Here is a 144,179-nt window from a genome sequence, read left to right as displayed (position 1 = left end):
GGTGAGCCCTGTGGAATACCAGGTCGCATCTTGTTAAAATTTTGTGCTTCAACCACATGCACTGTTGGGATCCAGCCTGGTTGCCCCAGTCTCAGTGGTGATGGTAGGTCTCATTTCACAATGACAAAAAGCAAGCACCATGTTAATACTGCTCACCCTACCCTATCCTGCCCTGTCCTGATGACAGGAGCATGTGCCCTCTCACCAATGCACAGACATTGTTGGCCCTGTGTGCGCTGCTCCCAACAATACATTCTTGGCCAGACGGAGCCCATTCAAACCACTGACACAAGCCAGGCAGTGTGCAAGCAGCCTTGGAAAGCACCAGCATCACTCCAAGTGACTCCTGCCCCAGAGAAAGGAGAAAATAACCACACATATCAGTCAGACTGCAGCCCCAGAAATGGTGGCAGACAATTGTTTTGATTGTAGGTCCCTGTCCACAAATGAAAGCTTCTCAGGGGACAATACAGGGAAACCACACTGTAGTCTGGTGTACTACATCTCTGGAAAATGCCTGGTCTGACTCAACTCAAGCCCAGAGCGTCCCCAGGTGGGTCCACTAACACCACAAGGATCAAACATTGCCCACAAAATCTAAAGAGAGTCACTGCAGACAACTGGACTGAAGGACAAAGTGTCCAAACAATAATAAGACACACATAACACTCATTGGAGAACTCCGAAGAGCCAGATGCTGAGGTAATGGAAACATTGCCCTCCAGGGTACTTACAGGACCTCCTTAATAAGGACATGACTTTCAAGGGCAGAAGGCATAGCTTCTCTTACACATAGAAACAGACAGAGTTAGACAAAACAAGGAGACAGGGGAATATGTCCCAAATGAAAGAACAGGACAGAACCTCAGCAAGAGACCTAAGGGAAACAGATATAAGTAGTATGCCTGGGATCCCTGGGTGGCGTAGTGGTTTAGCGCCTGCCTTTGGCCCAGGGCGCAATCCTGGAGACCCGGGATCAAATCCCACGTTGGGCTCCCGGTGCATGGAGCCTGCTTCTCCATCTGCCTATGTCTCTGCCTCTCTCTCTCTCTCTCTCTCTGTGACTATCATAAATAAATAAAAAATTTTTAAAAAGTAGTATGCCTGATAGATATTTAAAGTAATGATTATAAAGATAGTGACTGGACTTGAGAACAGAGTGGAAGACATCAGCAAGAACCTTAGCAAAGAGATAAAATGAACCAATTAAATACATGAAGAAATAAAGAATACAATACATGAAATATAAGAGTTCCAACTTAATATAGACTACTATATCCAGAAGATGTATACAAATTGAATGGCAATGAAAAATCAAAAAACAGTGATAGAAGTGCAAAATATAAAGAGAATTAAATGTAAGTACATCACTGAGGAAAGCCAGCAAATCATGAGAAGAGAGCAAGAGAAGAAAGGAACAGAGAACTGCAAAACAACCACAAGTAACAAAATGGCAATAAAGTATATATGTTAATATTACTTTGAATGTAAATGACTAAGTGCTCCAAACAAAAGACACAGGGTGCTACATAGATACATGGCAAGACATATCTATATGCAGCTTAAAGGAGACTCATTTCAGACTCTGCATAATAAAAGTGAGAGGATGGAGAAAAATCTATCATACAAATGGATGTCATAATGCTATGAAACTAAAAATTAACTACAGAAATATCTGGAAAAAGCACAAGTATATGGAGATTAAATAACATGCTACTAAACAATGAATGGGTCAACCAAGAAATCAAAGATGAAATTACATGGAAACAAGTGAAATTCAAACACAGTTGTTCAAACTCTTTAGGATGCAGAAAAAGCTGTTCTAAGAAGGAAGTTTATAGCAATATAGGCCTATTTCAAGAAGCAAGAAAAATCTCAAATAGAAAATGTAACCTTATACCTAAGGGAGCTAGAAAATGAAAAAAATGATATTGAATCAATAATCAAAAAAATAAAAGTCCAGGACTAGTTAGCTTCACAGATGAATTCTGCCAAACATACAAATAAGAGTTAATACTCTCCCAAAAAATAGAAGAGGACTGAAACCTTCCAAATTCATTCTCTAAGGTCAGCATTACCATAGTACCAAAGCAAGAAAAAGACACCACAAAAAAAAAAAAAAGAAAAAGAAAGAGAGAGAGAGAGAGAGAACTACAGGCCAATAACTCTGATGAATAAATGCAAAAGTCCTCTACAAATATTAGCAAACCAAATCCAACAATACATTTAAAAAATCATTCACTGCAATCAAGTGGGATTTTTCCCCTGAGGTTGCAAGGTTCAATATTTGCAAATCAGTCCACGTGATACATTCATTCATGAAAAGAACCCTTAACAAGGTAGGCTTAGAGGGAGCATACCTCAATGTAATAAAGGTCTTATATGAAAAACCCATAGTCAACATCATACTCAATGGGGTGGGGCACCTGGCTGACTCAGTTGGTTAAGCATCTGTCTTTAGTTCTGGTCATGATCTCAGAAAACTGAGATAGAGCACCAAATCGGGCTCTCTGCTCAGCAGGGAGCTTGCTTCTTCCTCTCCCTCTGCCTGCTGCTCTGCCTACTTGTAATCTCTCTGTGTCAAATAAATAAATAAACAAACAAACAAATAAATAAATAAATAAATAAATAAATAATTTTTAAAACATAATGAAACAAAAAAAAAAGTATACATCATACTCAATGGGGAAATATTGAGAGCTTTCCACGTAGGGCCAGGGATAAGATAAAGATGTCCAGTCTCACAACATTTAAAAAAAACATTCTTTTATTTTCGTTTGTGATTGGGGGGGGGAGGAGGCGGAGGAGGGAGGGATTGGGGCGTGAGCTTGTTGGTTCGTTTTTTTTCGTTTTTTTTGATTTCTTTTTCTGCTTTCTTAGGTTTTTTGTCTTTCTTTTTCTGTTTTTCTTCTTTTCTTCGTTCTCTTCCTTCCTTTCTTTTAGAGGACAGAGTGCAAGAGAGAGGGAAGGAGAAAATGAAGCAGACTCTGGACTGAGCATGGACCCCTACACGGGGCTCCATCCCATGACCATGAGATCATGACTTAAGCTGAAATCAAGAGTTGAATGCTTAACCCAGTCAACCAGGTGCCTCTCACTCTCGTTATTATTATTTAACATAGTACTGGAAGTCCTAGCCACAACAATTAGACAAGGAAAATAAATAAAAAGTATCCAAATTGGTAAAGAAGAAGTTAACTTTGGACGATTTGCAGATGACATGATACTATATATAGAGAGAGGGAGAGGACCGAAAATACTCCACCAAAAGAAAAAAAAAAACTGCTGGAACTGATAAATTCTATAAAATCTTGGGATGAAAAAATAATATACAGAAATCTATTGCATATCTATACACTAATTATGAAGCAATAGAAAGAGAAATTAAGAAAACAAACCCATTTACAATTGCAGCAAAAATAATGAATTAAGACTAAGCATAACCAAAAAAGATGAAAGACTTGTATTCTGAAAACTATAAATTGTTGATGAAAGAAATTGAAAATGACACAAAGAAATGGAAAGACATTCCATGCTTATGGATTGAAGGAACAAATATTGTTAAAATGTCTATACTACTCAAATCAATCTACACATTTAACACAATCCCTATCACAATATCAATGGCATTTTTCACAGAGCTAGAACACAGTCCTAAAATTTGTATGGAATCAAGAAAAAAAACAAATATCCAAAGTAACCTTCAAAAAGAAAAACAAGCTGGAGGCCTCACAATTCATTATATTACAAAACTATAGCCACCAAAACAGTATGATACTGGCACAAAAATAGACACTGATCAATGAAACAGAATTGAAAATATATTAATCTATTAATCTTTGGTAAAGCAAGAAAGAATATCCAGTGTGAAAAAAATACAATCTCTTAACAAATGGTGTTGGAAAAACTGAACAGCAACATGTAAAAGAATGACACTATACCACATTCTTACACCATCCACAAAAATGAATTCAAAATGGATTAATGACCTAAATGCAAGACCTGAAACAATAAAAATCACAGAAGATAGAACAGGCAGTAATTTCTCTGACAGCAGCCACATCAACATCTTTCTAGGTATGTCTTGAGAGCCCAGGGAAACAAAAGCAAATGTAAACTTTTGGGACTTATTCAAAATAAAAATCTCTGCACAGCAAAGAATCAACAAAACTAAAAAACAACCTACTGAGTGGGAGAAAATATTTACAAATGACATATCTGATAAAGGGTGAAAATCCAAAATATAGACAATAATCTAAAAAACCTCATCACCCTCAAAACAAGTAATCCAATTAAAAATGGGCAGATGATATGAACAGACATTTCTCCAAGGAAGACACACAGGTGGCCAACAGACACGTGAAAAGATCCACAACATTGCCCATCATCAGGGAGATGCAAATCGAAACCACAACGAAATATTACCTCACACCCCTCAGAATGCTTAAAATCAAAACTCAAGAAACAACAGCTGTTGACAAGGATGCAGAGAAAAGGGGACCCTTCCACACTGTTTGTGGGAATGCAAACTGGTGCAGCCCTTCTGAAAAATAGTATGGAGCTTCCTCAAAAAATTAAAAAAGGACTAACTTATGATCCAATAATTGTGCTACTGAGTATTTGACTAAGGAATACAAAAACCCTAACTGAAGGGAAATATGTACCCTAATGTTTATTGCAGCATTATATACTTTAGCCAGATTGTGGAAGCAGCACAACTGTCCATCAATAAAAGAATGAATAAGTAGTGGTATGTGTGTGTGTGTGTGTGTGTGCGCGCGCACATGTATATATATATAAAAGAATATTAATTCAGTCATTAAAAAAAAGAATGAAATCTTGTCATTTGCAACAACATGGATAGGTCTAAATTCTAAATGATATAAGCCCACCCAAGAAAGACAAATACCATATGATTTCACTCCTATGTTGAATTTAAGAAGGAAAAAAGATGCACCAAAAAAATAGACTCTTATGATAGGGAACAAACAGATGTTTACTGGAGAGGAGGTAAGTGGGGGGGATGGATAAAATCGGTGATGGGGATTAAGGAGTGCACTTGTTAGAGATGAGCACTAGGTGTTGTATGGAACTATAGAGTCACTACATCGTATGCCTAAAACTAATATAACATTGTATGTTCACTATAACACCAGAATTAAAAATTTAAGACATGCTTAGATTATTGGTGTATTGTGAGAATCAAGTGAAATATGTACATGAATGTTCTTAGTTTGTATGACTTACTCAAGATCTTTATCTTAATGCATCCTTTCATCTGTTATTTCATCCTTCTGTATTTTCTTCCTTTTATTAGTGTCTGTTTCATTATATGCGGGAGATATATTTCGTCAAATGATATGTAGTCAAAGGTTCGTTTATTTTTTTTATTTTTTTTCAAAGATTTGTTTAATCTAGGCTTTGTTCTCTGCCACATAAAACCATATTCCTTTCAAAAATTAAAAAAAATGAAGATTGCAATACAGATAAGACAAATAATAGCTTTTAGGGATATTTTAAATGCTACTCTTTGGAAATTAAATTATAAAGAAATATAATTTAAAAAACTAGATCTTCCATGTTCAAATTAATTTTCTCTTTAAAAAAACGGGGGAAATTCTAAGTACAGTGCTTATTTTTATGTATATCCTGCAATCTCCCCACTCCTGAGGTCCTAATTTACATGACAACACAAAAAAGTTAGTGCAGTTGTATAGTGTCCATCAAAGGGCACCTATAATAATATGAAATCTTCATGCTGTCATTATGAAGATGTTGTCTGCAGAAATTATGGATGAGAAGATACTGAGTTGGGTCAGGTTTTTTCCTATTGAGAAAGCAACATAATATTATGGTAAGAATATGGAGGAGTTCTTGGTCTGTATAGACCTCCCTTGTGCAAGCATAAATTCACAGAAAAAGGAAACAAAACTAAATGAGTAATTCATTTGCATCAGTTAATATCTGCTGCATAACAAACAATATCCAGATTTGGTGTCAGCTGTTAGCTTAGCTTAGCTAGGATGGTCCATCTCCACGTGCTGTTGGCTGGGACCACACACAGTCTGACAGAGGGTTGGTGATAATGTTGCATATCTTTTGTTTGACTGGATGTTAGTAGGGGTAATTGATTCCACTATACATGTACAAACCTTTACAGTGTTTCTTCATTAGAGCATCTATATGGCACTTAGTGCATAGTTGTTTAATGAATAATGGGATATTTACTATGCATCAGGTACCATTCTCATTGATCAATATTTATTATTATTTTCCAGTAATCTTCATAATAGCCCAATTTGATGGCACCTTTTATTATCTTCATTGGTAATCATGGAATGGTATGATTAAATAATATGCCAATATTTACTCAACTAATGAATGTGGAGTCAGGCTTCAAACCAAGACAATTAACCACACATTACATGGCATACTAATAAAGTTATCCCCTGAAGAAGAAAGGAGGGATGTATAGTGGAGGGAAGGAGGGAAGGAAGGAATAAACAACTTTCTAGAAATGTATATAATTATATATAAAACATATACATGGGGACAAAATCTGGTAGGGCTTCTAATTCAATCCATGAACGTTATTTTTTTTACCCTTATGATATGATAATTGAACATGACACTAAATGCAAAGTGGTCAAATTGTGGAGAGTCTGAAACTACTAATAACACCTATACATATAACTCTTTGGATTTTTTTAAACAGTTTAACATCTAGGAGTCAGGAATCAAAAATATAGGAGAAATATTTCACGGCTACCAGGCACCTCTATTTTTGGGAAGTCAAATAAATAAGCTATAATACTCCTCTCTCAGGACAGAGAATACTCGTTTAACACACATACACACATATTTTTAATGGCCTAGTCATATAATTTAGCAAAGGAGCCAATCACCTTTCAACTCTAATAAGAACAACTTAAGTCCTACTTATTTATGTGTTATATAAAGTTATAAAACATCTAAATCAAAATCTCACTGGTGAGCACAGAATGCTTGACATGTAATTGGTAGGGCAAGTGAGATTAGGGCACCTACAAATTAACACTCAGTCAAAGTAAATTTTTCCTCCTCACTGAAGCTGGCAAACACCTGGCATACGATGGCAAAATGACTCATACTGCAGACAGGTATTATAGGTCCCATGAGACAGTATTTATAATTATTTCATTTCTAATTGTTGAACAGGAGGAAGGCAACTTTACAAAACAACTGATGCATATGTGAACCATACCTGCAATAGAAAATGTTCAGCAGCTAAAAGCTGAGCATTTAATATTTTTCTTTACCAACATGCTGTGCTTGCCCGTATCCGTGCAGTTCCATTTCAAAATGATAGAAGTCCCAGGACAGAGCAGTAGAGGAGGCCCACTGAAGGACAGCCTGACTCCCTCATGGGAAAGTAACTCAGCCTCTCTGTGACTTAGAGACCTCATTTTATAATGAAAGAAAATAATGTATCTTTATGTATTATTAAAAGAATCAAACAATTATGCATGGAATGTATAGAGTTTGGGACATCAGAAAAACTCAATAAAAGTGGGCTTTAATAATTATTACAATTGTTAATATTATTATATTAACCCTTAAAGGCTAAAATTTTCTGTACATCCTATGTGAGTCAGTAGGGCATTACCCAAAATTCTGGTACCAACACCTAGAGAAACATACTTTCACTGTAACTAAAGAGCATATCTTTTAACCCCCCTTCAAAAAATATATTGTTTAAGGAACCAAATATATAAGTAAAAAATTATAAATATTTTGCTACACATGTTTATTTTTAAATATTTTTTAAAAAATTTATTTTATAAATAAATAAATGTTTATTTTATAAATATTTTGCTACACATGTTTATTTTTTCCCTCAATTATAGGCAGTGATATATACTGTTGAAATTTAGATTTTGGGTTACCTTGAAGCCTGATTCTAAGTCAGGGCTTAGATCAAATTACAATATGGAAATTGTCAATAAAGTGGATATACTGCTATTTTATTGGGATTATAATGAAAACATAAATATTTGTACTTAAGGTGATATGTCATTCCATTTGTTTCTTCCATCCACTTAAACTTTTCACAACTAACTAGGCCATTCCTTCATCACTCTTCAAGTAGAAGTTCAAAAAACTGGAAAAGAGCCAAAGAATAGTCCTGGTCCTGAATTTAAAGTCCCAGCTGCAAAGAAAATGGTCCTATGATCTGTATTTGATTTTGTTTTGATGGCTGAATAAAATCTAAGCATGACAATATGCTCAATTTAGTTTGATTTGAAAAAAAAAAAAAAAATGTGGCTCCCAACTTGTGACTTCTTTAAGAATTGCCAAGTAGTTTCTTTTTCACAAATTATTTTATTTTGAAGAAAGTTCTATCACTAAAATTCTCATAGGCAGTAATTCTATTAACAATATTTACAATGGAGATTTAGCCAGAAGGACAATCGAATTAGAAAGGAAAAAGAGGGATTTATTGAAGTCAAATACTTGACCCTTACATAGGCTGAATGTGGCTCAAATTCACAACAAGTCTTGTGGTCAATGGAGGCTGGACGTGGTAAAATGAGAGAGATCAAGTAGTTTTTTTTTTTTTTTTTAAGATTTATTATTTATTTTAGAGAGAGAGAGAGAGAGAGAGCATGAGAGGGAGGAGGGGCAGAGGTGGAGGGAGAAGAAAGAGAGAATCTCAAGCAAACTTCCTGTTGATCATGGAGCCCAGCACGAGGCCCCATCCTATGACCTTGAGATCATGACCTGAGCCAAAACCAAGAGTAGAATGCTTAACTGACTGAGCCACCCAGGTGCCCTAAGGTCAAGTAGCTTGTAATTATTCCTTAATAAAGTCCTCATACTATTCATTTTCTGTCTCCTTTGCTACCTTGTATTTGTGTGAGATGATCTGTAGGATTTACTAACAATATGTTGGGATTTAATCAGACCTGAAATGGAATCTGTTCCCTTTTTCTAGTAGCATGGTAACTATGCAAAATTTTTTTAACTTGTGAATCTAAATAATTTTTATCTATAAGGTGGAAAATTCTTACCTAGCTCACATGATTATAGTGATGATTTAATAGCAAAGACTCTTGAGTATTCAGTCATAAGAGTGTTCAATTCTAAATACCATTACCGTTTTACTTCAGGAATACCTCAAGCACCTCCCTTGTCCCTAGCTCTCCTAGCACAGATTGGCCATTCTTGCATTAGTTACGGAGATGGTAACGTATTTTGCTAAATTCATAACAGATTTAAATGTCAACGTGCCAGTTTTTGATGGTATATGCATATTTGGCAAATTTATTGATAGTCTTTTTTAAAATATTTTATTTATTTGTTTATCACACACACACACAAACACACACAGGCAGAGACACAGACAGAGAGAGACGCAGGCTACATGCAGGGAGCCTGATGTGGGACCCGATCCCGGGACTCCAGGATCATGCCCTGGGCCGAAGGCAGGCGCTAAACCGCTGAGCCACCCAAGGATCCCTTATTGATAATCTTTAATGAGAATATCACCATCAAAAATTGTCTTTGAAGAACCATATGAGAAATGAAATAAGAATCACAACCAGTGGATAACAATATCCATGCATGGCAGTGATCCTGAAGTGATACATATTTCCTAATCCTGATAAATTCATACTGATTATTTGCATACTTGTATTTGATTATGGCCTTTTGTCTTTATTTTCAGTTCTTTCTATCATCAATGTCTTTGTCCTTTCCTGTCATCTCAGAGTTTCATTTTTGTCTATTAATATATTCAATCTGGTCTCCAATGTTCTTTTAATGTGTCACCTGCATTTTCTATGGGTTTTAAAACATAGTTTAGTTTTTTTTAACACTTCTTAAAACTTTAAACTTCAATTAAATGAACACTCAAAACCCCTTAAAATTGTGATTAACTGTAACAACTTAGAAATATACAGCCTTATAAACACTTTCATGTCACAGATTAACTTCAAATTAGATAGCAGGTATTTATAATTACTCAAAGAAATCAGAAGAGTTTTTAAAAAGGAATATAAATAAATGCTCAGAAACACACAATTATTAAGTCTCTATCTACTTGCCACAGAGTGACACATTTCTTTTATTTTTATTTTATTTATTCATTCATGAAAGACATAGAGAGAGAGAGGTAGAGACATAGGCAGAGGGAGAAGCAGGCTCAATCAGGAAGCCCGATGTGGAACTCGATCCCAGGACTCCAGGATCACGCCTTGAGCCAAAGGCAGATGCTCAACCACTGAGCCACGTAGGCGTCCCGTAGTGGTACATTTCTTAATTTGGTTTCATGTCATAGGTATCTTTGTCATGTAATTATCAGATACTTGTGCATTCACTGACCAACCAGATGAAAGTCAGGACCAGCTGACTTTCTCTCCCAACTTATACAAGAGGAAGTCTCTTTTCCAATTTTGTATTATCTTGACTCTAGATTTGAGAATAGCTGCCCCCAGAGCTACTTGGATGTAAAATAATAAAGTGCATAAAATGTGTCTGTGGTGCTTCCTCACTTATGTCCCATAATCCACAGCCTATAGGCCTTCATTCCTATCTCTGAGCACCTTCAATTTCCTGCAGTCAGGCTAGATGAGTAAGTGGTATTTCATGAGTCAGAACTTTATTTTACCTCCCAATCCTCAAAATATAACTACTAGTGTTTATCTATGAAGGCCTCCAAAATCCTGAGACAGACAGAATTAACTGACTTCAGTAAATGAATGTCAGCAAACTTTTATTCAATGGCAGGAAAGTTAAATCAGCTGTTTTTTCTGAAGTCTTTTGCCTTCACTCCTGCACTCTGCGAGAAGTTGACCACACTCAAAATTAGCTGGAAGGCAATTCATGAAATTGGAAATCTCTAGGTGCTCTGTATGCCAAGGGCAAAAATGTAAGTCAGGGAAAAGAGACTACGGTCCTGTTGCTCAAGGCATATTTGCTGTATTGCTTGGTGAACCATAATTCGAATGGTTGGGATTTTTATTCGTGTTTTGAAGAGGACAATGCACATACTTCCTCAATTCTTTATTATTTGATTACCATAATAAAGCCAGTTGTGCTATGTTATCTTGATGTGCTAGATTTGTAGCATGTTTCTGATTGCTTCTTCACCAAGGGAAAGCTAGGCCACATCAATGTTGCAACAGGCCAAACAAAGGGAGGTTTAACAGCAATGGTAATGGAAGAATGGGAAGAAGTATTGTGCCGCCATATGGTGAAAAACGTCAAACTTTCAGTACTATGCTAACTCACATTCTATTTATTTCATAAATAAAATTAGTTTCCTATTAGCCATAATGGAGAACTAAGAACACAGTGAAATTTTTAATGAAATAATCAATGATTTTTAAATTTAAAGTAAATAGTAAAATTAATTAACCAATAGGAATACTGTAATTATAGTTAAAACACTTAATTACTACCTAAGGAAAAAAATAACATTGATAGTGATGATGACTCAAACAATGGCTAATCATAGTAATAATTTAAAAATCGAAAGCAAAGTAGGAAACAAATTTACCTTTTTTTCTATTTAACTATAGCTTCAATATATTAATGTCAATAAAACTAAAATAATATAAAATAAGTATCTGAGTAATTGGTTTGCTATAAGACTGTAGTGGATGCACTGTTACTCTGCCCAGATCCTATTTCCCACTTTCCTAGACCCTGGGAGTCATGAGTCCTCTAGGACCAGAAGTGAAAGCATCTGACAGCTTTCAGCTGGGTTCTTCTCAGATTTCTCTGCACCTCAAGAATGTGGCATTGTCTGTTATCTAAAGTTATTTTTCTATCTAATGCTGTATAATGAGAGGATGTGATTGTAGAGCCCTTACCACAAAGGGAACATCTCAGAGGGGCCATTCTCGTCCAGAGCTCCCTGTAAGGTCACCTGATCATTTGTGTTGACTTCATTTCTGTTCCACTTCTCCCGTTGCCCAGTGTTGATCCTTAGCATATTTCCTAATAAATTTCCAACATGCAAATATGACTGCGAATGATAAGCCTATGCCTTTAAACAAATCATATAATATAGATTTTTATGTTCTTAAGCCCAACAGGTCATGCTGTCTGGCCCATTGAATTAAAAGACAATAAATTAAAATGTTGAATAAAATATGAAATATTATAAAATATTTATCTGGCCAGAAAACACATAATCCTCCTACATGCCAAGTCAAAACAAGAATGAAGGAAAAACAATGGAGCTAGGAAACAGGCTTGCCCCAAAAGATTTTTTTTTTTTTCAAACCAGGGTGACTTTGAATTTTGGTTTTCATAGTCTTGCAGAAAGCAATAGATAGAAAACACAGAGTAGGTGCTGCTGGAGGTGGGCATTCTACAGAAAATAATTGACATAGCAACATGAGATTGTTCTCCTTAAAGACCTTCTTGCAAGGTTGTCCTTGACTAGTGTTTGGGAACTTGAGTTTTAGGAAAGTTCCCTTAATTCCCAGAACTGGTAAGGGTATTCATTGTGCCTCAAGTGTTTGTCCAACAGTGTGGTTTCTGGTGAATCCCCACTTTCTTCCTGGGAGCCTTGAAAGGTAATACATGCTAAACAGAGGGTGCTACACAGTTAGCTTCCAATAAAAACCTTGAGCACTGAGTCTCTAATGAGCCTCTCTGGCCAAAGACCTTTCAAAGATGTTACATCAATTCATTGCTGCAGGAAGCCATCATGTCCTGTGTGATTCCTCTGGGGGAGAGGACTCTTGACATTAGTGTCAGGGTTTCTGTTCCCTGTCCTTTTCCTGATTTTGTTCTGCATTCTTTTGCTGTAATAAATAGTAGCTGTAAGTTTGGTTATATGCTGGGTTCTGTGAGTCATCCTAGCAATTCGTCAAACCTGGGAATGTTTTTAGGGACTCCCAACATAGGAGTCTAGTTGTGATATCTCAAAAAAAAAAAATATATATATATATATATATATATATATATATATATATATATATACACATATATATCATCTCTGTAGAGATGAATTAGATAGAAAAGCCAAATGGAACAGAGGGATCAGTGTCTTTCTCCAACCTTAGCATTGGTAAAAGCAATAGAGTAAGATATATCAGACTGGACTCTAGACAGAAAAAAGAGAATGACAAAAAAGCAATATGTAAAGAGATCATGGCTGAGAACTTTTTAAGCATAAACACATAGAGAAGATTCAACAAGCCCAAGCAAGATAATTGTTCCTTCTCTGACCACATGAAAGAGATTTAATAATTTATTTATTTAAAAAACATAAAGACCATCAATTTTTAGTGTGTACAATTCTATGACTATGATCACATGTGTGATTCTTGTAACCATCATAAACAGTATACATAACAGTATTTTTTCAGTCTAAATATTCCCTTGTGCTATCTCTTTGTAGTTCCATCCTCCACTTCCCTAAATTCTGAGAGCCAATTGTCTTTTTTCCATCACTATAATTTTGTCTTCAAGAATGTTATTTAATGAAATCTTGGATCATGCAATCTTTCAAAGAAGCTTCTTTCATTAACGTAAGAAAAGATTGAATATAAACATTCATGTACAGGTTTTATGTGAACATATGTTTTCATTATTCTAGAGTAAATAAATATGCTGAGTCATATGGTAAGGACAAATTTAAACTTTTATAAAATTCCGAACTATTTTCCATACCAGCTGTAGAATCTACAGTTTTACCAGCAAAGTAGGAGAGTACCAGTTGTTTGCCAGAACTGGTATTAGCACCATATTTTATTTTGACTATTGTAATTAATAGCTATGCAGAGGGATCCTATCATGGTTACATAGTCCTTTTACCTAAAGGAAATGAAGTGGATTTTTTTTTTATTTGCTTACTTCTCATTCATATATCCACTTGGTGAAGTACTTGTTCCAATCTCTGTACAATTTTTAGTTAGTTATTTTCTTACTCTTTAGTTTTAAGAGATTGTTATGTGTTCTGCCTAGAAATCCTTTGCCAATCCTTTGTCTTTTTGGTTCATGTCTAGAAAATCTTTGCCTAACTTCAGGTCATGTAGATTTTCACCTGTTTTCTTCTAAATGTCATATCATTTTATTTTACATTTAGGTCTGTGAATTATTCTCAGTTAAATTTTGCATAAAACATGAGATTTAATTCATGGTCCATTTTTCTGCATATGAATGCCCAATAGTTTGTAAAAAATCATTTGGCCACATTTGCATGGGTCTATTTCTGAACAAAAACTGTTATTGGTCTGTGCATCCATGTTTTTGTTAATGTCATATTATCTTTATTACTGTCATTTAACATAAATTTTAAAATAATAGAGTGAATATTTTTATTTTATTACTAATTTTCAAAATCTTTTTAGCTGTTCTAGTTACTTTCTCCTTTAATATAAATTTTAGAATTAACTTGACTATACCTAGACACAATCCTGCTGAGATTTGGAATGTTATTTTATAAATCTACTGATCACTTTGGGGAGAAATGACATCTTATTCATTAAGTGTTCCAATCTATAAACATAGTATACTTCTCCAGAAATTTAGATCTTCTTTGATTTTTTTCAGTAATGTATATGGTTTCTACATACAGATCTTGCATAAATCTAAATAAATTGAAAAAGATTGAAGTCATACAAAGTATGTCTTTGTTATAACAGAATTAAACTAGAAATAAACAATGAAAATAAATCTGGAGAGCCCTCAAATATTTGCAAATTAACAATACATTTCTCAATATATGATGAGTGAAAGGTAATACCACAATAGAAAAATTTAAAAGTATTAATTTAGGGGCATTTGGGTGGCTAAGTGATTGAGCATTTGCTTTTGGCTCAGGCCATGATCCTGGGGTCCTGGGATCCTGGGGTCCTGGGGTGCAGTCCCGCATCAGTCTCCTCACTGGGATCCTGATTCTTCTTCTGCCTATATCTCTGCCTCTCCCTCCCTTTGTGTCTCTCATGAATAAATAAAATATTTAAAAAATAAAAATTAAAAAAAAAAATAAAACCACTAATTTAGACCTGTCTATGGTACCATAAACACAAATTAATTGAAAGACCAAAGGCCTACAGACTTCAATAAAAAGTATAAAGAATTTTTAAGAAAACATAAAAGAAAATATTTATCATCCTAAGCAAGTCTGTCAGAGCAAGGAATTCTTAGAAATGAAATATAAAGGCTAATTCACAAAAGAAAAATATTGATAAATTAGACATTCCAAATTTAAAAAGCTTTGCACTTCAAAAGATACCATTAAGAAAACAAAAAGACAAGCTACAGAAAGCAAATCAAGTATCTATGAAAGGGCTTATAATTAAAATACATAAAGAATCTTTGCATATCTATAATAATAAGAAAACCCAGCTGTAAAAGGGCAAAAAATTTAATAGATTTTTCACCAAATAAGATATAAAATGGTTAATAAATAACAAAAATGGCTAATAAGTAGACAAAAAATGTGCTCAACATCATTATTTATTATAGAAATGGTCATTAAAACTGCACTGAGTTACCATTTCACACACTGTAGAATGGGTACAATAATGAAGACAAACCAAACAAGTGTTGGTGAGGGGCTGGAAAAATCAGTACAGTCCTAAATTGCTGATGGGAATGTGAATGGTAGAGCAACTTCATAAACCATGCAATCCAACCATCCTACTCCTAGGTATCCACAAAAAATGAAAACATGTCCACCCAGTACTTACACTAGTACTTCATAGCAGCAATGCATCAAATGCCCAATAATTTCTTTTTTTTTTAAATGCCCAATAATTTCAATGCAAATGTCATCAACTTTTGAATGGGCAAATGAAATGTGGTATAACAATACAATGGAATTCTGTTCAGCAATATGATGAAATGACATACCTAGATGATTCAAAGAAAACAGTATTTTAGGTGAGAGAATCCAGGCAGAAAAGACTACGTATTTCAGGATACCATATACATGAAATGTCCAAAGGAAGCAACTCTATAGTATCAGACAAGAGATTGATGGTTGTCTGGGGCTGAGAGGAAGAATGGGGGATTGGAAATGTCTAAAAGTGCTTTATTACGAAGACTGCACCATGTTACAGATGTCGCTAAAATCCAGTGAGTCATACATACGCTTAAAATAAGTGACTAAATCTTTTTGTTCAAAAACAGCATTTTACCTCATATTTTCTTTAATTGTAGTTTTTCATTATTTCATTTTATTATTTGAATGTCTGAGGTTTCACTACTAAGAATATTTTACTCATTCCTCCTCATTCTATCACATTCCCAGAAGTACTGTTAAGGATTTTTCTGATATCAGTGTCTCTGGCCCCTATATTACTGGAAATGGGGGAAATAAAGTGTAGTTCCAGAATGATTTTCCTGCAGTAGTCTTGTTTTCTTCTCCACTAAGATTTAGGGTCTTTGGAATAAAAAAGCCTCCTTATATGTCATTTATGCTGGGTGACCTGTGTGATGCAATACAAGAGACCCCCTGAGAGGGGAAGCACGTGACCCTTTTATTCCTCTCAGAGGGATTATGTTCAAAGAGTAGGGCAGGGTGCCTCAGGGAAACATTCTCTGAGAACAATGGCCTTTCCTTGCCATAATAGTCAATATTACTTTGTAGGGTTGTAAAATAAAGCTGTTAAAATAGCAGTATCTCTGTGGTTAAGAAGAAGCCATAGCCAGGGCAAGTAAAATAGGACATGGGGCAAATCAGGATCTTTAGGCAAAAGAGGTGCTGGCTAGGGTTCACCAGGCTTCAGTAGGGTAGTGACAGAGGCTTCCATTGGTCTGGAAGAGAGATATGCCCCCCCCCCCCCCCCAGTGACCATGAGTGATGTGGTGAGATACTCAAAATATGAATTAGATGATATTGTTCTCCTTAAGTAACGTGTACCTACAATAGCAGTGTTGATGTTTCTTGTCTTTGAAAAAAAATTCTCAAGCAATTTATTAAAAATGATGGGTTGATTATTCAGTGAGGTGTTTGTCTCAGGAATTGCTTAGAGAAATATGACATTCACAGTCTTCTTGACCTCCTCTCCCTTCTCTACATAAGTATTAGGGAAGACTTCAGCTTAAATTCTACATTTCAAATTGATTACCATGCTACAGTGCAATCCGAAAGACAATGGCTGTCAAACTCACTAATGTTATGTTCAAAGTCATCCTTGAGATACTATGATAAAGATTCATGAAGGTCTATAAAAATCTGTTACGGTTGCAAATGAAACTTTGGCTCCTAAAACTAGCTTTTCTTTGTATAAATATCACTACTGTCAATTTCAAAGGTTTTTTTTGTTGTTGTTGTTGTTTTTTAACATTCACATGAAGGATTGACAAACAGCCAGCGAAGTAAAGAAGCCAGTATAATAAAATATAAAATATTCAGTCAGTATGAAATTCAGAGCTTATATAACCTTTCTCAAACATGCCATGTTATTGTCTTTGATTCATTTATTCTAGATGTGGTCTGTATATTTGAAAGGGTCACATTCTAGCATAGACACTACAAGTCCTAATTCCTCAGGCATAGCTGCATACATGTTACTCCAGATGCTGCAACATGATTTCACAATATATTTTAGTTTGGGTAGGGAAGAGAAGAGGAGGGGTGGGGAGTGGGAAGAGGGAGGGGAAAAAAAAACAAAAAAGAGAGAAATTCAGAACAACAGAAACTTGAGTCTATGACCACATGAAAAAATTGGTAACTAGAGTCATCAGTATCACTCAGTTTTAGAAAAATAATGCTTGAGGGGATTGTAGCAAGTAATTATGCTGTCATCTTTAAAATATTTTATTGTTGGGGTTCTTGGTTCATAGATGCTCTTTTCATGAAAAAACAAGAACACAAAACCCCTTTCTTAAGCCCATGTATATTGTACCATTTCTCTGAACTAATTCTGATGTCTGTGGATCCATTCCCAACTTCCCATGGAATTTTTGCCATGGGGCTCCGGGGCCAGCTTCTTCTGAATTAGCCTAACTAGTTTGATGATCCCACATGTTAATTATCATCAAAACCATTTTGTGGCCACAGATATTTGTGAAGGCAGCTGGATTGCCTGTGGACAAATTAGAGAGCATGGGAAGCCACCATTTATAGTGATTATAACACACGGAAACTTCTTGGATACAATTTATACTGCAGAGAACCCACAGTTTTGAAAACATGAAAATGCTCCAAGTCTTTCTGTGAAGAATATGGCTGTGAAATAAAGAAAACATCCAGATAATGACACAGATATTGAGAAGACTTTGAGGAGACAAAAATTGAGAAAGGTTGATAGTTAGCAGGACGTGAAAAAAAAAGGTGGAAATTTTGATCCCTTATTTTTTTCATTCATTTAATTTCTAATAAAAGACACATAGAGAAACTAAAGGACATTTTAAAATATATCATGGAATATCCAGCAAAACTACTATATAAACTTTTCATTCAAGTTTTAGCAAAATCACGAATATTTCAAAACTTATTTACAAAGAGAAACATACTGAATAATCAGGATGATACTAATAGAGAATTTAAATTTACCACAACTGGGATCCTTGGGTGACGCAGTGGTTTAGCACCTGCCTTAGGCCCAGGGCGCGATCCTGGAGACCCAGGATTGAATCCCACGTCGGGCTCCCGGTGCATGGAGCCTGCTTCTCCCTCTGCCTGTGTCTCTGCCTCTTTCTCTTTCTCTCTCTCTCTCTCTCTCTGTGACTATCATAAATAAATAAAAATTAAAAAAAATATTTAAAAATAAGAAAGAAAGAAAGAAAGAAAGAAAGAAAGAAAGAAAGAAAGAAAGAAATTTACCACAACTCACACAGAAATTACTGCTCAATCTCTTTTTCAAAGTAAACTTCATAAAATTATTACAAAAGTATTTCCTTGAATATTTCTGAGCCTGGGTGGCTCTGTGGTTGAGCGTCTTCCTTCAGCTCAGGTCGTGATCCCAGGGTCCTGGGATCGAGTCCCATATCAGGCTCCCTGCAGGAGCTCCTTTGCCAGTGTCTCTGTGTCTCTCATGAATAAATAAATAAAACTCTTAAAAATATTTTTTATGCCTTAAGTTAATTACATTATTCATTACATATATTCATTATATTCATTCATTATATTCATTATATATATATTGAATATATCATTATTCATAGATACATATATATATGATGGAGACGTTGAGTTAAAATGTCACTTAAATGTCATTTTGATCTGCTATGCCTGATGTTTGAAAACATGCATCCACACAAAAACCTACATACTTGTTCCTAGCAACTTTATTCAAATTACAAATGTATATAAACAACTCTAGTATCCTGCAAGGGGCAAAAAGATAAGCTGTGGTACATCCATGCAACAGGATACTACTCAGACATAAAAAGGAACAAGTTATCGACATATGCAAAAAAATTAGATGGGTTTCAGATATATTACACTGATTGAATAAATCTAATATCATAAATATCCCATGCTGTACAATTCCATTTATATAACATTCCCCCAATGACAAATTTATAGTGACGTAAAACAGGTCAGTTCTTCTTTCTTTATGGCGATGAATAGTGCTGTATTCTCATTTTGGTGAGTTACTGCAAAGATGGTAAAACTTCGCAGTACTACCTGCAAACACATACACAGGAATGCCAGTAGGAATTGGTGAAGTTTAAGTAAGTTTCTGTAGTTTATTTTCTCCATGGATCATGTTTTTGATGTCATGTCTAAGAAGTTTTTGTCAAACTTTAAATGGTGTAGACGTTCCCTTAGGTTTCAATCTAGAAGTTTTAGAAATGTATGTTTTACACTTTGATTTATAATTTATTTTGAGCTAAATTCTGTGTAAGGTATAATGTCTCCTTCTTACATAAAACCTTTTAACAAACACAGTTGGATGGAGAATCGAAGACAAAGTTGCACACAATTTTCCTCTCCTGCTCCATGTTGTAACTGATAAGACCCTCTCTATAGACTGACTGTTCTCCTCTTGACCCATTCTCTGATCACAGCTTAAGGAACAAAACAGATGGTTTAAGAAAAAATAAAACTCAATTCAGACATTAGGAGATCTTTCTAGTATTAGCAACTCCTCTCTCTCTCTTTTTTAGCATTTCATTTTCCACTGAGCACAATGTAGGCACTTACTAGATATTAGGGAAATAAAGATGAGTAAGTTACCACCTTTGCTCTGATTTTCAAGTCCCAGATGAGGGGACAAATAGAAACATACTCAGGGTGCCCATTAGTACCATTAAGGTAATAATGTCTGTGTGTTCCATGGATGATGTAGGGGAGGTTTCTTCAAAATGGAGGAAGGATTCATATAGGCATAACAATAGAGATTTTCCCAGTAAAGCCTGGAAACAGTGAAGGAGATGAACCAATAGGCATGGGAATACTCATAACTTGCTTCAGAAACAGAGACAGCTAATATGGCCAAGTAAATAAGCTAAGGATGAAATCAGTCTTCAGTGAGCTACAAATTATTTTCTTTTAGCCACACTCCATACCTTTGCCTCTCATATAACATTTATAATATCTTAATATGTGTCTTTGTGATCATAAATATTCCTACAAAATGACTTTTTAAATCATATTATGTAAATCCATGAAAATCATATTATGTATACATATGCATTTTTTTCTTCTTTTCTTCCCAATCAGTGCTATCTTTTAAAACTGGAGTGAGGTTGCTGGACACACACCCAGTATGTTTCTCTGACAGCCATACCATGTGCACCACCACGTTTCCCCTGGCCAGCCACCTGGTGATGGACCGCAAGGTTAACTCAGTTCCTGGATAGGAGCATGGCAGGAGCCATCCTGCACACACACACCAGCAATCCATCCATGGGCTTTGGTCTTTCTAACCTTCTGAGTAATAACTCATAACGTTTTATTAATCATTTAAATATTTTCTCCTTTCCATTTGATTATTTTTTCCTTTCTCTGGGACTTTATTATATGAAGAGTAATAGTTATGTATTTTAAATACTTAGGTATTATGAGTATTTATCTATACACTTCATGCCTATAAATACTTCTTTTATATTTTTTATCTTTCATAATTTTTGTGTTGCCTACCATGGGAGTTTCACAAACTACTATCCCCAGTTTCTTACTTTTTTTTTTTCAGTCATATTCATCTATTTATTCAATCTATAACTTTTTTTTTACTATTTTATTTTTTGGATCTAAAATAGATAGTCTTTTGATGATCTTGTTTTTGTTTTGCTAAAATTTTACCTCCTTACAAAAATTACACTAAAAATTCTTTACTCTGGGATGCCTGGGTGGATCAGTGGTTTAGTGCCTGCCTTCAGCCCAGGGCGTGATCCTGGAGTCCTAGGATGGAGTCCCACATCGGGCTCCCTGCATGGAGCCTGCTTCTCCCTCTGCCTGTGTCTCTGCCTCTCTGTCTCTCTGTCTCGCATGAGTAAATAAAAATAAAATCTTTTAAAAAATTATTTATTCTTTCACACATTTTCATGACAAAACTCTATATTGTCCACTTATTTGTCAATCTTTTAAAGTAGTTTGTTGGTCAACTGTCTAGATATTTTGGGCTGTTGATATTTCCCTGGGGTTATCACTACACTACCTTACAGTATGTTTGGGGCCGCATCAAGATTAGGGTTTAGCCTGTTTCAAATCAGTCAGCTTAAGAAAAGGTGTATTAATTGCTGCCTTTGTTAGTAATATGGCAGGGAATTTCCTTGGTTCATTTGTGCCCTTTAATTTTTCTTAAATTCTTAAGTTCAAACAGCATGTATTGAAATCAACCTCTTTCTGTTGTAAACCAGTGTCATGGATTGGGGGGAACAAAGGTAAAGAGTGAAGGTTCAAACGCAGCAAATCAAATCATACTTATTTTTATCAATGCTTCATCCTCAGGATTTCAGAAGCCATGTTGTTCCTCAGAGGACACAAACATATAGTGTTTAGCTCCTGCTATGGATTTCCTCAAAGAAGGATCAAGTTTTTCTCATTGGAACACCTAGAAAGACAAGAGCCAGTTTTATTCAGGTTTCCTCCCATCTGATCTCTCATCTCTGCACAGGCTGCCTTTCACCTTGCTTCCTTCATCTCCAAGATGGAGGCTGTCCTTAATTCCTCAGTTTTCAAGCATTTCCACCCATTCCTGGAATTCATGTTCCCTACCAGTTGCTCTGGTTCCTTCATTATTCCTTCTGGGGATCATAGCACTCACCAGCTTGCCGTTTGGTGGGGATCAGAGCTTTATGCTACATTTGGCTCACAGACATGTTCAGTTTGACAAGCAAAAGGCTTTTTGAAATTGAACTTGAATTTTACAAATGGAGGTACACTTTCACACGGTCACTCACTATTATATGCCACCAGCCTTGTTCACTTACATGGTGCCTCCTGCTTTTGAAGGGATGGGGGTCTGATTTCAGATAGCATATAGGGTAGACTGAATGAATGCTGAGAGATAAAACTGAAAAGAGATAGCCAAACATAAATGTGAAGGAAATTGAATGATAGACCACAGGGCTGTAATGTCTTAATGACTCACTTGGAAGAAATGGGGGTGACTGAGGATAGGATATGAGGGTAACTTGATCTGTATTGCAGATGAGCAATTCTGAGGTCACTGCCAACGATGTATTTGCAGGAGGAGCCTGGAGGCATTGAGGGCAGCAAGGATGTCATTCCAGAGGAGGATTTATTTTATAATTGGAAATCTAAAACCTGTAAGTTAAAAAATAGACACAGATGAAGAATTAGCAGCACTAACTGACACATAATTTGAAGAATAAAATGAAAACTCCTCCCAAATGACCTTAGGATATTTCTGACTTGTTCGACAGAAGGTATAATTGCACACTATTTGCATTAGTAAATATAGAGTACGTCAACAGGCTTTTGTAAGAGTCCAGACAATCCAGAAATTACTTGAGCCAGAAGCACAAATAGAGGTAAAGATTGAAGGTCATCTGTGAAGGGTACCAGATGGGCAGATTTAGACACAAATCTTAGGCTTATCAGCTGGCTGCTGGATGAACTGTGAAGTCTGTGACTAAATTCAAGACAGAAGAGGATTGGGGTGGTTTTTGTCATACAGAAATGCGCTTCTTTGAAGGGTGAATGAATGGTAGCTCAGTATGTCTATCCACTACCATGTGCACAGGAAAGACACACTTGCCCACCCTGGTCCTGGCTAAGGACTGAGTGTGAGATCATGTGCTGGTGCAAGTCTATCTTGAGAGAAGTGGGCCTCCACTAATGCACAATGGTCTTGAGAAGTCTCCACCTGCCAGCAGAACCATTCGTAGAATTATGTTCAGTCCAGAAGTTGTCCTTCAACTCTATGCTTTGTTTCCTTTCTTTTCTTGTGTTGTTGGGTCTATAGCAGGTTCTGAAAGGTTCCCTCCCTTATTGCCTCTTTTCTATTTATCCTTCACAAAAGATCTCCCAATAAACCTCTTACATGTCTACACTTGTATTAGTGCCTGGTTTTCTGAGGATCAAACTAATGCATGGGCCAAGGAAAGGGGGTAATAGCTTTGTTTGGGAGATGTTGAGTTTGAAGTCACACAGCGATTTATCATTACTGTATAAACAGGCTATCAGAAATGTGCTTCTGAGGCTCAGTGTAGCTTGGGGCAAATTCATCTTATCTATTTACATAGAATAATATTTTCCCTATTTACAGTTGTATTGGTAGAATGTAGATTTTTTTATAGACTTCAAAATGTTATTTTTTATAGATTTTTTATAGACTTCAAAATGTTATTTACAAATATAGGTTAGTAGTTTTTTGGCATCAAGCTAGTTATCTCCATTGAGATCTAACAGATACAAAAGGGCATATTTTTCAAGTGAGATGATTAATTCAGATTAAAACAACATGAGACTGTGTATTTCCCTTTTAAAGTTTTAGATAGTGAATTCATTCTCAATTATAAGGATATTTCCAGCTTATTTATACTTAAAGAAATAGCTAGAAAAATTATATTGCTATTTGTTAGAGAAATTTCATTTTCTCTGATGACTCAAATTTATTAAGAAAATTATGAATAATCCATTTAGTTTTAATACGTAAGCTTAGTAATGATGATACTCTTACATTGATTGAAAATTTATTATGTATCAGGTACTGCACTGAGTACTTAATCTCCATCATGTGTTTGCTTCTTTACCTGCTCAGAGTCCATGATACTGTATTTTCTTCCTATGGTAGTCTTGAGCAATGTCCCTTAGCCTTTACCATCTTACAATACACTAGCATTTCACTTTCTAACCCCTTTATGTTCTGTTGGGAATGTGATTAATTCTACTCAAAGACATATGAACAGGAATGCACATGCCAGTCCTGCTCTGGTCTCCTAATTGCCCGTGTGGGAGCATTCTGTCTCTTTCTACTTTCCAAACATTGGTTGTCTTTGCAGCCTGGATTCTGGTGTTAGGAAATGTGGAACAGAGCCCCAGCAGACCCAAATAGACATGTTGAGAATGAGAAATTACCCATCTGTGCACATAATCACTAAGATGGAGTAGTTTTTGTTGTTGTTGCCATATCATACCTTACCACTTACAGACACTCCCATTCATGAGTACCTGCTACAGCCGCAATAGACACTGAGGTGCATGACCTCAGCCTAGAAACCCCTGGAGGGCAACAACTACACACCACTGGATGCCAGAATTCAGCATGTAACACTCTTGGTGTTACATGTAACACTGTCACCTGCAATAATGCAGAGTGTGATGCGATGATCCACCATCTTTACTCTTCTAACCAGTAAAATGTAAAACTGAGCTGGCATTTAAGAAGCAACTCAAAAGCGATATGAGATATGCTTCAGGTCATAAGAATAGGCACAATTTCATTAATAGATCACAAAAAAGAATTAATTATAAAGTAAACATTGATGAATTGGAATATATTTAGGTTTGAAACTTTGAATCTAAAGAAGACAGCTTCTAGAAATGAAAAGCAAACCTCAATGTGATAGAAGATATTTTCAAAACCCATACTTGATAAAGGGCTTATCTCATATATATACATATGTGAATTTCTATAAATCAATAGAAATTATATACAATTAACCAAGAATAGGCAAGAACTTGAACATGCCTTTCACAAAGTAAGATATACAAAGGAATAATAAACATATAAAAATGTGTTAAATCGACTTATTCTTTAGAGAGATGCACCACATACACACAATAAGAAATATACATACCAGAATGGTTAAAAAAATGTTGTTAATACCAAGTGTTGGAAAGGATTTATGTTAACAGGAAATCTCATATGCTGCTGATAGCAATTTGATACATCTGCTTTTGAAAACTTGCAGTGCCAACTAAAATTAGATCGCACTTAATTATAAAACCAACAAAAATAGCTGCATATGTTCATCAAAAGACATGAAAAATGCTTATAGCCATGCTACTATAGCAGGAAAATAATCCTGAAAACTATCCATATCATTATAAGAATAGATAAATGCATTGTATTACACTCATTGAAGAGAACTATAGGAAAACTGAATATAGAAACTGCATCAAGATCAATGCTCTCCTCAAAATAATGTTGATCCAAAAAAAAGGCAGACAAAAAAGAATGCATACTCTATTATTTCATTTACAATAATTTCATAAACAAGCAAAACTCATCTATGCTGATACAACTCAAGAGACTACTTGAGAAGAAGTATGCAAGAGAGGAGCTTCTGGGCTCCTGGTAAAGTTTAGTTTTTAATTGGATGGTGGGTATATGAATGTGTTCAACTTCTAATGACTTAATTGTATAAATGGATTTATTCACTTTGTAGTCTTATTTTAAAAAATAGAGAAAAACTCAGTTTTGTCAAGTCAAACATTTAAATATTACACTAATTGATAGCATGACTGAATGGAACAACTCTTGCTATACCATGCTTTTAACATAAATTTGGATTTTGAATTTCTTTTTTAAGCAATGTAATTCTTTGTAAAAATTGCTATTTTATTAATTTAATTCAGTTTTAGTGATCTTAGAAAGATAAAGGATAAAAAGCATATTTAACATAAAATGTAATATTTCTTGTTAAAAAACAAACAAACATGAAAATATTTTGCAGATATAATTGGCATCTATAATTAGTTGACATTAAGCTGAGGAAATTATCCTCAATATGGCTCCATTGGACATCTTTATACATGAAAGAAAAAATTATAGGATTTTAGTGATCATATTTTACTTTTATCTTGGCATATTTTGCTTTTCATCATCTTAGAAATTATTTTATCATTACTCGTGAATTATTCTCATCTATGCTAAAAGAAGACTAAAATAAGAATAAAACTGAATCACCTAGAATGATGCAATGATAAAATAAATTATCAATATTACATCATCCTTCAGGTTTCTAATTGGATTGTCCAAAATATTTCAGCATCTTTTAAAAAGTTATAAAATAAGTCTGGAAAAATTATCTTTGCAGTCTTTTTTATTTTTAAATAAAATGTCCATTGAACACATTGAGAATTCAGATTAAAAAAAGCTGCCAAAATGGTAAAGAGAATGATAATTATTTTATAAATCAAGATGTGACTGCATACAGACAGATAGCAACACTTTAGATACTAATTATTATGGCAAAATTAATTATATAAGAGAAATTTCAGACTATATATCATCAGATGAAAGTTTCCCAGATGGATTTCCTCAATGTCAAGAAGCAATTAGTAAACAACATATTTCTAAAAATGAAAGAGATATATGACATCCTCATCTAGTTAGTAAGGATTTTATCATAAAGCATTTTGTGACATGAGTCTGTACTATAATGTGTCAATGTATTTGATTTTTACGTTGCTCATGCATCAACATTTACCTAATAAGTTTTGTAAGGGGACAAAAGCTGAAGACAAGTGTGATGGTTCATTTTATGTGTCAATTAAGCCAGGCAGTTATTCAATCAAACATTAATCTATCTATTGCTGCGAAGGTGTTCTGTATATGGAATTAACATCCTACATTACTTGACTTAAATAAAAAAAGATTATCTTCAGTAATCTGGGTGGCCTCTTTCAATTAGTTGAATGAGTTTAAGAGCAAAACTGAAGTTTCTAGACGAAGAAGAAATTACCATGGTGTCAATTTCTTCTGGACTAGCCTTTCCAGACTGTCCTTCCTGACAGCCAGCCCTACAAACTTTGAACTCACTTGGTATTTACATGCCTAAAAGTGAAAATATCTTACAATTATAGACCAAAAGTGGTGGTAAACATGTCTACAACAAAATTATGAGCTTTTAAGTCATCAAAATCCTTGCACTTTGATGGCTCAAGAGCATGAAGAAGAACCAGATGTAATGATAAGCAGAATCTATTTGAATATTTGAAATCAAGACTCAGTATTTACTAGATTGATGGGCTCCAAGTTCATTCATGTCTGTTACATTCAAAGGGCATTGCCTATTTCAGGTATATACCTTTGCTTTACCACCAGGATATTATGAAATAAAAATATGAGTTTTCTATGTTTAAATTCTTATTAAAATTTTTAGTGAATTTGTCTTCCCTATATCTTTACTCCTAGTTATGTAAATTATTTGTAAACACTTTTAAAATATATAAAATATGTGCTATACCCAGATGGCAAGTGGTAATGCCTGTTTTTCCTGGTATAATGAGAGTCAAGATGGCCCTTGCAAATAAGTTGTGAAGAAGAGTTCCCAAGAAAAATAAACTAAATGTTTGACTCTCCCCAAGGAGCCAATATAGATTCAAAATACTGGGAGAGAACTGGGGAAAGTAGAGCTTATCTTATGTACATTGAAACATGGATCTCAATGAAATAAAGCAAAATAAAAAATGGATTGAATTTGTAGAGTGATTGTACTACCAAATAGACCATAAGCTTAGACTTAAAACGCAATGCCTTTGAGTTTACACAATACTATGAATGAGAAGCAGACAGAGGAGTCTTCTCACCCCCAAGAAGAACATATTACCCGACACTCAATTTAGATGTATCAAAATAAGATGATGAAGGAAAGGCTCCCATAAATGAAGGGCAAGAGCCTTGGAGAACTCTACTGGGAAGTCCCTGCCAATGAGCAGGAATAGACCCTAACTAATAAGGAGGATTTCCTTCCCAGGGGAAAGAGAGGCATCACAAAATCTGCAAAAGAATTGTTCTTTCCAAATGAGAATTTTTAGTGATATTATCTACTTTCACCATAGCACAGGGGCAGCATTTGTTTCGCAGAGTTCTAGATAAGAAAGACCTGTATTTCCACCTAATGTAGTCTAACAACTACCATAAAATACTTGCAGATTTGCACTTGGACCTTCAGGCTGTGATTGGTTGGGACTTTGGGTGGATTCTCTGTTTTAGGAAGTGTGAGCTATCAGACAGACCCTTGTAAATGTTGATATGGTTCACCAAATATTTCAGCACATGGAAGCTAGTTCTTTCTGACCTCTATGAACTAGTTGGGGATAAACAGCTAGCTTTGGCTAGTGGGATTTGAGTAAAAGTGACAACTATCCCTGTTGGACCCAAACATTAACTGTCTATGCACAGCCATCCATAGCTCTCTTCCCTTGTGCCATAGTAATAAGCAAAATTTTAAATCGTGGCTGTTCTGTCAACCTTGGATTTAGAGTAATCCCTGACACAACTTGGAAAGGTCATATTAGAAATAATGCTTTGTTTTTATGAGGCAGTAACATCCTGAGTCTGTTAGTTATTTAGTGCAACTCAACATGCTTCTTGTCCTTTCCTTCTTTGGTTGCTCTGTGCTAGGTTCTTTTGCTGACTTCTTTCCCTCAAACTAAACCTGACATGATAGTATCTGGGTCCCCTTCCTTTTCCTACTTTCCTGTCTACATTCTCTTCTAGAGGTACCACATCCATTCCTGTGCCTTACAATATTGTCTACAGGCTTAGAAACCCAAATCTATGTTCCCAACCCAGACCACTCATCTGATCTCCATATTCAGATTTTTTATTCCCTATTAAATATCTGCACTTGGATATTGTTTAGTTTTCTCAACAATTATTTAGTTTAACATTGCTACACTGGAACTTTTCAACACATCTCTGAATAAGCATGCCCTGTGTCTTTTTATCAGTTATTATCAATTCTTTCTTTTGTTGCCTCAACTAGAGAGATGCAATCTTTCTTGAATCATCCCTTATCCCAAACCTTCATATTTATTCTTATCAGTTGGGCTTGGGAGTTTTTCTCTAAAATATATCTTAAATGTGTACACTGTTATCCATCCACATTGCCATTCACCGTGGGCTGAGCTCTTGCTGTCTTTCATCCAAGATGCCACAGGAGGTTCCTGACCACTCCTATGCTGCCACTTTTATGTACCGTAGCCCATTCTCCACACAGCAGCTGGAGTATGATTTGCAAAAGAAAATCTAGTCATCAGACTATCCTGATTTTGATATTTACACAAAGTCATCCAATACCTTTGCTATGCTCTTAAAATAAAATCAACATACCATACCTTGTAATCCTATCCACTTTTAAAAACCTTACTAAGGATCCAAACTCTCTGCCTTACTATAATTCAAGCATACTGATTTGTTTTTTCATTCATTGAACAGTCCTAGCCCATCCCAACTTACATTATTGCACTTAAATCAACTTATTATGAGGCTGGCATCTTCCTGTCATCCCATTTCAGCATCTATATCCTCAGGGAGAAGTTTCTGTTCATTTAATATAAAATAGAACCTCTTTAGATAACCCTTTTATTATTTGTATCCTAGAACCCTATTTATTTTATTCTTTGCATGCATTACTAACTTGTAAATGTTATGTTATCTTGCTTATTGTCTTACTCATCGTCTCCTCCAATACCATGTAAGCTCCACAAAGATATGGGTTAACCATGACTGTCTTTTTCTCATTTATATATCCCTGAAGCCCAAGACCATGTCAAGCACATGGATTGCTCAAGGAAACTTTGTGGAGGAAAAAAAAAGTGAGTATTTATAGTATTTATTTTGTAACTGTTTTGTTTCAATAAGTTACATGTATTTGCAATTTTAAACTAATGCAATGTGGTGAAAAGTCATATTTTATCTAAGAAAAATGAATTATGCCATTTAAACTTGAAGAATACAAAGTTAATTTCTATTACTTGGTCTAAGTAACTTCCGTTATTTTTCTTTTATAAATTTTTGAAGATGTATTAATTAAGTATTTTCTTTCCTTGTTCAATATGAAGGAAAAATCTTATATACTGAGATTTAAGTAAATCTGCACATCTTCAATATGGACCTCAACTGAATAAGGGGGATCCCTGGGTGGTTCAGCAGTTTAGCACCTGCCTTTGGCCCTGGGTGTGATCCTGGAGTCCTGGGATCCAGTCCCACATTGGGCTCCCTGCATGGAGCCTGCTTCTCTCTCTGCCTGTGTCTCTGCCTCTCTCTATCTCTCTCTCTGTGTGTGTGTGTGTGTGTGTCTCTCATGAATAAATAAATAGGATCTTAAAAAAAAAAAAAACTTCAAAACTGAATAAGATCTGTTTTATGTTCTTACACTGGACTTAAATCCATAAATAGTAAATAAATAAATAAACAAATAAAAAGAAACACATAGGTTTAAAAAAAATGTGAGAATAGGTGTCTGACATGAAAAATAAAGAATTGTGTAAAGGATAAGTGAGAATAGAGGGCACTTATCAGCCTGACCTCTTTCTCCAGGAGATGGCACATAAAAAGAAACCTAGTCTGCTTGCTGTATTGTAATTCTGTTTATTCATTTGCCTCCTGCTTCTAGGAACAAGCACAGACACATCCATAAATTTTATGATTTAACACAAAGTCACTTTTACTCCTAAAATGCAAACATATGGAAAGTGCAATAAACATTTCCTAAATTATGTGTGAATATATTAAAAATAGCTTGTAAGTACCTTGTTTTTTGTAGAAGTAACATACATATTTTCTATTCCACAAACTCTAAAGTTCTATGCCTATCCTACATTATTAATCCATATGATTTACACAATTAAGATCTTGGGAAGCCTTATAAAAATGAAAATTAGCCATAGTTGACCAAGATGGTAACAGAGGAGGCTTCCAAGCTCCCCTTCTCCCACAGACAAACCAAATATTCAGTTATACATGAAGCAATTTCCTCTGAAAGAGATTCAGACTAGCTGAATAACTCCCACATAACAAGAAAAATGAGAAAACACCTACATCAAATTGGGTAGGAAAGGCTGAAACACACTCCTACCATAAACCTCATCACTCTCAGCACAATGCCAAGGAACTAGAAGGAAACTCCCAACTCCCAGCTTCTCCCCAAGGAGTAAAAGATTTAGGTTGCACACCCCATGCTCCAACTTTTAACAATCTTACTGTAGGGATAGGCTCCCAAACACCTGGCTCTGAAAGCCAAGCTAGGTTGTGTCCACAAGACACACAAGTCTGTAGCGAACAAATAAGCAGTACTGAATGGGGAAGCCAGCTCTCACAGAGGCTCCCTTCAGGATTCAATGCAGAGGGAGCAGACAAAATTAAGTTATCTTCCAGTTTATCTGTATACTTTACAAGATATTGCCTGAGGATCAGACTCTTAACGTTAGCACATATCTTAGGGATGCCTGTTATCCTCTCCAGAGATCAGGAAAGCTGATGAACACCTCCTCCTCCACCTTCTCTCTTTAGCCAGCTCCAACAATAAAACCAAGTTGCCAGTACCTCCCTGGAAGATGTTTGCATATATATCTGGTGCCCCAGCTTTTGTAGCTGACACTCAAGAGACAGGCCCCCTGATTGTATGTCTCTGATAGCCAACAGAAATTACATTCATGAGCCCCAACAGGACTAGAGCAAACAAAGAAGGAGCTTTTAATAGGAGGAAGAGCACCCTTAACCCACCTGACCCAGGCCTTACAACCAGACCCAAAGGAAAGAAAGCAGACAAAAATGACCATCTCCCAGTTTCTCCTTGGAAGTTTAACTAAATAAATTTCCAAATGTCTAGGTTATAATCAGGCTGCATCTAGGTACTGTCTCTTATTCTTTCTGAGGCAGGTCCTGGCACTTCCTCAACTACTAGGAGCAACTAAAATATAAATATATATATATATATATATATATATATATATATATATATCCCTTCTTGGACAATCAAAAATTTGAGAGGCTAGGCAGCTCTGGTGGCCCAGTGATTTAGCGTTGCCTTCAACCCAGGGTGTGATCCTGGAGACCCAGGATCAAGTCCCACATGAGGCTCCCTGCATGGAGCCTGCTTGTCCCTCTGCCTGTGTCTCTGCCTCTCTCTCTCTCTGCCTCTCTCTCTCTCTCTCTCTCTCTCCATCTCTCATGAATAAATATATAAAATCTTTAAAAAAAAAATTGAGAGGCAGCCAGAAGCTTGGGTTGAATTAATTGATGACGTTCACCTACAAGAGACCACTCTGCCATAAGTGGGAGAGGCTATTTTATGTAATATGCAGAAACAACCACAGAGAGTAAATGAAGAAACAGAGGAACACATTTCAAGCAAAACAATATAAACCTATAGAAACAGATGTTAGTAAAACAGAGATAAATGTTTTAACTGGTAGAGTGTTCAAAATAATTGTTGTAAAGTTGCTTACCAAGATCAGGAGTGCAATGCATGAACAAATGGAGAATATCAAGAGACAGATAATATTAAGAAGCATCAAGCAAATCACAGAGCTAAAGAATAAAATAGCTGGGTTGAAATATTTAATAGAGTGTTTTAGTGGCAGACTTAATTAGCTGGCATAAAAAAGCAATTAATAAAAGAGAGGTCAATGGAAATCATCCAATCAGTGGAACAAAAATAAAAATAAATAAAAATAAATAAATAAAAGAATATAAAGAGTAGAATAGTTTAAGGGATTTATAGGCCACCATCAAGAGGACCAATATGCACATTATAAGTGTCCCAGAAGGAGAAAAAAGAAAGGGGGGGTTGCTAAAAGCTGAGTCAAAGAAATAGTAGCTGAAAAAAATCTCAATCTGGGAAAATAAACAGATATCCAGACCCAGGAAATCCAGAGAGTTTCAAATAATATGAACCCAAACAGAATTATACTGAGATATGCTATAATTAAATTTCCAAAAATTAAAAAAAAAAGAGAGACAATCTTAAAAGCAGCAAGAATAAAAAACCAACTTGTTATATACAAAGGACTACTCATGAAAAACCAACTTGTTATATACAAGGAAATACTCATGAAAGTATGAGAAAATTTTTCATCAGGAACTTAGTAGGCCAGAGTGTAGTAGGATGCTATATTTAAAGTGCTGAAAGAAAAATATAGCCAATCAAGAATATTCTATCTACAAATTTGTCCTTCAAAATTGAAGGACAGATAAAGAATTTTTCCAGACAAACAAAAGCAGTCTTGACTTACAAGAAATGTTAAAGAAAGTTCTTTGGGGCACCAGGGTGGCTCTTGATTTTGGCTCAGGTTATGATCTTAGAGTTGTGGGATTGAGCCTTGCATCATGTTCTGTACTCAGGATGGGATCTGCTTGGGATTCTCTCTCTACCTCATCCTCTGCCCCTCCTCCCACTTACATGCTCTCTAAATAAATGCGTACATAAACGAAAACATAAAATCTTAAAAAAAGAAAATTCTTCAAGTTGATGTGAAAAGACAGCGAGTAGTAACAAGAAAACATGAAAGTATGAAGATAAAAATATAGTCAGCTTCAGAATACTCCAATGTTTTGATGGTGAGGGGTAAATCACGTATAACTCTATAATAAAAGTTAAAAGACAAAGGCATTAAAAAGGACTATAGCTACAATCATTTGTTAGTGGATATACAATGTTAAAAATGTAAATTATGTCATCAAAACAAAATGTGAGGAAGGGGAATGTAAAAATGTAGAGCTTTTCTATGTATTGGAAGTTAAGCTGTTATCAGCTAAAAGTAAGCTATTTAAAGATGTTTTTTGTAAGCCTCATGGTAACCACAAAGCAAAAACTCTGAGTAAATACAAAAAAGTAAAGGAAACAAAGTGTACTACTACAGGAAATCATCAAATCACTCTGGAAAAGAATATGAAAGGAAGAAAGGGACAGAGAAATTACAAACAACCAGAACACAATGAACAAAATAGCAATAGTCCATACCTATCAATAATTATTTTAACGGTGAGTGAATTAAATCATCCAATCAAAAGGAAAAGTGACATAAAAGATAGAGAAGCGGGGATCCCTGGTGGCTCAGCAGTTTAGTGCCTGCCTTTGGCCCAGGGCCTGATCCTGGAGTCCCGGGATCGAGTCCCACATTGGGCTCCCTGCATGGAGCCTGTCTCTCCCTCTGCCTGTGTCTCTGCCTCTCTCTCTCTCTCTATGTCTATCATAAATAAATAAAATCTTAAAAAAAAAAGATAGAGAAGCAAAACACAATATATGCTACCTACAAGCCACTCACTACAACTTTAAGAACACATATAAACTGAAAGGAAATGTATGAGAAAACGTATTACATGTAAAGTAAAGCTAAAAGAAAGTAGAGTAGTTGTACTTCAGACAAATTAGAATTTAAACCTAAGACTATCAGGGAACAAATAAAATAATTATATAAATTGATATAAATTGATTCTTCAAGAAGATATAACTGAGTATTTATGGACCCAACATAGGAGGACCAAAATATATAAAGCAAATATCAATAGATCTGAATCAAGAAATAAAATAATAGCAAGGGATTTTAGTACTTCACTTTCAGCAATGGATAGATCATCTAAATAACAGGAACAACAACAAAATCTAAAAGAAAATATTAGACTATTATTGCAAGCTAGACCAGATGGACCCAGCAGACATATTACAGAACATTCCATACAGCAGCAATGAGATACACATTCTCTCTAGCATCCATGGAACATCCTGGGGGAGGATCTTGCCTTGATGTTGATGGGTGCTGAATGATCAGGGTGGTGGTTACTGGAGGTTGAGGTACCATAGAAATTCTTAAAATAAGACAATGAAGATTATCGCATTACCTCTTTGTTTCACAAAATGATTATTTGCCCATCCATAAGAATCAACTCCTCGTCCTTTAAGGTTTCATCATGAGATTGAGATTGTGGCTATTCAGTCACATTCTTAAGCTCCATTTTCTTGCTATTTCCATCAAATCTTCAGTTATTTCCTTCACTAAAGGGTTTTTTTTTTTTTTTTAAGATTTTATTTATTTACTCAGGAGAAGAGAGGCAGAGACACAAGCAGAGGGAGAAGCTGGCTCTGTGGGGAGCCTGATGTGGAACTCCATCCCAGGTCCCCGGGATCATGACCTGAGCTGAAGGCAGATACTCAGCCATTGAGCCACCCAGGCATCCCATCCTTCACTAGAGTTTTTAACCCCTCAAAGTCATTCATGAGGGCTGAAATCAACTTCTAAATTTATCTTCATGTTGCTCTCTTGATCTCTTCTCATAAATCACAAATGTCCCTAATGGTATACAGAATGGCCAATCCTTCCCATAAGGTTTTTAATTGGCTTTGCCCAGCTACATCAGAGGAATCACTATTTATGGAAGCTTTAGTCTTATAAAATGTATTTTTTTCTTTTTTTAAGATTTTATTTATTTATGAGAGAAGGAGAGGAAGGGCAGAAGGAGCAGCAAACTTCCCACTGAGCAGGGAGTATGAGCCTGATGCAGGGCTTGATCCCAGAACCTTGAAATCATGACCTGAACCAAAGGCAGAAACTCAACTGACTGAGCCACTCAGGTGCCCCACAAAATGTATTTCTTACAAAAATGAGACTTTGAAGGCAAAATGACTCCTCAGTCCATGGGCTGCATAATAGATGTTTTGTTAGCAGGCATGAAAACAACATTAATCTCATTGCACGTCTTCATCAGAATCGTGGATGACCAGATGTACTGTCAATGAGCATTAATATTTTGAAAATAACTTTTTTTCTTCTGAGTAGTAAGTCTCAGAATATTTAGTAAAATATTTAAAATACTTAATGGGCTTAAAATGTTTAGTAAACCATGGTCTAACCAGATGTGCCATCCTCCAGGCTTTGTTGTTTCACTTATAGATCACAGGCAGAGCAGATTTAACGTGATTCTTAAGGGCCCTAGGATTTTCAGAATGGTAAGTGAGCATTGGCTTCAACTTCAAGTCATCAGCTGTATTAGCTTCTAATAAGAGTCACATTGTCCTTCGAAGTTTTGAAACCATGGATCCACTTCTCTCTAGCTATGAAAGTCCTAGATGACATCTCCTTTCAACAGAAGGCTGTTTCATCTACATTGAAAATCTGTTTAGCGCAGTCACCTTCATAAATTACCTCAGCTAGATCTTCTGGATAACTTACTACAGTTTCTACATCAGCCCCTGCTGTTTCACCTTTCACTTTATGTTATGAAGGTGCCTTCTTGCCTGGAACCTCAAGGACAAACCTCTGCTAGACTCAAACTTTTCTTCTGCAGCTTCCCTACCTCTCAACCTTCATAGAATTGAAGAGTCAGGCCCTTGCTCTGGATTAGGTTTTGGCTTCAGGGAATTTTGGGGTTGTTTTGATCTTCTATCCAGACCACTAAAACTTCTTCCATATCACTGTTTACTTTCTCAACATTGGTTATAGCAGTTTTAATTTGCTTCAAGGATCTCTCCTTTGTATTCACAACTTGGCTAACTGTTTGGCTCAAGGGGCCTAGGTTTGGTTTATCTTAGCTTTTGACATGCCTTCCTCACTAAACTCAATCCTTTCTAGCTTTTGATTTAAAGTGAGAGATATGTGACTCTTCCTTTTACTTGACACATAGAGGCCATTGTAGATTTGTTAATTGGCCTAATTTTAATATTATCATGTCTCAGGAAATAGGTCTAAGGAAAGGGAGACAGATGGCCAGTGGTGGAGCATTCAGAGCATACAACATTGATTTACAGTTAAATTCTTTTGTCTTACACAGGCATGGTTTGTGGTCCCCCATAAAAGATCACTAATCAACAGATCATCATACCAAATACAATAATAATGAAAAAGCTTACAGTATTAAGAGAAATTATCAAAAGGTGACACATTTGTTCACACCTAGGTGAACAACTGCTGTTGGAAAAATAGCACCAATAGACTTGCTCAACACGGGCTTTTTACAAACCATCATTTTTTTTTTTAAGTAATATCTGTAAAAGGCAATAAAGCAAAGTACAATAAAATGAAATTAGTTATGGCTGCATACACACACACACACACACACACACTAAAATGAAGTATAGCTGCACACACACAATGGAATATTATCCTCCCCCCCAAAAAAGAAGAAAATCCTGATATTTATAACAGCAAAGATGTACCTGGAGGGCATTATGCTAAGTGAAATAAGCTGAAGAGAGAAAGATAAATACTGCATGGTATTACCTATATGTGTATACAAAAAAAAAAAAAAAAAGGTCAAACTGAGAGAAACAGAATAGAAGTATGGTAGCCAGGGGCTTGGGGCAGTGTCGGTAAAGGAGTCAAACTTTCATTTATGAGATAATAAAAGCTTTAGGGTCTAATATAAAACATGATGACTGTAGTTGATAACACTATATATAATATGTAGTGTATATTATAGTATATAATCAAAAATTGCTAAGAGTAGAATTTAAATGTTCTTAAAAAAAAAAAAAACACACATGTGGTGACAGACTGAATTTAAGCACATTAGTCAGTAGAGGAAAAGGAATTGACAAAGACTCTCTTACAGAGGGGAGTGAACAGAGAAGAGCCTCACACCAAACCCCTGCCCTGTGGTGAGGTGTGGGAAGTGCACAATAGGGAAGACCCTCACCCGAACACCACACCTGGGGACCCAAGTAAAACTATGAATGTATAAATTAATCCAAAGGGAGGGATCCTTTTACAAAGTGCATGCATATCAAATCACCATGCTGCACACCTCAAAATTCTTACAATTTATCTATTATACATTGGTAAAGCTGTAAACAAAAACAAATTTTGATGAGAAATCTTTATTCTACTGTTTTACTATTTTGTTAGCCTTTTTGGTGTGTCACAATTTCTCACAGAACTTTGAAAAACAAGTATATAAATAGGCTTCATCCCAAGAAAATATAATTAATAGGTTTGGAAGTATGCTTTTAAAGTTACGTTTTCCCAAAGCATCACAGAGGATTTTAATGTACAGGCAGGGTTGAAAATCATCATTGTAATAAATTAATATAATCTGTGTCTTGGGTATTATCCATGTAAGAGAGTAAGCATTTAACATTTTTATCTCAAGTAATAAATATGAAAATGTTCAAGTGATACATAAATAAAACTTGACCAAGGTCGACTCTCCTCGAAAATGACATAGATGGAACTCTGCTTTTTTAATGATCTCCATGTTTGTGCTTGGGACACAGCACGCCTTCGTTTTCTCCTATTTATCTTTTCCTTAAATTAAATTACAGCTTTATTTTCTCTTTATTTCTGCTCACTTTGGGTTATTCTGTTTCTTTTTCATAACTGACATATACTGTGGCACTCAATTAACAAAAGGAGATTTTTTGAATTCTGACTACCCCTAATATGTGTGCAAAAACTAATCTTTCTTGTAAAAAAGAAAAGGTGTTTAAATTAAGGCAGAAATATTTGGTCACTAAAAGGAATGTAAAACCAGGGGCTTTTAGGTGACTCAGTTGAATAAACAGCCAACTCTTGATCTCTGCTCAGGCCATGATCTCAGGGTCCTGGGAACAAGCCCTGCATGGGCTCCATGCTGAACATGAAACCTGCTTAAGGTTCTCTCTCTTCTTCTCCTAAAAAAGAATGTAAAGCTAAATAAATTGGATTAAAAATAAAAATAAACATAAGTCATTACTCAAGCAGAACCCTTAAGCCTGTTGGGACATTTTGTTCTAGAATTTTTTCCTCAAGAGCTATTTTATCCTCATAATTATAATTTTCCTGGCTTAGATTTTTGAAAAGTGATCAAATCCTGCCTGAAAAGAAAAATTTTTCTGAAGAATTTCTTCAGCATTGTAGTACATGATTCACACCCATAATGAAGAGTGATTATTCACTACAAATTGTAAAATAAAACATCACTCTTTGATGACATTAGTATGGTAGTTCAGTCAGGTGAAGCTTACTAAAATGATGGATGTCTTCAGGTTTCTTTTTAAACTTCTTATGGATGTAGTCTAACATTTTGAGTACACCACCAGCTTTCTTTCTTGCATTTTTATTTTTTTGCTTTTAATTTTCATTCACTTTTTAAAGAGCTAAATTCTCCTTTTCTTCTCTTTTATCTTTGCCTCTGCATCTGCCTCCCCTTTCTTCCTCCTCTTATTTTAGGTACATAAATGTGATATGATCTCTCATCTCTAAAAATACCTTTCTATTTTTCATATATGAAAACAACTTGCCCATATATATCAATCTCAGATCCCTTTATTTTTTTCCCTTTATTTTTATATTTAATCTCTATATGTGAATGCTAGCCTTTAGTTCAGAAGCAGTACCTGCCTAATTTATTAATAACAAGCCATGGGTATATGTATACAATTTACTTTTTTCAACTAAAAATGTTACCGAGAAATTCTGTAACTTTCCCAAAATTATTTAAACCATTCAAAATGCATATATTGGGATTTATCTTTTTCAAAACAACTTTGCTTGTTCTCATGATTATTCGACAGTCCGTCCGTGATTTTCTATAACCCACTCCATTTCTCAAGATAGTTATTTGTACATGTGGTTCTGAATCAGATCCAGAGATAGTTTTTTCTTGCTCAATTTTATTTATTTCTGTGAAAGCCTTGATTACAGTGGTAAGAAATTCATGAGCAATCAGTGCTTTTTATTGGTCTAACTGTAAAACTTTTAAAGCACACATTTATTCCTTATAACAGCCCTGTAGTGTAAGCAAACTAGATATTAATTTTGAAAGAATTTCAAAGGTTTTATCTAGCGTGAACACACTGTGTGCCAGGCAGTGGGGAAATAGCACTGAACCCAAACCACAAAATTATCTATTCTCATCTACTAGTCTAATGGAGTAAAGGCAATAGCAAAATCAATATACCAACACAGAGTCTAAATACTAAGCAACAAGAAGGAGAACATGAAGTCTTATGGGGAGCATTTTAGGTAGGAGTCAGAGAAGGCTTACAGAGGAAGTATTTTTACAGACTGACAAGAGAAGGATGCAATCCTGAGATTTTCAGATCATTCAAGTCAGGTGGGTCAGTAAATGCAAAGTCCCTGAGTGGGCATAATAATTATATGTTTAAAGGACAGCAAGAAAGCCAGTGTGGCAGGATTATGGGGTAATATTAGGAGACAAAGTTAGAAAATTGAGAAGGGGGCAGATCATGTTGTGCCTGGAAGGTCATAAGATGAATTCTGATGCCTTTCTCTGAGTGAGATTGTCTGTCTACCTCTGAAGGGGTCTAAGCAGACTGGAGTCACAAGGGAATTATATTTTTAAAGTATTGCTATGGCCTCTATGTGGAAAGTAAATCTTAAAGGTATAAGGCAGAAAAAGGAGGAGTCCTTAGATAATTCCTATTTCAGCAATTTGCGATGATCGTGTCTTTGTCCAGATTAGTGGTTCTAAGTGAGGTGAGATGTAGTTAATGCTGGTCATACCTGAAAGTGGGTGATTAGAATTAGCTGATGAACCCAAGGTAGGTTATGACATAGAGACAACTCAACAATAACCAATGGGAAATCATTGTTGACTCTGATTGGCATTGGAAGAGCATAAGAGAGGCCGATTAGGTGAATATAGGGGTTGGGGGATGGATAACAGCAGCCAGCTTTTGACATGTTGATTTGGGAATGCTTATTAGACATGAAAGTAAACATCATAAAGGCCATTGAAACTACAGGTGTGTAAAAACTGAGGTCCAATGTAAGAATATAAATTTCAGAATGATCGATCAGCTTTATGTGGTATTTAAATCTCAAGGTGAATGAGATTACCTAATGATGAATTTATTTTTTTTTTTTTTTTTTTTTTTTTTTTTTTTTTTTTTTTAAATATTTATTTATTTATGTATGATAGTCACAGAGAGAGAGAGAGAGAGAGGCAGAGACACAGGCAGAGGGAGAAGCAGGCTCCATGCACCGGGAGCCTGATATGGGATTCGATCCCGGGTCTCCAGGATCACGCCCTGGGCCAAAGGCAGGCGCTAAACCGCTGCGCCACCCAGGGATCCCTAATGATGAATTTAAACAGAAAAAATAAGTGGTATAAAGACAGCATTTAGAAACCCTGGATAGGAGGAGGAATTATCAAAGGATCAATAAAAAAATGTGGAAGATAGGGAATATAGTCAATAATGTAAAAACATTGAATGGTAACAGATGGTAATTCAATTTATTATGGTGATCATTTTGTAATGTACATAGATATCCAATCAGTATGTTGTATAATTGAAACTAATACAATATTGTATGCCAAATATTTTTCTTTTTTAAAAAACATTTTTCAATAGCAAGGGGGATAAAAAGAAATGTAGGGAGAAAAGTAAAAAACTTGAGGATTTGGTATCACAGAAGGAAATGAAGAGAGTATTTTCAGAGAAAGACATGACAACATTGTCAATGCTACTGTTAATTCACATGTAATGGAAAATGTACATGACATTGCTTCTGGTGATAAGAAGAGAGGGGAAGATGGAATGCATGGGCACAGATTTTGTTTGGTCAGTAGATACAGTCGTGACAGCTTGTGCACTTGCACTTTGGTTGTTTTAAGCTTGTGAAGGTAGAAGAATGAGGTTAGTAGAAGAGTGGTAGAGGAGTAAATATAGAATAGTCTAGAGGGGTGAGTGGAAGGATCAGGAAGCTGGAGCTGGGTGGGGAGCACTTAGAGCCTGGCTGGGGTTAAATATGTTGAATTTCAAGAGGGACCAGGCAGCATGGTTGTTGCTTTCCCCACAACTGCTGTTAGCAGCATGGCTTCCATTCAGAGCCCTGAATGGAGATGAAGATTTGACCAGAAGTCAGAGGATAAAGGAGTGGTTGCTGGATAAAAGGGAGCATATATGATGATCCATATTGCAACAGTGAGCTTAAAGCAGAAACAATGCTTTAGCTCTTGGTTCAAAGAGAAAATGAATATAACAGGTGGGGGATCTCTGACCAATCTATTTCTTGATCTGTGTCTTCACAGCATATTAATTCAATAAGGTATAGATTTGCTTGTGTGATTTTCTGTTTCTGTATTTTATTTTGCAATAAAAAAGTAAGTAACAATGATTTCAAATATATATATAATAAAAATAAATATATTTTTAAAAATAGACCTATCACATTAAACCTATTTATTTATTTATTTTCCCCATCTTGAAAGTTGGCAAAAATCAAACTAATATCTTGGCTTCATGGAACATTTGGTTTTGAAAGGAATGATAGTAAGGCCTACCTGAGATCCTGCCTGTGATTACATTTCAAGAGTGGTAGATACTGCTATTCGAATTTCATAGGATCAATATAGCTTAAGGAAGGGTGATAATCAAAACAGATTTTGGTTCCCAAATAAGTAGCAATTGGGAAACTACACTACTTTCCATCAGAGTTTCACCAAACACCTTGACATTATAAGAAACTCTAAAAGGTACATCTTAGCATATAAAGCTGTAATCAAACTTTACCTTTGCTTAATATAATTTTCCAGACTGATTTTACTTAAAAAAAATATTTTTCAAATATTTTTGAACACTTCCTGTAAAAATGTTCTGAACAGGCTTTAGAAATCCCCTGTGCCTCTTCTCCTCGTGCACTCACCCCCACTTGCTTAAGGGCCACACTTTGTGAGTCTGCAGGGCTCTCTGAATGGAATGACCTTGCCTCTCTTCTCCTTGCTCCAAGACGTCCAGTCGACCCTCATCAAGTGCTTCCTGAAGTTCCCAGATGGGTAAGGCCTCCGGCAGCACAAAGTATACAAGATTCTAACTGTTCAAAAATAAATACATGATCCAATCTCATCCTGGGGGAATCTGATGAAAGTCATCAACTGCATTTTCTGAAAAAAAAAAAATAAATAAATAAATAATAGACATTTTCAAAATCTGTAGAAGAAATGTAAATTTATGGTTTCCAAATCCTTTGCAAATCCCAGTGTTTATGGAATGAACACTATATTTCGTATTTTTTCCAGGGGCACAGGGTTTTAGCCAAGCTATTGTCCATTCCTTGACTTGGATATTATTTCAAGTACACGTCTTGGAATCAGTGCACCTGTGACACATCATTAGAGAAACTTCAGTAGACACACTAATGATTCTCCTAAGCTGTGCTTGGTTTGGCCTTCCCATTTATGTTGGCCTTTTTTTTTTTTTTTTTTTTTTTTGTATTTTAGGTGCATTTTATGGCAACATGTAACTAGACATAACTACATCATAAGGATATGGAGTATTTAATTAAGTTTTATAACAAACCTCTAATAGAACTATCTTTAACCAAATGGACATGTGATTATTAGCCTGTATTTTTAGAATAAGCCAATTCAATATTATGTACCATTTACACTGAGAAGTTCTGGCTTACATGTTTTAAATTATTCCTCCCTCATTTGAAGCTCTGTTTCCTTTCATTGAGCCACTGTAGAGATGAATAACAACTGACTGCTTGCCTCAGAAACTAAGCCTGTATAACACCTGAATACTGTTGCTTAATCTTAAACTTATGAGTGTAGGGGCCCTAATTAAAATATTTATTTACTTCCCTAAAATCATATTTTTCTCATTATGTAATAATTTCTTTGAAATCCACCAGAATATCCCCAATGTGTTCCATATCTCCTTTAGCTATGAAAGTGGGAAGTGGTTAGAGAATCTCATTATAGTAAAAATCCTAGTGGCTGTGTAGCCTAACCAACCATCTGAAGTTTCAGAGCTCACCATGACATGCTCATCTGGTGGTCATCAGACTCATCTGAATGCCTGTGACAGCACAGAATTCAATATTCCACCTGCAGACAGTGCTAACTGATAAAATTCTCTATTGAGCCTAAATCCATTTACTTCCCTTCCTCCCTGTGCTCTACATGAGATTTCAAAGCCACAGAGAAAAAGTCGAACATTGTTTATCCCCACTGTCCCCCAAAGGACTGCCCTCATCAACTTTTGACTCCTGTTTTCTCTCCTTACTAGCTCCTTAAGATTTCTTCTTTGGCACAAAGCCTCTTCCATTCTTGTGACCAATTCTGATTGGTCACAAGATCTGTAACAAAGCCTAAATGTAATGGAATAAGAGTGAGATTGTTTGATTCAACCAGGATAGAATGTAATTATCATCCACCTCATCTGACTTCATTAGCAATGCAGTCAAATACAGTACTTTTCTATGACCACAACTTGCTGTTCACTGATACCTCATTTACTATTAACAAAGATGAGATGAAGTTCAGTAGGAAGAAGTAAGTGATATTTATTCAGTTTTAATGTGATATTTTATCTAGTGTATGAAACTTAGACCATGTGATATTTGCCTTGAGTGAGAAAAACATATTTGAAACTTTTTAAGCCTTTACCTCCATGGATTTGAGATCCAGCACTGTCCTTGCTCTCTAATAAATTATATCATTTATCTTCTTCTTGAGTCTTCTACTCATTAAATTGTGATCTTTTTTTTCCAGTACAAGTGTCTGTGAAAAATGATGATGCATTTGTTTGGTTACATGCCCCAGGGCTGTTTCTCTCCTAATCAGTATATATTTAGCTCCCAGCAATGAGACCTCAGTTAGAGTCTACCTAAGTGTTTAGCTGTGAGTGGTGGTTTAGCAGGAATCCAGATTAAGTTACTAAATCTTGACAGAAATGCTAAAGGCATTTTGCTTACCATGTTGTTCCATTTGAGTGCAAACATTAAATGGAAGTTGGAAATAAGAAAAAAAATTCGCTGAAATATAATTTTAAATCTAGCAGATATATTAAGCAGAAAAATGAATTAAAGATAAATAATGGAATGTCTTCAAATTAAGAATAGCCATAAAAGGTACAAGATTAACATTCCTGATAATAAATGGCAAATTAGCCATTAGAAAGTAGGCTTATATTATGTAAATTGGAGATAAAGAAGATAAAACTGTTGGATATGTGTGAGCAGGTTACAGTGGGAGGTTGTTAAGCTTTTTTGGCTACACATGTAGGTCATTGATTAATCTGTGAACTGAAGCATGTCAACTGGTCAGACCTGAGACAGAGTTTGTGATAATCATATTTGCGTACTTGCTGACTTTCGTATTTCTAGTGTGAGTTTATATGCAAGTTGGGCAATGCCAGGTCACACCTATTGTTCCACTGAAATTTTTAAAAGCACCCCATTTTACTTCCAGATACGTGGTCCAGTTTGGATGAGACATTAGAGGATCACGCTGCTTGTATCCTATGTAGGGCCACAAAGAATATGAGGAGACACACTGGGAGGGAGAAAATGATGCTCTCCTTGTCTTATTCATCTTGGCTTTTGCTTCAGCACTTGAAATGTTGGGAGATGCATCCAGGGTTTGCTACTGTTCTGTTTTCAGCCCCCACCCCAGCATCCTTGTTTCTATTGAGCAGGAGCCAGGATGACGGGATGAAGGATGCCCTGCTTCTGACATGGAAACTTTTCAAACAGGTTCTGAAGCAATGGGTGATGTTTTTGAAAGCAGATAAGGTCACTGCAGGTGTATTTATACCTATTTGAACCATGAAAATTTTCCATGAACTTTGAATCAAATACTACATTTTCATATACATACCTGTGTAGCAGGGACTGAATAAAAGTGTATAAAATAATCAAGGGATGTTTTATTCCAATGCACCCCAGCCCAAAATGCCATTAGATGCTTGAAAGTATAGCAAGGTAAACATTTTGTTATCTACATTAATGGATGAGGTTTGAAACAAGGAAAACATAAATAAATCAAAACAGTGAATAAAGTAAAATCTACTTATTTTAGATAATTTACATCCTAACCACGAGGGATGATAGAGCAAAGTAGTTAAACTCATGGATGTAAATACTGTCAATTATTAGCCATGTGACCTAGGTCAAGTTATGTAACCTCTCATGGCCTCAGTTACTTAAACCACAGTCACTAAAAGATCACAGTAATGCAGTCATCAGTTTCTGTCATTCACAACCCTCTAGAATACTATGGAAAATTAGGAAGTATTTGAGTTTTCTGAGAAAGAAAAATCAGTAACAAAGTGACAAAGTTCATTAAGAATAAATGTATCTTGTTTTTACTCAGAATCTATTAATGGATATTGTGAAAGTGATTTTTTTTTTAAGTTTCAACATTGTAAAATTTTAACATTCTAAGCTAAGTTATCTAATTTCCAAATCCTTGGAAAAATTTAAGACATTTGGAAATAGAGAAACTAAATTCCATGGTGGCAGTAAAATGGCTGACCTTTATTTGAAAGAAGAAAAACTTATACGTGTATTCAAAACAAAAAAAAATCATAGCAAGATTTTTGAGAAGCTTTGTAAGCTAATAGAAGTCTATTTATGCCCTAGTTTTCTGGAGACATTAGGATATATCAAAGTAGTAAATTCTCATGGTGCAACAGAGTTCCACGAAGAAGATTTCCTTATTTGATTATCAACGCAGGAAATTGACAATGTAATTTCCAAAAGATATCAGTGAGATATCTAGTTCAGCTTTGTTATAAATATTCAATTATCTAGAAAATAGGATTTTTTTGGAATTCCTAGGAATATTAGAAAAGAAGGGGGTGGTTATGAATGGAGCATGTAGAAAAAATTGATAAACATGCTAAACTTTTGTATTTAATTTTTATTTCATTCTTTATTTTTCAGATTGGGTGACATATTCTGGTCTGTTTCACTAAGATGGCTTTTGAAAACTAAAAAAAAAAAAGAAAAGAAAAGAAAAAGGTAATGTTTCAGGAGCTGGATGAAAACTAATGAAGAGGATCTAAGCAAGGGAATCTGACAGTTGGAATGAAAAGTGGGGAAGAATGCAGAGACATTGTTGAAATAGATGTAAGTTACCAGATAATGGTTGATTTTTCAGGGGCAGCCTAGGCCTGTGACCTGGGCCTATTAGATGGTGTCAGCCATTGTCAGATATTATGGCATTTCTGTTTAATAATAAGATTTTTGGGGAGAATTTTTGGAAGCAGGCATGCCTTCACACAGCAGAAAATCAGACTGTGCATTCAATGTATCTGTTATTCAATCTAATGGTTTTCTACTCGCCTGGCTGATGCTTTTCTTTCACTACATAGCATCTTGCCAAATCTCTCTATTATTATGACCATTGTAGTTCTTGCACATACATCGTACACTTGATTTTCAACAAAACAATACCAATATTAGTGAAATATCTTCTTTCTTTTCCCTCACGCATGACTCAGGAATATTCTTCTCATCTTTCTACTTACAATTAACTGGTGGCAACTGCTTGGAAGTGAGAAATCAGGAAAGTGAAGTTTCCAAAAAAGGAAAAGCCAACAGTTGCAAAACCCAGGACTGCATTTGCAGGAAGGATGGAAGTATTGCTCTGAGAACACTGAATTCTCAGTTGAGAGGTTGGGTAAAGATGAGACTTTTATTTTAAAGATGAATCAGTGGCCTAATGTGGCACTGTGGACTGAGGTTTGCAGGTTTTCTGATTTTCATCTTTGAATCTCTGGAGAAATGCCAAGGGTAAAGAAATGCAATCTTCCAGTTGCAAGAGGAACTGAGAAGTTACCAGTTGGGTCCTACCAGAAAAAGCTATTGTTCTACAACAGTGGAAAAAGCTAAGCACTGGGATCCCTGGGTGGCGCAGCGGTTTGGCGCCTGCCTTTGGCCCAGGGCACGATCCTGGAGACCCAGGATCGAATCCCACATCAGGCTCCCGGTGCATGGAGCCTGCTTCTCCCTCTGCCTGTGTCTCTGTCTCTGTCTCTCTCTCTCTCTCTCTGTGACTATCATAAATAAAAACTTAAAAAAAAATTTAAAAAAAAATTTTAAAAAAGCTAAGCACTGAGCAACTCAAGTTGTGACTGAAGAATAAACATCAGAGAAGACTAAAAGGATCAACTAAAGAGATTAAACAAAACAAAAACAGAGATAGAGATACTCCAGATTTTTCAGAAGTTCAAAAATAGGAGGCTTACAATAATAAGAGAGTAGATAAAAGTGTGAAATAACTAACGTAATTACATCAAATCATACTAAGTAAGGTTATTGGTTTGACATTTAGAAAGTGTAATGAAATTTGAGAGATCAAGTCCATTGGAATTGGATTATAAACCATTAAGGAAGAAGTAGGCAGATTTATTGAGTAAAAAATATTTCATGATCAAGTAATTAAAAAAAATAAACAAACAAAAATACATCAGTATGTGGTTAACAATGTAGCAGGTATAGTGGTAATGTTTCCTGCTGTCAGTTGCATGCAGAAAAAAGTAAAGACAATAAAATACTGTATTTAGCTTCCCAGACCATCAGTTCTAGGCATAAGACTTTCTATAAACTTATATATATTTACTTCTATTTGGCTGAATCAAATGAAATTAGACATTATGAGTAGACATTATGAGTAGACATTATGCTTATTTCATAAGCAGAAATAAAGAGTACACACTTTTTCTTATCTACACTATTTGTGCCTTTAAAAAAGCACTTAAATGTAATTTCATTTCAAGAACTTTTGTATGGAATGCAGAGGAGTTCTGAGTCTTTGAATATCCAAAAACATATTAATATGGTTGTCAAACTTGATCAATATTTTGACAGAGCATAGAAATCTAACCTCAAAACTGTTTCCCCAAGAATATGGAGGCCATTTCTCCAGTATTTTCAAGTATATATTGTTGCCTGTATAGGTTTTTTTGTTCTTATTTCTTACTGTTTGGGGAGGGAAAAAAAATGTTACTCTCTTCACTTTTTTTCTCTTTTTCTCTTTCTCTCTCTGGAAACTTTAAGAATTTTCATTTTTAAAGTTGGAGCCCTGTGTTCTCACAGTGGGTATATGTGTGAATTATCCTGTATGGCATTTTATGAATTATGTCATTATAATGACCTAACTTTTGTCAGTCCTGGGAAGTTTGCTTATTTCATCTATTATTTTCCTTTCTTATTTCTCTATTATATATTTCTGAAATTAGATAGATATTACTCTTGTACTTGTTTCTCATGCCTCTTAAATTTTCTCTCCTTCATTCATATTTTTAAATTTCTGTTTATGTTGAATTTCAGTCATTTACATTTTAGGATTCAGTCTATCTATTGCTTTTTTATACTTGTCATCTTATATTCATTGTACAACATTCTTTTCTTATTTTCTAGATATTATTATTATTATTACTGAGTAGCCCATTTTTCTGTACTATTTTTTCAATTTTTCAACAATTTCATTTCTTTTCCATGACTTGTTTCCTTTATTAACTGCATTAATTCCTTGTTGCAGTTGCATCCTGATTCTTTCCTTTTGCACTATTTTCCTCAAATATCTGTTAATCCTTGGATTTCCATTCACTGTTTATGAGTACATAGAGGGGCAGTAAACTATTGTCTGTGGCCTATTCCCTGCTACATGGCTCCATGAATGAAGTTATTTTTTTGTTTGTTTGTTTGCATTAACACAGTCATAGCAATTCATTCATATATTATCTGTGATCTATGGTAGCTTTCCCAATATAATGGCAATTTTAAATAGTTGCCACAGAGACCATATGGCCCTCAAACCATAAAATATTTGTGATATAACTCTTTACGAAAAATATATAGACCCCAAAATGAAAAGATGTCAGTTTGAAGTGTCCTCTGCAGATGGCACTGCCTGTTTTCAGGGCTTTTTCTCCTCTGAGTGGAAATTTTGTCAGCAAGCTCTTTGGAAAGAGGTGGGGCCTCTAGGCTGTTTGCTTTTGCTTTAGGAATAGGCAAGTCAGGATAAAGACCTCAGTTCTAGTCGCTAAAATAAAACATTCTTTTAAAAGATAATGGCTTGAATATACTTTGCTCTTAGAAAAAGTAATTAGCATTTCTACTTATTTGCATTTCCCCCTTCTGTTTATTGTTCCTGTCTGAAAGTACCTCAGATTATTCTCTGCTCCTCTTTGGGACCAGGAAACATGTTCTCAAAGGCAGTTCACAGAGTTTAGCTGGAGGGAAAACAGTGTCATCTGTCATTTCAGTTCATGGTTATTAATAATGAACTTATTTGTTCATGATCTTGAAAGCCTACAGCCCATTCCTACTTTTTGTTGCATCCAGGATTTGAAATGTCCGTCGCACTCAGTTGGAAAGAATTCTTATTTTGGAATGGTCTGCTGTGGTCACATTGACAGTCCAGTATCATCCAGTTTCTGGCTCCCCAGATCTGGTCAGAATTCACGGCCCCCACCTCATCCCCTTGCTTCTTTATAAGTATTGTTGCAGGAACATTCTTTTTCTTATACTTTTCCTGCTAAGACAAAGAGACCTTGTTGGTTCAGCTTGATCACAATCAGAACGTCAAATTCTGCTCTGAGAAAACCAAATAAAACACAAGTAGAAAAGCATTTTGTCCAAGAATTATTGTTTAAAAATATGTCCATTACTATCGATTCTTTTGTCCCCATAATATTCAAGTCAAATGTTTAACTAAACAGTGTAGCCACTACTCTCAATAGAGCCTGTCCTTGTTTTATTTCACGGGAGGCTGGGGAGTGTCTGGCATCTGGACTCTGGCATTGGATGGTCTGGCCTCATGTTATCTCTGCCACCTCCTTGATATGTGACCTTTGACAAGTTACTTTAACTCCTGGGTATTAGCTTACTAATATGTATAATGAAGATAATAATGATACCTCACAGGATTGCTTTGAGGATGAAATGAGTTACACAGAAAGATCTTCTCTCAGTAGCGGGCATTCTGCATTTATGCTATGTATCCAATGTTTGCTAATATTGTGATGTTGATAATGGCAATTATGGTAATGATGTAATGTTGACTAGATCCTTACTACTAAAAAACAAGTTTTTACATGCATTCAGTACACTTAAACAAAAATAAATGGGATAGAACTCAAGGTGCACATTTTTAGTTGTTTTGTGTTATTCCTAAGTGAAATTGCTATCAATTTGGTATTGCAACATGGTAAAATGGAAAACATTCTTGAAGATGCATAGATGTAAGTTCTGCAGAACTGCAGACTAACAGCAGAAATTACATTACCATGGATCCAAAGGGACAATCAGCTGCAAAGTGCCTAATCAACATACACAGCTAAAACTACTAATGGATTTGATGATAAATGGAATTTATTCAAAACACAATAACATTTCCAAAAATATATATATATTTTAAGTCAATCTTTCTCTTTAAATCTTGAGTGGTAAAACTACCAGCACAATATTATTTCCCAAGTGCATGTTTTCACAATAGAAAAGCAGTAACTACATGTGAGAACTGATTCCTGTCATTTTATTTTACCTAAAATATTTAGGGATGCATGTTGGTGTTGAAAGGAAAGAGCCAAGGAAACGGAGATAGACCAAGAAACATTATCTTGTGATGGGGATGCAACCTGTTAGCCTTTCAGAATTATGTCCTTGCGTCTTGTAGGGCTTCTGTCTCTCTGAGCTGGGGTCTCCAAGCCATCTACCACTGCTGGAATGTGGCAGTCATGACCTGTAAAGGCAGCATTCTGTGATTCCCTCGGGGCTTTCACAATTTCATGACTACTGGTATCCTATCTGAGAGATCTGAATCCATTGAAATTGGGTCCTGTGAAGAAGGAAAGAACCATGGTCATGAAGTAATGTAACACATGATATCTTTTGATGCCTCTCTCAGGTATACCCCATGCCTTGCTCCAACCCAAACACTTACACATGCTTGTGACAATATTTAAGCTCACAACAAACATGGACGTTGAGTCTGTCATATATAAATTCAATAATTTTTAAGACATATTAAATATTTTAATACACACATTGATTATATTTAAACCCGTGTGTAGTTAACCTACTTTAAGAATAAAATTGTAGGCGCCTGGGTGGCTCAGTGGTTTAGCTCCTGCCTTCAGCCCAGGGTGTGATCCTGGAGTCCTAGGATCGAGTCCCATGTGGGGCTCCCTGCATGGAGCCTGCTTCTCCCTCTGCCTGTGTCTCTGCCTCTCTCTGTTTGTCTCTCATGAATAAATTAAAAAAATATTTAAAAAATATTCAAATTGCTTGCCCCATATATAGTAGCACCATTCTTTAACTCTATAAATGTTCATTTGTGAAACTGTGTGTTCTTCACAAAACACTTGACACTGGACAGTCACATTATCTTGTCTTTAAGTGAAGGTACACAAATATCTCGTTTCTAAATTTCTAGAGGTCTCCATTCCACTCATCCAAATATGTTGATAAAAGCTGCATGGGTTTGTATCCAAATGAGGGATCACCCTATCTGTAAATATAACACAAATCTTTTCGGAAGTAATAAAGATCTCCAAACTTCTAACTAAGAAAACAAGTTTACTATAAAAGGAAGGAAGTTAATATGAAATGAAAGGAATGTAAGTGGGGAAAAATAAAGGTGCCTTCAGTAGTAAGAATAAGTTCATGCTCCTACAGGTAAAGAAAAAGAATATGGGCAAAATGCCTTTCTCCCTCTGGGACTAAGGCCCCAAGAATCATTGAACTCAATATTATGAGAAGACAAAAATAGTAATTTCATTGCATTTTTAAGTTAATATCTTTAGCACAGTGCAATTATCACTGTAATTATCCTTGTGATAGTTGGCAGTTTTATATAATTTTAAATCTATTCATTCTGTAAATGAAGTTGATATATTTTATTTTCCTGCCAAACAGAATACAACCCTCAAATAATTTCGGAGCTACACTTTAGGGAAAAAAAATTCTCATCAAATATTTCATTCTTGAGACCCTCTTTAATTATATAATGATACATAATGCATTTTATATTTTCATAGACCCTACATATTATAGCATATTAAAGAAATCTCAATAAAGCTATACCAGTTGTCCAGATTACAATGAAAATAAGAAAGCATGAAGGAGAATAGTATCTGCCTTGTTCACTGCTGAGTGCCTAGAAGAGTACCCCATGCATGGCAAATAGCAATAAATAGAAATACATTTAATTGATTAATTCAGCTATCTGTAATAATTATTTATTAAGTTGATAAAAAAAATGGAAGAACAAACTCCATAAATGTTATTTTATAAAGCAATCATTAGGAAGTCTAAGGTCAACAATTTAAAAAAATGAGGCAAACAAGATCACTATCCCTACTCGTAGCCAAAAAAAGCCAGACTTTCTTAAACAATGGCCACTATAGACCGTGTTCTCTGCATCTGTGTAAGTAAAGTTGAATTTTTAGTTATTGATGTTTCATATCAACTAAGAAGTATGTTTTAAAATGTACCTGGGAGGGAGGGAACACCTGGGTGGCTCAGTGGTTTAGCATCTGCTTTTGGCTCAGGGCGTGACCCCAGGGTCCTGGGATCAAGGCCCGCATTGGGCTCCCCACAGGGCACCTGCTCCTCCCTCTGCCTGTGTCTCTGCCTCTCTCTCTGTGTCTCTCATGATTAAATAAATAAAATCTTTAAAATAATAAAAAATACAATAAAACGTACCTGGGAATTTAAGGGTGCCTCGGTGTTTTGGTTGGTTAAATGACTGACTCTTGATTTTGGCTCAGGTCATGATCTCCGGGTCCTGAGATTGAGCCCTGTGTTCAGCATCCCGCTCAGCAGGGAGTCTGCTTGGGGATTCTCTCTCTCTCTCTCTCTCTCTCTCCTCTTCCCCCCGCTCCGCTCACATATACTATCTCTCTAAAATAAATGAATAAATTAAGAAAAATAATAAAGTAAACTGTACCTGAGAATTTGTTTGTTAGTGACGATAAGAAGACAAACACAGAGGGGTTGATGTCATTGACAGAAGAATTTGTGACTTTTAGCTCCTAAGAACAGGGGACCCACCATGCTACATGGATCACACAGGAAGCACCAGACATAGTCAGGAGGCAGCGGGACCTAGGGGAAGCAAGAGCAAAGCCCCAAGTGTGCTTTTCCTGGGGAAGAGTGGGCAAGGCAGAGTAACCACTGAGCAAGCCTGGGCTGGGATAGTTTCACTAATCTCAGTGGGCTCTCAGCTAGAGGGTCTGTATCTAGGCATCTGGAGCCTGGTCCTGGGGCGATTTGGGGAAGGGAAAATATTGGCTTGACGTGAGTGGTGGAGGAGACTGCTTAGATAACGAACTCTGCATGGGTTGGTTTGCTCATAAAAGGTGTGATCATGGTCAAGTTTACTGTATTTAGGAATTAACTAGCTTTGGGAGAGGCACCACTCCCCCCCTCCCCCAGAATCCCCAAGACCCAAGATGTCAAAGCATCAAAGCATCAAAAACATAACTAATGCAAAGCATCAAAAGCAAGAGTCTACATGTGCTTTAGGAGTTTTACCCTCATTTTCTAGGGTTTATTTGCATCCTAGTTTTAGGATCAGTTAACTCAGTTCCTCATAAATAAAATTTATAAAAATAATTTATCTGATCTAAATATATGATGTAGTGATAAGTAAAGTTGGATATTGAGGGTGAAGGTGCCATAGCATATGTTTGAAAAATATTCAGTTTAGGGTACAAGGTGATTCTTAGGGCCAGAGTCTACTTCCTTTGATACGTAGAGCTTTTTTGACATCTGCTCCGCACATTGCCATGCTGGGAGCTCTTAGTAGTAGAGAATAAGAAATAATCAGGGAAGTTTGAGTGGGGACTTCTGGTTTCTGGTCTGGTACACAAGGAATATCGAAGTTGTTGCTCCTGTCCACACAACAAGAAAAAAGCTAAACAGAATGAAAATCAACAGCTTTTTTTAGATTCATGAGGAAATTGAAGTCACAGGGCAAACAGCTGCCCCCAGATTGGAGAGAGAAAGTGGAAACAGAACCACAGAAAAGAGTGTGGGCATGTTTGAGAGATTAAAACACCAGCGGGGCCCAGGGTGAGTAAAGCTGTCACACTTTTATATGTTTCACCTCGAGGAGGCCTAGCAGGTACTTACAGTAAAGAAAAGAGAAAAATCTTCACATACTTTCAGCACCACCCCCAAAGTACCATTTTGAAATATGTCTGGAGTTTTCCCTTTTTCTTAACAAGGTTGCCCTCATCAGAAACTATTTTTACCAAAGTTCAGCCTACTAGGGTTTGACCAGAACCTTACCTGCCTGGGAGAATGGAAATGTCTAGCTTGTTCGTTCTAGCACTTGATATGGTGGAAGGGGAATAGCCAACCGCCGTCTGCAGCAGCATCTACACGGCAAAACAGAAATACTCACTCCAGATCCATCTAACCCTCCTGTCTCAGCTGGGAGAGGGTATTGAGGACTGAGACGCACTTGTGAGATCACAACGCAGGCACAGCTTCACTAGAGACTAAGACTAATCACAGAACTAAAGAATGCTTCTCTTTCACACCTTACCACCGCATCAGTGCAGTGGCTATATAAGAGCAAGGGGATTCAACTGAAAGAATTGCACAATTTGGACCTTATTTAAGAAGTTTCTGTGGAGGGGCACCTGGGTGGTCCTGGGATCAAGTCCCGCATCAGGCTCCCTGCATGGAGCCTGCTTCTCCCTCTGCCTGTGTCTCTGGCTCTCTCTCTCCCTGTCTCTTATGAATAAATAAATAAAATATTTTTAAAAAGAAGTCTCTGTGGAACCCCAAAGACAGCAGAGGAGACGCAAACAAAGATACCACGGAACTTTAGCCTGATATCCACTGACGTAGGAAAAATGTAGATACTGTCTAACTTCTAGCCAGATGAATATAAAAGCTTACACTAGAGGCCTGTTTGCTTCAGTTATTTGTATGCAGAACATCATATCTGACTTATAACGAAAAAATTAAAAAAACACACTAAAAGATAAAAAATAATAATTTCAAGAGATGGTGTAAGTATCAGAACCAGACTTAGATATGGCATAGATGATTAATAAGGCAAGGATTGTAATGGAAAAGGCATGAAAAACTGCAAAAAAAAATAATAAAATAAATAAATAAATAAAAAGCAAAACAGAGGGGTAAGCAGAGAGATGGAAACTCTAGGAAGAAACCAAAAGGAAATTCCAGGAATTAAAACACTTAACAGATATCAAGAATGCTTTGATCAGCTGACCAATAGTCTATACACAGTTAAAGAAAGAATCAGTAGCTTGAGGTAAGGTCAAGATGAACTCCTAGAATTAAAGTGAAGAGTGAAGGTAGAATGAAAATAACAAAATGGGATGGTTAAGAGCCAAGGGATAGTTACAAAACACGTGATAGTTACATAATGGGAATGCCAGGAGGAGAAGACAAAATGGGGAAGAAGACATTTTTGAAGCAAAATGAGCATTTCCGTGGCAAACTACAGATCCAGGAAGCTCAAAAGAACGAAGCAGGATAAATACTAAAAATTTACACCTAATTGTATCATAATCAAACTGCAGAAGATTAAAGACAAAGAAAATATTTGAAAGAGGTCGAAGGGGGAAAAAGACATCTTATATATAGAGAAGCAAGTGTAAGAGTTATTTTGGATTTCTCTTCAGAAACTGTAAATAAGAACAGTGGAGTGAAATATTTGGTGTTGAAGGCAGAAGTCAACACCCTAGAATTCTGTATGAAGAAAAATTACTCTTTAAAAGTGAAAAAGAAATAGACTTTCTCAGACAAGCAATAAGGGAATTTATCTCTGGTAGGTGTGCCTTGCAAAAAAATAGTAAGACCTTCTGCAGAAAGAAGGAAGATGACACAGGTCAGATTTCCATCCACATAAAGAGCAGTGACTGTTAGAGAAGGAATCAATGAAGCAAAATTATACCTTTTACTTTTCTTTAATTGATCCAATGGGTAAGAGCTTGGTCAAAAAAATAATAATAACATAAATAGTGTATTTAGTGATTCTAACTTATGGAAAAAGAATAACAGCAATGTTCTAATGGATAGGAATGAAAATTGCAAATACCCAATTTTATAATAGACATTTTCACTAGCGTGAGGTGGTGTAGTGCTATTTGGGACAGGACTTGAATTCATTGTATATATAGCAACCTCACAAGCAATCGATTAAAAGAGAAAGCATAATTTATATGCTAAGCAATGAGAAAAATAGAATCATATAAAATGTTCATTTAAAACTATAGAAAACAAAAAAAATACAACTATAGAAAACAGGAAAAGAGTAGAAGACAAAAAAAAGAACAAGAAAAATAATAGAAAACAGTAAATAATTTGATGACATTAATTCAATCAATTTTCAATGTTCTATCAATAACCACTTTAAATTTTCATGATCATCAATTGAAAGAGAGAGAGTAATTTTTTTTAAAGGCATAACTTTATGCTGTCACAGTAAACACAAGTTCAATGTCATGGGATGAGGAAAGACTTGCCTTCCATGTTTGATCCAAACAAATTGGAATGAGCTATATTTATTTCAGACAAAGCAGACTTCAGCTCAAGGACAATTATCAAATGGGAAAAAGGAGTCTTATATATGGTAAAGGGGTCCATTTTTAGAGGTGAAAATATGTAGGGTAAACTGATGGACTGCAAGGAGAATGACAGGAATCCACTCACGTTGTCAGGGACTTCAACATCCCTCTACCAGTAAGTGGCAAACCAAGTGGGCAGAAAATCAGAAAAGACATGACTGAACTGAATAGTACAATCAATCAAATTGGACATAATTGACATGTAAAGACTACATCTCCCAACACCAGCAGAATGTGCTTTCCTCTCAACCTCACAGGGAACATTGACCAAGATGGACTTCATCCTGAGCCATGAAGCACATCTTAATAAATTTAAAAGAACAAAAGCATACACATTTGTTCTTAGACAACAATAAATTAAACTAGACATCAATAACGGAAAGATGGCTGGAAAACCTCAAAATACATAGAGATTAATTGACCCGCTTCTCAATAACACATGGAACAAACAAGTCTCAAAAGAAATTTAGAAATATCTTAAACTCAATGAACAGGAAAGTAATGCAGCTTCTCTAAATGCGTGGAATGCAGTGAAAGCAGTGCTTTGAGGGAAATTTATAGCACTAAGGCAGACATTAAAAAAAAGAATGGATGCACTTGAAATTTGTAAAGCCCTGAGATTTTGATATTTTATGTGACTCTATTGGATCATATCTGAGGGAAACTCCTTGAGGTGTTTCAATTGGCAAGGTCTGCATCACTCAGTGAAGGAGATGCTCTGTGTGAAGTGTGATGTGTCATTATTCTGATGTGATTTCCCAGTGATATCAGTCCAGCACCCTTCAGGATGTTAATACTCCCACAAAAGCTGTTCAGGCTCCGGCATCTGGTCCCCTGGTCAACCTCCCACAGCTCATAACGTTATAAACTGCTGCTCTTAGTGCTCTGACCCCAGCATGGCAATATCACAGCTATGGCTGCTTCTTTAATATTAAGAAATCAAAACTTTCCCATAATGGAGATCAGAAGCAGGTATTTTCTCCTCCCTGATAGTAGCTACAATTAACCAGATAAAGATGTTACCTATACTTTGATTTAATAAGCATAGAACATAAATAAAAGGTGTTACTGAGCTCCCCACCCCCACTCCATTCACCTGGCAGTAAGCCTAGGGCAGATGGTGGGGTCAAGGAGCCTGGTAGTGTGGGCCCAGAATAAGCACCTCTTCTTAAAACTTGAGAACAAAAAAGTTTACATCTAGGGCCAGTGGAGTTGATTAGTAAGAAAAATATTGATTAGGGTGATTGCTGGAACTAGAGCTTACTTCACATTTAATTGCCTTGGCTTATAGGCTGAGCGCATAAGGCAGGAGCAGGCGCATCTAGACAGGATAGCACAGATGCCTAGTATCATGATTCCTGCTGCATAAAGGAGAAACTGAGGCACTGATGGGTTAAGTCCTTGCTCAGGTTCTGAGAGAATAAATCACATTCAAATCGGAGTGTAGGCCCACTATATTGTTTTTTTCTGTGCCTAGGCCATCTCTAAATAGATTTTCAGGCAGCTGATGAGGACTTGGATAGAATTCCTCCCTCCAACACCCTTCCGTGGAGGTGACTCGATAAGCAAGAGCTTCCTGCTACCTCTTCCTTCATGTTCCATCCGACAGGTAATTCTTAGGTCCTTGACAGCTCATAGTTTCTAGAAGTGCTTTTGAGCAACTGCCTCACTCCAAGCTAGTGTCTTCTCTGTCTCTGTATTGCAGTGGAATCTTGTGATTTCTATGCTTATTTCAGACACTTTTTTTTTTCTTCAAAACTTTATTTTCCATTTCCACCAATAAAGATTAATTTGAATTTTACTAGCTCTTGCGAGCCATACTTATGACTAGGGATGTAATTCAAAAGCAAGGAGGTAAGATACCATTGTTGTTTGTTTATCTAAAGCAGCATGTTTTCTGTTACTTCAGGGCTAGGGGATTATTTTTTTAGAGCCTGGAAATTTCTAAACTCCATAGCATAAACTGTTATGCTCAACTGAATGCTGTATTTCTCATTTCTGAATTGTTTTCTGTAGGAAAATAAATGACATCGATATAATATAAACCCATCATTTTATGATAAATGTATTAAACAATGATGATATTAGAGGTATGTAGTTTATTAACACATTTATAAATATATGTTGCATTTGATATTCTAATTTATTTGAAATTGCCAATATATACTTTCTTTTTCTTTTTTTCTTTTTTTTTCTTTTTACTTTTTAAATATAGCTCTAACAATCTCTCTGCTAAGTGTAGTAGAGAAAGTGATAGGTTTTCCAGGATCTCGATGCGATACAAGTGTTGTCACAGATATGAATATTAAAACCTTAAAAGCCAGATAATCCTTTTGATTTTTTATGAGACACTAGTCGAATTTGAGATTTTTCTTTATGGCTTTTCAACTTACGTTTAGTTTGAGAGTTATGTTTATAAAAGAAAAAGCGTAAAAGGGACTTGAGATTTTCATGAAATGCCACATATTCTATTTCTTTATGTTCAAATGTTTGAAAGAGATGTTTAGGGGCACCTGGGTAGCTCAGTGGTCGAGCTTCTGCCTTTTGGCTCAGGGCGTGATCCCGAGGTCCTGGGATCGAGTCCCACATCGCGCTCCCCCGCAGGGAGCCTGCTTCTCCCTCTGCCTGTGTCTCTGCCTCTCTCTCTGTGTCTTTCATGAATAAATAAATACAACCTTTTTTTTTTTTAAGAGAAGTTTAAAGCATACAAAGTATTTTTTTAAGCATACAAAGTATTAAAACTGAATTAAAATTTTATAGATGGATATATTAAAATATATTTTTTAATTTAAATTCCAGGATTGTTAATATATACTATTTGTATTAGCTTCAGGTGTACAGTCTAGTGAGTCAACACTTCTCTACGTTACTCAGTGCTCATCATAAGTGTACGCTTATTCCTCTTCACTTATTTCATCCTTCCTACCTCCTCTCTGGCAGCTATCAGTTTGTTCTCTATATTTAAGAGTGTGATTTTTTTTGTCTCTTTTGTTTCTTAGTTTGTTTAGTATCTTAAATTCTACATATGAGTGAAATCATACAGTATTTGTTTTTCTCTGTCCGATTTATTTCACATAGCCTTATATCCTATAGATCCATCCATGATCCCACAAATGGCAATATTTCATTATTTTATATGGCTGAGTTATATTCCATATATATTGGTATATATTGGAATATATATATATGTATATACATATATGTGTGTGTATATAAATATATATACCAAATCTTCTTTATCTGTTCTCCTATTTACTGATGGTACTGGGCTGTCACCATATTTGGATATTGTAAATATTGCTGCAATAAACTGAAGGTGTCTATATCTTTTCATGTTAGTTTTCATTTTCTTTGGGTAAATGCCCAATAGTGGAATTACTAGAATACATGGTAATTCTATTTTTCGTTTTTTTTTTTGAGAAATTTTCATACTGTTTTGCACAATGGCCATACCAGTTTATATTCCCGCCAACTCCGCATCGTCTCCAATACTTGTTGTTTCCTGTGTTTTTGACTTTTGACTTTAGTACTCTAGCAGGTGTGAGGTGATATCTCATTATGATTTTGATTCACCTTTACTTGATAATGAGTGATGCTGAGCATCTTTTCCTGTGTCTGTTGGCCACCTGTATGTCGTTGGTGAAATGTCTGTTCATGTCTGCTGCCCATTTATAAATTAGATTTTTTTTGGTGTTGATTCAAGTCAATTATTTATATGCTCTAGATATTATTGGATATGTCAATTGCAAATACCTTCTCCCATTCTGTAGGTTGCCTTTATATTTTGTTGTTTCCCTCACTGTGCACAAGCTTTTTATTCTTATGTAGTCCTAATAGTTTATTCTTGCTTTTGCTTCCCTTGCCTTCAGGAGACATAGCTGGAAAAATGTTGCTACAGTCAAGGTCAGATAAATTACATCCTGTGCTCTTTGCTAGGGTTTTTATAGTTTCGAGTCTCACATTTCAGTGTTTATTTCATTGTGAGTTTATTTTTGTGTATGGTGTAAAAAAAGTGGTCCAGGTTAATCCTTTTTGCATTTAATTGTCCATTTTTTCCCAACACCAAAGAGGAGACTGTTTTTTTGCCTATTGCATATCCTTGCCTAGATTAATTGGCCGTTAAAGCATGAATTTATTTCCAGACTCTCCATTATGTTCTTTTGATCTATGTGTCTAGTTTTGTGCCAGGACCATTCTGTTTGATCACTAAACTTTGTAGTGTTATCTTGAAATCTGAGATTGTGATGCCTTCAGCTCTGTTCTTTCTCAAAATTGCTTTGGCTATTTGAGGTCTTTTGTGGTTCCATACACATTTTAGGAATATTTGTTCTAAAAAATAAAAAATAAAAAATAAAAATAAAGGAATATTTGTTCTAATTCAATGAAAAATGAATTGGATATTGTGATAGGGAGCTTTCATCTTACAATGGTTTCCAATTTACATACAATTGTGAATACAGTAGCATTCTCATATACCCTACGCCCAACTTCTATCATTATTAATATTTTATTTTATTATTTTATTTTTTCTTTATTAATATTTTAGATTGATGAGTAAATTTGCTCTGATTAATTAACCAATAATGATATATTATTGTAAATAAATAAAATATATATTTTATTTAGATTTCCTTAGTTTCTATGTCATGTTCAGAATCCCATCCAAGAGACTACATTTTATCATTATGTGTCCAAAGGCTCCTCAAGAATGTGATAGTTGCACAGCATTTCCTTTTATTTGATGACCTTGATGGTTTGGAGATGTACTGGTCTGATATTTTGTAAAATACCTCTGTTCGGAATGGTGCTATGTGTTTAGTGGAGGCAAACAACCAAGTAAAATGCTATTTTCATTACATAGAAAAGGGACATACTATCAGTGTTACTTACGACTATCGATATGAACCTTAATCACCTGCCTAAGGTAGTGTTTCTCAGGTTTTTCTGCTCTACTTGTAGGAAGGAAGTCACTGTGTGCATTTGACAAACGAGTGGCGATCTATGCTCCACTCCCACAAGGGTGCAATATCAATGTAAATTATTTGGAGTTTTTATGCCTAAGAGACTTGTTTACTCTCCCTTGTTTCTTTAGGTATTCAGTCATTTATATCAATATGATTTTCTAAATATATTTTTATTTATTTATTTTTTTGTACTTCAATAAAATATGTTTTTTAAAAGCGGCAAATACAGAGAAAGGAGCACAGGACAATGTAGTCTTCCCTTTATACCCTCCCATTTTGCTGCTGCTATTTTACCTCAGCCATTTTCCTTGAGACAACTTTGCTCAAACAAAATGTTCTCATCACATGTCCAAGTATTTAAAGGCTTAAAATCAGAATTTTGCAAAACATGAAAGAGTTTTTGAAAAGGTAATTTTCAGGGTTAATTTCTTTCTCCATCAATTTTAAAAATCTCACACAGATTAAAAATTCTATTGCATCTACTTCAGTTTTAATTCAATGAATTTTAAAATCAGAATCAATTCTTTTTAGGCAAATGGTTGGATATATTTTTTATTGATTACCTACATTTTTTGGTATATTTTTATTGCAGTTCGATTTGCCAACATATAGTATAACATCCAGTGCTCATCCCATCAAGTGCCCTCCTCAGTGCCCGTCACCCAGTCATCCCACCCCCCACCCACCGCCCCTTGTTCATTTCCCAGAGTTAGGAGTCTCTCATGGTCTGTTACCCTCTCTGATCTTTCCCACTCATTTTCTCTCCTTGCCCCTATAATCCCTTTCACTATTTTCTATATTTCCCGTATGAGTGAAACCATACAATGTTTGTCCCTCTCCGATTGACTTACTTCACTCAGCATAATACCCTCCAGTTCCATCCACGTCAAAGCGAATGGTGGGTATTTGTCGTTTCTAATGGCTGAGGAATATTCCATGTATACATAGACCACAGCTTCTTTATCCATCATGTTTATGGATACTGAGGCTCCTTCCACAGTTTGGCTATTGTGGACATTGCTGCTGTGAACTTTGGGGTGCAGTTTCACTGCATCTGTATCTTTGGGGTAAATCCCCAGCAGTGCAATTGCTGGGTAGAGGGCAATTCTATTTTTAACGCTTTGAGGAACCTCCACACAGTTTTCCAGAGTGGCTGCACCAGTTCACATTCCCACCAATAGTGCAGGAGGGTTCCCCTTGCTCCACATCCTCTCCAACATTTGTTGTTTCCTGTCTTGTTAATTTTCCCCATTCTCACTGGTGTGAGGTGGGATCTCATTGTGGTTTTGATTTGTGTTTCCCTGATGGCCAGTGATGTGGAGCATTTTCTCATGTGCATGTTGGCCAAGTCTATGTCTTCCTCTGTGAGATTTGTCTTTTGCGCATTTCGTGATTGGATTGTTCATTTCTTGGGTGTTGAGTTTAATCAGTTCTTTATAGATCTTGGCCACTAGTTCTTTATCTGATACATCATTTGCAAATATCTTCTCCCATTCTGTAGGTTGTCTTTTAGTTTTATTGACTGTTTATTTTGCTGTGCAGAAGCTTTTGATCTTGATGAAGTCCCAATAGTTCATTTTTGCTTTTGTTTCTCTTGCCTTCGTGGATGTATCTTGCAAGAAGTTACTGTGGCCGAGTTCAAAAAGGGTGTTGCCTGTGTTCTCCTCTAGGATTTTGATGGACTCTTGTCTCACATTTAGATCTTTCATCCATTTTGAGTTTATCTTTGTGTCTGGTGTAAGAGAAGGGTCCAGTTTCATTCTTCTGCACATGGATGTCCAATGTTCCCAGCACCATTTATTGAAGAGACTGTCCTTTTTCCAGTCAATAGTCTTCCCTACTCCTAAATGTATTTTTATAACTGGGTTATAATCCATTTCTTTCTTTCTTTCTTTTTCTTTCTTTCTTTCTTTTCTTTCTTTCTTTCTTTCTTTCTTTCTTTCTTTCTTTCTTTCTTTCTTTCCTTTCTTTCTTTCTTTTTCTTTCTTTCTTTCTTCTTTTTCTCTTTCTTTCTTTCTTTCTTTCTTTCTTTTTTTCTTTTTCTTCTTTCTTTTTATTTTCCTTTCTTTCTTTCTCATGTTCTCTTTATTTCTTTTTCATTGTTACTCTTTCTATTGCTTTCTTGCTTTCCTTCTCTCCCTCCCTCTCTCCTTCCTTCTCTCTTTCTTTTTCCTGACTATTTAGCTCAAATTTTAGATTTAGATGTTGGTAGTTCTTTCAGTTGGTTCTTTTGTCCCTTACTCACACAAACACACTAAAGTGTCGGGGTGTTATTTTTGGTTTTAGTTACTATTTGTTTTCATCACTTTCTTACCTTGTGTCACTTCTGGATGCCCTAGGCTCACCTTATGGACTTCCTGCCCTGATCCTAGAATAAGCCATTTCTGTAGAAGCTCTGTTTCTTTTACTGGAGAATTTTATTAGAGAAACTAAGATCCAGGTACTCGGTATTCTAATTGCCGTTACAGTGTCTGGTCACTCAGCATACAACACGAGGGGTCATTTATCTGTGTATTAACCATGTACATCCACATAAAACCACTGAGCCTGATCATTTTGGATTTGGAACATTGTTAAACATGAGTTAATAAGTACAGGTTTGTTTAGACTGTATTTTTCTCTTTCTGTGACTTTTAATAGTTTGTTTCTTTTGAGGATATTGTTCCATTTCATTTAATTTACCAATTCTGTGGGCATAGACTTGTTTATAGTATTAATTTACTATACTTTTGAAGTCTATGGCATCAATAGTGATTACCTCTCTTTTATTTCAATCTTGGCAATTTGAGTCTTCTCCCATCTTGGTTAGCCTAAATAGATGTCTGTCAATCTTATTGATCTTTTCAAAACACCAGCTTTCAGTTACATTGATTTTCTTTATGTCTTCCTATTTTCAATTCCATCGATTTCTGCACTAATTTTTGTTAATCTTTTTTGCTTTGGACATACATTATACTACTCTATTTCCTCTAATTTCCTGAGATGAAAGCTTAGGTTATTGATTTTAGGTTTCTGCTTTTGTAACATATGCATTTATTGCTATATATTTACTTTAAGAATTATTTCAGTGCATTCCACACATTTTCATAAGTTGTATTTTCATTTAGTTCAAAATATTTTAATTGTTCTTAAGACTTCTCCTGTGACCCATCTGTTATATAAAAAACAGCTATTTTTTTAAAGATTTTATTTATTCATGACAGACAGAGAGAGAGAGGCAGAGACAAAGGCAGAGGGAGAAGCAGTCTCCATGCAGGGAGCCCGACGTGGGACTTGATCCCAGGTCTCCAGGATCACATCCCAGGCTAAAGGCGGCACTAAACCGCTGAGCCACCGGGGCTGCCCAAAAAAGCAGCTAATTTTTGAGTATTTGGAAACTTTCCAGCTATTTTCTGGTTATTGATTTCTAGTTTAATTCCACCATGGTCTAAGAACATAATTTATTTTATTTTTATTTTTTAAAAGTTGTGTTAAGTATGTTGTATAGTATAAAATATTGTCTATCTTGGTTCATGTGCCGTGAATGCTTGAGAGGACTGTGTGTTCTGGTGTCATTGGATGGAATTTTCTATAATTGCCAATTAAATCCAATTTATTGAGGGCATCATTCAAGCCAACTATATCCTTATTGATTTTCCCATTTGCTTTATCTATCAATTATAGAAAGAGGGGTGTTGTTGAGTGCCCAAATACAATAGGAGATTCCTCCATTATCTCTTTTCAACTTTATCACTTTCTGCCTCAGATGTTTTGAGACTCTCTTCTTAGGTTCATTCACATTTTATGTTGTTTTCTCTTCTTTAAGAATTGGCCTCTTTATCATTCTGTAATGACCTATTTTATCTCTGAAAACATTTTATTTTTAATTCTGAATCCACTTTGTCTAAAAATGTCTAAGTGTCTGCCCCTTTTTCTGAAACTAATATAACACTATATATTAACTCTACTGGAATTAAAATTTAAAACAAAACAAAAACATTAAAAAGATAAGATAAAAGTAGGTTAGCTACACCAGCTTTCTTTTGATATCATTGGGCCTGTTTGCTTGTTTTAGTCCAATTTAACAATACTTATCCTGTAGTCAGTAAATTTATATTATTCATATTTAAGTAAATTATTGATGCAGTTGGATTAATATCTAAGATGTTTATAATTGTGTGCTCCATGTAGTACATGTTCTTTTTCAACTCCCTTTTTCTGAATTCTTATTTTGAGTAAGCTTTTTCTGTGATTTCATTTTATCTCTTAGCATACTCAATTTACTGTTGACTGATTGCCCTAGAGTTCTTTTAAGCTAATGCAAGTCCATATTTAAATACCAATACACTGTTTCATTTTTTTGCATTACCTTGTAACAGTATTCTCAATCCCTTATTCTTATACCTAATGATATCAGTGTCATTCATTTCACTTATCCATCTGCCATAATTATCCAATGCACAGTTACTGCTATTACTTTAATAAAACAGCTATCTTTTGGAAAAATTAACAGTAAGAAAATAAAATATTTTATTTTACCTTGAGTTATGTCTTTTCTCATGCTTTTCCTTTCATTATGAAGATCTGAGTTTCTGACATATAATTTTTCTTCTTAAAGATCTTTTAGCATTTCTTATAGGGCATTTCTGCTAATGATAAATTATTTCTCCATTTTTGAAGGATCTTTTGCTAGATATAGTATTCTAGGTTTGTAGGGTTTATTTCTTTTGGCAGTGTAAATATTTATTTTTATCTTGCTTGTATAATTTGTGATGAAGAGTCTTTTTTTATTTTTTTATTTATTTTTTATTTTTTATTTTTTTAGATTTTATTTATTTATTCATGATAGTCACACAGAGAGAGACAGAGAGGCAGAGACACAGGCAGAGGGAGAAGCAGGCTCCATGCACCGGGAGCCCGATGTGGGATTCGATCCCGGGTCTCCAGGATCACGCCCCGGGCCAAAGGCAGGCGCCAAACCGCTGCGCCACCCAGGGATCCCCTGAAGAGTCTTTTTTTAAAGATTTTATTTATTTATTCATGAGAGACACACAGAGAAAGAGAGAGACAGAGACACAGGCAGAGGGAGAAGCAGACTCCATGCAGGAAGCCTGATGCTGGACTCGATACCGGGACTCCAGGATCATGCCCTGGGCCAAAGGCAGGTGTAAACCGCTGAGCCACCCAGGGATCCCTGTGATGAAGAGTCTAATATAATTCTTATTCCTCTCCCTCTTCCTTTTTCTTACATCTTTCTCTCAATATTATGTCTTTGTCTTTGGTTTTCTGAGGATTGACTAAGATATGCCTAAGTGTAGAATTTTTATTACTTATCTTTCTTGTGTTGTCTGAGCTTCCTGGATCTATGACTTGTTTTCTATCAACTATTTGGCGGAAAACCTCAGACATTATTACTTCAAATATTTCTTCTGCCCTCTTTCTTCTTTATTCTCCTGATTTTCCTATTATGCACATGTTATACATTTTGTAACTGTCCCACAGTCTTAGATAGTCTGCTCTGCCATTTTCATTCTTTATTCTTCTTGAATTTGAGTTTTGAAAGTTTCAACTGACATTTCTTTATGCTCATTAATTCTTTCTTTGGCTGTGTCCAGTCTCCTGAAGAAACCATCAAAGACATTCTTCATCTTTGTTACAATGCTTTTATTTCTAGTATTTGCTATGAATTCATAAAGGGTCCATATCTCCACTTAGATTAATCTTTTATTCTTGTATTTCCCACTTTTTCCATAAAAGTGTTAAGCATGCTAGTCATGTTTGTTTTAAATCCTCAGTCTGAAAATTCCAACTTATCAGACATGTCCAATTTTGGTTCTGATGTTTGCTCTGTCTCTTCAAACTGTTTTTTATCTTTACTCTGCTTTGTCATTTATTACTGTAAGCCAGATATAATGTATTGGATAATAGAAACTGAGATTAAAAGGATTTTAGTGTGAGATTTTTTTTTTTTTTCCAATCTGGCTAGAAGTTGGACTGTGTTTAATACTTACTGTGGCCATAGGTGGCAGATGCCTCAAAATTCACTGCTGTTATAATCTTGTATCCCATCTCAACTTTGGATTCCCTTTTAAGTATGGCTTCTTGGAGAGTGTCTTGAAGGTCTTTCAGCTAGACTCCCCACTATTATACTCGAGTCCTACTGTGTCTGTTAGGCATTGTGAAGGAAAGACTTATATAATTTTAAAATTAAATCTCAAACTTACTTGGGTCTCTGGTTCTATTGTGTGTATTTCCCAAGTTTTTCTCCATCATAGGTACAACAAGAAGGTTCGAGAAGGCTGGTGTGGGAGGAATGTCTCCCCCCTAGCAGGGGTAAAGTCCTGTTAAACTGTATTATGGAGAAAGTTCTGAGCATAGTACACAATGATTTATTTCCTAACCCTTGCCAGAGCTGCTGACATTTTCTTGGATCTTGACTGAAAATCTGGTGGAGTTCCTTGAGAAAAAAAAATTCCTTAATATTCTGGGCTGCCTCTAAAATTGTGGCCTTCAAGAGTTTCTTGTTTTCATGCTTATCCACATTCTATCCATCAATTAATCAAAATTACCACTTAAGTTTTCTACCAGTTTATGACTGCAGAGGTGTTTATTTAAGTAAATAGATCCAGGTTTTGTCTCCCTGATGATGAGTCTGTCTCTCCAGATTTTGAAAGGTGGTTTTCTCTGAAACTTCAGGTCTCTCATGAATACAGGAAAGTCATTGATTTTCAATTTGTTCAGCTTTGTTTCTTATTGTAAAGAGGAATGTTAAAATTTCCATGCTTAACTCAGAAGACTGTAGAATAACTAATTGCATATTTTTAAAAAATATCATTGTCTTCTACAAAATTCAAAGACAAAGCAGCAATTTACTTTTGGCAGCCATCTTTTCAGACATCATATAGATTTGTTTGTTGTTTTTTTCTCAAATGTTTTGTTCCTGTTATCTTACATTTTTACCAAGATAAGTTTTAGTCACACTGTATATGTTTTCTAAGTACCCTTAAATACATTTTGTAACACAAATGAAAATTAAAAATATACAAAAAATGTATTTATATGATTTGAATATATCTGCATACATGTCAGTGTGAATATATATGTATCATTTAACATTACAAGTTTGCATTCATCTTCCCAAAGCTAAAATAAAAAAATATGTAATTTCTAAAACTTGAGAATATAATGTTAGAGTTTCAAGTTTCTTATCTCAATTTATTCTGTGCATATTTTTGTTCATGTTTACTTATTGACTTGCATTATCTTTTTAAAAAAAAATTGATGAATAAATGAATCTAAAAGAGATGGATATTAGATCTGAGGGACAAATTTAATGGTCTTATAAGTTTTGCAAAGAACAATTTGTTGACTGTATTTATAAGTTCTACCATAATTTCAATCTTGATTAATTTATTCCTCAAATGTTAAAAGTACTTTCATTCAGCTTTATCTCATTTAATTTGTGATTTTACCTTTAATTCACTGATTTTAATGTATTTATCCTTTCTTTAATTTTGCATTAACTGTCTTATAATTTTATAATGGGATTTCTGAAAGTTTTCAATTATAAATTAGATCAAATCTTTAATTCAAATATTATAAAAAGTATTTAACTTACTATTTTGCTTTTAAATTGAAGACAAGGCACATTGCTGGTTAATTTTTACATTTTTGAGTGTATTGATATTTACCATTTGGTCTAATACATGGCTAAATTTTGCAAATATTTTATTATAGGTAAATAAAATAATATATTGCCAGTTTCCAGTGAGTATAATTTACTATAAATTGTTTAAATGTATATTAATTATATTATTTAGATTCTATATATATCTTTTTTGATATTTGATTTATTATAGGATTTTTTTACTTTAACTTGTATATAATTAATATTATGATTCTTGCTTTGAGTTTTCATATATTCATTTTTAACTTTTGGATGGATTTTATTTTCAGCATTAGTGGATATTATTTATGATCCAATTTTGGGATCCAATTTTAATATTTAAAGTTACTGTAAATAAAAAAAATTACTTTGGGGTGCCTGGGTGGCTCAGTAGGTTGAGTGTCTGCATTCAGCTCAGGATATGATCCCAGGATCCTGTCCAGTCCTTGTGTTGGGTTCCCTTCTCAGTGGGAAGTGTGCTTCTCCCTCTCCTTCTGGCTCTTCCCCCACTTCCCCACTGGTACTTTTACTCCTTCTCCCTCTCTCTCTCTCAAATAAATAAATAAAAACATACAAAATTATGTTAATTATGCTTATATGCATTAGAACTAAAGTCATGTTTACTAAGATTCTGTCTTTAATTATGTTGTGTTTTTTATTATGCTATTTCCTTTATTTTTTTTTAATTTTTATTTATTTATGATAGTCACACAAAGAGAGAGAGAGAGGCAGAGACACAGACAGAAGGAGAAGCAGGCTCCATGCACCGGGAGCCCGACGTGGGATTCCATACCGGGTCTCTAGGATCGCGCCCTGGGCCAAAGGAGGCACCAAACCGCTGCGCCACCCAGGGATCCCACTATTTCCTTTATTTTAGAAATGTAGACATCTCTGTGCTTTGTTTATATTTTTCTGCTCATTTGAATAATTTAAGCTATTTTTAGTAAATATAATGGCTATGTTAATAAATCTATTGAATTAGATTTTTCATATTTTTCTTAATCAGAAGGTATAGATATGTGTTTAAGTGGAAAATAAACTCATAATCCCTCTACTACTCCACCTAATTCCACTGCCTAGATCAAATTATGCTATTATTCTCAGTTAAACCATTGAAACATATTTATATTTCTACTTACTATAGTTTATGTTATTTTCTCTGCTTCACACATATTTCTCATAGTTGGTTCATTTTGGGTCTTTATTCCAGTGGCTCTGCTGCTTGCCAAGTCTTCTCCATTATGGTTTCTGTAAGAGTTTTCTCTTTCCTATTAATTTTTTTTTAAATGAAGGTCAGATCTCTTGATTTTTTTTTCTTTTTAAGATTTTATTTATTGATTAATGAAACACAGAGAGAGAGAGAGGGAGAGAGAGAGAGAGAAAGGCAGAGACACAGGCAAAGAGAGAAGCAGGCTCCATTCAGGGAGCCCAGCGCAGACCCAATCCAGGAACTCCAAGATCATGACCTGGGCCGAAGGCAGATGCCCAACCGCTGAGCCACCCAGGTGACCCTCTTTCCTATTAAATTAATGAACATTTAATACTTACAGCTCCTTGAAGAGGGAAGTGTTGTTTGAGAGTATATCTTTGTCAATTGCCAATTGCAGTGTTCATTGAGATTCCTCTCTCCAGAAGAAACAACGACTAAGAGAAGACAGAAAGTGTCTGATTGCTTGATTTGTGATTCTTTTTTGGAATCAGCACTAACAGTTCATTCATCATTCATTTGGAGACTCCAGTGAGATGTTGACAAATTGAGAAGAGTAGCTTACATGACAGACATTATCAAATGGGAGCAATCCTCACAGGGCTGGCCGCATCAATTCTGATGATGAAGGTAGACAAGATTTTTGGAGGTGGCTGCTGCCTCTGCCGGCTTGAAAGATGTTATAAAATCATTATAACACCTAAGGCTTATTGAATAACATGTGTCAGGGACAAATAATTTAAACAGGTTACCGGAAATGTTCAGAATTAGCATCAAGTCTAGCCTGATAGAGGAAGAAACTGCAGATTATAAGCAGATTCTTCAATGTATACTAATTAATATACTTCGTTAATGGCAAAACTTAGACTCAAATTATATTTATGACTTTCTGAGTTCAGAGTTGATAACATTTTCAGCATGTCATAATGTATATTTGAGGCAGTTACTGTGTGAGAATGGCTAGCTACCTCATCAGAATGAGGGAAGAAACAAATGTTTACCTGTTCATAAGAAAGGAGCCTGAAAACTCAATGGTTGACTCTGAAAAATAAATTATGTGTCTAAAAGTGGGTTGTGGGACATCTGGGTGGCTCAGTCGTTGAGCATCTGCCTTCGGCTCAGGGCATGATCCCAGAGTCCCGGGATTGAGTCTTAATTCAGGCTCCCTGCATGGAGCCTTCTTCTTTGCCTGTGTCTCTGCCTCTCTCTCTGTGTCTCTCATGAATATATAAATAAAATTAAAAATAAATAAATAAAAGTGGGTTGTGTAGAGTCCCATAATTCCTGCAAAGCTAAGTGAAGAATGCAAATCCCTTTTGATGCAAATAAGTTGTCTCTAACTGAATACAAAATAATAAAAAGCTAGAAAAATGAGTTAGCAGGGAAGCTTCTCATTAAAAACTTACAACCATACACTGCACTCAAGCCAAATCTCAAAAAATTGAAAAAGTTTAGTTAACCTTTTGAAAATAATAACTGATATAAATATAAAGCGTATTTAGACTTCTAATTGTGAATGTTAATATCACAAATAGATACATTTTCTCTGATAATTCAAAATGTATGAGAAATTCTTGTACTGTAAAATTACAGTTTCTGAAATTAATTTTGTTTACTACAGTTTCTGTTCCTTTAGGTATCAGAGTCATGAAGAAATGATGAGTTGTCTTAAAACAGAAAAATGTGGAGATTTTACTTTTAACTCTAGTAAGAAAAAAATGACTGGATTTTAGAAGGAAGTGTCAAATGATATCCATAATTTTATTTTATTTTATTTGATATCCATATTTTTAAAGAAAGTATTACTCCAGAAAGAAAATTAAAGAATAAAAGGCAGAATTTCAAGATGGAGAAAAAAGGAACAATATTGGGAATTAATTATTAATCTATGTGCTTGAATTTATTATGCCTGATTTTAATAGATAACACATACTTAATGAGAACAATATTCTTTAAGAAGTTCCTAATTATATAAATACAGAAAAATCTGAACCTAAAGTTATGTATAGCTTCTATGGAAAAAAACAGGATTTTTAAACTTTTTGTGGGAACTCTACTGTGTAATTTGATAATGTGCTGGGATTTACCAATGTATTCATTAGCTATTGCTGAATAACCAAAACATAGAGATTAAAAAAACCTTAGCGGCTTTAAATGGCAGCTATTTTATCTGTTCAGGATTTAGTGATTCAGAAATTTGAGGCCCAGATAATCTGGGCAGTTCTTTGCTCATTAGCCAAGGTCTCTCATGTGGCTGCAGCTATCTGATCCAAGTGGACTTGGACTGGATAGTCCAGAAGGCATCATTCACATGTTTGCACTTTGAAGCTAGCCATTACTTTCCCCATGGTCTGTATTTTTAGAAAACCAGACCAGATTTTTGCATTAGTCTACCATGTTCCAGATGGGGAGAAAGGAATTAAGTCCTCGTAAGGTCAAGTTTCAGCAATCCCATAGAATCACATGTACGGATGATACTGGTCAAAATAAGCCATGCCACCAGGTTCAAAGGTAAATCATACTGCAAAAAAGTATACACACGGGGAAGGGAGGAATCACACTGGCCATCTTTGCAAACAATTGCACCATGATCAGTATGCACCTCAGAAGTATGTATATATTTTTTTTTACTTCTACCCAGTTGTTCTGGACTTTCAAAATAGACATTGGGAAATACAAAACACAAAACAAAACAAAACAAAACAAAAAAACAGAAAAAAACAACCAAAATAAAAACTACTTTTTTAACAGATTTTATTTTTCACGGCAGTTTTAGGGTCACAGTCTAATGGAATGAAAGTTACAGAAAGCTCCTACGTATTACCTGATGCCACACACCCACGGCCTCGTTCACTATCAATATTCCCCATCAGAGTGGTGCATTTGTTACAATTGGAGAACCCATATTAACACAGTCTTATCACCCAATGTCCATAGATTACATGAGAGTTCATTCTTGGCATCTACCTTCTATAGGTTTTTTTGTTGTTCTTTTGTTTTTGCTTTAAGATTTTATTTATTTATTCATGAGAGACACAGAGAGAAAGGCAGAGACACAGGCAGAGGGAGAAGCAGGCTCCATGAGGGGAGCCCAATATGGGACTTGATCCCAGGACACTGACTGGCTGTCACACCCTGAGCCGAAGGGAGACCCTCAACCACTGAGCCACCCAGGCATCTCTATAGGTTTTGACAAATATATAATAACATGCATCCACCATTGTAGTAAAATACAGAATAATTATATCATTCTAAAAATCTTGATGTTCTATGTATTCATTTTTTAAAAATTAAAAAAAAGACCCTTAAAAATTTAATGGCATTCCATAGCACAAATCTGACCACAAAGGAAATAAAATGATCTACCTTGTATGTCATTCTTTGAGTTTCTTAAAACTAAAGGATCAGAGGAACTAACAATAAAATGTATTAATTTAGGCAAACTACAATACAAACACGTTTGCACAGCTGTTAATAAAAGTAAAATTTTAAGATACTTTAAAAGTGCTAATCCGTGACCTTTCAGAAATATAGTTTTCGATGCTTAATATCCGGGGGAATCCTCTTAATGGCTATTAATCCTGTAGATTCTTTCCGGAATGTCTCCTGTAACTCAACGAACTATCAAGAGCTATCATAACTTTGGTGCTGCATATGTGTTCTATCTATGCAGATGTCTAGGTTGACTTGGACATATTCTTAAGACCCAGAATCCATTAGCTACATGGATCTCCCATGACCCCCATTTTTTTCTGGATCAGGAACTAAGACGACTTATGCCACTTTGGACAGTTCATCCAGGTACTGGAACAAACCAGCCATTTTGTCAGGGCATGCATTACTTTGTAAGAAAAAAGACTCTTCATTCAGCATTTTAACAATAATTCATCATGATGCTCACCTTGATGCATGCCAAGTGTCTATTCCCTAGGAGACAGTGCAAAACACTCAACCTGTGAATTATTTATATTCCATATGGAGGCTTATTCTAATACTTTGCCTGTAATCCCTAAATGTTAACACTTAATGCAAAACTGTAGATCACTGGTTAGATTCCCTTTCAAATGCAAGGAGAAAACAAACAAACAAACAAATGAAACTTACTCCACCACAAAAGTCAAACCAAAAGAAATCAGTGAAAATTTATCTGACAGTCTTAATGAAAACACTGCAGAAATTTTGATAGTGTTTTCTGCTGTATTCTCTTCTCTGAAATTGCTTTTATTTGTATGAAACATGCATTTTACCCTTGTTTCTTTGTATTTTAATGTGCTTCTTTAGCCTGTCAAGTGCAGCTTGGTAAAGACAGAGAGCAATGTTACTCCTATAATTTCTGATTTCCCTTAGATGTTTTGTTGAGGCTGAGATCTATTAAAGGACAATAAGATAACTTAGATTTCAAAAAAACCTTGTGGAAGTTGACCTCCGTGACCTTAGTTGTAGAAGTTTACTAAAACCCTTGAAGAGCTAATATTATGTGTTGTTGCAAATCAAATAGAAGAGGAAATATTACAAACCAGAATTTGTGCGTGTGTGTTTTGTCAGAAGACATGACATTTGTATGTGTTGAATATGGATAAATTACCCAATCTATGCCTAGCCATGCTTTTGCTCTCCACGGTAGAGTTACGTTGACCTACCATTTCTACATATACCCTCTCCTCCCTCACAAAATCTTGCTTAACTCTTTCCAATTTCTGGATCTTTCTCTTCCTTTTTTTTTTTTTTAATAAAAAAGGATAACGTAGTTAAATACCTAGTATGATCTATGTTAAGAGCAACAGACTAATAACATTCATTTCCTTGAGTTAGATGCACTACAGATAGAGAAATTAAAGTGAATGCACAAAACACTGATCAATGCAATACTCTATGATACACCCCCCCCCAAAAAAAATATATATATATATGCAACAAGGGAGCCACACAGTATTTTCTTAATTTCTTTTTTTATAAAGATTTTATTATTATTATTATTATTATTATTATTATTATTATTATTCATGAGAGACACAGAGACAGAGGCAGAGACATAGGAAGAGGGAGAGGCAGGCTCCCTCTAGGGAGCCCGATGCAGATGTCAATCCTGGGACTCTGGGATCACTCCCTGAGCCAAAGACAGATGCTCAACCACTGAGCCATCCAGGCATCCCAATTTTCTTAATTTCTGAAGCATGTATTTGTCCCTAGTTTTCTAAGACATCAATAATCATAATCAAATCAAATATTTTTTCTTTAAAATTCAAATATTTAAAAATAAATTTAGAAAAATTAAATTTATTGTTATTAAAAATTAAAGAAATATTAAAATCGTTAGCATTATTTAATATTTTGATTTCCTCATAAATATGTATAATCTCTCTTAGGGGAACCTCCTCTCCAAGTTGTTAACCTATTTCAAATTTTAAGCTTCCACCTAAGCGAACTCTATCACCTGTTTCACTTTTTACCATATATATTAATCACCATCAAGCATGTTATTTAACTAATTTTCATGGTAGATTTTATCTTCCCACACTCTAGAATATAAACATCATTTTCTGTTTTTTCTATGGTGTAATCCAGCACCTACATCTGTCTGTGATATAATGGATATTAAGAGTATATTTACTTTTGATTGAATAGAATAATGTATTGGGGAGAAAAACATGTAAGAGGTAAAGTCAGGGGGATTGTGGACTAAGAAAAGTTGCAGTAAGTCATTCGTATGAATCTTTAACAAAGATATTAAGGAGGCAGAAGGAAAAATCTAATTGTGTTCCGGGCTAGAATGTAGACTTGGACATGAACAATGTAATTCATGATTCATGCTGATGAAGATTCAAGTGACAAGTGGTTGAGAGGAGTGTGGTCTAAGAAAGTTGAAGAATCAGAGAAGAGGGTCAATGAAGGTGGATGATGTCAGAGTCTTGGCAAAGGAGCAACATGTTCGGTAGAAGCTACCTGCTTGGATATAAAATACAACAGAAATAAGGGTTATTACCTGTTTCCTTGGAGTCAGGAAGCCTCTGTTGTTCAGCTCAGCACTGGTCATGACCTCCTAGAACAGGTTCAATTTCTTAATGAGATATCTATCTCAGCATCCTATGTGATACCAGAATACAAGAGGTTCCCACCCCTTTTCAGTCTATCACAAAACTTTATTGATTTTGCCTTCAAAATATATACTGAATTTAAATAAGCCTCTACATATGTACAAAAAATACCATAATGTAAGCACAAATGAACTACCTATGTGTATATTGCATGGCATCTATTTGAGTAAATTTATTGGAATGTTCATCTGATCATGCAGAACATTTGCTTAACATTTTAATAGATTTTTCTTTTTTTTATTTTTATTTTTCTACTAATTAAAACAAAATAAGACAAAAAGAGCAAACCCACTTATAAGATCAGACTTGCCTCTCAGCTTTATTTCTACCAATCTATACCCTTGTACTCCAATCTATAACTACACCCACCTACTTTTTCTTCCTTCTCTCTCACCACAAACCATTTATTTGTCTTTTTTCCTCTTCTTGGAATATTCTCTTCCTTTTTCTTCTAGTTAACTGTTTCTTTTTCTGCTTCTACCAGTTAAATTGTTGTTCCCTAGACTCTTCTAGTTTCCTATAGTATACACATCTCATACTCATAAATCCTAACAGAATCATAACCATTCATAGTTTTTTGTTAGGTCATTTAATCAATGACAGTTTTCCTAACTAGATTATAAATTGTTTTTTGTGCATTATTATATGCCCTGTATCTAAAACTAAATGAAATATTAAGGAATGGTTGGTTGAAATCATCCATTCCAGTATCTCTATAGGTACGTTCTCCAGGTAAGCATTATTTTTCCACTATATAATCAGAGTCGGGTGCTCTCTTAAGATCTCTAAGTGTTTCTCACATCAAGTGGCTCTCATCTTATTTCCTTAACTTTGGGGAAAGGAATTAGGGTTAAGAAGAGAAGCACTTTATTTATTGGAACAATTGTATTGAGTCTGTCTTATGCTTTAAACTGTCATTCTCTTTCATGGTATCTTTCTTAGGCTGTTTGGGCTGCTTCAACAAAATGTCATAGACCGGGGGGTAGGGGCACTTCTAAACAATGGAAATTTATTTCTCGTTGTTCTGGAGACTTCAAGGCCAAGATCAGGGTGCTGGTAGGGTTAAGTTTTGGTAAGAACCCTCTTCCTGGTTGCTAAGTACACGTTTCTCTTTGTGTCCTCACTTAGAGGAAGGAGCAAGCAAATTGTCCAAGGACTGTCTTTTAAAGGCATTAATCCCATTCATGAAGTCTCTGCCCTCAAAACCTAATCAACACCCAAAGCCCCCACCTGCTAATACAATCACATTGGACTTTAGGATTTCAAAATGTATTTTAGGGAGACATAAATCCAGACCATAGCCTTCCACTCCTTCCCACCACTCACCACTGCTGAATTCATGTCCTCAAATACAAAATACATTCATTCCATCTCAATAGCTCTGAAGGTCTGAACTGGTCCCAGGGTCAACTGTAAAGCCTAATTCTAAAGTCTCATATAAATATAGTCTAAATCAGATGTTGATGGGACTCACGGCACCATTCATCCCATGTTTTCTTCAAAAAATGCCTTCTCGTTTTTTGCAATATAGACAAGCTATGAATTTTCTAATTTTTAATTTCTGCTTCCTTTTCGATTAACAGTTCTACCTTTAAGTTATTTCTCTCACCACATTTTACTATGAGCATTCAAGAGAAGCCAAGCCATACCTTCAGCATTTGGCTGAGATGTGGCTTCAGCCAAAAAATCTCATCACATCACTCCCAAGTTCTATCTTCCACAAAACACCAGGAAACAAACAATGCAGCCCAGTTTTTTTTTTTCCTTATCAAAGCATGGGTAGCCTTTCCTCTATGTCCAATAGCTTGTCCTTTTGCCTAATAGTATGCCCACATTTCCATCCAGGACCTCATCAAAATGACCTTTGCCATTAATATATCTTCCAACATTTTGCAGACAACTACTTGAGTATTCTCTAGGAAGATTGAGGCTCTCCCCAAACCTCTTTTCTTCTTCTGGACCCTAATCAGAGTTGCCTTTATATGTCCCTCCATAGCAACTTTCTAGAATGTGTCCCTCTTTCTAGAATGTACCTCAAAAATCTTCCAGCCTCTGTTCATTACTCAGTTCCAAAACTACTTCCTTAGCAGGTTATAGAAGCACCTTTACTTTTCAATACTAGTTTTTGTCTTGGTCCATTCTAGCTTCTATGACAAGAAAACAACAAAAATCACAAACCTGAGTAGCTTATACACAACAGAAATTTACTTTACTCAGCTCTACGGGCTGGAAGTCCAAGACCAAGGTGTCAGCATAGTTGGATTCTGGTGAAAATATTCTTCCAAGACGCAAGCCTTCCAACTCCTTTCATCCTCAGTTGGTGGAAGGGGCAAGGGAATTTTTTTTTAAAAGCATTAATCCCATTTATAAAGACTGCCCTCCTCATCTAACCATCTCTCAAAATTCCCACCTCCTAATATCATCATATTGGCACTAGAGTTTCAATATATTAATTTTGAAAGTACACAAATATTCAGACCATAGCTGTGCCTTTTATTTTAGTAGATTTCTGGAGATTTTCAATTAAATAGTAATCTTGTACAAACATCTTCAAATAGAACCTCAATGGTAAATGCCAGCATCTTTTCCTGCTTGTGATGTGAGCAGAGTTCAGCTAAGATTGTCCCTGACTATATACTATATGTGGCATCTGCTCCTCTTGTGGGAAAACATGCAACCTTATCTCAGTGAATTATGGACATGCAGCTGCTCCCACACATCACCTCTCCAGCTCTGCCATCACAGACACCTCCAGCTTTCTTCCATTCTCCTCATCAAATAACACTAAGTCTTGAAAAATATCAAGACTTCAATAGTCTAGGAGTGAAAGGGACTGACTTCCCAACCACTTTGCCCAAAAGATGCCTTCTCTAACTTTCCCAGCCTCAATGCTTTTGCATACTGAAATTGATGTTTGGTTAAGAGCCTCAAGAGTAGCTTGGACAGACATATTTGCTGGGCTCCCATTAGTGATGGAGCACCTCATTTGTAAATATGGAAGGAAGGAGCTGCTAATTACTACTTTGTGTAAAGTGCTTTAGAACCTCAGCTGAAAGTGAGACATAACAAATCCATTTAATATTCTCTTAAACGCACTCACATATACACACAAATGTAGAACAAAACAAACAAGGCTTCTTTTAAATCTTTTTTTTTTTTTAATTTCATCTTGGGAAATATCCTGGATATATTCAATTTTTTTTTCAATTAAGCATAGGTATTTTCCCTAGAATTTTGGACTTGAATTATCTTAAAATCCTTTAAACAGATTCCGAGGAACTGTGGAACCTAAGGAGTACATGTAAAAAGAAATTTACTGAAGTGTTCTTAGTTTAAAAGAAATAACAGTTTATGGAGAGGTAGTATCTCCCATCACTCCTAAATTTTTAAATAGCTCTAAATTCAATATTTTATTTTCAACTTATACCATCAAAGGAATAGTAGCAAATGCTGGCTCTGTGTTTTAAAATGTAATAAGAATTTATAGGAAGATAGAGTTCTAAATGCTTTTAAACGCAAATGGAAAGTGAGAACTGCAACAGTCAATTGCCTACTTACTTGAAAGCATATGTTAAATGGTTACATTCATTAAGCAATTTTGTTCCCAGCAGATGATAAAAAAAAAAAAAAAAAAAGTTTAAATTTTGACTAGTAGAAAGTTTCCACTATCGCCTCCATTAGGTCAGTGTGGTTACCATGCAATGCATTTTAAAAAGTCTTAAAAAAAAAAAAAAAAAAAAAAAGGTCTTAAAAACTAAAACAAATTCTTTTTCATTTGTCTTATTTTCCTTTGTATTTGCATTTGTTCCATCAATATTACCTATTCCTTCAGGGTGAAATATTTAAAGCAAAGTCATGGCTAAATACCAAAATTAATCAGTCCATTTCATTGTAACATCATCTGGTTTACCCCTCTTAACTGTAAAAAAGGAAACAAAATCCTAGCAGAGTGGCTGCGCGATATTCTGCAATGTCTATGTTGGGTCAACCATTGTTTAAACAAAATGATTGAGGATGGTATGGAGTCTTTGTTATACTACAAACAAATATGTCTGTGTATGCAAATGAGGTCCACTTGCTTCTGAGGAGATGAAACATAGAGGTTATAGTTTAGTCTACAAACACATGATTCCAGTGTCAAAGTCACTTTGCATCCATTGACAGTTATTATTTGAGGGTCATGCACAGGCTGATGCAGCAGAGACTGCTCGTGAGCCCCGATTTCCATTTCCTCTTGCTCATATTTGGTGACAGAGCCATCTCCTCCTTCTGAGCTTTACCATATGCAAGTTCATCCATGGAAAATCACATTTCCAAAAGTCTCACAGCTAATGCAGCTCAATGACCACATGTCTATACTTTGATCAACGGAATGTGAGCAAAACTCCTTTGTGCAATTTCTCAGCTGCGTGCTAATAAGAATGCCATTTGCCCAACATTTTCTCTTTCTTCTTATCACTGTGCCTGCAAAACAAAAGTGCTTCAAAGCCCACTTCAAACGTGATGAATAAGGCAACATGAGTGCCACCCTAGGGAATGGAGCTGTAAAAAAGAATTCTGTTTCTGGAAAATCTTACAGAGGAGTGTTTACCCGCCTAGACCTGTCAGAAAAAGCCAGACTATTATGTGAGTAAAATAAACCCCTATGTTCTCCGAGCTGCGGTTGAAGGAAAGAAACCTTTTTCTTATAATATCTTAGTTGTCCATTTAAGTGGAATTTTAATTCAATTCAGAACCATTTCAAAATCTACATAAAAGTAAAGGGTGAGCTTCATTTTCTTTTCCCTTGAGTTTGAAATAAAATAGCCTCCATGAGTTGACCTTAATCTGCGAGAAGCCTCAGGTTTGTCTTCAAGACTTCTGTGACTCTATGGGTGTTTACTTTCTTTTTTGTATATATATATATATATATATATATATATATATATATATATATATAATTTTATTGGAGTTCAATTTGCCAACATTTAGCATAACACCCAGTGCTATTCCCATCAAGTGCCCCCCTTGGCACCTGTGACTGGGTGATGGGTGGTGTTTACTTTCTTAGAAGCATTCCAACCTTGTTGGTTTCCCAATGCCTGAAGTTTGAAACTCCTTTGGTTCTCCCTTCTCCAAGTTGATCTTCCCCTTCAGGCCTCTGTGAAACATATGTAGGACTTGGTCATTTTTCTTTTTTAACACAGTTTACCTCAAAAAAGTAGTATTTCTTAAGGGGTTTGAGAGGTGATAAAGGAGATTTTCAACTTTTAATGTTTGTGGGCCCTTCTCCTGGGCTCTCAGGGAAGTTATACCTTATCATTTACTAAGGTCGAAATGACTCAGCCAAACCTAAGTATAGGCTCTATTTCTGCCCCAAGCACACGTCGTACATCTGCTGCATTAAAGAAAATAACCGAAAATGAGCATTTTGAATACAAGGTGAGGAAAAGGAAGAAATTTCCTTGTTCTCATAATATTAAAATCATTCAGTCCTGAATATACTAGAAACTTAAGGTCTGAAACTTTCTAAAATGACCTTTGTCTAATGACTTATAACTTTTTATATATAAAAGGTATATAACCCTAAGCCAAATGTTCCTTTCTCAGAGCACTGTCTTTGTGCAGATTGTATGCCTGGACGGTTGTCCTAATTTGGGCTCAAAAAAACCCAAAAACAAACTTTTTTTTTTTTAGAAACTAAAACATTTCTTAATTTTGTGTTGACAGAAGTCAACATCAGGGAAGGTTGTTGTGACTAAGAATTTGACAGTCATGCAAGCATAAGATCATATTTCACATCCTTGATTTGAGAGTCATCAAACCATGACAGCACAGGGGATTTTTCACCACTGACGTTATTTTAGGGCACATTTTACCCACCGTGTTCTGTGAAGTCCTCCTGTCATCTCACACCTGCACACGGCCAGTAAAAGCCCCACAAGGCCCAGTACTTCTGTGGGCAGACCTGGATGCCAGCCTCTGTGCTTAAACTCAGTTCAATGAGTAGCTATGTGGCTTCTTATTATTGCCTTAATTTAATTTTCAAAAACATTAATAAAATATGCCCCTTCTTTTTTTTTTTTAATTTTTATTTATTTATGATAGTCACAGAGAGAGAGAGAGGCAGAGACACAGGCAGAGGGAGAAGCAGGCTCCATGCACCCGGAGCCCAATGTGGGATTCGATCCTTGGTCTCCAGGATCGTGCCCTGGGCCAAAGGCAGGCGCCAAACCGCTGCTCCACCCAGGGATCCCTAAAATATGCCCCTTCTTACAGGATTATTGCCAGATAAAATAAAATAATCAATCTGAGGCATTTAGCAGAGTGCCTCAGATGAATCAATCAATTATCATCTATTCGCCTATGTGTATCTTTCTATCTGTCCCTCTTCCCTCTTATTTCTGTTAGAAAAGGATCTGGTTAGCATTGTCTTTAAACCAACCATAAATAAAATAATCCATAATCCGTAAGTGAATTAAAAGTAAGAGTCCTATTATGTTCCTCTCAAGTTTTCAATCTATGCTAGTGTCTAAGCCCTGCCAGAAATTATGTCAGATAAGGAAAGACATATGCCTTGGAACAGGAGTGGATCAAGGAATCAACGATCAAGGCAGGAAAAAAAAATCTATCTTTAATTGAGCACACATATAATTAAAGATGTAGTTTTCAGATTTTCTGTAATCATTAGCTTCTTGTTTTTATTGATTTCATAATTTCTTAATTTGGTGAAAAGTGTTGTCATATTCAAAGCTAAATTTGCTCATGAACGTGACTACTTAGATAAAATTACTAATTATTAGTTATTAGTAAGAATTAGTACTTAGATAAATTACTAATGATTTATTATTATTATTATTATTATTATTATTATTATTATTACGTGTGTTGCAGGTGCAGACAGTAACTGTAGTTCTAATGATTATCATGAGGGATTGCCTGGACAAAAGCCTATTTCGTTAAGTATGTTTCTGTCTAAAGTTTTATAAAATTTTTGGACTTTTCTCCCTGAAATGTGTTAGGATATCATAGGCCATTTATCACCATTACATGAGTATGGTGAATGTGTGTTTCCATCCAAGTTCATTGGCAGCCCCATCTGTCATAAAATAAGAATTAAGCCTTTCCAGTTGCATAGGTGTCCCAGTATCTAGGGCCCAAAAAGAGTGAGCACCTGCTGAATGGCTGGGTGGGGTGCTACCAGTGGAAAGTAATATGGAGCAAGCTCTCATAGAGCAAGAGGCTCTGTAGAGACCTTTCCCCCAGCAAGTTACTTGATGCCAGTTACTCTCTGGCATTAATTCCAATTAATGCAACCCCCACCTCTCCCACCACCATACTTCCTAATACACAACACACATCTGCACACAAAGCAGGAGCCCCTGAGTTTCTTAATGCTGGTTAGGGTGTGATATTAAGTGTCAGGATTGATCCAGGCTCACACACCACTCACACTCACTGACATGCAAATCTACAGTAAACAGGACACATGATTGTTATATAAATCCTCTCCAGTTCCAGATAAACCAGAGCTAAAAGGATGCTCTGGGAGAGCTATAGGTCAAGTGCTACAATGGCCATAGCCGTAGAGCAGTTTTGGGAAACCCACAAAATATAGGACTGCTTTGATTAAAGAAAAAAAATCAATGAATCTTTATTTCAGATATGTGAGTATTGTGTTGAAGGCAGTTTTATTGACTCAATGCTATTTCACTGAATGCTTCAGCAAGTTATGAGTAATTGAGAAATATTTGTTGACTAGCTATGATATTAGAGAATTATTTTTAATCACATTTAATTCTGTGCCATTCCTTTTAAAGTAGCAAGACAAAATTAAGGGAATGCACATTGGTGATATATCACTACTTGCTTTTATATTTGTCAGACCTAAAAATATTTTAGGAAATTAAAATATTTTAATGACTTTGGAATTAGTTAGAAGTGTCTAAGGATTATTCTTATTTCATCTAAACAATAGAATGGAGGATGAGCTATTTCACCAAATGCTCCTAATTGTCAGGAGCTAAAAAAAAAATTAAAAAATAGAAATAGAAATCATAAGAATGTAGAGACACAAAAAATGACAATGTTCTCTGAAAGAGAATTTTTAGTGTCAGAACTAAGAAAATAAAATTACCTTGGGAAAACTATAATAATACACAGATATCATTTAAATGTGGAAGATTAAAAAGCTAATGGAGACAGCACTGAACACTGTGACAAAAATATAATCTTCATTGTGGTAGCTCAGATATGTGTGGTAACATCTTTTCTTTCTCAAATGCACTTCCAATTTAATGTATCCAGAATCAAAGGTATCAATTCAATGTCAATAACTTCTAGAGTTCTGAAATCAGAGAAAGAACCACCATCCATTGCGATTGTATATGCCAGAAAACTAGTACTGATTTTGAAAAGTTCCCTCTTGTATTCATCTTCCCATGTCTTCTTCTTTATCTCTAAATTGTATTGATTTTTCAGTATTGATTTTTTTAATTCCCTTTTCATAATCCCCCGTATCTTTTCAAACTTCATATTCAATTATTTTGCCCAAACATCTTTGAGAGGTACCCCTGATTTTCTGCATCTCCACCCATTGACCTGGTCACATTCCAGTCATCTTGTGCCTTTTGGAAATATATATTCACTCAATGACCCTTTCAAACAAGTGATAAGCTTCAGTGTTTTTCTGAAACATACCCCTGATTGTCTTCCTGCTGCTTTTACAGTCAATAGATTTCCCATACTCTTAGGATAAAGACATGATCTGCAAAGTCTTGCATGATCTTGTTTCTAATTAACTCTCCACATTTATCTCACCAGTTTTTTTTTAAAGATTTTATTTATTTGAGAGAAAGAGTGAGAAACAGAGAACACAAGCTGGGGAGATGGACAGAAGGAGAGGGAGAAGCAGACTTTCTGCTGAGCAGGGAGCCTGACATGGGACTCAATCCCAAGACCCCAAGATCATGATCTGAGCTGAAGGCAGACACCCAACTGACTGAGCCATCCAGGCAAACTTTATCTCACTAAATATTTATTTTCTTTCTTATTACACACGTCTCCTTTCGTTTTCTCATAGTCACCATTCTGGCCTCCATACTGAAGCCTCAGAGATGTACCAATATCTTCAAAAGTCTTGGGAGTAGGAGCATCAGGTAGCTTGGTGTTCTCATAGTCATATGAGTGTTATATTTGTAATCAGTATTTCAGCAGAACTAAGGGCATAATTTCTTTTTTATTCCACTCCTCTTGTGTCACAGAAGATTGGAATAGTCACAAGCATCTTTGGAATCTAGATAAAGGGAATATGAGTTGGCAATATGCCATTTGACTGCAATTTGGAAATATATATTGGGGAATTTCAATTAAAAAAGAGAAATTAGAGATTTCTGACTCTTGTAGGAACATAGGAGGAATTATTTTAACATTCACAGATTTATATACTAAATTACTAAAAGAAAGTTCATCTAAAATCTAAAAGACTTATGAAACACATAAAAAGCAATTGAATTGAAAAATACTATTCTGAAATAGAGTTAAATTACTAAAACAATAAGATAATTCAATAAAAAGAATAAATGGATTTCAGATGTAAGTGATGAATAAGGTTTAACCATATGAAAATATTGACAAACTATTTAAATATCTTGCTTAATTATTTGAAATACTTACATTGATGAAAATAACATAAAACTCACAATAGATCACTTGACACAGACATTGATATATGATATCTTAATGACAAGCTTAGTGACTACAGCCAATGGTAGAAACAGCATTAGTTCCTCCATACAAAAACTTGAATTGGTTGAAAATTAAACTGAAAGAGATTCTGAAACCAATTCTAAAAAATTTTGAAACTGAAACCTTTGTAAATTATATTAAATAACAAACCATGATCTTCTATGCCCAGAATAAACACTGAATTAATTTCCTAAGATCTCCATACAGAATTTACTATGGCATATTTTCATATGAAGAAGAGGTAAAAAAAAAATGCAACCATAAAAGAAGCCAATCTGAAAAAGCTATATAATATATGATTCTAATAACATGACATACTGGAAAGGCAAAGCCATGGGGAGAGTAAAAAAAAAAAAAAAAAATCAGTGATGCTGAGGGGTAGAGAGAGGGAAAGATGAATAGGTAGGACACAGACGATTTTTAGGGAGTAAAACTATACTGCAATATACATTCATGGTAGATGTGTCACATATGTTTTTCAAAACCCATAGAATATAAATACCAGAGAGAACCCTAAGGTAATGGATTTGACTTTGTAATGTATGGGCTTTGTGTAATAATAATGTGTCAATGTAGTATTATGGGTATATGTTTGGCAATTGGTAAATTATTATGCTATAGGATGACATAGGTTAATTGTTCCCTGCTCTTCTTTGATAAGGACAACCATAGACCCTGGAACTAATGCAAGAAGCAGCCAAAGGAGAACTCTAAAAGGTGTAAAGAACAGGTGAATTGGTTTTGGGTGGCAGGGTTGGAGATACGACATGGCAGCAGGTCAGCTTACCTTCCTCTGGAAAACAGAAGGTGACCCAGCCCAGTTTAGCAACATAAGGTGACAAAAGGAGGCTCATTTCTTCCCCAGATTGAAAGAAAGTTCCCCCCAAAATATTAGGCAAGTCTGGAAGTACTAACAACTGGGATAGGTCATGAGGTGCAAAAACAACATGCAGCCTAGGGAAGCCCTCCCCTTCCACAGCACACCTGAGCTCCTCACACTCACAGAAAGAGACACAAGTATCTGAACAGTATGTATGTCCAAGGGGGATCTGACATGACAAATATCCCAGCCTGAGAAGCACTCTTTGTTCACATCATCTGGTGACTCCGTTTCTCCATGTATAGGCACTGGGTCACCTGAGATTTAAATAAGACACAAGCTCTCCTAACATAATAATGAGAATATTCAGAATACAATAAAAAATCACCTATGATACCAAGGAATAATAAACATATAAGTTGCATTAAAAAGTGGAAAAAAACAATTAACTTATTCCAATACTGAGATGAATCCAGGGTTGGAAATATCTGACAATAATTTTAAGTCAGTCATTATAAATATATTTTAACAAACTATTACACATTTTCTTGGGAAAATATAGGGAAAAATTCTGCAGAAATATAGAAATTGTAAAAAGGAACACCAAAATTATAAAAATTGAAATTTATAGGGCAGCCCGGGTGACTCAGGGGTTTAGCGCCGCCTGCAGTCCAGGGCCTGATCCTTGGGACCCAGGATCGAGTCCCACGCCGGGCTCCCTGCATGGAGCCTTCTTCTCCCTCTGCCTGTGTCTCTGCCTCTCTCTCTCTCACTGTATTCTCATGAATAAATAAATAAAATCTTTTAAAAAATGAAATTTATAGAAACAGAAATTCTTAAAAATGGATATTAAAATCTTACTAGCTTTGATCAGTAATAGAGAGATGATAGAATCAATGAACTTGAGGACAGATCAGTGTACATCATCTGGGTCACAGGGAGAAAAGAGACCAGAAAAATTTGAAAAGTATCTCAGAGAAAATAAAAGATATAATGCTTGTGTCACTGGAGTCTCAGATGTTAAGAAGAAAGGGCAGGAGACTTAGAGACTGTTTGAAGAAATAATGGTGGAAAAGTTCCCAAATTTAGTGAAAGAAAGGACCCTGCATACACAAGCTGAGCAGATCCCCACATAGGTGGAATCCAAAGAAATCTATGTCAAGACAATAATTTAATAATTAATTTAATAATTAATAAAATTAATTAAAATTAAGAAGGAAGAGAAATCTTTGAAAGTACCCCAAAGAAACAATATATTACCATCGGGGCTGGCATTTTAGATGCCTGAAGGTTCCTTAGTGGACGCTAGAAGGTAATAATGGTGTTCTCACCGCACTTAAAGCAAACAGCTGTCAGCCGTGAAATCTGTTTCTCAACTTAAGTATCTCTTAAGAATGAAAGGGAAGTAAAGACACTCTCCAATGAAGGGAGACAAAAAGAATCAACAGACCTCCTCTTTTTTGTTTTGTTTTATTTTGTCTTGATTTGTGTATAATTGAGACACAACACAACATTGGTTTCAGGTTTACAACATAGTGACTGGACGAGTGTATACATTATGCTGTGCTCACCACATGTGCAGATACCATCTGCCAGGACACAATGTTAGGACAGTACCATTGACTATATTCTCTGTGTGATGCCTTCTCTCCCCAGGACTTATTCATTCCGTAACTGGAAGCCTGTATGTCCCACTCCTCTACACTTCAATAATAACTGAAGGAAGTTCTTCAAACAAAAAGGAAATGACAAAAGGAGTTGTGGTGCATCAGAGAGTAAAAGCAAACAATAGGAAGAAAAAAAACACAGAAACACTTTCTTCCTCAAGGACAAAATACCAATGATACTATCCAATGTATGCATAGAGACCTGTTGTGGTTCTTCAAAATGCTGTATATTCCATCATTCACAATTAACATCGTGGTGCTACATGGCATGGAGGTAGTAGTTTTTGGATCATTTTAGTTTATTTTTTACAGTAACTGTATATGATGTGTTGGAAAAGCATCAGAAATAAAATTGCATATGTTGCTGTATTCTTATTACTTTTCCCTTCCAAGTTCTCCTGTGGGCAGTGACACTGGACACTTCTGACCGAGAGACATCTCACACCCATGACATTTGTAAAGCTCCTCCCACCGAGCTCCCTGATGGTCAGTGAAGACCTGGTCCTAAAGGAATTCCCACATGAGGACATTCAAATGATTTCTAGCTGGGGCTCTGGTGGAAGGGCATCCCACAGTCATTAGTCACACGTTACATTACATTCATTTGTTTTCTCTGCTGTGTAACTGCTCTGATGACGCACGAAGTGTGATTTCCTTGGTGGGCGCACTCCCACACGATTCTATGAGAGCATTCACATCATGTCTACCTTGTATGCTTTCTGGCGTACAGGGGGATAACTCCAACATTTTAGTGGAAGGCTAAATTCTCAATGATTATTCATTTTGTCAGAGTCCTCTCACTTCAACTATGAGGTTCCCCCGTAGGATAAGTTTTCTTATACTTTGAGTAGCGATTTTCTACAATCATACACTAGTATATCAACCTCTTTTCTTATAAGGTATATATCATTAATTCTGAAATATTTTTCAAAATATTTTTCTGAAATATTTTTCAAAATATTTTCAAGATATTGTCTGTATTAGTTTGGGTTCTCCAGAGAAACAAAAACAATAGAATATATATATATATATTTTTCATAAATATATATATAAATATCTATATATTTATCATTTGTATTTATATGTATTTATATATGTCACAAATACATAACTGAATGTGTTCATGTATATAATACATATTACATGCATTTATATGTATTACATATGTATGTATTATGTATACTTATTTTATATACATATATTTATTTATTATCTAAAGGCAGAGACCCAGGAGAGTCAGTGGTGTAGTTCTAGCCTGAATCTGAGTCTGAAGGCAGGAGAATTCAAGATAGTCAGGCAGAGAGCTTCTTTCTCACTCAGCCTTCTACTCCATCCAGGCCTTCAGCAGTTTGCACGAGGCTCACAAACATTGGAGAAGGCAATTGTGTTACTCAATCTGCAGATTCAAGTGTTAATCTCATTCAGAAACATTCCTGCAGACACTCTCAGAAACAAAGTCTGACTAAATGTCTGGGTACGCGTGGCACAGTCAAGTTGACACTTAACATCAACCATCACAGTATCATATTATGTAGATTTTTCTTATGACTGGATTTACTAAAACATGTTTTACCAATTATCCCATTTCCTGGGCAGCCCCGGGGGGCTCAGTGGGTTAGTGCCACCTTCAGCCCAGGGCATGATCCTGGAGACCCGGGATCAAGTCCCACATCAGGCTCCCTGCATGAAGCCTGTTTCTCCCTCTGCCTGTGTCTCTGCCTCTCTCTCTCTCTCTCTCTCTCTCATGAATAAATAAATAAAATCTTTAAAAAAAAATCCCATTTCTCAGATTTTATTTATTTATTCTTATTATTTATTTATTTATTTATTTATTTATTTATTTATTTATTATTTTGTGAGTGATGAATACAGCTGATTGAGAAAGTTCATCTGGGTATAATGTTTACTACTTTAGAAGTTCTGCACAATGTCTCTAATCTTTGACCAACCAAACAACCCTCTTGTCCTGGGCTCTGCTCTTTTTTCCAACTGGAGAATTGCTTCAATCTCTATCATGTGACACTTTAGGGTCCCAGACAAAGTCTTTTTCCAACATCATGTGTTTGTATGTGGTCTTGTGAGAAAGGGCCAGTTCCTTCATAGCACTTGTGTGAACTGCATGGACACATCCTTGAGTGATAAGATGTACTTTTTTTTTTTAAGATTTTATCTATTTTTTAATTTATTTATTCATGAGAGACACAGAAAGAGAGGCAGAGACACAGGCAGAGGGAGAAGCAGGCTTCCTGAGGGAAGTCTGATGTGGGACTTGGTCTTGCAACCCTGGGATCACCACCTGTGCCAAAAGCAGATACTCAACCACTGAGCCACCCAGGCGTCCCAACAAGATGCACTTTTGACCTCTGGCTTGAGATTTGTAAGAAATAATCTGCTGTTCTTTAGGTTTCTCTTCTAAACAAGGGAGGATTTGAGAAAAGGAAAGCAGGCCTCAGGCCAACCTGGACACGGCCACCACTAGCTGGACCTCCCTCACTTGGTGTGTAAAGAATAAATTTGTATAATGTTAAAGTTGTCATTCAAAACAATCCTTTAGAGACAAATCTCCTAATCCATGGATATTTATTGTATCAGCTGTTCCAGTGTTTTAGAGTACCCAGATTATGTCTCCCTATTCCCCAAATCCCTAACAAATAATAGGACAAGTATTCTAAAATGACCCTCAGATAACACAGAAAACGGAGTTTTAGTTGGTTGTTGAATTTTGAAATAATGTAACAAATATCAGAGATTAGCCTCTAATCAGAACATTTTTCATTAAATTTCCTGATTTATGTTAATCAAGATTAAATGAAGTATTAAAGGCATCTTTTCTGCCCTTAAATAGACTCTGTTTATACTTAAGCACCGACATATTTTGGGGAGAGAAAAGGTAACATTCAGTGTTTATTTGGTTCTTACGCTGTTTAAACCATTTATTTTCAGTGTTGAGTAAACATAATTTTCAAACACACATTAAGGCAGACCAATTGATTTGATGAAATTTTCAGCCTGATTGCCTATTCACTGGAATTAATTGACAGGTGTGGAAATGTGAAATTAATTTTTAGACCAACATTACTGGAATATGTATTTTTAAATATAAATTTTGACTATGTAAATATAGCATGTATGAGGCTATATTGATAATAATGTTTCTTATTTTGGCTCAATGTAATATGATTAAAACTAGAATATAAAAGGCTCAGCATTATTTTTGTTCCAGTGAAAGTTTAGAAAATTATTCCATTCATGATTTGCCGTTAATTTTTCTTATTAGCATTGGCAAAAAATTTTATTACATTTAGGCACATGGAAAATTAACAACTTTAAAGTAGTACCAGTTTTTGAATTAACAAAAATAATTTTTTAACACACCCTTTTTTTTTTTTTGAGGATATTACACATATAATAATTGAACTTGGAGAAGATAGTTTGCAATTAAAGTCCAATCTAGATTCCTAAACCTATGAAGTTATATTGTACACTTTTGTATCACAGATAAACCGAATTGGTACAAATAGTATATAGAGGGGCATAAATAAGGTTTCCCATGAGTCTGGGAAGTCAAGCCTTGAGAGATAAATAATGATGTCAACAAATAAAGGACCTGAACAGATATAGACAAAATGGGATTAAAATGGCAGAAAGAATCCCAATCAGCAACATTGGAAAAAAAAAAAAAAATGTCAGTCAATAAATACAGATGAGGGGAGACATATGTTGATGCTTCCCATTCTCCCTCCTCAGGGAGATATCAATCCAAACTACCTGAATTTACAGGAAAAAAATACCTAGCCCTGTTGCTTATGTGTATGTAGTGAGACCAAATATCTAATGTCTTTGCCATGAAATCAGCTCCACTTACAAGCTTTAAGTTAATAGAAACACGGTCTTTCCAGTTTCTGGGTTAATAAAGACTCCAGAGTCCCTCTTGAGTCCTTGATTTCTCAGACACTCTGCATCCCACTTCTTCAGGGTCCTCAACCATGAAAATATGTCTAGAGTTGGTAGGGAGGTTATTATTATTTTTTAAATGTGTCTAGTAGTCACACTAGAAATTACAACATTCATCCTTGACTAATACAAATCACTCTTAACAATTCCCAAAGAGGTAAAGCTAAATATAGGAAATCTTACTTCTTTCTTTTTTTTTTTTTTAAAGATTGTATTTATTTATTCATGAGAGACAGAGAAAGGCAGAGACACAGGCAGAGGGTGAAGCAGGCTCCATGCAGGGAGCCCGATATGGGGACTCGATCCCGGGACTCCAGGATCACGCCCTGGGCCCAAGCAAGGTGCTAAACCGCTGAGCCACCCGGAGATCCCCAATCTTATTTCTTTTAACACCAACAATGTTAGTTTCACTGGGATCTTCAGTTTAGTTATTCCTGTCATTAAGTCACACATGGACCCACTATAAGGCTTTGGAGAAAAAGAATCACAGATGTTCACCATTTATTTACTTTCCACCTACTTTTCATTCATTTTTCAGGTCTGATGTTCCATCCATAATCATTATTCTCTTTTCGAGATCTCTTCAAGAGATCTCTTTCTTGCATTTATTAATTATTAATTATTAATACATAACATGATGGTACAAACTTTATTATTGTTTCCTAAAAGCACTTTTCCTTCCATTTCACTTTTCATGCATTATTTTTGTGCTAAATATAGAAACAATTTGAAAGTAAATTAATTTCAGCATTTAAAATATGGCATTCAATTTTTTTTCTGGCCTCTATCACTTCTGCTGAATTTTGTTTCCCCTCTGGCTATTTTCATTATTTACTCTTTGTCTTTAATCTTCAGCAATTCAACTGTGCTTTCCCTACATGTGGTTTTCTTTGTGTTTGTTTTCTTTTTTGGTCCCTTCTATCTATGAGCTGATGTCTATCATCAACCTCAAAAATTCTTTGTTCCTCACCTTCTAGACATCCACTCCTCAGTTTAGACCTTTTTACTCTGTGTCACATGTGTCTTGTGGTCTCTGAACTTTCCATTCTTCTTTTTCTTTGTGTTCCTGTTTTGAAATGTGATTTTGACCTTTCTTCTTGTCCTTTAAGCTTGCCTTTTGCCATGTGCCATCTGCTGTTAAAATATCCAATGATTTCTTCTTGTCAGAGACTATAATTTCCAGTGCTGGAATTCTTTCTATGTATAACAATAACTTAAGGCAATTTTCCATCCTTCAATTTTTTCTCTTCCTCTTTCTCTAATTTTCTGAATATATTAGTCATGGTTATTTTAAAGAGGTTTCTTTTTTTCTCTAATGTGCAAATAATTTATAGTCTTTTAACTTCTGTTTTTTCTCTGCATTTTGGGAATAATACCTTCTCTTTTATCATGCTTAGTAGATCTGTGGCATGATAAAAGAGAGGCCAATATAATCAAAATGAGAAAAAGTCTCTATGTAGGATTATCTCTCTAGGGAGAACATATTGGGATAGATTCAAGACCTTGATTTCCATAATTTGTTTGGGACTGAGTTTAATTATATCAGTTACATTAGACTTAATCTACCTCGTTTGGCTCTATTCCACAGAATTATGCTCTTGAGTTTTAAACTAAAACCATTATGTGTGTGTGGGGCTCCCCTTGCTAATAGATTTGTGGATCCTAACAACACAAAACTCTAGGAAATACTATTTTGCTTTTCAGAGGTGGTTCTTTGCTTTTAGTATTTTTAAAAATTTTAATACTGTTGTAATTATTATTATTTTAGCTTCTGGATCTTCTAGCCCATTCAGCTTCAGGATATTCAAAGGTGATAGTGATATGTGAAGGCCGTACATGTCTTTAATATCCATTGTAATTATTAAGAATTATGGTAAAATAGTGCTACTAAACTTAAAAAATGAGAATCAGGCAAACAATTGTAATACATAAAGAGAAATCCAAAGTTCATTAAAATGACATTGCAGAGTGTTGCATTTACTGGGAATATGATAAGATGCATACCGAAAAATAACCATATTGGTACCAGAACACCAAACAATCTGATTAAATTAAGACACTTTCTTTAATGCAAAAATGAGCTAATAGTAAGATGAATAATCAAAAGCAAACAATTTTGAAAAACAAAGATCCCAAGATTTTTAACAAGTCCAAATTAGGAAGGTGCTTCCAGTGCTACTGCATATATATGTTGAATTAGTTTTTGCTATTAAAGGGATATAAATGTGAATCAACAATTAAAGGAAACCACAGAATTAGAAAATAAACCATTATAAGTATTGAAATGACCGAAATAAGCATTATAACATGGGTATTAAATACCTTAAAGGAAAAGAAGATGATGGCAAGTATTGGTAAGAAAAAAAAGACTTCAAACTGATGTGACATTTTTAAAATGGAACAACATAAAATGAATTGCATAATAATTAGAATTATAAATTAAATAAATTGATTAAATTGTTCATATGGCGGGGGCACCTGGGTCGCTCAATCGGTTAAGCATCTGCCTTCAGCTTAGGTCATGATCTCAGGGTCCTTGGATCCAACTCTTCACTGGGCTCCCCACTCAGCTGGAGTCTGCTTCTCCCTCTACCTTCCTTCCCCTGTTCATAATCTCCATCTCTCTGTCTCATTCTCTCTCTCTCTCTCAAATACAATCTTAAAAAAAAAAAAAAAAGAAGTGTTGATATGGCCTAACGTAAAAACACTGAGCTACAAGAAAAATGAAAAGTTGAAATCATGTAGATGAATCTACATAAATGTTGACCTTGCAAAGCAAAAACAGTAAGTTGCAATAAATGGGATTAAGAATGTAAATTTTATTTGACAAAATAGCAAAAAATAGCATTTAATTTCAAAGAAAATTAATCAAATGTAAGATGTTACTTAACTGTTGATTCATATTTTACCTAGTAACTTAAGTGCAATGCCCATATATACAAATAAAAATAAACGTTAGCTGAATGAATTGTGTAAAGAAAACACATCCCATGACCAAGTAACAGACTGGGTATGGGACCACCCAGCCCAAGTAACAGAACATAACCAGCACCCTGAAGCCTCTTCATTATTTTCCAACCAGTATCCCTTCTTTTTCCCTAAAAACAACTGCTTTCTTGTCTAAATTTGAATTTATTAGCCCTTTGATTTCAGTCTCTCTGTGTCTGTATGGTGTTTATTTGGAGTTATACTATGTACTTTTTTGATGACCATTTGGTGGAGGACTTTTTACATATTTTATTTGAATATCTAGATACCCATTTTGGGAGGCAGGACATGTTCAAGTATCTTGCACAATTTCATTAGATTATCTTTTTTTTTTTTTAAGATTTTATTTATTGATTGATGAGAGACACAGAGATAGAGGCAGAAACACAGACAGAGGGAGAAACAGACTCCACGCAGGGAGCCGACTCGATTCCGGGACTCCAGGATCACGCTCTGGGCCAAAGGTAGACGCTCAACTGCTGAGCCACCCAGGTGCCCCAATTATCTTTTTATTATTATTATTATTATTGATTTGTAGAAACCCTCTCTTCATATCAGAGCCTTTGTCACTATTATATGTGTCAAATGTTTTCTCTAGCTTCAGAGCTTGCATATTCACTATTCATATCATAAACCTAATCTTAATTACTAATATTTTATTATATAGGTAGTCATTTTTATTCCAATTTAAGAATTGTTTACCATTGTATCCAGAATGGAATTTGGACTATCATTTAAGTAGGATTCCATTTGCAGTTTATCATAGGATTAGCACTTGGACTTGCCCTATTTGTGGGATAGGGCAGGTTCAATTGGTAATTGTTTGATATATTTGATGAAAAGACCATCTTTTTCTCACAATTCCAAAGCACTGACCTGCCCATTAAACAAATTATCCACGCCTAATAGATCTCTGTTGCAATCTCTATTGTGTCTCACATTTGTATTTATCTATTCACAGGCAGTTGCTGTCTAAAAATAAAACAGAACCAAAGAACATAGTTTTTTAAAGCAAATTATAATAATCTGGGGAAGAAGACTTTAAAGATAAATCTGAGTATAGTTTCATTCTTCTGAGTTCAATAACCTTAAAGTCATGCTGTCAATCAAAAAAAAAAAAACTTTGTATATTTGATTTGGATATCATCAACCTCATAAATTAACTTATGAAAAATTCATATTTTATAATATTAAATATTAAAATAAAAACATATGTGTACCTTAAATTATTTATATCCTTTATAATTTTCCAATATTTTATCATTTCTGAGTGGGCAGCCCATCATAATCACTATCCCTTTTTTATTTGCTAGTGTCAGTTTCCTAACATTTTGTTGGTGATATTTATTGATTGATATTGATCTTAATTTCCCTTTTTCATACTGTCCCTATCTTATTTCATATCTAGATTAAACTGGCATCATAAACTGATTTGTAAAGTAATATTTTACAACTGGAAGATTTTCCTGAAAATTGCATTTTTCTTTCTTAAAAATATTTGAAAGATTTTGACAGTGGTGAATGTATAAATGTATAAACGTTTGTAAATTTTTTTCCAGTTATTTCTAATATCCAGGAAAGTGGATAAGTAGGTGATCTAGTCACACAATGGAAATCCACTCAGCAATTCAAACTAATAATGCGCTGAGCTAAAGTACTCTTTGCCCAAGTGTGCATACTGAATGATTCCATTCATATAAAATACAATAACAGACCAAATAAGCACATGGAGATAAAAATGAGCAGGATTGTGCTTTATCTACAGGGAAGTGCATCAAGTGAAAAGGGGAATGTTCAGACTCTTTGTAGTGTTGGGACATTTTATATCTTAATACAGAGTTTGGTTACATGGCATATATGTGTGTGAAAATTAATGGAGTTATACACTTAAGATGCATGTGCTTTACTCTCTGTAAGCTGTATGTCAATAAAAATATGGGCCAGAAAACACGAACTGTCATTTATATGAAAGAGACTTGAAAAGACAATCAATAATGTTACAAAATGATATCTGATCCCATTAATAATGCGAATGAAACCACAAGGAAGGTGCAACTTCACAGCCATCAGATAAACAGAAATTGAAAAAGGTGAGCAATAACCTGCTCTGATGAGGATTGAACTGATGGGGAAAAATGTCTTGGATACTCTTCTCCTTGACATCTGAGTAAGGTTTAACACTACAATGTGAGTAAGTGAAGGAGTAGAGCTACATTAGAAAATAAGTTACTGGGAACTCCTGGGTGGCTCAGTGGTTTAGGGTCTGCCTTGGGCTCAGGGTCTGATCCTGGAGGCCTGGGATCGAGTCCCACGTCGGGCTCCCTGCATGGTGTCTGCTTCTCCCTCTGCCTGTGTCTCTACCTCTCTCTCTCTCTGTCTGTGTCTCTCATGAATAAATAAATAAAATCTTTAAAAAAAAAAAAAAGAGAGAGAAAGAAGTTACTAACCAGTAAATTTGAGAATGAAAGTAACTCACCATGAAACATTTCCAATTTTAGATGTGAAGCCTAGAAAATCTGTTGCACCTGTGTATCGAGAGTTAAGTATGAATTCCAGAGATACTGATGGCACCAGAGGAAACAATTGTATGTCATTGCTTTAATACATTTTGTTAAAAAAAAATACATTTTGTTGAGTTTATTTTTTAAAGACGTAATTATTTATCTGGCAGAGAGACACATAGAACAGTGGGAAGGGGCAGAGGGAGAGAACGTCCAAGCAGACCCTTGCTGAGTAGGAAGCCATGAGATCCACCTGAGCCAAATCTAAGAATTAGATGCTTCACTGACTGAATTGTCCAGATGCCCCTATATTTCGTTGAGTTTAAATAAAGAAGATACACACACAAACACCAAAAACATATGCTATAGATCTCATATAATAGGTTATATGGAAGTAAATGAATTTATTTTGATACATTCGTGAATGGAATATGCTATCAAAGTGAAATAGATGCATATAAAATTACTGCAATCTCTTTAGAGATAATATAGAATAAAAAGATTTCAAGTTTAGAACAATTAGTTGTATAGTACAGTTCTTCATATGAAGATCAAACTTCACCAAACTAGAAACTGTTTTGATGAATGCAGTGAATTATGCTCTGAAATTATAAGGAAAGCAAGAGCATGGCAAACATACCATTCAGGAAAAAGTTGACAAACATGTAGTTTGCAGAGACGTAATGAAAGGTTGAAAGGGTAATTCTTGTTTTATAAGAAATAAGACAATCTAGAGTGTTTAATCATCGAAATAGGAGTAAAAGGGGAATTTAAAGAGTTACATGTGAGAAGTATCTTCAAAAGGAAATAGTATTTGTATAATATTAAGTTAATGGGTTCCAGAAAAGATGTTTTGAGAATTTTTTAATTTTTTTTTGTTTTGAGAATATGTTTTGGTTATAACTAATATTTTTGTCTGTCTGCTGATCTGACAAAAGAGTATTTCAGGAAAGCGGTAGAAATAGGAAAAACAGTAGACCAGATTTCTGTCCCTTCAGGAGTGAACATAAAATAAAATGTCTACATTGCCCACGATGGCTGGACTTTCAGATTTGGAGGGCAAAGTAGAAAAATGAAGGAAGGATCACTTACTTGTTTGTTTTAGGAAAGAGGGACTGAATAATTTATTAGACAAAAGGATTTAAATAGACCTCTGGCTTTGCAGTAAAAACAGATGAAATCCTTGTTTTGAGATGATTTTATTTTGTTCTAATTAAACATCAATCAGTTTTAATTGAAAAATCACACAATTTTGTACTTCATATTCTTTAAAGATAGTGGCAATGTAATCATTTTGGTTAAAAAAATGATCAATAATCTTACAAGCTGTATGTGGAAAGAATGAGGAAAGCTGGTGAACATCGAAGTTGCTTTTTAATATCTTAAGAAAATTATCAATAGCTTCTAACTTCTGGAATACTCATTTGAAGTACATTATGAGTAATTATTTTCACATTAAGAATGAATTCCTAGGGCACCTGTGTGGCTCAGGTGATTAAGCATCTGACTCTTGATTTCATCTCAGGTTATGATCTCAGGGTCAGGAGATCAAGCCCTGCTCCAGCTCCATGCTGGGCAAGGAACCTGTTTAGGACTGCTTAGGATTTTCTCTCACCTTCTGTCCCTCCCTAGTCACACACACACACACACACACACACACACACACACACACACACACAATAAATAATAAAATAAAATAAAGTAAAATAATAAAATAAAATAAAATAAAATAATAAACTAAATAAAAACAAGTGAGAGAAAAATAAAGAAAATAAAAGAAAAAAACAATGAATTCCTTACTTGAATTTAGCACCTCGGGGTCATGTGAAACTAAAGCTGCAGATATTTCTAACAAAATCATTCCAAGAGCCATGGTTTCTAGATTTATTGATGTTGCAATGTATGTGTATATTGACCCCAGAATCCTACTCAATTGGGACTTAAATGAGGCAAACATGTTGGAGAGGGAAAATCAAACTTGTCTTGTGTCTGTGTTGTCAGAACCAGCAGATTAGTTTGACCTGGCTTGAGTGTTTATTTGTTGTGGCTGGAGAGAATCTGAGGGAAATCACAAACAACCAGATGGAAGTCATAGGAACCACTCAAAGTCCTCTTAGAATTAAGTCACTGCTGACGGGTGGGCTCTGTTTCTAGTTATGCTGTTAATTCTTGCTAAAGAAACACTTTTAGGAAGTGGGAACATTAGACATGGAAATTGTTCACCTTCCATATTAATTCATGGTTTCTAATGCCTTGACTTACTGTAATGCTATAAGAAATCTTTAATAACAAAGTATCACATCATCTATTGAAAGTATAGGAAAAATACCTGTGCCCCTTTCTCAGAGAATTGATGATAAAAATTATCTTGATTATGCTTTTTCATGCTTACTGTATACTAGATCTTTTTATATCTTATCTATAATCTATCTGAAAACCCAGCATCACATATACATATTTCAATTAAGAAATAGAAAGTCCCCAAATTGAGTGAATTACCTACTTCTGCAGATAGTAAAACAATAAAATTGACAGTAAACTCCTTTCTTTTATTCTAAATTTTATTTCAATTTCAGTATGTGTCTTCTTTCAGTAATGAACATTTCAGAAATTTGACATTCTTTAAGAGACATGTGATGAGGTTCATTGCAGCATTTTTACTTTTTAAAAACATGGAAGTAAAGATTCCTCTGGACAAGGAATCAAAATCCCTGGCTCTCCTATTTACTCATCATATAAATTTGAGAAAGGTAATTTTTTTCAAGCCATTTTGCTTCAATGTTAAAAATCACACAAATGCAGCTGTATCATTTCAGAGATGTTTCAGGCCTCATGTTACAAGTGATGTAAAAGATTTATTATAATCACTGTGACACTATGCACACACCACGTTGCTTAAGCTTTAATCCCAGTGGTCAGCTAACTATCAATAATTTGGAGATCATATTAAAAAAAAAAAAAAACACTAACCAAATGAGGCTAAAATAAGAATCTCCACTATTGGCTTCTAAATCAATCAAACATGTTTTGCCAATTGTGTCATTAAAGGCAAAAGGAGCTTTTATGAGGAAGGGTAATAACTTGTTAGTTGAAGTGATAAATGCTAGAAATGACTTCTTATTGATGAAATCAAGGGATGGTGTTGGTTACTATTGGCCTTGTTCTGGCTATTGATTTAGAAGGATTTCTGGTTGCATAATGCTTAGAAAATGCCATTGTGTAAATATCTGAAAGAACAAAAGGTTAATAGTCACTGAGTTAGGAAAAGGCTCTGTAAATTGCTACCCGTTAATGAATGTTTAATAAATATCCTTTACGGTAGTAGAATTTTTAAAGATTCATTTATTTATTTGAGAGATAGAGAGACAGCAGGGGAGAGGCAGAGAGACAAGGAGAAAGCCAAGCATGGACCCTGATGAGGGACTCCATCTCATGACTTTAAATACAATCAAGAGTTGGCCCCTTAAGCAATTGAGCTACCCAAGAGCCCCCCTTTACTGTAGTAGAATTTAATGACTAAGCCTGACTTTAGACAGTTCTTATGCCTCAAGTCTATTTGAAAACTACTATTATTGACAAAAACAGTCCCTATGATGAACTGTTATGTCTATACCCATCCCCCCAATTAAAACAGGTGCTCATACAAGGACATGTACACACATAGCTATTTACAATAGCCAAAGGTGGAAATCATTTAAATATGAATAAACAATTGGTGGGATAGCCCTAAAAATTGAATTCATTGCAAAATGGACTATTACTGACACATGCTGCACATGGATGAACCTCGAAAGCAGTATAACAAGTGAAAGCAGCCAGACTCAAAAACAACATGTTTTACGATCCATCGGTATGGATATCCAGTATAGGTAAATGCATCGAGACAAAAGGCAGATTGGTGGTTGTCAGGGGCTGGAAAAGGATGAGGAAATGAACAGGAGCTGCTTCAGGGGAACAGAATTTCCCTTTGGGCATGAGGAAGAGATTTTGGAGCTAGATACAGTTGGTGGTTGCAAAATATCCTGAATGTACCACATGCTAATGAATTGTTCACTTTAAAATGGATTTTTTTATGTTATGTGATTTTCACCTTAATTAAAAAAAAAAACAAAACATGTATATGTTTTCTTTGCCATAATTGGTTTAGGCTCACAATAGCTCAAGTAACATAAAGTATGTCAAAATACTTGATAAATATTAAAATACTGTAAAATATAAAGTATATTTTTTTAACAGGGAAACCTTAGTATTTCCACCTTCACCATTCTGAGTTACAGTAAATTTTAATACACTAAAAATAACTTCCTGAGAACTTGTGAGGATATATGAGTCCACGATAGCTTGTTTGCTAGTTATTTAATTAGCTGGTAGCCTGGTGTCCTTCAATTAGTATCTGGAATACTCAAATACTCTTGAATACTACTCATGAATAGTACTGTTGAAGGTGCACTAGCCACAGATGCCTCCTTGAGACCAGGTGACAACATATCCTTTATGAGAGGAGGAGGAAATAAGACCAGAGCCAACCTTGGTTGAGCATTTACTACATACCAAGCATCCATCCAAGTGATATATCTTATTAAGCATAAGAACCTGGGGGTATCTGGGTTCAGTTAAGCATCAGTTAAGCATCCAATTTTTGGTTTGGGCTCTGGTCATGATCTCAGGGTCATGAGTTCGAGGCTGGCATTGGGCTCACACTCAGCAAGGAGTCTGCTAGTTCTCTCTCTTTCTCCTTCTGACCCTCCCCATCCTCTCAAATAAATAAATAAATAAATAAATAAATAAATAAATAAATCAATAAATATTTAAAAAAAAAAGAATGAGAACCTCATGGAGTAGCCACCTTATTACCTTCATTCTACAGATGAGAGAACTGAAACACAGAGGCCAAGAAACGTGTGTGTTTCCAACAACCCAGGATTTAAATCCAGGTGGGCTGTCTCCAGTAACTGCAGAGGCTCCGATGTAGCCTCCCACTCAGGTCAAGCTCTACAGAAGTGGTGAGCTAATTCCCTCTAAATCAAGGTATTTTAAACCTTAAAAGTAACTAACTAACTAACTAAACCTTAAAACTTCTGGCACCACAGGTCATCAGTACCTTTAAAGGATGATCAGTTGAGTTAGAAAACCCTCTTAGATCATACAGCATTTTGAATTTTCCACTTCTAAGAAATGCCAGGGAGATGAGTAAGAATTGAAGACAAATATAATGATCTGAAGATAAATTAACAAAAACTGTGCTCACCATCTCATAAGCAGTGCATGGTGATCAAATTCATCAAAGAGAAAATACCCAGGATCTCTAAGAGATTTGACAAGTGGTTGCCAAGCAGAAGCCTAACGATATCAGGCTGTTGGAGGCAAGATGCCATTTTAGGGTTTGCACCCAAGGCTGCTTAACCCATCCAAGAGCCTGGGTTTGCACCCAAGGCCACTTAACCCACTATGCGACCTTGATCAGTACCAGGCTAGTAAGAAGATCCAGCTGCAGAGTTATTGAGAAGATCAAGTGAAATGACGCATGCTGCCTGCAGTACGTCAATAGCAAACAATGATAAGTAATTAATTAATTGGTGCTCAGTAATTAGCTATGATGATGGTGAAGGTGGTTTTGATGCAGTTTGACTTAGCTCCATGTTGTGTGGAGGTCTAGGATCCTCAGGACAGCAGAACACCGCCCCAGCCCTAGATGCCAACATCTACCCAAACAGGAGAGTCAACAGGGTGGGCCATCTATCGACAAGGTCAGTGGACCTTGGAGGGAGGGTAGAGTTTAGCCACAGTTCCCTCCTCAGCCCTTCTTCCTATTCTCAACAACTTCCCTCCGGCTGAAACAGAAAGCACTCTCCCTGTGCATTTGAATCACTCCCATGATTAATGAATCATTCTGGTGGAGTCAAATGTCCCCAGTTCAATTACCTCTCTCAAGGACGTATCGGTCAATTGCTTCTCCTTCTCCATAAATATCCAAGTCAAACAAAGACCATTTCTTGGAATTTAACTCGAAATATCTTCAGCAAGATTAAGAGTTTCACATAGAACCTATGACTAATGACAACAATTCATTCTGAGCTCATTACACAAACCCGCATACAGAAAATTTATCCTTTCTGTAAAAAACAATGAAGTGCCATGAGAGAGAGAGGTCCCTCAGGAGCTTGCATAAACATGCGGAGATTTACAGGGAAATGAAGGAAGAAATGGAAAGGCTTTTGCCCTTTTGCTGCATTTGTTGATGGTTGTTCATAATATAAATACTCCCTCAGCAGAGGCTAATTGCAAGTCCTGGTCTCTAGTAACACCGTGATTGACTGATTTGGATTGTTCTAGGAAACAATGGTACAGGGAGAGCTGGAATGCCTCTTTGTTCTCAAATGGATTTCTCATCCACTAGTATGGCAAGCCCACAAGTGAAGACATGATGTTCAGCTTGCTGAACCGTAATTGGGATCATTTGTAACACAGCACAAACTTGCTTCATAAACAGTTTTCTGTTCTTTCTTGACAGACTGCATAAAGTATTCTTAGTTTGGGATTTGGAAAAATAGTGACACGAGTTACTCAAATCTGTTAACAGCACCGCGGGCCACCTGTGTTTCGCTGTGATCACTTTGGGACTCTTACTTGGCAATTGTTTCTGGGTTAGTAATGGAAAGCATTAAAGCAGGGAGGCAAAATTATTTGAGGAGATGCAGATAAACATTTTGTTCCCTTATCCTGGAGATTTATTGCTTTTTGTTATGTTTCCCCCTTCTCAATCCATGGAGTATATTATCCTTGGAGAGCTTTTCTTTTTTTTAACATCATGCCGCATATTTCCACTTTGCATTTATGTTTACAAATTGTGACCAAAAGAAGCTGCGCTTTATTCATGGCTTTACTGTGCTTATAATTTTGTTCAGGGCCTTTTCACTTATCAGGACATTCTGTACAAATCCACAAAACAAATTGCGTTAGTTAATATTTAGATTATATAAATGTCTCTGAATAAACTTTGTAAGCAGGAAAGCACTCCACAAATTATTTTTAATATGTTCATTTTCTTAGAAGAAACAGAACAAAAATGCTCATAGAGAGTATTTGATGCTTTTGCATTTGACTTTGGTAGTTTCCCCTACTTGCCAAGGACTGGGAAGGACAGTGTGTGGTGGTCACTGCACTGAGGCCCACGTCTGGGAACCACCCAGCACCTGCACCACAGTTCAGCTTTCCTGTTTCTACCTCCCAGGAAACCACATTTTTGTTTACAGAGTAACTATATCATAATCCCTAAAGCCGTACCCGGTTTACCTTCGATAATCTCATCTATTTGCCATCCTATTTTTAAATTTTTCTCCTTTCATGGAGCTTTATAATTTTCTGCAAAAAATTCAGCAGGGGCTCTAGGTCTAATAACATATACGCACACATACACACTCACACAAATTAGGATCTCTAGGAACAAACATATCAAGAAAATCAGAGTTGATTTTGAACACAAGCAAACAAAAGTCGTATTAATCAGTTCTTAGTTAAAATCATGAGTTTAATAACACATTCAAAATCAATGACTGCTGAGACAATTGGCAAACTTCATTTGATTCTTGGTGAACAACAATTCTTAGGGAACATTCCAGGGCTCCTTCAGCCTTAATCCCCTCCAAGACTCTCATAGCAATGATGGGAAATTCATACCTGATTAGAGTTTGGCTGCTATTTTTGGTCGGGGGGAGGGCGACCTCCTTATTTATGTTTTTTAAAGTTTTTTATTCTAATTCCTGGGTAGTGAACACATATGTAATATTAGCCTTAGTTGTACCATATAGTGATTCACCAATTCTACATTTCTCAGTGCTCATGATGATAAATGGACTCTTAATCCCCATCACCCAACACCGCCCCCCAACCTGCCTCATAACCATCAGTTTGTTCTCTGTAGTTAAGTCTAATTCTTGGTTTGTCTTTCTCTTTCATTTTTCACTTGCTCATTTGTTGTTTCCTAAGTTCCACATATGCATGTGATCTTAAGGTATTTGTCTCTCTCTGACAGAGTTATTTTGCTTACTTTATACTCTCTACCTCCATCTATGTCATCATAAATGGCAAGATTTCATTCTTTTTATGACTATATAATAGCCCATCAAGGATATATACCACATCTTCTTCATCTATTTGTCAGTTGATGGATCCTTGGGCTGCTTCCATCTCTTGGCTATTGTAAATAACGCTACTATAAAGATAAGAGTGCTTGTGTCCCTTTGAAGTCGTGTTTTTGTATTTTGGGGGTAAATCCTGGATCTTAGGGTAGTTCTTTATATATATATATATATATTTTTTTTTTTTTTGAGGAATTTTCATACTGTTCTCCACAGTGGCTGCACCAGTTTGCATTCCCACTGATAGTGCAAGAGGGTTCCTTTTTCTCCACATCCTCACCAATACCTGTTTCCTGTGTTTTTGATTTTAGCCATTCTGACAGGTGTGAAGTGGTATCTCCTTGTGGTTGTGATTTGCATTTCCCTGATGATGAATTATATTGAGCGTTTTTTCTTGTATCTGTTACCATCTGGATGTCTTCTTTGAAGAGATGTCCATTCATGTCTACCCACTTTGAAATCGGATTATTTTTGTGGTGTTTAGTTGTATAACTTCTTCATATATTTTGGACACTAACCTTTCATTAAATATGCCATTTGGAAATATCTTCTCCCATTTAGTACGTTGCCTTTCAGTTTTGTTGATTGTTTCCTTTGCTGTGCAGAACCTTTTTTATTTTGATGTAACCCCAACGGTATATTTTTGCTTTTGTTTCCCTTGTCCTATGAGACATATCTAGAAAAATGTTGCTATGACTGATGTCAGAGAAATTACTGCCTGTGCTGTCTTTAGGATTTTTAAGGTTTCTGGTCTCTGAGCTGGGTCCTTAATTAATTTTGAGTTTATCTTTGTGTAAATTTCACTTTAAAGGAATAAAATTGGAGCCAGTATCACTTCTCCCTCCATGGGTAGACAATTGGGAGGCACAGGAGAATTTTTTGTTGTTGCTGCTGTTGTTTGTTTTGTTTTGTTTTTAGAATTACTTAATTACTTATTTTTTTAAATTTATTTTAGAGAAGGAAAGTAAGCAGGGGGAGGAGAGAAGAGAGAGAGAATCCCAGGCAGACTCCACACTGAGCATGAAGTCTGATGTGGAGCTTGATCTCATGACCCTGAGATCATGATCTGAGCTAAAATCAAGAGTCAGGCACTTAACCAACTGAGCCATCAGGTACCCCACACAGGAGATCCACTTTAGCATTTCCTAAAAAAGACAGAAATATCACTGGACCCATACAAGGACTTTGCCCTTTCTCCTTTGCAGACAACCCTATGTCTATTGGGTCATAGACACCAAGGACATGGTATCTATGGTCACCAAGGACATGGTTGCTTTCCTTGGGATGAGCCTGCACATGCCTTGGTACACCTGGCCCACTTACACAGGGCATTCCTTACAAACCCAAAGCTGAGGAACATGGTGCTGAAAATTAAAATATCCACATCATAAGAAGAACCTCTAATTCGAGCACTATGAACCAACAACCACTCTTCAAGGTCGAGGAGTAAAGTCCTTTTTTTTCCTAAAAAGGGGCCACAGTTATTGCTGTTATTTTGCCATTCAGAAGCTGAAGGACCTCCTTGCTGAAGTGCAATTCCTTTAAGCAGCAGCTGCAGGCTGACATGTTTCCTTCATGCCATGGGGTGGATGAAGCTCCCTTAGCAGTGCCTACAGTGAGCCGCAGTCTCAAGGACCACAGCATTTAGGAACTGCATGTGTACCCTACTGCCTTAGAAAGGTCATAATGGCCTTCTCTTTGGATCTATATTGCTATTGTCAATCATGAACTGGAACAAAAACTAAGAGCAATTTGAAGGAAGAGGCTTGGGAGCAAACATGCAATAAAAGAGAAGTTACTTTTATCAGTTTGTTTATTCTTATAATTTCAATTCCCCTGGGCTTTTTACAGGAAACTGCAAGCCCTGTGAACCTATGCACAATTAAGAGAAAATGCCACCAAAGGGGTGCCTACTTTTTTACATAATAGCATTTCCACTGGTATTTTTGTTTCATTTTGTTTTGTTTTGTTTTGTATAAAGGACTGACATTAAAACTGCTGGGAGTGGGGGTAGGGAAAAGAGGTGAAAAGGGTCAAAAGGTACAAAGTTCCAGTTATAAAATAAAGAAGTCATGGAATGCAATGCACAGCGTTGGGACTATAGTTAATAGTGTATTGCATATTTGAGAGTTGCTAAGAGAGTAGATCTTAAAAGTTCCTATCACAAGAAGGAATTGTAATTATGTAAAAAAGAAAATGGACTCTAGTAAAGGAGAGCAGAGCTGCCTGACAAAATTCATAATATTACTACAGTAGCAATCCCACTCCACTCTTGAGGGACTCCCCTTAAGGACTATGTTCCTATCCCAATGTTGAGTGCAGCCTGAATCTGACCCCAACATAGTTCCCCATTGTAGCTAGAGTAGGACATCTATGTTGTCATGTTAAACTCTGTAGGATCTCTGTGATAACATAAAAAAGGAGAAATCTCAAAGTTTTAATTTAAAAGCAGAGAGACTTAAAAAGAGACTGAGAGAGAGAGAAAACATTTCTCACGGCCTGTTGTCCAGGAGCCCCCCCAAACAATGACTGATGCCACCTCCCGCTCCAGTGCCTTGACGCATGGACTCCAAGATAACCATGGTAAGGGGTAACGTTATATGGAGAACTCATCCTGATTCTTCTCTATCTCTATTTGGATGTAATATGTGGTATTTTTGCTTAAAGTCAAGTAAAGAGAACTATTCATTCACTTGCCTAACTGAGAAGGGATTTATTTATTTTTTAAATTTTTTTTTAAAGATTTTATTTATTTATTCATGATAGTCACAGAGAGAGAGAGAGAGGCAGAGACACAGGCAGAGGGAGAAGCAGGCTCCATGCACCGGGAGCCCGATGTGGGATTCGATCCCGGGTCTCCAGGATCGCGCCATGGGCCAAAGGCAGGCACCAAACCGCTGTGCCACCCAGGGATCCCTGAGAAGGGATTTAGACATGAGGAAGCACAAATGTAGGTTTGGTGATCAGTAATTGCCCCTACCTTTCAGGTTTCTCTTTTAATCACTTCTTACCAAACAGAATGCATGGGACCTCTGTTAGTTTTCTATTGGTCTGGAATCAACTGCCTCAAACCTAGCGGCTTAAAGCAACAAACATGTGTCATCTCACACAGAACCTGAAGGCCCAGAATCTGGGAGGAGTTTTTCTGGTGGTTCTGGCTCAAAATCTCTGATGGGAATGCAGCCAATTTGGTGGTTGCAGCTACAGTCACCTAAATACTTGATACACATAGCTATTGGCTGGATGTCTCTGATCCTCACCATATGGACTTCTCATAGTGTGACTGTCCTCATGACACAAGCAGCTTCACCCTCTAGCTTCCCCCTAGAGATAGTGACTGACCTAAGAAGGACACAATACCTCCTATGACCATGTCTTGAGACTAATGTATTATCACCTCCATCAAATTCCAATCATAGAGGAAAATCACTGTGTCTAGCCACCACCACGAGGAAGTGAATTAAGCTCCCTCCATCTTTTGAAGGCGGGAGTCTCAAAAAATTTGTAGACCCATAAACCATCAGAAAAATGTTTCCAGAAGAAGACAGTAGAAAGTCCAGCCCAATCATTGATGTCCGCCTCCAAGCTCAGGAACTTTGGGCGGTATGAAGGCAACTCTATCAAGTTAAATATAACAGCTCTTGATCCAGAGAATCTAACAACAAAAAAGACAAATTTTAAGAAACCTCTTACCCACTCCCCCCAACGACATACAATGACCAATAGGAGAAAAATAAGACTGTAGGAATTCTGAAGTTCTCTTGGAAAAATATTTTAAGGCCATTTACATTGAGGATGATGATATTGTTTGATCCTACCACATTTCTTCTCTTTTAGAAATCATTCATCTTTTATTCTCTGTGGCCTCTTGTTCCACTTTTGAGTAATCTTTTCCTCTTTATCATCTTCCTTATTGACACTTGAAAAGGGTATAAATGCATTAACCCTCATTGAGGACTTCTAAACCTTCTCAACACATTCTCTGATTATAAACTATAGACTCAAAGCTCATTGTTAAGCTCAAAAAGTGACAGGTTTTTACTTTATTTTTATTTATTTATTTATTTATTTATTATTTTTTTTTTATTTTTATTTATTTTTTATGTACATTCAAGTCAGTTAATGTATAGTGTAGTATTGGTTTCAGGAGTAGAATTTAGTGATTCATCACTTACATATAACACCCAGTGCTCATTGCAACAAATGCCAACAAATCACCCAATTACTCCATCTTCTCCACCAACCTCCCCTCCAGCAACCCTCAGTTTGTCCTCTATAGTTAAGAGTCACTTATTGTTTGCCTCCTTTTCCATTTTTATATTATTTTTCCTTCCCTTCCCCTATGTTCATCTGTTTTGTTTCTTAAGTTCCACCTATGGGTGAAATCATATGGTATCTTTCTCTAACTTATTCTACTTAGGATAATACCCTCTAGTTCCACCCATATTGTTGCAAATGGCAAAATTTCATTCTTTTTTATGGCTGAGTAATATTCCATTACAGATAGATACCTATAGATATGTAGATATATAGTTATAAACACATCTTTATCCTTTCATCAGTTGATGGACATTTGAACTCTTTCCGTATTTTGGCTATTATTGGTAATGCTGCTAAAACACTGGGGTGCACATACCCCTTTGAATCTGTATTTTTGTATCCGGTATTTGGGTAAATACCTAGTAGTGAGACTTCTAGGTCATAGGGTAGTTCTATTTTGAACTTTTTGAGGAACCTCTGTACTGTTTTCCAGAGTGATGCACCAGTTTATATTCCCGCCAACAATGTAAGAGAGTCCTTTCTCTGCAACCTTGCCAGATGTTTCCAGAGTTGTTCATTTTAGCCCTTCTGATATGTGCGAGGTGATATCTCATTGAGGTTTTGATTTATATTTCCCTGATGGTGAATAATTTTGAGCATTTTTTTCATATGTTTTCTTTGAAGAACTGTCTATTCGGGTCTTCTGCCCATTTTTAAACTGGATTATTTATTTCTTGGATATTGATTTTAGTGAGTTCTTTATAGATCTTGGACACTAGCCCTTTATCTGATATGTCATTTGCAAATATCTTCTCCCATTCCATTGGTTGCCTTTTAGTTTTGTTGATTCTTTCCTTTGCTGTGCAGAAGCTAAAAAGCTTGATGAGTTTCCAATAGATCATTTTTGCTTTTGTTTCCTTTGCCTCCAGATATATGTCTAGGAAGAAATCTCTGTGGTTAAGGTCAAAAAGCTGCTGCCTGTGTCCACTTTAGCATTCTGATGGTTTCTTGTCATATATTTAGATCTTTTATCCATTTTGACATTTTTTTTTGTGTGTGTGTATGATGTAAGGAAGTAATCTAGTTTCATTTTTCTGCATGTCACTGTCCCGTTTTCCCTACACCATTTGTTGAAGAGACTGTCCTTTCTTTCATTTGGATCTTCTTTACTGCTTTGTTGAAGATTAATTGACCATATTGTTGTGGGCTCATTGGTGGGTTCTCCATTCTATTCCTTTATCAATGGGTCTTTTTGTGCCAGGACCATACTGTCTTGATGACTACAGGTTTGTAGTACAGCTTCATGTCTGAGATTGTGATGCCTGCTTTCTTTTCTTTGGTTATTTGGGGTCTTTTCTCATTCCATACAAATTTTAGGATTGTTTATTCTACTTCTCTGAAAAATGCTGGTGTTATTTTGATTGAGATTGCATTGAATGTGTAGATTGCTTTGGGTATTATAGGCATTTTAACAATATTTGTTCTTCCAATCCATGAGCATGAGATGGTGTTCCATTTTTTTGTGTCTTCTCCAATTTCTTTCATAAGTGTTGTATAGTTTTCAGTGCACATATCTTTTACCTCTGTGGTTAGATTTATTCCTAGGTATCCTATGGTTTTTGGTGCCATTATAAATCTGACCAATTCCTTGATTTCTTTTTCTGCTGCTTTGTTATTGGTATATAGAAATGCAACAGATTTCTGTACATTGATCTTATATCTTGTGACTTTGCTGAATTCACCTATTCATTCTAGCAATTCTTTTATGGAATCTTTCAGGTTTACTACATAGGGTATTAGTGACAGGGTTTGTATATCAAGGTCATGATTTCTTTCTTTGGAAGTTCAGTCTGCTAAAAACAAAACCAAAACAAAACAAAATTTAAAAAAGCAACAAAAAACTTTGTTGATTCTATGTGCTGGTAGCCCTAACCTTAGTTTATTTTAACTCATAGTTCTTAAAGCAGCTTTTTTTTTTTATTATTTCCTTTCACCTGTAATCATACCCCCAACTGCTTTCTTAACCAAATAGGACAATTTTGAAGGTCACATAATAGAAGCAATAAGTAGAAAGGTAATGACTGAATCTGCACTGAAGTCATTACAGGTTATCGACTTTCTGTTTTGTCTTTAACTGGAATTATTTAAGGTCTGTATTTCTCAGAAACATCTCATATTATTTGGGGTCCTGAAGTTATTGGACTTTTTTTAAGACTCTGAATTGTTATGCTTCTTCTAGTGTATTTTATTATTTCTGCTTGCAAGTTGACCATTTGTAGCAGAGTTCATGTTTGTGTATGTGTGTGATACTTTGAAAAAAGCAGTCAAAACAAACCACTCCACAATTTACACTCTTGACAGTGCTGTTTCCTTGCCTCTTCCCCCAGAGAAACCAACTTAGTATAAATATAAATACAAATATAAAGATATATATTTTACATTCCAGGGTATTATAAATGATAGTTAAAATTTATTAAAACATTTAAGTGTTAAGGTATGGATATTTGGGTTTACATAACCATAGCCAAGAATAATATGGAATCATCATTGCAAGTCTTGTGTAGCTTTTAAAATTCTTAACATATATTTTCAAAGAAGATACACAAATAACCAGCAAGTATACCATCTGTCATTAGGGCAATGCAAATTAAAACCACATTGAAATATCACTTCACAACCGCTAGAATGGCTACATGCAAAACAATGTATTATTACAAGTGTTGGTGAGGATTTGGGAAAATCGAAACCCTCATGGCTCTTACTTGATAGGAGAATGTAAAATGTTTCAGCTTCTTGGGAAACCATTTGTCAGTCCTTCACAAAGTTCAACATGGAATTATCATATGATCCAGCAATACACTTCTAAGTAAATACCCAAAAGAATTAAATATAGGAACTCAAAACAGATATATGCACTTACATGTTCAATATCCATAATAAAAAAAATTCATATTATCCCACAGTAGAAAGAGTTAAAATGACTATCAGTGGAGGAATGGATAAAAGAATTGTGGCATATACGTATAGTGGAATGTCATTCGGCCATAGAAAGCATGGAGATCTGATACATGTTACAGCATGAATGAACTTTGGAAATATTATGGTAAATGAAAAGAGTCACACAAACTACATTTAATATGATGCCATTTATATGAAATGTTCCAAGCAGAGACTCTATATACAGAGGAAGTAGACTAGTGGTACCAGTGGTACTAGTGGGAGAATGGGAGGATGGGGGAGTGGCTGCCTGATGAATATAGTCATTCCTTTTGGAGAAATGAAATGTTTTCAAAATAAAGTTGGTGGTTATGAAAATTGTAAATGTAATTAATCCCACTTAATTATCCACTTTAAAATGTTTAATTTGGGGATCCCTGGGTGGCTCAGCGGTTTAGCACCTACTTTCAGCCCAGGGCATGATACTGGAGTCCCGGGATCAAGTCCCACGTCAGGCTCCCTGCATGGAGTCTGCTTCTCCCTCTGCCTGTGTTTCTGCTTCTCTCTCTCGCTCTCTGTCTCATGAGTAAATAAATAAAAGCTTTAAAAAATAAAAATAAATAAAATACTTAATTTTATGATATGATGTAAGGAAGTAATCTAGTTTCATTTTTCCCCCATTAAAAATATTTTAATACTAAAATTGTGGTTCATGCTTAGTTGTCAGCTGGGTGTTTGCAAGAGAAACAAAACTAACATTGGAGGTAGAGAAGATACTGTATCAGGTTCTATCTGAAAAGCCCACTCACCTACACTGGGATTTTACACATGACAATTGCAACGTCCTAGAGCAGAGTGACTTCTTTCTTTCTGTTTGATTTCCACTTTACTAATCTTGGGTGAGATGCACATGTTGGATCAATCACTGCTTGGGGAAGAATGAGGAGGTTCAGGAAGAGCTTGAGCTGGACTCCGTGCCATGGACAATTGTGAAAGCCATGCCGGTGGCTCATTTTGTGAATACTGCGAGAACCGGGAAGGAGCAGTTACTGGAAATAGGAAGGGGAGGAATAAATTGTCTATAAAAATTGCTTTGGGAATGTGATGCTTATACATTGTCCATGGTACAATTCCAAAAGCTGTGTGATTTTAGAAAAAAAAAAACTTAAAAAAATAATAAAGAAAATATGAATAGAAACATACTGGTGTCAGTATTACAATGATTACTAGGAAATAATTAGATTTTTACCTCTTAAAAATTAAACTATAAAAAATATATTTTGATACACTCATCTAGGTTCTATTTCCATAATTGCAAAAATTAAAGTTCGGTGTCGGGCAGCCCAGGTGGCTCAGTGGTTTAACACCGCCTTCAGCCCAGGGTGTGACCCTGGGGACCCACGACAGGTTCCCTGCATGGAGCCTGCTTCTCCCTCTGCCTGTGTCTCTGCCTCTACCTCTCTCTGTGTGCCTCATGAATAAATAAATAGAATCTTTAAAAAATAAATAAATAAAGCTCAATATATACTAAAGAATGTTGACACTCAAAAATATCTTATCTTTGAAGAATATTTAGTGACTACCATAAATTTCATTTTACAGTGATAAGGAAATACATAAAAATATACTATGATTAAAATTTTATTGAATATGTCTTCTAATATTTCAAATCTAATAATTTTTTTCACATTTATATATTTCAGAAATTTTGATGTATCCAAAATATCAAGGTAATGTAGAGTTTTGCTGTTGTTGTTCTTGAAAAAAAATAACTGTATTAAAACAGAGGGTAGCAGAATTATGTATAAGAGCCAAATTATGGAAACAGTCCAAGTGCCCATCAATTGGTGAATAAAGAATATGTGATATATATATATATACTAGAATATTATTCAGCCATAAAAAATAATGAAATCTTGCCATTTGCAACAACATGGATGGAGCTAGAGTGTATTATGCTAAGTTAAATAAGTCAGTCAGTGAAAAACAAATATGAGTTCACTTATATGTGGAATTTAAGAAACAAAGCAAAGGAGCAAAGGGGAAAAAAGGGAGAGAGAGAGAGAGAGGTAAACCAAGAGAAGACTCTTAACTATGGAGAACAAACTAAATGTAGGGAGGGAGGTGGGTGGGCGTATAGGGGAAATGGGTGATGGGGGTGAAGGCGTTCACTTCCTGTGACGAGCACCCAGTGATATGTGAAAGGATTGAATTGCTGTATTGTACACCTGAAAATAATATTACATGTATGTTAACTGACTAGAATTTAAACAAAAACTTGAGAAAAAACAGATATTAGGCTTGGTTCTTGGGACTGCTGGGGCACTGCAGCCAGGATGGGTGGGGGGAACAAACAGATACTAAATCTTACACAAGTGGAAAAGGCACGAGATGAAAATTGACATAAATTAGATCAAAACCTGCATGGCACACCTTTCGTTGTCTTTTTTTTTTTTTTTTTTCCTACAACAGATTCTTGGATCTGGAGTTTTAGGAGTAAACAAGCAGTGGAAACAGAAGCTACAATTTCTCAGTTCAGGTTTTCTTTTTGGTGATAATTAAGTTTTTCAGAATGCTAGTCAGTGTCTGTGTCATATCAACACTCTTCGCTTCTACTTCTGCTCTGAATCATGAGGCTGAAAACCATCTGAGTTAATCATCCAAGAAATCCTACAAGCCTTCATAAATAAGTGTTGGTCCTTATATCAATCATGATATGAAAAACATGCAAAGTAAAGTAGATTTTTTTTTTTTTTAGTCATTGTTGAAATGGGCATGATGTCAAAGCTTTGTTTCTGATGTATTTCTCTACAGGAATTTCATTATATATTGGCCATTTCCATCTTAGAAGCGGTGAACTTGATGGATTTTGGCAATCTCAACTGTGCGTTAATTAATAAAATTATTCAGTCAGATGGTTAAAAATTATTTTCTTAGAGTTCAGAAGTGAGTTACTATTAACTTTAGTTAAAGGAACTGTCAAATATGAAAAGCTCTAGTTGGAAGCAACATGAAATTGAAAGCCTCACAATGTCTTTGTGTAAATGGATTTATGTTTATACCTCTAGGCAAATGTGAGGGCAGGCTTGCAGTTTATGGTAAAAAATAGAGTAAGTAAATATGCATTATGGTGCCACTTGGGGAAATTACCCTAACACAGGATAGGATGTGAAGTAGGATTGCAAGCTGTGACAAAGGTGAGTACATTGGGGCATCTCTTAGAAAATATGCTTACTGAGCCCATTCTTCTATTCTCTCCTATAAGGTAATTTACCAACCTGTGCAAGCAAACAGGGGGTTCCTTCACCGGTAATACTAAAATCACTATAGTGTAATTTATATCAGTGATCCTGCCTCAATCTTGAGAATTTTTCCTTAAAATGGAGGAACTCCAAGAGGTCATCTTTTTTCAAATTTCTATTCATGATGAAGAAAACATAAATGGTGGGAAAGTTAGCACATTTGAATACTATTCTTTCAATGAAGATGTATTTCATACCATACTGAATCTAATTAGTTTACAAATATATTTCTGAAGGAAGCAGAAAGGGAATAAACATAAAAAGCTTATTATCTAGGGTAGAGATACAACAGATAACATATTTTGGCCAAATGTCGAATGACAAAATAATAAAATCAGCATTTATTTATTTATTTATTTTTTTGAAGTGGAGGCTGACAAAAAGTAGCATAATCAAAACCAAAATTCTGGGGGTGCCTGGATGGCTCAGTTGGTTAAGCATCCGACTCTTGATTTCGGCTCAAATCGTGATCTCAGGGCCATGGGATCCAGCCCCACACTGGGCTCGGCATTCAACACTGAGTCTGTTAGGGATTCTCTCTCTCCCTCTCCCTCTGCCCATGCCTCCATCACCCTGCTCACACTCTTTCTCTAAAAATAAGTAAATATTTAAAAAAAAAAAAAAAAGAAAGAAAGAAAGAAAGCAATTCTGGCATATGCAAATAAATCGAACTTTATCTGAAATTTATGATGACCATGTTGTTGACGATGGTGCTAGCATTACTAAATTATTATAAGATACAGATTTTTTTTACTTCCCTTTTACAATAGAAATCACAATTTCTCTGTACTGGCAGCAGTTCAACTGCTTCTGTGATAATATATAGACATTCACTTGCCTCTGAAGTTCTTGAAGAGAAAGATATTTTTAGCCAGCTCAGCCAGCATGTATTACTACTGCTAGTGAGGTTCCCACCAAGTTATTAAGCTTCTCATCCACTCTTCCTGTAATTCCACAAGTAAAGATTTATCTATTCCTCAACTCCTTCCACATTTGAAGGTTTGGCTGATAAAACTGATAGAATTCCATCAAATCAATCACGTAAGCTGAACGGTGCCCATAGAAGAAACTTACAGGATATTTTTAAAAGGAAATTTAACATATCTGGCTACATTCATATATTTTTATTTCTGACACTATTGTTACCATTTGCTGCTCATAATCTTTTTAGAAATTTGGTTTCACACTTCAGATTTAGAAATATGCCACGGAGCTACATAACAGACTTCAGGATAACACAATTATCCCCTCCTTTAGATGAGACCTCAGCTATTTCTTCATGCACGCCAATTTAGAATAGGTGTCATGGAAGACTACCAAACTTTTTTATTTAGTTACTTTTTGTTCCCTGATCTTTTTTTTTTTTATTATTGAAATATAATTTACACTTCATGAAATTCACCCTCTTAAAGCGGACATTACTCTGATTTTGAGTATATTTACAAAGCTGTGGAATCATCACCAATAGCTAAGATCAGAATATTTTTGTAACCCAAAAAGAAACCCCGTGCCCATTAGCAGAAGCTCTCCATCCCCCCTTCCTATCAGTCTCTGATAACCACTCACCTGCTTCCTTGCCTTTTTTGGACATTTCATATAAATGGAGGTATAGAAAATGTGATGTTTCCTTTCACTTTGCAAGTTTTCAAGATTCAACTATGCTGTCGAATGTATCAGTTCTTCATTCCTTTTTATTGTGGAAAAGTATCCATTGTATGAAAATGCAAGCTTTCAGTTATTCATCATAGAACTGATGGGAATTTGGGCTGTTCCCATATTTGGGCTACTGTGGAAAATGCTGCTACAACACTTCTGTATTTATATTTGTGTGGGCATATGTGTTGGGTTCTCTTGGATAAGTTCCTAGGAGTAGAACTGCTACATCATATGTTCACTCTATTTTGAAATTTTCTTGAAATTGTCACACTGTTTTCCTAAGTGGTTGCACATTTTACATTCACCAGCAATGTATGAGGGTTTTACTTTCTCCACATCTTCAACAATTGTTACTCACAACCATCTTACGGAGTATGAAGTGGTATCTTGTAAATCCAATTTTGATTTTTCTAATAACTAACAACTGTGAGCATCTTTCCATAGGCTTATCAGTCACTTGTATCATTTTTGGAGATGTCTATTGAGTTCATTTGCCAATTTTTAACTGGGTTGTTTGTCATTTGTTTATTAACTTGAGAAGTTTATATATATATATATATATATATATATATTAGAAACAAAATCTTTACACGTATATATGAATTTCAAACATTTTTCTCATATGTGGATTCTATTTTGCAATTTCTTGCTGGTTTTGTTTTGTTTTGTTTGTTTTTGTTTTGTTTTGTTTTTTTGAAGAACAAAAGTTTTTCTTCTTTTTTAGTCAAGTATTTTATTTATTTATATATTTTAGAGAAAGATCTTGAGTAAGGAGGAGGTGCAGAGGGGGAAGGAGAGGGACAAAGGGAAAGAATTTCAAACAGACTCTGTACTGTGTGGAGCTCCACCTGGGGCTCGATCTCATGACCTGAGTGGAAACCAACAGTCAGACATTTAACCAACTGAGCCACTCAGGTGCCCTACGTTTTTCATTTTTATGAAGCATAATTTGTTTTGTTTTGTTTTGTTTTTGCACATCACTTAATTCAAGGTCACAAAGACTTATGCCTATGTTCTTCTAAGAGTTCGGTAGTATTTACTCTTACATTTAGATTCATGATCCCATTTTTAAGTTAATTTTTGTATATGGTGGGATATAAGGGGCCAACTACATTATTTTGTATACAGTTGTCCTAGAACTATTTGTTGAAAAATATATTCTTTCCTATTGGATTGTCATAGTATCCTTGTCTAAAATCAGTTGACCATAAGTGTTAGGATTTATTTATAGACTTCTACTACATTTATCTGTTTCTTTATAGTACCACACACTTTTGATGTCAGCAGTAATGTCCTCTCTTACATTTCTGATTTGCATAATCCCAGGTTTCTCTGCTTTTTCTAGATTGGCCTAAAATTTTGTCAATTTTGTTACTCTTAAAATAACTAACTTTTATTTCATTAGTTTTCTCTTGTTTTTCTATTCTCTACCTCATTTGTTTTGCTCTAATCTTTGTTATTTCCTTTTTTTGCTTTCTTTATATTTAGTTTATCTTTTTTTTTATATAGTGTCTTAAGATCATAGGTTAGATTATTGGTTTGAGTTATTCCTTCTCTTTTAATATAGGATTCACAGCTACATACTTCTCTTTGAGCACCATTTTTTTTTCCATCCCACATGTTTCAGCATGCTAAGTTTTTTTTGTTTGTTTGTTTGTTTTGTTTTCCTTTATATGAAAGTATATTTAAATTTCCATTCTGAATGTTATTGATTTATGCTTTCAGCTTATTCTGGAGGAGAACATTCTTTGTATAATTTAATTTCTTTTAGATTTATTGAGAATTGCTTTGTGAAAACAGATGCCTATACTAGAGAATGCTGCATGTGTATTTGAGAGAAAACTTTATTCTGCTATTGTTAAGTGTAGTTTTCTGTAGATATGAGTCAGGTCTATTTGGTTGATAGTGTTGTTCATTTTCTTGTTAATCTTCTGCCAAATACTATCAGTTATTAAAAATGGAGTATTGAAGACCCATTATTATTGTTAAATTGTCTGTCTCTTTAATTTATCAATTCTGCTTCATGTAATTGGGTTTTTTGTTGTTGTTGTTGAGTAACAACACGCTGTTGAGTAATTGGTATGGAATGTTGATGAAATGCCCTTTTATTAGTATTAAATACCCTTCTTTATATTTACGAAGGCTTTTTTGTCTTAGTCTATTTTCTCTGACTGTACTATAGACATTCAAGCTCTTTTTTGGTTACTATGCATTGTATATATCGTTTGCCTTTTACTCTCAACTTATTTATATTTTCAATCTAAAGTTAATTTTAATGGTAAATCTGAGGAGTAAAATTAATATCTGTATTTATAACATTTGGCTTCAGATTTATAGCAAGTTAATGTCAATAGTCTAAAAAACTTTGTCCTCATATACCTTCTTTCCCTCCCCACTTCTTTGTGCTACTATTATAATATAAATCTCATAGTTACACATTACAAGTCTTTAATACAGATTTATAATTATTGCTTTGAGCAGTTACTTTTTGAAATGGATAGGGAAAAAAAGGAGTCACAAACAAAAAATAGATTTATCCTCTTATTTTTCCATTTGTTTTCACTCTTTTCTTTCTTTACATAGATTCAAATTCCTAGTATCATTTTATTTCAGTCTGAAGGATTTCCTTCAGCAAATTCTCTTATGAATCTTCTAGTGACAAATTCTCAATTATTGTGTATCTAAGAATTTTTATTTATTTATTTGACTTTGAAGGCTGATTTCTTGAACATAGAATTCTTGGTTGATAATGTTTTTCTTTATTACTCTGAATATCTCACTGCCTTCTGGTCTCCATGATTTCTGATGAGAAATGCACTGTTTCTCTTTTTGAGGATCACTTTAGCTAATGAATTGTTTCCCTCTGACATTTTTTAAGAGTCTATTTGTTTGAGTTTTGTATTTTTTTTAAGATTTTATTTACTTATTCATGAGGGACACAGAGAGAGAGAGTTTTGAAATTTTGATTATGGTGTTTAGATGTGGTTCTCTTTAAATTATTTCAACTTGGAGCTCATTTGGCTTCTCTTATGTGCAAATATATATATATATTTTTTAAGATTTGTTTTAAAGATTTTATTTATTTATTCATGAGACACAGGCAGAGGGAGAAGCAGGCTCCATGCAGGGAGCCCGACGTGGGAAGCGATCCCGGGGTCTCCAGGATCAGGCCCTGGGCTGAAGGTGGCGCTAAACCACTGAGCCACCCGGGCTGCCCAATATATATATATTTTTAATAGGAAGTTTCGGACCATTATTTCTTCAATTATTGTTTCTGCCCCTCTCTCTCTTTCCATCTCTCCCTCTCTCTCTCTTTATTTTTCCCTGACATTTCCACATATGTTAGTTATGCATATGTTGGTAGGCTTTACGGTATTCCACAGTTCTCTAATTCTCTGTTCATTTTTTTCTTTTTTCCTTTTTCTTTCTGTTCTTTAGATTCAATTACAATCAATTAATCTAACCACAAGTTTAGATTCTTCTGCATCATATCTATTATTGAGGACTTCTACTGAATGTTTAATTTCAGCTATTATGCTTTCTACCTCCAGTATTTATAGTTGATTATATGTAATTATATACATTTGATTATATATATGAAATTGTTCTGGTCTTTGCCCAGGGTTCCTGACATGGAGGTTCCAAAGCCCTGGAGTTTTCTGAATGGTATGGCTCTTTGTTATTCAAAGCTCCTTGATGCACAGCTGAGTGTGTACTAACAAGACAATTCAGGATGCAGGCTAGTCACAGGAAGGACTAGTTGTTTGAGGAGAAGAGGGGGCTCTGAGCAAGTCTGATTTCCAGTGAGTGAAGGGAGGGCCACAGATTGAGTTCAATCACATGTCCAATGAATCATGCCACATAATGAAACTCCAATAAAATTTCTGGACACAGAAGCTTAGCAAAGCTTCCTAACTTAGTGAACATATACTGGGAGTGCAACACACCCCCATTCCAGATGGAGAGGACATAGAAATTACATTTTGTGACTATTCCAGGTTTCATTCTATGCATCTCTTCATTTGGCTGTTCCTTATTTGTATCCTTTATATTAAAACTGTGATCATAATTATAGCATGTTCTTGAGTCCTGTGAGCTGTACTAGTGAATTATCAAAACTGAGGGAAGATTGTCAAGGGAACACCCTGGATTTGTAAACAATAATTCAGTGGTACAGGTGGCCTGGAGACCACACTTGGGGCTGGTGTGTGAAGTGGAGGCAGTCTTCTTGGGAACCATTCCCTTAAACCTGTAGATTGATGTTAACTCTGGGTGGTTAGTGTCAGAATTGGATTATAGTACCACAGCTGGTATCAGGACAGGCATCTGGTCAGTGCTTTAGCCAGCAGTTTACAGCACTGCTTTAGCTCCTACTTAAGTATTCCTTGCACAGATCTTAAAGGTCAGGCAGTGATGAGACATTTAACCCTTCTTGGCCTTTTTTTTTTTTTTTTTTTTAAATACATGTAGCTCTGAACATATATGTGGTCTTCCAGGTTTGCAGGAATATGTCTCAGTTTTTCAAAGGCTCCTATGGACATCTCATTTTCTATTGAACCATTTATTTATTTAGTTAGTTATTTAGTTAGTTAGTTAGCTGTTAGTTAGTTTTGCTTAACTTCTTTCTAGCCCTAACCATTATTGTTGCCTCAGATACCTGCACTGTAAATCAATTGCTGCTATTTTTTCCACAAACAAACACCTCTGTCTTTGTGGTGAGTACATTCTGCACCATGTCAAATAAAGACAAGGCCTTTGAGGATGATTCTTGGGAACTCTGGATAGGTCAGAGATTAGCAGTTCTCACGGAATGGAGCTTTTAGGGGAAATCCAAAGCTGTTCTGGCTCACATGTGGATGATAGGCTGCTGGTTTTCATGCTTCAGTGTTTGCAACGCTGTTGTTCTTTAAGGCTGCTTCCAAAAGTAAATTATGTTTATACTTCAATCAAATGAGAACATGTTAACAAAAAGAAGTGCACATAAGGAGAACTTTCATTGATGTTACATCAAAAGTGCCTACCTATATTGAAAGTGAATATTCATACAAATGGCATGTTTTGTTATTGTTACTGACATTTCATTCATTTGATATGATTGCAGCCTCCATAATAACTAACCACTGATGGAACACATGGGTGGAGTTGTAGGAAGGAACTTTATAGATACAAATTGGCTTTCAAAAAACAAAGCAGAATCTACTAAAACTGAAAATACTCAAAAACTATAACACAGAATTCCTCTCCTATGAGTAAAGCCCATGGACTTAACTAAAATATGTATAGAAAAATGGATATAGCAGCACTTGCATAAGGGCCAAAAGCTAGAAATGAGTTAAATGTTCAACAAGAGTAGAGTTATTAAGTAAAATGTGTTATTTTTATAGAGAAATACTATTGAGCTATGGGAATGAATAAAGAGCAACTATTTGTGACAATATAAATGAACTTCACAAGCGCAACACTGCAAAAGAAGCCAGTTGCAAAATAGTATATTTTTATGAATCCAGTTAGATAAAGTTGAAAATAGGCAAAACTTACCAATATAATTAGGAGGAGGAAAATAAATACTGGAAGGGACTTCAAGGAGGATTTTTGAATTGTTCCTAATTCTCTGCTCCATTTCCTGTGCCTAAAACATTTGTTCATGAATAAACAAATGCATTTACAAGAAAGAATCAAAAGTATATGAGTGTAATTTTCCTCGTTCAGTTCCTAGTTTAGGAAGAGCAAAAGGAAGTGTCTGATTGTACACAGGGGCAGAAAACCTGAGAGATTTTTCAAGACAATGGCTATAAAGAAGAACTATGCAATCTCACCTGATAAAATTAATGGATTGTAAAGCATGGGTATCTTCACTTTGGCTGCCAAAGCCAAATACCATAGACTGGGTGTCTTAACCACAGAAATTAATTTCTTACAGTTTTGGAGGCTGATCAAGGCTGTAGCATGGTTGTATTTCAGTGTAGGCCCACTTTTTGATTTGCAGCCAGTGACTTCTTGCTGTGTCCTCACATGGTGGAAGGAGGGGGCAAGCAAGATCTCTGGGGTATCTTGTGCAAAGACACTAGTCCCTCTATGGGACGGATACAAATATTCAGAACACAGAAATAAATAAGTTGGCAGATAAAGAAAGAGAGGGACAGCAGATGCCTTGCGGGTCTTCATCTGTGTGCCTAAACAGGTGTGCTGTGCTGAGTCATAATTTGTTTGAAATAATGACTTCAGTGTCGGTACAGTTTTTGGGGTAATGGAAATACTCATACTGCATTCAGATAGTGGAGTAAGATGAAAAAAAAAGTTATTGAAGATGAAGAGGTCAGGGAAGTGAGAGGCACAGAGACATGTGCTGAAATAATCTGAAAGGTGGCAGCAATTGAAGTATGTGTGTGTGTGTGTGTGTTGGGGGGAGGTTGAAAAACCCAAGGGCAGAGCAGTGACAAGGACTGATTGGTTGCACCCTGCAGACCTCTCAGGGGGGAAGGCCAGATGCACACATATTCACAAAAACTCACATGTCCCCCAGGAACATGCTGTATTCTGAGAACTGTACATGCTTATGTTTCCCAGTGTAAACTTTGAATTCATCCTGCAATGAGGACTCTGGTCAGCCAGTGTCATGGTTTGAGGTTCTGGTTGAAATAAAACTCCTAAAACAGAAGAGGCTTTGTGCAGCCTTCAATTTACGTAGCTTTATGAAGCAATATTTAGCCGATCATAGCACAGCGTACTCAGCAATTGCACAGCAGAAATCTTGTGGCCCATTTCAGGCCTTTAATCCCTTGGTCAAGGCCCCAATATACTGAGTCCAAGTCCAACTCCAAATGCACATAGTGATATTATGGTTGAATCTGTGGGTGCAGGTTCCACAGTATTTGTAAACCAGTAGCAAAACGACAGCAAGGTAACTGAACTTTACAAAGTAGAACTGAGGGTGGCAATGCTGAATCAATCCAAGGTTTGAAATTCCTTTTAGAGGTAGCACATTGTAGTTGGAAGAGCAGGGACTTTGGGGTCAGAAAGAACTGCCATAGAGCGTCGTCTTTCTTAGGGTCGTTGAACTGCCAATATGTTTACAGACATATAATGCCTGTGGTGCTATGTATTTAGTGCAACTGAAATGAAGCCTGGGCTCTAAGTTGCCCAGCACTCATCTGATGTTCAATAACAGCCTCATTTTTTCTGCTGCTCTGTATCATTCATTTTTCAAATGAGCTATGACATATGTTTAATGTGGCTTTTCATTTCTGATCTTTTCTTCTGAGTTCTACTGCCAGCAAGAAAAAAAAAAAAATCACACTCCAACAAATCACAATTTTCTTTTTTTTTTAAAGATTTTATTTATTTATTAATGAGAGACATACAGAGAGAGAGAGAGGCAGAGACACAGGCAGAGGGAGAAGCAGGCTCCATGCCGGGAGCCAGACGCAGGACTCGATCCAGGGTCTCCAAGATCAGGCCCTGGGCTGAAGGTGGTGCTTAAACCACTGAGCCAGCAGGGCCACCCACAAATCACAGTTTTCAGTTCATTCTTTCTCTGTCTCTGTCTCCATCTGTTTATCTATAGATAAATATATCTGTATTTATTATAAATACATGTGTATACATACATATATATAAATATATATAAATATATATGCATGTATTATCAAAATAGATATATTGTTATAGATAATAGTCATAGATCTATATAATTTAAATGAAAACTTGCCTAAGGGAGGTATTGTGCTCTAATAATGATTTACTATTAGGTCCTTGTTGGATAAATCACGAAACACTTTATCTCATATTTCTCATCTATAAAATGAAGACATGGGCCTTGATGAATACTCAATCTCTTTTAACTCAAATTCTAATGACTTTATATTTTGATATCTACTTTCTTGGTATTAAGCTGTTATCATATAGCTATCTCAAACTGAAAGGAAAAAAAAAGTTAATCTTCAGTAATTCAAACATAATGCAGTAGTGCTCGGGATATTTTACCAGGATATTACTTTTAGCTTCTGATGAGAAGAAAAAGCACTTACCAGCACAGCAGTAGCAAAAGAAAATCAGAGCCTTTGCTCAATCCCACACTTGTAGATCAGAATTTTGCACAATTCTCCACCAGGCAGGTGAGCTGCATGATATGGGAAGACGTACAGAAGTGAGTTCAAGAAGGAAATATCCAATGGGCAGGATAGGTTTTCAGCATTTGTACGAACAGTTTTGTATTTTTATTTTTACTTAAATTTATATTTTAGTTTATATTTAATATTTGGGCATATATATATATTTGATGTGAACAGTGCAGAGGATGTTTGATATCTGGCCTTTAGTGAGTCGAAATCTGGATATTCCAATAAGCCTGTAAGGCTTCCTTCTAATCTCTGTTTGGCAGCATGATGTGGAATGCTCCACTACTTTTGAATATGATTATTTTTCAAGCTCCTGCATATGGTGATGAGTGTCTGCAGATTCGAGATAAAGCAAATCTCTTAAAATATACAGCTGAACATTCTCGTCCTCTAGGCACAGAGGGGAAAATACGAAGTTCCAGACAGACCCTGGCATCTCACCTACCAGGACTCTTCAGTTGGAAAGTGCCAAGAAGCATTAGTGATGCCTGAATCCAATTTTCCTTTACATCCGCAAACATTTAAAGTTTCAAAGAACCTTAAGGACAAGCTTATTTGACAGGGAAAGAGGAGACGTTAGGGGTCGAATTTTTTGGGGAAAAATGATTTGATCACTTACAGGGAAAGCCTTGCTCATGGTGGAGTGAAAGCGAGGTAAGGTGAAGAGCAGTGGGTGAATTGCACCGGGCACTTAGTGCCATGTTGCCCAATGTCCTTTTGCTTCGTCCAATCTGTTCTCAGCCTCAATGAAGAAGGAGGGAAGTACTGATTCTGGTAGAAATCGACCTGTCTGGCCATGATGGTACTGTAGAGGCAGAGCAGAGACACCAAGTGAAATTCATTCCGGTCTCCTTCCAGACTCTCCCCTTTCTCTGCACCAAACACACAGAAACCCCAACCAATCTGTCTCTCGTGTCTGAAGTGTTTCATGGCTCCGACTTTGTCCTTCCCTCCCTGTAGCCCTCACTGACATTCTCACTACTAATAGTAGCCAGTGATCCCATGAAACCCTGGGTCCTACGCAACTTAGTAGCTGGAGAGCTTGGTGAAAATTGTTGATTAATGAATTGATTCCCACAAACTCTTAAGTTCACTCAAAAGCTTTACAATCAAAACAAAGAATATAAAATGTTGTAATGTAATCAGAAAAAAAACCACATTTTTTTTTCTTTTGATTAGGCAAAATACATTTATATAACTGGGCACTCGGGCAAGGTATTTTTAATGATTCTTTTCTCTTAAATGTGACACATTTCTAAGTAAGTTGTACAAGAAAAATAAACAAAATTACTAAGGTTTTATATATTTAAAGGTTAAAGCAAAGGTTAAATTAAGGATTACTCTCACTGGTTACATGTTCCTATGTCTGGTATTCACAGCAACTTTCTATTCAATGGATCTAGTACTTATTGATTTGTTGATTCTCTAATATGATCAAACCACTAACTGAGTAAGGTACACAGGAATAAAATGAAGTACTCTGAAAATTCAAAAAACTGTTAATGATTCTTTAGGTCTGCACCAGCTTTAACAATTTACCAAAAGGAAGTTTAAAAACCAAAAGAAAACAGGTAATGTGCACAGTCTCATTTAATGCTCTAATAACTCCAGTACTCAATTATTTGTATTCCTGTTTTAACCCAGATCTGCCCCCAAACCCACTTTCTGTCCTACTACATAATATGCTATGTATGCAAAAGAAAACTTGTATTGCATTGAGCCAACTACTGCAAGAAAGCATGGCCGTGCATGGTTCTGTTCTGTATTTGAATATGTCCTGTCGAACTGTTCACTAGATAGTATTACTTAATTTTCTCAGTTCCCCTCTGTACTTCCAGCACTTATTGAAGACTTAGCATTTTATAACTTGGCATTATATACATTTAGGACATTGGTATTACTTAAGCAATAAAGTTTATTAGTGAAAATGCAACAAATGTGGAGGAGTGACCCCAAATCTGTGAGTGGGAGGACACAACTTGGAGCTACTCCAGGGCCTGTTCTTCCTTGTTGACTGTTCTGTTAACTTGCTAACTGTTGCCATAATGTACCCAGACACAGAGAATGGACTGTGATGGATGCTCACAGTAAAGTAACATCAATCTCAAAGGGATGACACTTGATTCTTCAGGAGCCAAAATACATACATACATGCATACATACATGCATACATGTTATCGTTTTTATTTTTTTATTTATAAAGTACAGATACACACACAGTACATAAGTGGACATTAATGTTAAAATTTCATAGTAGGAGTGATTAGAAAAAAAAATGTCTTAAAAAAAATGTCTAAAAAGCCTCCTTGGGAGGAGTGACGATGAGACGTAACTTGAGAAATCCTGTTCAAGCCCACTCATGTTGCCTTTGTCCCTTTGCTAGTGAGCCACTGGGACAGATTGAGTTCTGGCCAAGAAGATAAACTAAGAGGTTTGTAAGAGGGATCATGGGCAGGGTCATCTCTCCCTAAAATGATAGCGTCCTGTAAGAAGATCATTACCTGCACGGTCTCATTGATGTTTTCAATAAAGTTGGCTGGTGAAATAAAACCTAGGTGGTCAAATTGTTACCAAAAGAGGAAATGAAATGACCCTGGCCAAGAGTGGAGCACGGATTAAGATTCTGTTACACCTCTGAACCAATATCAATTCAGCTTACTTGTGGTCTTCAGGCTGAGTAGATATCTTTATGCTTTATACTACATTTTATTAGGATTGGTGTTGCTTGTACCCTGCAACAAGAGCTGGTTGGACTCAAGAACAGGGCCAATGGCTCAAAGGAGAGAAAAATATATGATAGAGTCATGGCTATTGTGTGACATCATTTTTAAACCCACCCTTCCCTCAAGACACCATTTCTGTCAATGAGCTTTCCCTGGGCAAAAAAATGCTGTGACAGAGAAGCAAACAGTCATCAATAACAATAAAAAGTAAACTTAAGAGCTCTATCCCTTCTGGAGACCAAAATAGGGTGACCAGCTATCCCTCTTCGCTCAAATCTTTACCAGTTTTAGCAGCAGAAGTTCCTCTTCCCTGGAAACCACTCATTCCCAAGAGTATTGGAATGTTATTCACCACAGGGCCAGAGGCAGCTTTCTACAGGTGCGGAAGCAGAATACAAATGGGTCTAAGATCCTCATTTCCTCCCAGCAGGAATGAGGCTCCACAAGCCCCATACAAGTGAGGCAGGTTCTGGCCTGGTAGTGGCGTTGAAGGGCACCAGATGGGTGATTCCGAATGATCCACTAGTGAAGAAACAGGCCCATGTTAAGAGTGAGTACATCTGAGAAGCATTTAGAAAACAGGAAATATGGTCAAGTGGGCCCAGGTCCCTGTTAGTATGCTAAAGGTTGCTATCAAGACAGAAAACTTTGGGACCTGAAAGAATAAAGTGGCTTAATTCAAAACCAAGCTTAGTAAGACTGCAGTGCACTAAAAGTAGAAAAGAAAATTCAAATTAATTCTTGAATCTTCATCATGAGACTCTGATACCCATAGATAATTCTGTAATCCAAGTTTTTTGCAAGTGCAGTAATATGTTGGCTCGTGAGATTTGCAATGATATGTTTACCTAGTTTATCTCTTTATGTATTTTTATTTTAATTCAAGACTGCATGAAGCAAAATTTGTAAGAAAAATTAATTTATGAAGTTCTTGACATGAATTTCAAAATAAAAATACTGTTTATATAATTTATAGTATTGTCCTCTTAAGATTCTGAAGACAATTTTGTAAACAAAGACCACTATTAGCCAAAGATCATTATTAGATTGCATTCTCATTTTTATAAGTTGTGTTCTCATAAATTCTAAGGATATCAAATGTTTGGAATAACATAGTAAATAAGTGTCTAAAAACTGAGCTTTCTAAACTAATGATGAATGTTATATAGGCAAACTCTTGTTTTAAAATAATAAAGTTAGGGATCCCTGGGTGGCGCAGCGGTTGGGCGCCTGCCTTTGGCCCAGGGCGCGATCCTGGAGACCCAGGATCGAATCCCACATTGGGCTCCCGGTGCATGGAGCCTTCTTCTCCCTCTGCCTGTGTCTCTGCCTCTCTCTCTCTCTGTGTGACTATCATAAATAAATAAAAATTTGAAAAATAAAATAAAATAATAAAGTTGAAAAATATTCATTATTTACATGCTCATCACAAAAAAAATCATAAATAAACACTGGATTCACTTGCTTTTCACAACTCTCTGAATCATACACTTGAAGTATACCTTTTTTTTTTTTTTTTTAAATTTTATACATTTAACCTCGGTGGTAAACTTGCCAGGGGCTGCAGTGCCGGTATGAAAAGGACAACATATCAACAATTTATAACTCCTGACTTTATTTTAAGCTTTATTACACTTATGTTTCTTTACCATGTTGCATTTCTGATAAAATATGATGGCTTTATCTTTATGACAACATCTATGTGATGCATAACAACAATAAAAAAAGAAATTCATTTTCTGGACATTGATGAATATGTCCAGATTCATGTTATCAAAAAGCATATGATCTTTTACTTCTGAGTCATTGTAATTAGAAATAGACTATTTTTCAGTCTCTAAAACTTAGCTGCTAAGACTTAGCTGCTAAAGCAGTAAACAAAGAAGGGGCTGGTTAATAGGTCCAGATGGTAAATACTATAAGGACACAGTTGTACCAAACATATAAAATGATACGAGTAACTGCACTGTCCAATAGGATAACCACTACCTATATGAGGTTTTTGAGCAATTGAAATGTAGCTATTGAAACTGATATTTGCAGTTACAACTGTAAAATGAGCACCAGATTTCAAGATTAAGAACAAAAATTTTTAATTTTTATATTGATTGCATGTTAAAATGACAATATTTTAGACACACTGAATTAAAATATGATTAAATTAGCATCGTTGGGGATCCCTGGGTGGCGCAGCGGTTTGGCGCCTGCCTTTGGCCCAGGGCGCGATCCTGGAGACCCGGGATCGAATCCCACATCGGGCTCCCGGTGCATGGAGCCTGCTTCTCCCTCTGCCTATGTCTCTGCCTCTCTCTCTCTCTCTCTCTCTGTGACTATCATAAATAAATAAATAAATAAAATTAAAAAAAAAATTAGCATCGTTGTTTCTTTATAGCTTGCTTTATATTTCTTTTGGATAATGGTAATTTAGAGAAAAGAGGAGCTGGGAAAGTCCTCATAAACTAAACTCACAAAAAGGTGAAAATCCATTTAAAAAAAAACATGTTTGTGAGCATTTGTAAGTCCTTGATGACTATTGCACTTCCTTAGGTCCTATCTCTGATAAATATAGTAGTGATATAATTTAGTACTGAAATGATGGTCATTTTGTGAGTCATTGACTTTAATTTAAACATTTTGATTACTAAACTTTTAAAAAGCGTCATGTTAATATGATTATCTGTAAGCTGCTATAAAATTGCCATTGATTTTATTTTATAATGTCTTCTTTTTTTCTAAGCATTTTCATTAAAAGTATTGTTTGAGCAACTTCCAGGGAGGATGATGGAGTGGGAGGACCCTAAGCTCACCTCTTCCAGTGGATACAACTAGATAATGACCACATCAGTGTAAATATTACAAAAAGAGCCAGAAAACTAGCAGAACAACCTCCACAACTAAATGCAGAGATGAGGCCTCATCAAAGATAGCAGGAGGGATGGAGATGCAATGGGGAGCAAAATGGACCCATGTGAGGCTGTCCAAGGAAACGAGGGATACCACAGGCATGGAGCAAGAGAGAAACAGACTCACACACCAGGGAGCCCGCGTGGAGAAGACAAGTCCCTATAACATGTGCCTTTGAAAACCAGAGAGGCTGACTTTCATGAATTCTTACAACCAGTTGGACTTAAAACCTAAAACATTGAAAATCAGTGGGGTGGGCTTGGGAGAGCTGGAAGAGTGAGAGGAAACTGAGTCTCCTCCCTTAAAGACACAGCACAAAGAACAGCGCCGTGGAAATACAGCATACAAGCAGGAGTTTGAAAATCACACCGAGTACATATCAGAGACAGATTCAAGTACTGATCTCAGAACACACGCTGGAGGGTCTGGGATCACTGAAGAACTTCTCCAGAAACAAAGTTGCTGGCCAGAGACATTCTGCTCCCTTGGCCCCCAGCCCAAGCACATACCTTGCTAACAGTGCATCCCGCCCACTTGATCCCCTACAGACGCACCCTTACCAATAGGCTCCAGGTCTCCTCCCCAATGCAATCACTGTGAATCTTGCTGACATCTTGCATCCCACAAATTTCTGTGAATCCACCCCCTCCACTACACTCTTGGGGTAGAGCCTATCCAAAACAGGGCCAAAAGTCTGGCAGTGTGCAAGCAACTCCAACAGGGGCCAGCGTCACTCCAGAATGATGCCCACCCCAGGGAGAGGGAAAGATAGCCACACACAGCAGTTAGACTGTAGCTCCAGCAGTGGTTTGGGAGTAGACAGCTGGTCTAACTATAGGCCACACTCACCAATAAAAGCTTCTCGGGACAAAACAGGGGAGCATCTTGTAGTTTGGTGCTACTGTATTTCTGGCCAATACCTGGTCTAACTGAACTCACACCCAAGGTGGGCCCACACTGGCCCACTAACAACATGGGAGCAAAACACTGTCAACAACTGGCAAAGAGAGCCATTGCAGGTTACTGGACTAAAGGAAATAGTATCTCAGCCATGATCGTGGGGCACATTCATCACACATGGGAGATACCCCCAAAGTGACAGGTTCTGTTGAACAGGGGATGCTGTACTATAGGGCACTACAGGACCTCTTCTTCATAAAGTCACTACTTTCATGTTCAGGAAATATAGCTGACTTTCCTAATACAGAGAAACAGACACAGGGAGTTAGATAAAATGAGGACACAGAGGAATATATTCCAGATGAAAGAAAAAGAAAAAGACAAAGTCTCAGAAAAGGCCTAAGTGAAATGGAGATATGTAATCTTCCTGATAGAGAATTTATAGTAATGATCATAAAGATACTCACTGGGTTGGAGGAAAGTGAAGGACATCAATGAGACCCTTTAGAAAGATATGGAAAATATATAAATGAACCAATCAGAGATGAACTCAATAAATAGAATTAAAAATACACTAGAGGGAATGAATAGTAAAGTAGAAGGAAAAGAGAAGATCAGAGACCTAGAGGAAAGAATAATGGGAAACAGTCAAAATGAGCAGATAAAAGAAAAAAATACAAAATGTAAACAGACTTCAGGACTTTGATGTCTCTATCAAGTATAATAACCTTCATGATATAGAGATCTGGGAAGGAGAAGAGAGAGAGAACAAGGCAGAAATTTTATTTGAAGAAATAATATCTGAAAACTCCCCAAATCTGGGGAAAGAAACAGACATGCACATTTAGAAGGTACAGAGAGTCTCCAGCAACATCAACCCATGGAGGTCCACACAAGACACATAGACATTAAAATGGCAAAAAGTGGGGATGCCTGGGTGACTCAGCGTTTGAGAGTCTGCATTCGGCTCAGGATGTGATCCCAGAGTTCCGGGATCGAGTCCCACATCGGGCTCCTGCATGGAGCCTGCTTCATTTAAAGAAGAGTTAATACCTATTTTTATCAAAGTATTCCAAAAAATAGAACAGAAAGGAAAGCTTCCAAATTCATTCTATGAAGCTTGTATCACCCTGACACCAAAACCAGATAAAGACATTACAGAAAAAAAACTGCAAGCCAATACCCATGATGCAACAATCCTCAACAAAGTATTAGCAAACCAAATCCAACAACACATTTAAAAAACCATTCATCACAATCAAGTGGGATGTATTCTCAGGATGGAAGTATGGTTCAATATTTGCAAACCAATCAATGTGATACATCAAATAAACAAGAGAAAGGATAAAAATCATGCAATAGTTTCAATAGAGGCAGGAAAAGCATTTGACAAAGTACAACATCCATTCATGACAAAAATGATAATAATAACAATCTCTCAGCAAAGTAGGTTTATAGGAAACATACCTCAGCATAGTAAAGGCCTTATATGAAAAATCCACAGCCAAAATTATAACCAATGGGGGAAAACAGAGCTTTTCCCCTAAGGTCAGGAACAAGACAAGATATCCACTCTCATAACTTTCATTCAAGGCAGTACTGGAAGTCCTAGCCTCAACAATCAGACAACAAAAAGGAATAAAATGCATCCAGATTGGTAATGAAGAAGCAAAACCTCCACTATTTGCAGATGACATGATACTCTATGTAGAAAACCCTAAAGACTCCACACACACACACAAAAAAAAACCTACTAGAATTGATAAATGATTTCAGTAAGGTCGCAGCATACAAAATCAATGTACAGAAATCTGTCGCATTTCTTTACACTAATAATGAAGCAGCAGAAAGAGAAATTAAGAAAGCAACCCCATTTACCATCCACCGAAAATAGTAAAATACTCAGGAATAAATTTAACCAAGGGGTGAAGGACCTATACTCTGAAAAGTGTAAAATACTGATGAAAAAGTTAAAGGCAACATAAACAAATAGAAAGATATTTCATGCTCATGACTCTGGAAGAAGAAATGCTGTTAAAATGTCCATACTACCCAAGGTAATCTGTAGATTTAATCCTATCCCTATCGAAATACTAACAGTATTTTTCACAGAGCTAGAATAAACAATTCTAAAATTTGTGTAGGACCATAAATGGCCCCAGATATCCAAAATAATCTTGTAAAAGAAAAGCAAAGCTGGAGTCATCACAATTCCAGACTTCAAGTTATATTACAAAGCTGTGGTGATCAAAACAGTATGGTACTATCACAGAAATACACCATTATATAGTCAATTAATCTTCAACAACAGAGGCAAGAATATGCAACAGGAAAAGGACATTCTTTTCAATAAATAGTGTTGGGAAAATGGAATAGCCACAAGCAAATGAATGAAATTGGACCACTTTCTTATGCCATACACAAAAATAAATTCAAAATGGATTAAGGACCTGAATGTCAGACCTGAAACCATAAAACTTCTAGAAAAGTGTACAGATAGTAATTTCTGTGATATTAGCCTTAGTAACATTTGTGTAGATATATCTCGTAAGGAAAGGGAAATAAAGGCAAAAATAAACTATTAGTACTACATCAAAATAAAAAGTGTCTTTAAAAAAAAAAGAGGAAGAAGAAGAAAAAGGGGATGCCTGCCTGGCTCAGTTGATAGAGCATGTGATGCTTGACCTCAGAGTTGTGAGTTCAAGTCCCATGTTGGGTACAGAGATTACTTAAAAATACAATTAAAAAAAAAAAAAGCAAAAAGCAAAAAGTGTACAGCAAAAGAAACTATCAACAAAACAAAAAGACGACAAGGAGAATGGGAGAAAATATTTGCAAATGACCTATCTGCTGAAAGATTAAAAAACTTACACAACTCAACACCCCCCAAAAAAACACAAAGTAATCTAATTAGACAGGGGCAGAAGATATAAATGAACAGATATTTCTCTAAAGGAGATAGACAGATGGCCAACAGACACATGCAAACATGCTTAACATCAGTCATTATCAGGGACTTGGAAGTCAAAACCACAGTGAGATATTGCCTCACACCTGTCAGAATGGCTAAAATCGAAAACAGAAACAACAAGTGTTGGAGAGGATTGGAAAAAAAAGGAACCTTCATGCGGGATTGGTAGGAATGCAAACTGGTACACTCACTGTGGAAAACTAGTTTAGAGGTCCCCAAAAAGTTAAAAACAAAATTACCACATGATCCAGTAATTGGGCTAATAGGTATTTACCCAAAGAATGAAAAAACACTAATTCAAAAGGATATATGCACCCCTATGTTTATTGCAGCATTATTTATCTAATAGCCAAATTATGGAAGCTGTCCCAGTGTCCATTGATAGATGAATGGATAAAGAAGATAGATGAATGGATAACGAAATGAATAAAGATGAATGGATAAATATCCCACAATATTATTCATCCATAAAAAGAATGAAATCTTGCTGTTTGCAACAACATGGGTGATTCTAGTGGGTATAATACTAAGTAAAAAAAAAAAAAATTCAGAGAGAGACCAATACTGTATAATTTCACTCATATGTGGAATTTAAGAAACTAAACAAATGAACAAAGAAATAAAAGAGACAAACCAAAAAACGAGATTCTTAACCATAGAGAACAAACTAACAATTACCAGAGGGGAGATGGGTGGAGGGATGGGTGAAGGGGATTAAGAACACACTTACCATGATGAGACTGAGTATGGAACTGTTGAATCGTACTGTACACCTGAAACTAATATAACATTGTATGTTAACTATGCTGGATTTAAGTGTTTTTTTGTTTGTTTGTTTGTTTGTTTTGTTTTATTTTTAAGCATTGTTTGGTAAGAAAAACAGTTCAGAAAAGTCAAAGAATTTCTGGTGCACAACCTTCCTCTGACCTCAGATTAGGTTACAATTAGAGGCTATGTCTCATTGTCACACTTAGAGTCGGTGTCTATTCTGGTATGGTATATTCAGAGTCCTTTTCATCTCTACACCTCTGTGCAATTAGGGGAGAAGGAGTTCTGGAGTGAAACTTAATATCCCGCTTTTGTGAATTGTAATCCAAGCAGATCATCTCACTCAACTTGGCCTTGGTTTAAGGATTTTTTTTTCCAACAGTATTGCCCCTTACTTCTTCCTCTAAATCAGTCCTTTGCCTTGTTGATTCATTCTTTTCCAAACACTAAACTTATAAGAGCTCTTTTTTTATTTTTCTGAGTCTCTAGAAAAGCATGGTCTTTTTTATAAGGCTCAAATAGTCAAATTGATTGACTGACATTATGTCTGCTATCAATAGTCACTCCAAAATAATAATTTATCCATATAGGTGGGGGGAATCATAAAGAAAAGTCATGCAGGGACCAAAGAATTTATCTCAAACTCATTAACATTTATCTTTTTCCCTTCTTTGTTCTGTTCTCACAGTATTTTTCTAATTTCCATGCACATAATGTGTATTTTTAAAATATATTCCAGCATATTAGTCACCATTTATTTGGTCAATCTTTGTTTCTATTATAGTTGTTATTGATGCTGACACAAAAAAACAAAACTGGTGTTGCCAAGATAATTGATCAAGGCATTGCAAATCCTGGTTAAGTGGATTTTGCACTAATTTGACATTTCAGTCTAAAATTCACTTTCTCAAGAGTGTAAATATTGATACTGCTCTTGCAATCAGGTCATGAAGATAGAATAACATAATTTGCATAGTGTATAAATTGTTTGCAGTGGGGGAAGTTGATATTGAACAAGTTATGCTTAAAAAGTCTGCAGATATGTGGCATCTGGATAGCTCAGCCGGTTGAGTGTCTCTGACTCTAGATTTCGGGTCAAGTCTTGATTGATCTCAGTCATCAGATTGAGCCCCATGTTGGGCTCTGCACTGAGCATGGAGTCTGCTGGAGATTCTCTCTCTTCCTCTGACCCTCTCCACCGTGCTTACATTCTCTCTCTCTCTCAAAATAATAATAATAACAATAATAATAATAATAATAATAATAATAATAATAAGCTGTAGATGTAGTAGATGTAGTGGAAAAAGGCCTAAATTGTGGTGTCTATGGAAAGTACATGTATATAGATTTATGCATCATTGATTCATTTATTAAAAAATATGTCAGTGCCAACTCTCTGGCAAGTAATGTACTGTGCCTGGGGCATTGAGCTGGAGGAAATATAATCCTGCCTTCATGAAATTTACAGTGGAACAGATGACAGACACTGAACAGATGAGTGTGGTGAGCACTTCACAGGAGAGGTTCACGGAGCCATTGACAATAAGGTGCAGATATCTCTTGCTCCTTTTTTAGCGTCAGACCATGTAAGTGTTTTATGTGGTTTAGCTCAAGCTCAATGGAGTATGAAGGACTCACATACACAAGGCCCTTGTCCTGCCTCATAGCCATTATCTTTGAATTCTACTCCAGGTAATTCACTAGTTTGGTTGGTGTCTGATGCTTCTGTTTTTACTAATTATCTCAGTTTTACCAAACTTTCCAACAGCTGATTTCAGGTTTTCTTCTTTTTCTCAATCCCTAGGAACTCTGAAGTTTGTTCTATCTCTTCACAAATTTCTCCCTTCCAGGTATCATTCTATGGCTTTTCATGAGTATTTTGTTGTTTTTATACAAATAAAAAAAAAATCAACCCCTCCAGAAAATGAACCTAGAATTTAAATCCCCAAACATAATAGCAAACTGTCTGGATGAACAAAGCATAATCTAGTCACTTACAAATTCTTCTGACTTCAGATTTTCAATTATCTTGATTTGATGAAATGAATTTTTCTATGTAGAAAAAAAAAAAGATGATGAGTCTTTGGTTACTAGCTCACTGGTAAACTTCTGATACGCACGTGATTACATATTTTTCAATAATTTCTTTCAGATAAGTGTATATGTCATGTTTGACCACCTACATCTGCACTGTCCAATATGTAGCCACTACAACTTGTGTCTATTAAATACTTGAAGTATAGATAGTCCCAAGGTGTATTGTGAGGGTAAATTACACAGTGAGTCTCAAATAAGTAATCTCGTTAATATTTTCATATTGATATATGTTGAAATTTTTGTATTCATTAGGTTAAATGAACTATATTATTAAAAAATCCCATTTATTATTTTGCATTTCTTTTATGTAATTACTAGAATATTTTACATCACGTACATGGCACATATTATATTTCTATTGGACAGCAGTGATCTAGATAATAAAAATTAAAAGCAAGGGACTTCACATTATAGCATAATATATATATGGTAAGAAGCAGACATTGTATTTTTTCCATAAGTCTTCAGCTTTTGCCTCAAAGGAGTAGAGTTTGCATGATTGGCAGCTCCTGACTGGAAAAGAGAGAGGCAACAACTGGGTTGTTTAAAAGACTTACTCTCTTTCTATAGTGCCATCGATTATGAGAGGAGTAGCAAAACTACCTATTACTATTTATTCCTCCTACTGTTCCTGTTTCACTGGCACCTCTAGAGGACACCCAAATCATCTTTGGGAACTATTACAGGGCATCTAAAATAATTACTGGTATTTTTTAATCACTTCATGTTGCTGTTGGTAGTCCCCAAACTCTGCAGTTCTCTCCTCCCCTTCAGGGCTGCAGCCACTTGGGCTCATAAGGCTCTTTCCTTTCTTAGGTAACCACGTCGACTCTGCTCTATGGCAGGATTACCTAAATTTAAGCACATAGTCTGTTTTGGGGCAAGTAACAGCGCTGCCAAGTCTATTGAATGATTGGCTTTTTCATGTGCCCTGTCTTCTCCCTCTAATTCAGATGCCAAGTTGATGAGATTAGACATGGTTTAGTAGTATTCCTAATTTTTTTCTCTGATACTGTGCTTCACTATGTGTCTGTGTAGCACAACTGATTATGTATTACATTCAATGAATGAATATAATTCATTCCACATTCAGGGGAACCAGGATGCAATTTGTATTTGCTCTGATGCCAGGCGGGTGTCTAGAGACTTCTTATTTGTGTATCAGTAATTTGCATAATAATACTTTATCTTCTTGGGAAGCTTTATCTTAGATATAAATGGATGAATGAATGAATGAATGAATGAATAAATACTGAGAGGAGGAGGGCTATTATAATAGGACACTACTACTACTACTACTACTACACTACTTGGGTAGATTGAGCTAATGTAATATGACAATAGATCACATGAGGTTGCACTGTGGTTGATGAATGAGATCATAAATTACAAGACGAAGGGACACCTGGGGGCTCAGTCAGTGAAGCGTCTGCCTTCAAGGTCCTGAGATCGAGCCCCACATCAGACTCCTTGCTCAGTGGGGAGCTTGCTTCTCCCTCTGCCTCTGCCTATGCTCTGCCTACTTGTGCTCTCTCTCTCTCTCCCTGCTTCTCTGTCAAATAAATAAACAAAACCTTTAAAAAAAAAGATTATAAGAGGAAGACATCTATACTGAGTATAGGAAATAACCTCTGTCCTGCTTGGAAAATATGTGGATATAACATAATGTATTCAAGGAACAGTTAAAGGAACTAAAACAGTTTCCTGAAAGTGAAGGCAGCAATGGAGTTTGCTATTAAGGCCTAAGTGGCTGCCAGGCGACTTCTAACACTGCTGTCTGCCCTGTTCTCCTCAACAGTCTAGTTGATTGTCTACCTTAGAGTCAGAGTAAGCTGTAGAAAAGCATAAATACATTCATATGCAATTTCTCTGTACAGCCTTCAATGCCTTCTAATCACTCTTGGAATTAAATCTAGATCCCTTGACAAGGTAGCTAAGACCATGACCTCCAGCTTTAATGTACACCTTGTTCTACTCTTCCTCTTGCTAGCTACAGTGCTCTCTCATATTTATTCCTCATATGGATAAAAGCCTTTCTCACCTCCACCTCTCTCTCTCTCTCTCTCTCATTACATTCTTACATTCTATGAGACTTGCAATCAAGAAATTAATCTAAAGAAATCAAATCCTATATTTTATAGGAAATTAATTTTTGAGTCATATATATAACTCATATATACACACAATATACCTCATAATTCATATATATATATATATATGAAATAAATAGTGCAATGGACAAAAGTCTATTAATGTGAATCAAACTTCCCAATGAAAACTGAAAAAAATTCAACAAAAACCTTTGGAGATATTAAAGAGCTAACAGGATAATTATCTGAACAGGGTCCAGGAGCAGTTGTCAAATCCTAAAGGGAAGCTGAAAGGCTAAGTTCTATCTGTATCTTATCAAGGGGTCAAGAAGATAGTGACTGGCATCTAGGAGCTACCATCAAGAAGAAGACTTTAGAGCCGAAAGTGGCTATACCTTAGGAATTAGGGTATTCTATAAATAGACAAGCTAGTATAGGGACTGTATGCCAGCATCCTATCATTCCATTTTCTAAAATAAGATTATGAAAAAAAATAAAATAAAATTATGTTGATCTTGGATTATTAGTGATCCAAGAGAAAAAGCTTGGAGAAAAAGTTATTCATACTATGCTAACTTATTTTTAAAGTCTGTTTTACAAATGCAATCCCATCTAACAATGAAAAATCATCAAGAATAGTGAGAACAGAAAAACACCACACAGAAACACTAAATGAAAAAAAACAGAGAGGGATCCCTGGGTGGCGCAGCGGTTTGGCGCCTGCCTTTGGCCCAGGGCGCGATCCTGGAGACCCGGGATCGAATCCCACATCAGGCTCCCAGTGCATGGAGCCTGCTTCTCCCTCTGCCTATGTCTCTGCCCCTCTCTTTCTCTCTCTGTGACTATCATAAATAAATAAAAATTAAAAAAAAAAGAAAAAAAACAGAGAGACCCTAGATATTGGAATTATCAAATAAAACTTCAATATAAATGTGCTTCCTATGTGCAGAGAATTGAAGGGGAAATTGAAAATTTTGGTAGATAACTAGAAGATCTAAAAAAGAAATGAAACTGAGAACTTAATGGATAGATTTACAGAGAACTAAATAAAGTTGAAGGAAGGATCAGTAAACACTAAGGCACATCAGGAAAAAAATATCCAAAATAAATTAGAGGTATATAAGAATGAAAATCAAGAAGACTGGATAGGAGATATAGACATGAATTTTTTAAAATATGTAATTTGGGGCACTTTGGAGGCTCAGTCAGTTGAAGTCCAAGTCTTGGTTTTGGCTCAGGTCATGATCTCAATGTCCTGAGATGGAGCTCTGCCTTGGGCTATGTGCTTGGCATGCGGTCTGCTTGAGAGTCTCTCTCTTCTCCCTCTGCCCTTGTCCCCGCTTATGTGTGTGTGCATGCATACATGTGCACACTCTCTCTCAAATAACTAAATAAAATCTTAAAAAATATATGCAATCTGAATGAGACAGGGATGTATAAATTCAAGAAGTATAAATTTTTAATTATCCATACTTCATCAAAGTAGAACTTTTGGCAGTACGGAGTGGCCAACGGCCTGCAGAGCAACATGCCTAAGTTTCACTGTGAGTACTGCGACACATACCTCACCCATGACTCTCCATCTGTGAGAAAGACACACTGCAGTGGTAGGAAACACAAAGAAAATGTGAAAGACTACTATCAGAAATGGATGGAAGAGCAGGCTCAGAGCCTGACCGACAAAACAACCACTGCATTTAACAAGGAAAGATACTTCCTACTCTATTCTCTGCTCCTCCTCCTGCAGGAGCAATGATCCCACCTCCCCACAGTCTCCCGGGTCCTCCTGGCCCTGGTATGATGCCAGCCCCCCATATGGGGGGCCCACCCATGATGCCAATGATGGGCCCCCCTCCTCCTGGGATGATGCCAGTGGGACCTGCTCCTGGAATGAGGCCACCTATGGGAGGCCATATGCCAATGATGCCTGGGCCTCCAATGATGAGACCTCCTGCCCGTCCCATGATGATGCCCACTAGGCCAGGAATGACTCAACCAGACAGATAAGGAGAGACAGGATATTCATTTATTTATATTCATTTTATATTACTCTTTATATTCATTTTATATTACTTGTTCTACTTCACCAGGAGATCATGGTGCTGTGACTCTGGGTGTTTTCTAACACCATGATAAGGAAGACTTGCTTCCCCTTCCTATCAAGAGAGAAGTAGTGGGACAAAAAAAAAAAAAAAAGCCAATTTTCATTTGTATTGTGAAATGTGAAAATAAAATTGTCAACTGTTTTAGTTAAAAAAAAAAAGTAAAACTTTTGACAACAAAAGATAACTAAGAGAATCTTAAAAGTAAGCAGAGCATGAGAAAAAAAAAATCACAGGGGTAGCTAGAATGACTACTTCCT

This window comes from Canis lupus, chromosome 18 (assembly GCF_011100685.1).
Source record: "Canis lupus familiaris isolate Mischka breed German Shepherd chromosome 18, alternate assembly UU_Cfam_GSD_1.0, whole genome shotgun sequence".
In the NCBI taxonomy this organism is placed as follows: domain Eukaryota; kingdom Metazoa; phylum Chordata; class Mammalia; order Carnivora; family Canidae; genus Canis; species Canis lupus.
This window is presented reverse-complemented; position numbering follows the sequence as displayed.